The following is a 135,915-nucleotide window of genomic DNA, read 5'->3' on the forward strand; positions in this document are numbered from 1 at the left end:
TTGGATTTGGCAATAGATTCTTAGAAATGACACCAAAAGAACAAGCAACAAAAGAAAAAATAGATAAGTTGGACTTCATCAAAATTAAAAACTTTTGTGCATCAAAGGACACTGTCACGAAAGTGAAAAGACAGCCTACAGAACAGGAGAAAATATTTGTAGTTCATATATCTCATAAGGTCCTAGTGTCCAGAATATATAAAGAATGCTTACAACTCAACAACAAAAAGACAACCAAGCCAATTAAAAAATGGGCAAAAGACTTGACAGACATTTCTCCAAAGAAGATATGCAAATGGCCGACGCTCATGTGAAAAGAGGCTTAGTGTCATTAGTCATTAGGGAAATGCATATCAAAACTACAATGGGATACCACTCCACACCCTCTAGGATGGTTATAATATTAATTAAAAAAACCAGAGAACAACAAGCATTGTCCAGGAGGTAGAGAAATTGGAGCCCTCATACATTGCTGGTGGAAATGTAAAACGGAGCAGCCACTGTGGAAAACAGTTTGGCTATTACTCAACAAGTTAAGCATAGAATTACTGTATGACTCACTCCCAGGTATATACCCCAAAGAAATGAAAACATGTGTTCAAACAAAACTCATGGAACGAATGTTCATAGCAGCACTGTTCCTAACAGCCGAAAGGCAGAAACAATCCAAAGATCCATTAACAGATGAGACAATAAACAAAATGTGGGATATCCTTACAATGGAATATTATTCAGCTGTAGAAAGGAATGAAGTACTGATACACGTTGTAACTCTGACGAACCTTGAAAACATTGTACTAAGTGAAAGAAGCCAGATACAAAAGCCCACATATTGTTGAATGATTCCATTTATATGATATGTCCAGAATAGGCAAATCTACAGAGACAAAAAGCAGATTAGTGGTTGCCAGGGCCTGGGGGGAGGGGCTAATGGGGAATGACTGCTTAATGGGTACAGAGTTTCCATTTAGGGTGATGAAAAGGTTCTGGAACTAGACAACAGTGATGGTCCTACACCATTGTGAATGTACTAAATGCCACTGAATTGTACACTTTAAAATGATTAAAATGGTGAATTTTACGTTATGTGAATTTTCTCAATGCAAATAAAATGGTGCTTGGCAATCCCAGGCCTGTAACATGGCCATTTATATGAGGTTTATGATAAATTTCTCCTAACATGGAAAACACTTATGTCATAATGTTAAGTGAGAAAAGCAGCATACCAAATTTTCCATATGATATGATCTAAGCCACAAAGAAACAAGCAAAACCCCTGCACAGAAACACAAAAAAAGCCAAAGAAAATATACCAAAATGTTAATGGAGGTTGTCTCCGGATGGTGGGACTCTGGCTGACTTTGTTCTCATCTTTTTACTTTCTAATACTTCCCATTTTTTCTTTTAAGAAGCATGTGCAGTCTCACTTTTATAATAGAAAAAACACCTCTTTTTTTGTAATGAGGTTATGATACTTTACAACCTTGTGAAATTTTAGCTGTACATTATTATTTGTCAGTCACCATATAGGTGTGCCCCTTGACCCTTTGTGCCCACCCCACACCCCCCTTCCCCCTGGTAACCACTAAACAGTTCTCTTTGTCTATGTGTTTGTTTGTCTTCCATATATGAATGAAACCATATGGTGTTTGTCTTTGTCTGGCTTATTTCACTTAACCTAATACCCTCAATGTCCATTCATGTTGTTGTGAATGGGATGATTTTGACTTTTTTATGGCTCAGTAGTATTCCGTTGTATATATGTACCACATCTTCTTTATCCAGTCATCAGTTGGTGGGCTCTTGGGTTGCTTCCATGTCTTGGTCATTGCGAATAATGCTGCGTGAACATAGGGGTGCGTAAGTCTCCTTGAATTGCTGATTTCAAGTTCTTTGGATAAATACCCAGTAGTGGGATGGCTGGGTTGTATGATATTTCTATTTTTAGCTTTTTGAGGAATCTCCATACTGTTTTCTGTAGTGGCTGCACCAGTTTGCCTTCCCATCAGCAGTGGATGAGGGTTCCCTTTTCTCCACAACCTCTCCAACCTTTGTTATTTTTTGTCTTGGTTATTATAGCCATTCTAATGGATGTAAGGTGATACCTTAGTGTAGTTTGGATTTGTATTTCCCTGATGATTAGCGATGTTGAACATCTTTTCACGTGCCTATTGACCATCCATATATCTTCTTTAGAAAAATGTCTGTTCGTATCCCCTGCCCATTTTTTGATAGGGTTGTTTGATTTGTTGTTGTTTAGTTGTGTGAGTTCTTTGTATATTATGGAGATTAATCACTTGTCAGCTATATGATTTGAAAATATTTTCTCCCAATTGGTGAGTTGTCTTTTCGTTTTGATCTTGATTTCCCTTGTCTTGTATAAGCTCTTTAGGCTGATGAAGTCCCACTTGTTTATATTTTCTTTTGTTTCCCTTGTCCGAGCAGACATGATATTTGAAAAGATCCTTTTAAGACTATGTCAAAGAGTGTACTGTCTATATTTTCTTCTAGAAGCTTTATGGTTTCAGGTCTTACCTTTAAGTCTTTGATCCATTTTGAGTTTATTTTTGTATATGGTGTAAGATAATGGTCTACTTTCATTCTTTTGCATGTGGCTGTCCAGTTTTCCCAATACTGTTTGTTGAAGAGACTTTCCTTTCTCCATTGTGTGTTCTTGGCTCCTTTGCTGAAGATTAGCTGTCCATAGATGTGTGGCTTTATTTCTGGGCTTTCAATTCTGTTCCATTGATCTGTGCACCTGTTTTTGTACCAGTACCATGCTGTTTTGATTACTGTAGCTTTGCAGTATGTTTTGAAGTCAGGGATTGTGATGCCTCCAGCTTTGTTCTTTTTTCTCAGGATTGCTTTAGCTATTCAGGGTCTTTTGTTGCCCCATATGAATTTAGGCTTCTTTGCTCTATTTCCGTGAGGAGTGTCGCTGGGATTCTGATTGGGATTGCATCAAATCTGTAGATTGCTCTAGGTACTACAGACTCTTTTTTTTATAGTGGGGAAAACAATAAATGTAATTTAAAATAAAAGAAAATAGAGGATAGAGGCGAAGAGACACAGAGGAGTGAATCAAGAAAGAACACGCTTCAGGGGAGCAATCATGCAATTTGGACTTGAAAATTGCCAGGGAACAGATGGCAGCATCCAAGTAGACATCTGCAATGGATAGTTAAATCGTATGCAAAGACACAAGTGGCCTTTGAGGCAGGCCCTGGAGAGGCCCGGCAGAGAATGCTGTTTGCCGGGCCAAACAAAAGGGCAAAGCCCGTGTCCGCCTCGTCATTGTCTGGCCTTCTCAGAGCCCTGCTGGGGGCCTGGAGGCTGCAGCGGCACTCAGCACAGGTGTGCTTGCATGTGTGAGGGTACAAAAGAGGCTGTGGGAGAAGAAAGAGGCTTCTGATAATGGCAATGGAAAACGTGGCAGCTGACATTTACATGGGACTTCACAGTTTATAAACATTCTCACATACATAACCTAAACGTTAGTTATTATTGCACCACCTTTCAGAATGGCCCTGGGGGGTAGGTAATTACTCCCATCTTACCCTGGAGGGACGAGGCACAGAGAAGTGATGTGAATTTATTTACTTAACACTCGTATAGTGCTCACCCTATGCCGGACACTGTCCTAAAAGCTTTCACATGCACTGATTGCCCATGTTCATGCAGCTAGTAAGGGGCGGAAATGGGATTCAAATCTGGCTCTTTGGACCCCACAACGCCACGCTTCTGCTCCTATCTAAGCAGAGCGTGCCTCTGCCTGCAGAATCTCAACTATGGCCACAAGTGGTTCTGCCTGTCTGCCTATCTATCTACCTACCTACCTACCACCTATCTATCGGTTACCTATTTATCTATCTATCCATCCATCTGTATTTTTCTGATTATAAATGTAACACGTGACTGTATAAAAATGCAAATATTACTGAAATAAGCAACAATAAAAAGTAAAAATCCTCCTAAATCTCACTCCTGAAGATACTCGTTCTTAACTCTTTGGTATATGTTCTTCCAGATTTTTTCGATGTGTATGCAGACGTACATATTTTTTATTTATTTATTTATTTATTTATTTAATTAATTTATTTTTTCTTAAAGATTGGCACCTGGGCTAACAACTGTTGCCAATCTTTTTTTTTTTTTTCCTGCTTTATCTCCCCAAATTCCCCCTGTACACAGTTGTATATCTTAGTTGCAGGTCCGTCTAGTTGTGGGATGTGGGATGCCGCCTCAGCGTGGCCTGACGAGCGGTGCCATGTCCGGGCCCAGGATCCGAACCCTGGGCTGCCGCAGCGGAGCGCGCGAACTTAACCACTCGGCCACGGAGCCGGCCCCTGTTTTGTTTTTTTAAATAGGATAATACTATACCTACACTTACGTAACTCCCATTTCACACAATATTGATCTTTGGGAATCTCTTCATTGTACCTTGTTTGTTTTAATATTGCATTACATAGAGGTAACAATTGCTTAACTAGTCACTAATTGATAGGCATACAGATTTGCCTATTTTTCTCAATTAGAAACAATGCTGCAATAAACATCTTGTACCTGCATCTTTGTATATACGTATACTTGTCTAGAATAAATTGATGGGAATGGAATTGTTGGGTCAAAAGTGTATACATAATTAAAATCTTCATAGATATTGACAAATTGCCCTTAAAAAAAACATTGTCCTAATAGGTATTCCCATCGGCAATGTATAAAAGTGACTCGTTTCCACACAGGCTCATCAATACTGGGTGTTCACAGTCTAAAATGTTATTCTTATAGGCAAAAATGGTATCTCAGTGTTGTTCTGACTTGTGTTTTAAAAATAGTGAGAGGCCATCTTTTCATACTTCTGATTTTTTAAGTTGCTTGTTCATGTCCTTTGGCAACTGGTATATTGCAGAGAGGAGGGGCCCTTGTAGACCATATGAGATTATGATACATTCTCTTTTAAGGGACAAGTAAGCCCTGGAGATTTATGCTCACCACAAAAACCCATTCTTAAATGTTGTGTGTGGTGTCATTTTGGAGTGTCGAACAGAAGAGCAATGTTAACCAATCATAATCGAGGCTTGGGTTTCATAGTGATTATCACTTTGTGGGATTAACTCTTGATTTATTAGCAACATGGAAGATGATAAGATAATATAACACGTAAGCCAGGGACTGAAATAAGCATTTGTTCATCCACCATGGACAGTTCAGAAATAGCTCCCTGGCAGGTGGATGGTATAGGTTCCGGCACATGGGCGTGTGTGTGTGTGTGCAGGTGAGTGTGTGTGTGCATGTGTGTGGGCAGGCATGTACTGGTTTGCTTTTGGAAGATGTTCAGTGGAGGAATGGAGGGAGAGAATATTGGAGGGTTAGAGAATATCTAGAAGAGTTTATTTGGGGCTATCTCCCAGGAGCAGGGAAGTGGTTGCTTCCTGCCAGCCCCTGCAGTGTGCTGTTATAGCTGTCAGTTTTAGAGTGGCAGTCCCAACATTACAACCCTGGTTCAGAGAGAGGTTGGTGTGCCATTCTGCTGTAAAGCTTTTTTGGTTTGTCTTTGGCTGTGCTGGGACTGGAATTAGGTTGATGTTTGGCCGTCCTCAGATATTCGCCTAGCGGCCTGTGGTTTGAGGTTTGTAATGGTGATAGTATCACGATTCATCAATAGCTTCCTATGAAACAAAGGGCATAGCCAATTTAAATTTTTATAGATATTGCCAAATTTCCCGTCAAAAGACTGTACCAGCGGACATGTCCTTCAGCAGTGTTTGTGAGGGCTTCGCACGTATCATCTCACTTATTCTTCAAGCAGTCTTGTAAAGTCAGTAAGTAGGGGTATTATCTGGTATAGAGACTATAATGAGAATGATGGCCCGTAGTTGTGCATACATACAACACTGTGGTCCTTAATCCCCATTTTACTAAAGCAAATGTTGAGGTATCAGGAAGTTAAGTTCCTTGCTCAAAGTTACACAGCTAATGAGTGTCAGAGCTGGGATTCCAACCTGGGCTATCTGACTCTAGAGCCAATAGTAACTGGGTCCATGGCCATCCAGAGCCTCTTAAAGCTGCTGCAGCCCCCTCAGTGAGGAGCTGGAAGGAGGGAATCAGGACACACTCAGGGTAGTACCATTTCTCCCATTCCTGAGTGCAAACAGAAGCCTGGAGCTTAAGTATTGTCCAGCTTGTCATCCTTCAGGCCTCTGTCAGTGCTTTTACTGAGAAGCAGTCTCCAGAGACAGAATAAATCAGGTAATTTGGCTCAGGAAAAGGCATTGGAGAAATAAATTGCTGTTGCACCATGAATATAAGAAGGCAGTTAGGTAGATGGAAATAGTGATCTTTTGATTATATGAGTGAGGATTATGTGCAGCCAATTTTAAGTCCCAGCTGCCTTTCCCTTGACCTCCTCCCCAACTAGCCACACACTCCCAACTGCATCCCCCAAACTGTCCAGCTGGTATGTGCTCTGTAGACAGTAATCTAATGTTTCATATTAGCCCAGACAAAATAGAATTAGGAAGAAACTCTTCTGCTAGAAAAAGTCACATGCCAATGTCAAATAGAGATGATTTTTTGTATATCTACTATTTTGGCTTATTTGTACCAGTATTGACTCATAATAGTATTGTATAATCTGGATTTGACTATATGGCTAAAGACAATGGTAAAATTGATTTTTTTGTTACTGAAATTTCATTTGTTTTCTCGTTCCTTTTCCCCAAATTTGGACAGATGCACTTTCACTAAAAGGAAAAAGGCTGGATTTTTACGGAAGAACTGACACATATGTGAGGCTGACCAACGCCATTCCTGAACTCAGTCGATTCACAGCATGCATTGACCTGGTATTTAGGGACGGCAAATCGCGTGATTGGACGGCCTTCTCCTATGTTATCAATAACGCCTTCCTGGGCAGAGAAGACATAGACTTCGGACTTGCAGGAGACCATCAGCAGCTAATACTACACAACTTGGGCAAGACCTTTTATATCCATTACCACCTGACTCCATTTCAATGGCATACAATTTGCTTGATACGGGATGGTGTGAAGGGCTCATTAGAACTTTTTCTGAATAAAGAAAGGATACTGATAATGCTGGATCACCCACAAAATCTGACACCCAATGGGACTCTGGTTCTAGGATATTTTCTCAAGAATGGGAACACCCAGATTAAAAGCAGGATGCCTGGCTTCACTGGCAGCTTGTATTACTTTCAACTCTGGGACCGCATCCTGGAAAATGAGGAGTTTATGAAGTGTTTGGGTGGAAACGTAGTTAGTTGGGAAGAAGATGTTTGGCTTGTCAACAAGATCCTGCCAACTGTTGACAGGAGACTGCGCTGCTGTGAGTAACTTCTGAATTGTCCTTGTTAACAAGGGTAGTCGGGGTGTGGTGTTCTTCTGCCGGCTACTCCAAATAACCCACTCTTAGGCCAAGCCTCTGTCTTCCTTGGAGGGGCCCAAAGTCACCATAGTTTTGTCATTTACTTTTTAATGCAGAGCAAATGCTATTTTCTTTTGTCTTTTATTTTGATATGATTTCAAATTTACAGAAAAATTGCAAGAATAGGACGAAGTATTTCTACATACTTTTTACCCAGATTCATTGACTGTTAGATTTTCCTCATGTGTTTTATCCTTCTCTCTCCCTCTCTCTCTCTCTTTCTCTTTCCCTCTCCCTCCATACACACATATGCACACATACACACACACACACAAATTATTTGTTTCTTAATCATTTGGGAGTAAGTTGCAGACATAATGCCTTATTATCCCTAAATATCTCAGTGTGCATCTCTTAACAATAAGGGCATTCTCTTACACAACTATGGTACAACGATCAGAATCAGGAAATTTAGCAATGATAAAATACTAATATCTAATTCATAGTCCATATTCAAATTTAGCCAATTATCCTAATGATCTCTTTTATAGCTATTTTTTGTTTGGTCCAGGATCCAATTCAGGATCACACGTTGCATTTAGTTATCATGTGTCTTTAGATTTTAATCTGGAACCGATCCTTAGTCTTTCCTTGTGTTTCATGATGCTAATTTGTCCCATTACTGGTGATGATAAGTTTCATCACTTGATTCTGATGATGATTGCTGGATTTCTCCACTGTAAAGTTACTATTTTTTCCTTTGTAAATAATAAATAATTTCTGGGGAGGTATTTGGAGGCTATGTAAATATCCTGTTCTTATCAAACTTTCACCCGGTAGTTTTACATCTATTGATGATTTTTGCCTCAATCACATTACTATGATGGTTGCAAAATGATGGTTTGTCACACTCCATCACTTTTCTACACTTGTTAGGTAGGCTTCTAGTGTAAGGAAGAGGGTTCTCTTCTTCCACATTTACTTATTTATTCCTTCAGTTGTTTCTGTTTAAATCAGCATGAACTCATGGATTCTTATTTTATTCAATGGTTTACAGTCTGTTGCTATCATTTATTTTGATGCTCAAATTGGCCCCGATTTGGCCAGTAGGAGTCCTTCAATCTGGCTCTTATGTCCTTTTGACACATTCCCATCATTTTTGAACACTTCCTTGCTTTCTAGCACAACAGGATCTTACAGGCTTATCTTGTAGTTTCCCTGCTCAGCCCAAGAATCAGCCATTTTACCAAAGAGCCCTGGTTCCTTTCAGTGGGGAATGGCACTTAGAGACCAATTCATTTTTCTTTTGAGAGTAATGATGATGTTGACGAACTATTTTCTTGTAAGAAAACTGGCTTCTTGGAATTCACATGTATTTTTCCCCTTCTTTCCAATTTTGAGGAGGAAATATAGGATTGTTTTTCTCTGTACAACCACGCTCTCCCCTCAAATCCAATATTCTCCACCATTAGCAGCAGCGGTCCTGAAGCGTGGGTAAAGTCAGCGATAACGGCATCAAGACAGGATTTTTTCTCATTTCCTGAAATGTGCACATGTCCTCAGAGTACTATTATTTATTGTTCTTATGGATTTGGAGCAGGGGTTAGGGAGGGAATGGGAGCTGGATCCATCCCTAATAGGGCTCTCAAAGACTGTGGAGATATGTTTTCACCAAGGGTCTGGCTGCTCTTTGAGTTAATGGCAGAGGCACATTCCAAGGGGTTTCTGTGGTTTTTTTGAGATCAGACTAATGCAAAGGAACAGGAAAGCTATTCCTTTGAGCTACGACCTGAAGGCATTTGGTTTTTCTCTTTTCTGTGGCCTTGAAAATAGAAGAGAACAGTCTTAGTGGGCTCTGAGTACAAAACTGAGCTAGAGACTAGTAGGTTAAGCCTGAACAGCTCACCCAAAGCAGCTTAAAGTAACTTTACCTTTGATCTAAGGAACCGGAAGTATGACTCCATTAAATCCATATGCTTAGCGGTGGTTTTTGAAAACCTAATCTGGCCAGTGAATTGCCATGGCCTTTCCCGTCACTTTGCTGGTGAATTGCTAAATCTAACTGATGTGTTAAAGTGCTAGACAATCCTCATTTATTTTGATCTTTTGTACGCTTTTCAATGTACATTCTATCCTCCTGGTCTGAGCAGGTCCTGGTGGGCATAATACACAAATAATCAAACACAACAAACCAGCAAAAGAACGCACAATCTAACGTGACAATCAGCAAAAGGAGTAGAAAATGTTATTTCTACTATTCAAGTTTCTTCGAATGTTCTTTCCAAACCTTAGGCCAGGGCTTCCTAGCCTGAGGTCCAGAATGGCCTTGATGGGTAGGCAAAGCCCTTGAAATTGTATGCAACATCCTAAAAATGCAAGGTGGATTTTTTTTCTGAGGACAGAGTCTTTAGTTTTCGTTATCTAAAATAATATGATAATTGTTGCCTTTTACTAAAATCTTGCCATGTGCCAGGCATTTTATAGATGAGGAAAGAGAGGCTCAGAGAGATTAAGTAAATTGCTTGAGGTCACCTATCAGATAAGTAGTGGAGCTGGGACTTGAACAAAGATTTGTCTGGTTGCAAAGCCCATGTTCTTTTTACCCCTACACCATGCAGGACTACCTCCAGGGGGTCTGGGGCCCCCAAAAGATTATGAACCGCTGTCTTAGAAGCTTCCTTTGAAGGGAGTTGCTGGTGCTGATAACCCACCTGGGAAATGAGGCTATGAACTGCAGTCACTACCTGCTCACCACTGAAGGAGCTGTACCACCACAGAATCTCTTCTACCTCCGTCTTGGTGGGATGACATCTGGGAAAAGGGGGCAGCTACGTAAATAAACAGGAGTGATTACAACGTGTCTAGCTTCAACTTTGGCCTAATAAATTGGTATTTATGGTCCATAGAAGGATTATGACCTTTAAAAAATAAATTTTAATGAGCACATTGCCCGGTTACAGATCTCAATAAATCTATTTACACATAAATTATATATGTATATATTTATGTATTCATGAGAAAAGGCTTTTGGGGAACATTTGCCATAAACCATGAACCCTACCTAGGTTTAATAAGTATTCACCATAGTTCGAGATGTCTCAGGAATATTTAAACAACACAGTGATAAATAATAGTAACAGCAAAGTTGCCAGTCGTTAGTAATTTTAGTTTTTAAGCATCTTTTCTTTATTTTTAAAAATTACCAATGCAATACATTATGTCTGTGAATAAAATAAACTCAAACAATACAAAAGTACATGAAGTATAAAGTGAAATCTGCCTCGCATCTTCTCCATAGAAGTGTCTATTTTTTAAAGATTTTTTTCCTATCGATTTATGATAAGTGTGTGTGTATGTGTGCATGGGTGTGTATAGTTAAGAAAACAAAAATAATATATTCATATGTGCATATTGTTCTACAATTTGATGTATTTTAACTTAATATTATCATATAACGTTAGTACATTGAGATCCACCTCATCCATTTTTAGGGCTGCATATGTTCGTTGTATAGATGTACTTTAATTTATTTAACTAAGTCGCCACTAATGGGCATTTAAGTTGCTTCCAACTTTTTGCAGTTACAAATAATGCTATAATAAACTTCCTTGTACAAACATCTTGGTATATGTGTGCTTGTAGTTTCATAGGACACATAACTAAAAGTAGAACTTCAACAGAAGAGGATAAAAGTTTCACAATTTAAATTGATTTACCATTTTTACTAGTTATTTTATTAATTTAACTGTTCATTAAAAATTGATTTATTTTTTAAAGTAAAAGTAGTAGATATGCGTGGTAAAAATGTAAACAACGTATAAAGATATAAATTAAAAGTAAAATTCTCCTTCTCTTCAATCCCTTACCCCAAGTGGCTTCTCAAGAAGTAATGATTGTTAACAATTTAGGACGTGGGTTTACATGTAAATATTCTTTGTTTTTCTTTTTCATAGTTTAGATCATCATTATATGCATAGTCTTCTGTATCTTTTTTTGCACTTAATAACATATTTTGGAGATATTTCCATAGCAGAACATATGGAGCTATCTGATTTTTCGAGATGCTGATTAGTAGGATAGAATGGGGATATGCTGTAATTTATTCAATGAGCTCCCTTTGAAGGACTTTTAAGTTGTTTCCAGTTTTTAGCTGTGACTAAAGTCTACAGTATTTTTTTTTGATTTTTTAATTTTTTCCTTTTTCTCCCCAAAGCCCCCTGTACATAGTTGTATATTCTTCATTGGGGGTCCTTCTAGTTGTGGCATGTGGGACGCTGCCTCAGCCTGGTTTGATGAGCAGTGCCATGTCCGCGGCCAGGATTCGAACGAACGTAACACTGGGCCGCCTGCAGTGGAGTGCGCGAACTTAACCACTCGGCCACGGGGCCAGCCCCGAGTCTACAGTATTTTTAAGAGGGGTGGATGGTGAAAGGAATTTCTTGAAGTGACCATTAGGGACGGATGACATGCACAAACTCCTCTCGAGGCATGCACAGCTCAGACGCATGATCCAGCAAAGGATTTGTTCTGACTTGTGAATATATGAAGACGAAGTGTCTTCCTAAAGGTATGCAGATTAAATTACTCTTAGTTATGCATTTGAGAAATCTCCTCTTTGAAAAGAATGAAATAACATGAATTGAGTCCATCCTGGGAAATCTACGCTGTAGCAAAACATGGGGTCCCTTATCTGTGGAGCTATTGATTCGCTACGATTTATTAATTGATCGAGTGCTCCAGCCGCTTTGAATTACTTTATGAACTAACCATTTTTAAAATATGCAAAGATTGATTATGCAGTTTATGTACTTTTTAAAGGCATTTGTTTGGCCCACTGTTAAGAGCTCTAAGCAATTATCAGCTCTCATAGGAAAGGTTCCACAGTGATGGGCTCTACTAGCTAAAAGGCAATTTGGTTTTGCCGTTGTATATCAATTCTGTGCGCTAGCCTCATTTCTCATCCCGAGAGATAAGCAGGAGCTGTTTGTAGTTTGCTCAAACCCCCTTATTTGTATTCTCCTGCATAGGGTGCCATTCTCCTATAGAATCGGAGATGGAGGCTCCGGCCTGTCTCTCTCACTGTCGCAGAATTCATTTTTCATGTCCTTGCCTGGAAACTGCATATAGACACCATTTTGAAAAGAAGTTTTCTCTCATCATCTTAAAGATGCTCATTTCATATTTTTCTTACCCCACAGGCAGATCTGTCTGTGGCAGTTTCTGGTCACTGTTGTCTCTCACAAATCTAATAAACACACTCTGGATTATATTTACAGAAGTTATGATTGAAAGAAAAACCAGATGTGAGATGTGGACTAGAAAACCACAAAGATTTAATATGACATGATACACCCAAATCATAAGCAGGATTTGGTACCTTAGCAAATGTTCTACTTAATATTCTGTTGGCAGGTACATCTGCAACAAATGCCTCATAAATATTCAGCTACTCTATACCTCTGTTCTCCAGCTCCCAATGATTACAAGAATGCAATTTTGTCTACAGTGAAGGCGCAAACGGCAATGAGGCCCACAGGCCCCCGTGAATTAACATGGATCATCCCCACTTTAAAATACAGAGACAGCAAAGCTCATGCAAATCATTTGTGCCAAGGGATCACTTGTTCCCAAAGGGGAGCAGAATGATTGTGGCAAAACATGTTTGCAAGCCTTTCAAAGATGGAGGCCAGGCTCCCCGACTTCTGTGCTCCCTCCAGTACGAATGAACATTCTCTTATCGTTCAACTTTCTGCACAGTCTGGGCTTTTGTATTTGCTTTTTTTAATTGAAATTTTTGTTGAGATAATTGTAGATTCACATGCAGCTGGACATCCTTTGTACACTTTGCTTAGTCTCTCCCAATAGTAACATTTTGCAAAGTGATTGGGTAACAACGGGAATATTGACATTGATACAATCCACCGAGCTTATTCAGATTTCTCTAGTTTTACTTGTACTCATTTGTGTGTATTAAGTTCTATACAATTTTATCATCTGCGTAGGTTTGTGCATCCACCACCACAGTCAAGATACTGAACATTTTCAACCCCAAAAGGATCCCTCCCGTGGCCCTATCCGTGAACACCCCTACCTCTCTCCCACTCTTTCCCCCTAAACTCCTCTGTTCCTAACCCTTGACAACTACTAACCTGTCTCTTGTTTCTAAAATTTTGTCATTTCAAAAACTTTAATAAACGGAAACACACAGTATGCAATCTTTTAGGATTGGCTTTTTTCAGTTAGCATAATTCTCTAGAGACCCATCCAGGTTGCTGCTTGTATCAATAGTCTGTTCCTTTCTATTGCTGAGTACTATTCCAGAGAATGGGTGTACCACGGTTAGTTTAACCATTCACCTGTTAAAAGCCACCTGGACTGATTCCGGTTTGTGGCTATTACCAAAAATACCCCTGCCATGAACGTTTGTGTACGGGTTCTTGTGTGAACATAAGCTTTCATTTCTCTGAGACAAATGCGCAGGAATACAATTGCTGGGTTGTACGGCAGTTGCACATTTGGTTCTGTATGAAACTGTCAGACTGTTTCTCCAAAGTGGCTGTACCGTTTTATATTCCTACCAGCAAGGTATGAGTGATCTCGTTTCTCTGCATCCTTGCCAGCATTTGGTGTTGTCACTATTTTTTTATTTTAGCCATTCTGGTAAGTGTGTAGTGATGTTTCATTGTGGCTTTAATTTGCATTTCCCTGAGGCCTAATGATGAACATCTTTTCTTGTGATTATTTGCCATCTGTACTTGCTCTTTAGTGAACTATTCAGGTCTTTTGCCATTTTTTTAAATTAGATTTTTTTTCCTGTTGAGTCTTGAGAGTTCTCTATATGTTGTAGTCTTTTGTTGGATATATGTTTTGCAAATATTTTCTCCTAGCCTGTAGATTGCTTTTTCATCCTTTTTACATGGACTTTCACAGAGCAAAAGCTTTTAGTCTTGCTGAAGTCCAATTTATCAATTTTTCTTTTTGCAGATCACCCTTTTGGTATCAAGTCTAAGAACGCTTTGCTTAGTGTTAATTTTGCATCCTCCAACCTTACTGAACTCACTTTTAAGTTCTAGGGGGATTTTTTTAGATTCTTTGGGATTTTCTGCACGGACAATCACGTCATCTGCAATGCCTTTTCTTTCTTTTTCTCTCCTAACTGGAGTGCCTCTAACTTCCGCCACTGTGTTGAATAAGCGTGAGCAGCTAGCCTTGCCTGGCTCCAGTCTCAGTGGGAAGACGTTCAGTCTTTCATCATTATGGTTCATTTTAGCCGCAGTTTCTTGCTGGTGTTCTTTATTGAGTTAATATAACTACTGTCTATTCCTAACTTGCCGGGAAATTTTATCATGAATGGATGTGGGATTTTGTCAAATGCTTCTTCTGTATCAACTGAACATGTTTGCTAACCCCTTGCAATTAATTGCTAGACTTGGGTTTGAAAGGATCTTTAATACCTATGGATCCTGTTTAAAAAGCTACTGACACTTGATTGAACTGCCTTTATTTGGGAAATGACTGATTCTTCAAGGCAGATATTGTTTCAGGGCATGGCTGTAATTTGGGATGCCCACTGGGTTTCTATGCCTAGGCTTGCAAGGGCACCTTCATGTTTCGGTTGAGCACTGTGATGCTCTCCTCTAAGGTTTATGTCTCACTGTTTTGGGTGATTGCTTTTTCCTGAGCTGTTCAGAACTTGCAGAACTTGGCTTTTATTGCCTAAGTTTGTCTCTCTTTGATTCTTTTAGGTACAGTTTCTTCTTTCTCCTGAGTTTGTGGTGGTTCTGTGTAAATTGAGGGCATGTACTTGTGGGTATTAGATAATTGAAGCACTGGCACAAACTGTCTTATTTCTTCTCTACATATTTAATCTGTGGAAATCTCATCTTCTCAACACTGCTCCTCTGTGGGCCTAATTGCTAAATGAAGGGATTGAATACAATCTCCAAGACTTAGTTCTAAAATTCTGTGATTGTAATTAATGAAGACTTGAGTCTTTATTACTAAAGACTTTAGAGGGAAAACTTGAAACAGTAAGCCCTCTGGAAAAAACCTTTCATCTGAAAGATTCAGTGGGAGGTTTGCTGAAATATAGAAATCCAGGCTTTAGGTTAAAATGAAGCAACGTAAGTTGCGTTATCTCCTAAGAGATATCTGGTACTTGAAACTGCCTGACACCCGCTTGACACCTGCTTGACAATTTTGTTCAACTCATTTGTTTTTCTTTTTCTAAATCTTATACTTCTCTTTGAGATGCTTATTGGAAGTGCTAATGACAATTAACATCTATAGCTCAGCCCTCTCCAATAAAAATATCATGCCTAATTCCCCTCTGTGCTCTAAAAGTTTCTCATTACTTATTAGCATCCCTCTAGTAGTGTTCTTTGAATGCTGCATCAAAGAAGATAACTTAGGTTTTCTGTGGCATTTAGTGTTTTATTGTTTTCCTAAAAAGTGAATGCAGCTCTGTCATTAATCGTTTGTAAAGGAGTAGGAATTGTGGACTCTTGTCTCAACATTAGTGCATTCATAGAGAGCGATTCAGACTCTGGGATGCCACACTCCTCATATGTGATATAAGTAACACTTTAACAGTTTCCTAGGCCAGTTGGCTAGGGGAAAGCCATCTGCAAAAATGGAAACCAAGATCCTGACAATTCTCCTTTTACTTGTAGTTATGGACAGATTTGAAGGCAGAAAGCTTGAAATAAATATCGTGCTGCTGAAACGTACCAACTTCTTGATAAAACCTAGCAGAATACGAATCTCTGATAATTGAAATGATGTAAAATTAAGTGAAAAAATACTTCTTATATAACTTTGACTTTTCTCCTTAGAAATCTATCTACTTTTGTGAACTCAATCTATACAAGTTGCAGGTTTCCGATTGTCACTCATTCTACTTTCTAATGACCACAAAATCCTAAAGAGCATCCTATACACAACTCAAAATTTATATATATGCAAATTGAAAGTAATTTTAATGCTCAAAACAGCGAAACGAGTTAATAGATTGTCTACAAAAATAATTATTCGTTCATCGTATGCAATATGCTTTCCAGGTGGATAAATTCAAAATGCTAATTTCCCAATGGTAAATATGCATGATTTCATTTTGAGTGATTTGTACTGGAGAAAAATTATGACTCAGTCTTGAATTATACCATGCACCATTTTCACTTGTATGTTCCAAAATTCCACTTATCCAAGTCTGAATTGGATGTTTTTCTTCTGAGTGAGCCTGCTTTCCCAATTTTCCTATTTCTATGAATATCACCACTCTTCTTCAAGTTGCCCAAAAGCAAAATTTGAGTTTTCTTGGATTTCTCTGTCTTCTCCATCTCTTAAATCTCTTTGTTGCTGTAACCTGTCAATTCTTCCTTTCCAATAGCTGAAGGACTAGGAATCCTCACTCTAACCTCATTCCAAGCCCTCATCATTTCCACTTGTTCAGTCAGCCTACAAATGTCTATTGGACATCTACCATGTGTCAGGCCCTGTGCTAGGCACTGAGTGTACAACGGTGAGCAAAGAAAGATGAGATCCTCGCCCATACGGTGTAGTGAGTAAGACAGACATTAATAAGCACACGCGAATGTAAAACTGTAGATGTGACAAGTACTATGAAGAAGAGGTATGAGGTGTCATAAGAGCCTAGAATAGGGGCCAGCCCCGTGGCCGAGTGGTTAAGTTTGCATGCTCCCCTGTGGCGGCCCAGGGTTTCGCCGGTTGAGATCCTGGGAGCGGACGTGGCACTGCTCATCAGGCCATGTTGAGGCGGTGTCCCACATGCCAAAGCTGGGAGGACCCACATCTAAGAATATACAACTATGTACCGGGGGCCTTTGGGGAGAAAAAGGAAAAATAAAATCTTTGAAAAAAAAAAAGAGCCAAGAATAGATTGGTTTGACCTAGTCATGGATGCCAAAGAAGGTAGGCTTCCCTGAGGAGGTGATGTTTGAGCTGAGATCTAAAGGATGAGTAGAACTACATCAGATGAAGAAGGATGGGAAGAACATTCTAAGCAGAGTAACAGCATATGCAGTGATCTTGTGGTAGCAAAGAGCATGCCAAGTATTGGAGGATGGAAACGAGGCTGACGGGTTGAAGCTCAGAAAACGGGGGGGAAACCACGCAATTTGAAGCTGGAGAGGTAGGTAGGGACCAAACTGTGCACAGCTTTATAGGTTTTACTAAAAAAACTGTGTGTGTGTGTTTTAATCCTATGCGCAAGGGAAGGCCACTAAAGGGAGCTGAGTGTGTGAATGTGTGTGTTTGATATGATAACATTTGCATTTCAAAAAGATCATTCTGATTGCATTATGGAACAGATTGGAGGGGCCCCAAGAGTAGAGGCAGAGTCCAGTCGGGAGGTTACTGCAGAAGTCCAGGTGAGAGATTGATGGTGGCTTGGTCAGGGTGACAAGTGACAGAGATGGAGAGAAACAGATGGAGTCAAGAGATATCTAGGAGATAAGATCCATAGGATAAGATTATGGGTCTGCTGTGGCAGGTGAGAGAGAAAATGAAGGAGACGGAGGGAGAGGGTTTTGGCTTGAATAATTGAATGTATGAAGGTGCCATTCACCGAGGGAATACTGAAAGATGACCCAGTTTGGAGAGAAGATAGTGAGTTCAACTTAGGGCATATTGAGTTTGAGGTGTTTATGAGTCAATGTTTTTAATGTCAAGTAAGCAATTGGTTATATAAATGTGGAGCTCAGAATGGAGATCTGGTCTAAAGATATAACTTTGAGATTCATCTGTGTATAGATGTAAATTGGAGTCCTAGGTGTGAAGAAACTATAGAGTGAGAAGAGAAGAGGTACTGGGACCAAGCCCTGGGGAACTCTAATATTTAATGGCCAGGTGGAATAGGATGGGTCTGCAAAGGAGATACAGAAGGAGTGATCAGAAAAGTAGGAGAAAACCCAAGAGTGCGTTATGTCATGGAAGTCAACGAAAAGAGTATTTTAAGAGGGAGAGAGTGGTCAACCCTGTCAAAAGCTCTTGAGAGGTCCAGTAAGATGAAGACTGAAAAAGTATCCATACTATTTGCATGTGGAGGCCATTGGTGGCCTTAGTGGGTGCTGTTCAGTTGATTGATGATGGCAGAAGCCAGATTAGTGTGAGCTAAAGAAAAGGGCAGGAGAGCATGGAGACAGCCAGTATAGGTAAACTTTCTTTAAAGAAGTTTGAACGTGAGGGGAGGAGAGAGAGAGGACAGTACCTACAGAGGAATGTGGGGTTTTTACTTTTTATTGCAAGAGATTGGAACACATTTTAGATCAATAGGGAAAGGCTCCTTAGGGAAAGGAAGGATGACTGCTGGTGTAAGGTTTCTTTTTGTGTGTGTGTGTGGAAGATTGGCCCTGAGATAACATCTGTTGCCAATCTTCCTCTATTTTGTTTGTGGGATACTGCCACAGCATGGCTTGATGAACAGTGTGTAGGTCTGTGCCCAGGATCTGAACCCGCCAGCCCTGGGCCACTGAAGTGGAGTGCATGAACCTAACCACTATGCCACTGGACCGGCCCCTGGTGTAAGGTTTCTGAGATGCTAGCACAGTTAAATTTCTATCTGATGACTTCAGTTATCTTTTCCTATGAAATAAGAGACATGGTTACTTGATAAACACGTGGTGGTAGAGTTTGAGAAGGGGGAAGGTTTGAAATAGTTACTGCAGAGAGTAGGAGCATAAGTTGGCCAGAGAAAAGTAATAGGGCAGTAGGACTGGGCAGTGTGAAAAAACTTATTTAGGGTTGCAGATCATGAATTTATAGAAATACTAATTCATCCTCTTGTGTAACTGTGTCCAGCAGTGCTTGATGGCTCACATGCAGATATGGAGGCGATGGATAGCTGGGTTGGCCCAGAGTTGGCAGGAGTGAGGTGGGGAGGAGGACTCTACCAGCATCTTAAAGAGTCTCCTTGCCTTCAGTTTCTTCCCACTCCTACCCATCCTGTTCACTGCCACGAAATTCATTTTCCTTCGAGACTACTTTTTATCAACTTATTCTCCTTGCTCAAGAATCTAAATCCCGGGGCCGGCCCAGTGACGTGGTGGTTAAGTGTACAGGTTCCACTTTGGCGGCCTGGGGTTCCCCAGTTCGGATCCCGGGTGCAGACATGGCACCGCTTGGCAAGCCATGCTGTGGTAGGCATCCCACATATAAAGTAGAGGCAGATGGGCTTGGTTGTTAGCTCAGGGCCAGTCTTCCTCAGCAAAAAGAGGAGGATTGGCAGCCGATGTTAGCTCAGGGCTAATCTTCCTCAAAAAAAAAAAAAATCTAAATCCTTCCAAATGGTTTAGTGGTAAGAGCACAGATGACAGACTTTGGTTTGAACTCCAAGCGTGAAGTTGAGCAATTCATGTAAAGTTTCTGACACTCTGTTTCTTTAACTCTAAAATGGGAGTAATTGTAATATCTCCCTTATAAGACTGTTAGGTGGATTAAATGAGAGCATGTAGCACAATGCTTGGCTTGTAGTAAGTGCATGGAATTTATTATATTATCTTCTCTTTTTTTCCCCTTCTTCTTCTCCCCAAAGCCCCCCAGTATGTAGTTGCATATTCTAGTTGTGAGTGCCTCTGATTGTGCTGTGTGGGACGCCGCCTCAGCATGGCCTGGTGAGCGCTGCCATGTCTGTGCCCAGGATCCGAACTGGCGAAACCTTGGGCCACCGAAGTAGAGTGCGGGAACTTAACCCACTCAGCCACGGAGCCAGCCCCTATATTATCTTCTCTTATCTGTCTCTCCACTCTCCCCTTCAGGTCCCATCCTGGTCTGACAGTCTTTCTCACCCCTATCCAATATACTCCTTCCCAGCTAGACTGATCTTTTCAATGCCTCCATATTCCTTGCCAAGTGCCTTTGCCTTCTCTACGCAAACCCCATCATTTCTCAAAGGCCTACATCTTCTAAGACAAAGCTTCCTTTTTAGCTTGAAGCCAGCATTAATCTCAGTGCACTGATCTCCCATTGCACTTTAGAGACATGTGGAACCTGATTCTATCCCATTGTTCACTTTACTATAAACTGTACTATTATTTTATTGTTTTGTTTTCAAAAATATTATGTTATAATTTGTCTAAAACTATTTCAGTAATACAAGATTTTTTAAATAAGAGTGTGAGCTCTTTGAGGGAAGGAATTATGCCATAATCTCTATACAGTCAGCCCTCCATATCCACGGGGTCCACGGCTGTGGATTCAACCAACCACAGATCGAAAGATCTATGATAGTTGCATTTGTACTGAACGTGTGCAGACTTTTTTCCTTGTCATTATTCCATAAACGATACAATGTAACAACTATTTACATTGTATTAGGTATTATAAGTAATTTAGGGATAATTTAAAGTGTACGGAAGGATGTGAGCACGTTATATGCAAATACTCTGCCATTTTATATAAGGGGCTTGAGCATCTGTGGGTTTTGGTGTGGGGGGGGCATCCTGGAACCAATCCTCCTGCAGATACCAAGGGACAGCTGTACATTTCTCACAGAACCTAGAATGGCGTTCACAATGCTTGTTGAATTTAACTGACTTGAACCGAGACGTAAGCTAGGCTCTAGTGGTCTTCAAAGTGGAGTGCGTGATTCTAGAGGGTACACAGACAATGCGTTAGAGTGCAGGAAGAAAAGGTTTTAAGACTTCTTTTTAAATTTATTTTTATCATACTCTTGACATTTCTATTTTTGTGCATATTTATAATGTACATAATACAAATTTTTATATGTATACATTATTGATAAACAAATACAAATACATCAGTGGTGCATGATCAAGAAATTTTAATCTTGGGGTTCCAGATCAAAAGATTTTCAATCTATACTATTTAGATGAGTCATAAAAATTTGACCAAGTCTAAAATAGCAAGCCTTTATTTATTTCATTGTTTTAACTTTTTATTGAGATTATGATAGTTTAGAACCTTGTGAAATTTCCGTTGTACGTTATTGTTTGTCAGTTGTGTTATAGGTGCACCCCCCCACCCTTTGTGCCCTCCCCCCACCCAGCAAGCCTTTATTAACAACAGTTTATTATTTTCTGAGCACTTACTGTGTGCCAGGTGCTACGCTAAGTGTTTGACATGCATTAACTCAATTCTCAAAACAATTTTAAAAGGTAGGTGTTATTATCTCACATTACAGAGGGGGAGATTGAGGCACAGAGTGGTTAAGTAACTAGTCCAAGGTTACATAATGAGTAACTGAAGGAGCTAGGATTTAAAACCACATCTATTTGAATCCAAAGCTGGTCTTCTTTTGTTGGAAGGTTTTTAACTACAAAATCCAACTTCTTTAATAGATGCAGGACTATTCAAATTATCTATTTCTTCTTAAGTGGGTTTTGATAACTTGTGTCTTTCAAGAAATTGGTCCATTTCCCAAAGCTAATCCTCTTAATCAGTGCACTACTCTAGCATGCACCCCTCTTTTAGGAGTGCCTATATTTTTTTATGGAGACACTATGGAAAGGATGTTCTCCTCCTTGTTACTTAAACAGGGTGTTATGAGAACCATATAGAGATTTTTAGAAAGTCAAAAATCATCTTAAGAAAAACCAAGTAATCAAGTGATTTGGTTGTATCAGATACTTACCTCTTATTAAAAATATGAGAAAAAATTAGAGAACTCTTTCTTAAAGAACTCTCTCTGATTTCTAAAGCTGAATTCAAAATAACACGTGCTTTCTAATTTTTCAGTTGTTTCTGAAAATACGACAATTCAAGAAACAAGTACAACTCTTTCACAACAAATAGATTTGACAACTCCACCCCAAGTTACTGGACTCAAACCGCAAAAGACTGTATATTCTTCTTCAGCGATGACCCAAAGCATGCCTGTATTTGCAACTGATCATACAACCCTATCATATTCCAATACAACACCTCCGCTTCTAGAAACAATGACTGCGCCAAATTTTTTAAAGACATCCATAGCAGAGACAGCTACATTGGCAGCAGATGCTTTGTCTACTTCAGCAGCCATTGCTCTGCCGACCAAGAGTACCTCCAGAGGCACTACTACCAATTCCATGGAAATAACTAAATCCCCATCTTCAGAGAGCACAAGGACATCAAAAATGGCTGAAGCCATCGTTCCTGAGGCTTTTCATCGAACTACAGCTACTCATTTCCTATACACATCTGGATTTACCAAGAATTCAACTGTATCCAAAACTTTAGCGACTGAATCTCAGTCGGCCATTATGAAGACAATATCTTTATTCTCATCTATCGAGTCGACATCTATGCCTACATCATCTTGGCCCAAACTCAAATCCACAGATATTGGGGATCTCCCTATCTCCACAGGTAGCCAGGAATTTCTTGTATCTGCAACTGCTGGAACTGTACCTTGGGCCACGATGGAACAGACTTCAGCTACAACTACTCACATTGGGACTACATCAGCATTCCCAACTGAGTCTGTTCTCATCTCCACAGCTGCTCCAGTGGAGTCTGTATTTCCTAGAAATCAGACGGCATCTACATTGGCAACAACTGATATGGAAATAGCATTTACAGCTCATTCAATGACGCTCCCAACTGAGCCTATTGAGACGACGCCTGTGCTAAGAACAGCTGAAATAGAATTGAAGTCTACAAATTTCCAGGATGTCTCTTCACCCAGAGTGAAGGATACAATATCTACCTTCATGACAAAAGAGGCCTCTTCTATGGCCCTTTCTTTCAGGACATCCTCTCCATTCAGCGGAGCTCAGAGTGTACAGACAGTTATCGATGCTGAGACTACACATACAGCCTTGACTCCTGGAATCACACTTGCACCTACAGTGACTGAAACTATGCTTTCCCCTACAATCACTGGGCCAGTACTTACTCAGAATACATCCACAGGTGGTGGAAACATGCTTCCTTTGATTTCCACTAGATCAACTTCCACTTCCAAGGTATCTGAGTCTGGTCCCACATCAATAACAGATGAAGGTGCCCATCTGTGCTCCACCAATGAGACCACTTGGACTTCCAGGCCAGATGAGACCCTGTTGACATCAGTATTCCATGGGAGTACTTCTAATACAGAAAATTCATTCACAACTGCTAATATTATCATCCCACCAGAAGCATCCGCAGAGAGTGAGGATGCCACTACCACTGATGCTATCATTACTGCTGATGCTACTATAGACAGATACACAATGGCTCTATCCAAATTGACATCTCCGTGGTTTGCTAATTTCTCCACAGTTTCTGGAACCACATTTGTAACCAAACTGCCTGAGTTTAAACTTACCACCTTACTACTAAAAATCCCCACTATGTCCACAGTAGCTGGAAATGAACTTCTTTCAGCACCAAGGGAGACGGTTGCTCCACCAGTAGATACACTATCTACCCTTGCTGACACTGAACCAAATTTTTCTACTGAGGAGAGTGCTTCTGAGACCATACAAACAGAGACAAATGGTACAATTGCATTTGGAGTGACAACAGCCCCTGCACCAGAGTCTGCAACAACACAAAGATTTGACGCTACTGTGACAAGGAAAGAAACAACTTCCCATTATCTTAAGGGAACCTCAGCAATAACTGAGGTTTTTCCATTTGCAACAATGCTGGAAGCAACAGATCCTTCTGCACAAATGATGACAGCCTCTATCACTGTTTCCCCTTTTCCCGATATAGGAAAGTTGACTACCCCATTGGATAATAAAGCTGCAGCTACTGAGGTGAGAGGAAGTTGGCTTTCTACAAAATTGGTGAAAACCACACCTAAGAGTTCACGTAATGGAACTACAGAAACTTTTAATTCCGCTCACACATACACAGCAAATTGGAATTCAGAGACTCCATCTGAGGGGAATCCAGCTCCATCTCCCACTTCTGGGAGCACACAGACATTCCCTGAACCCTTGGGTTCTTCCACCACAAGGATATTGGGGACCAGTTTTGCCACTATCCCTACAGACAGGACAGTTATGTCCTTGTTGGCTGGTACCTTGCCTCCACAGCCTACAGCTACCCGTTCCCCAGCAGCCACGTTGCCTATTACCCATATCTTCTCACTACCAGTTAATGTCTCTGCTGTCACCTCTATGGTGGTGCCTGAGGAGACTAAGGTTACCATGCCTGAACCTTCTACACTGGTGGAGGCTTCCTCCACGTCTATGTTTTCAGATGTCTCAACTATGTCATCAGCTACAGTGACTGCAGCATCTGTGCCACCGTTGGATCAGACTGCTTCCACAACCAGCGATACCGTGCTTACCCACAGAGACTCGATTCATACCACTTCAGAGGCCACAGTAGTCTCTGTCAGGAGGACATCCATGGCAGTTGCCTCTCTGACAGAAACTCCAGTCCCCTCGCTGAAACCTTTCACTCCTGTGGCAACTAAGGCTGAGACCACCCTTCTCTCCACCTCAGCTGACACAGTAACCCCATCCACACCCACTCTTACCTGCTCCAAATCTCTCCCTGACAACATTCCTGTTGCATCCTCCACTCATGTGATCTCAACTATGTCTACACCAGTAGCAACCCGACCCATATCTCAAGTGAAGAAGACTTCTGCCCACGCTCTCGGCTTTCCGTATACTTTCAGTGGTAGTGGAGACATTAGTTTGGCTACTGGCCCCACAGAAACTTCTGTTGTTGATGAGACCATGCCCTCACACACCTCTGCCAATAAGCTTACTACTTCAGCAGATGGTCACATTGCTCAATCTTCCACACGTCTTGTAAACACACAGGTCCCCACCCTATTAGTGACTGACATTTCTACCTTATCTCCTGACAAAGAGCAGATGACCACCTCCCTGGGAAACACCCCTAGAACTATGGAGGTGACAGAAATGTCCCCATCAAAGAATCCTTTGATTTCAGACTCCCAGAGTACTCCATCCTCCAAAATGACAGATATAGGATTTACTGAGACCACAAAAATTCCCAGTCACCAAACACATTCACCTTCAGAGATTCCACTTGCGACTCCACCTGACAGGATTTTGGCTTCATCTCCCACTTCTGGGAGTATGCAGGCTACACGCATCTTGACCTCAGGTACCACAATAGACATACACATTTCAGACATGTCTACCAGTCTTGGGAAAACAGATCTCCTTTCACAAGCTCTGCCAACTACCACATTTTTGTCTCCTGGAGAGGAAGGCATGAGTGCCCTTTCGGTATACACTCCCAGGACTGAGAAAATGATAGTAAGGTCCACCTCCGTGACCCACCTTTTCTCATACCACCAGGATACTTCATTTGTAGATATCATAACTTCCAGGACAACCAGAATATCAAATCCTATTAACATCAACACAACTCTTTCACACTTGCTTTCACCTAGGACTCAACCTGAGGTGACTTTAATTGGCTCTACCATTTCTGAAAGCACACAGACCCCTCCTGAGTCCCCGTCTCTTTCCACAACTGGACTATCTAGTGCCAATTTTACAGTTACCTCTACTGACGAGGTCACGACAGCGCTTTCTGCTCCAAATGTACCTACGGCACTTCTTAGGAAAACCTCTACAGAAACATCTATTCCTATCTACCGAATGTCCTCACTGCCTGTTAGTATAACTGCCTTGACCTCCAAAAGAGTTTCTGACACTCCCACGATACTAATGACTAATTCTTCTATAGCCACTTCTAGATCCACTTCCGAGCCTGTGTCCGAGATATCTTCACTGTCAGTTAATGACTCTGCCTTCTCACTCTCAGCGGTTTCTTCTGACCCTTCCATAAAAGTTGGATCATTCTCTACTTTATTGTCTTCAATTACCCCCAAGACTATTATGACCATACAGCCATCTACATTGGATGCCACACCTGTGACATATGCTGGGTCTGCTTCAAAAAGCACAATGGTTTCCTCTGCTTTCACTACTTCAGAAATGACAGAGGTGTCCTCCAGGATCACACCTGCATCCCTTTCCTCTCCAACAGAGCCAACTTTTCCGTCTGTGAAAACCGTTCCAACCACTATTATGGCTGGGATAGTGACTCCATTTGTAGGCACCACTTCCTCCTCTCTACTCAGTTCTAAGAACACTGAAGCTGTTTTTTCCATTCCAAAGACCACATTTTCACCATTGCTATCAACACCCCAACAATCATCACAAGGAGATGAGGCTACAACTCTGGGCATACTATCCGGGATCACTAACGGCTCCCTGTCTCCTGTAAGCAGTGGTAGAGTAACAGCTCTCACAAATACTTATTCCAGAACTGCTGCCCCTGAAAGTGTGTTTTTATCCACTCCTTCAGATAATCTCCATACTTCTTTGAATATTCAGGTTTCCCCATCTTTGACTAGCTTTAAGAGCACTCCTGGACCCACAAAAATTGTAAAAGGTACCAATTACCTTTCTTTGAATACAGAAAAGATGACTTCTTTGTCAGAAAATACTTCAACAAATGAACCAGCAAAAGGTGCCACATCTGTGAATACCCCTGTCTCATACCCTCCAGGGACTCCATCCAGTGCAACTCCACTCTATTTGACATCATTTCTTTTTTCAGCTCATAGTAGTGAAGCCAAGGTCTCTACTCTAAAGACTTCTCTTCCTCTTACATCCCAAATGGTTGAATTTCCAGTTCTGGAAACAAGAACCACAACTAGTGACACCCAGTCTCCACTTATGACTTCCTGGAACACACCCACAGCTGAAGATTCCCAATTTCCAATTTCTACCACTACTCATGTACCTACACCCAACGTGATGGAAACAGAGACGCCATACCTTGGTCCTGGGTCTTTATCAACATTCACAGCCTCTCAGACCGGTCTTGTATCTAGAGATGTTATGGCAACATCATCAATTTCCACATCAGGAATTCTTTCTACCTTGGGGATGTCTGAGAGTCCTTCGTTATCAATATCTTCAAGATCTATTCCTACCACTTTGGCTGACATTAAGCACGCATTTGAGAAGACAACCACATCTGTAACTCCTGGAACCACATTTCCATTGAATTCTTCTGGTGCTGCTGCAGGATCTATAATTTCAAAGGCTACTACTTCACCCATGCTGAACTGGATCTTATCTAGTCCCCCTTTAGGTTCCCTTCTGGCAACTGTATCCAATACTCCTCACTTTATAACTTCCTCTACAGTACAGGGGTCAAAATCCACATTTCTGACTTCTGACATAACCCCAACACATCCATTCACTAACTTTACAACACTACCCTTTGCTACTGTAAGCACCATACTCACCAAAACCACTCCAACACCTACAGTGGGCAGTGTCACTACTGGCTTGCCAACTTCTCTCCCCGTATCTGTAAAAATCACAGATGACAGTGTGTACATTTCCAAATCCCCTGAGGCATCTTATAGAACCACTATGCCTGCCAACTTCAGGAGTGTGTCTCAACCTCCATCCTTTAGCAGAATGAGTAGGTCACCTCCTACAACTCACCACACCCTATCTATTGGCTCCATGCTTCTGTCTAGCCCTACAATAACATCTGCACAGACCAGAATCCCAGCGGCATCAGCATCCCCTACTTTAATTCTTCCCAAGCCCACAGTGGACTCCCTACCAAATATAACCATCAATTCATCTACTGCTACTGGAGCCTCATTTCCACTCATACCCACTGGAGTAACACATCCTTTTACAGCAACTGTGTCTTCACTACTTTCTTCCTCTTTTGGGACAAGTTGGCTGGACTCCACATCTTCCTTTCTATTTATGGAAACATCAACTTCGCTTATTGCCACTGTATCCATAGGTATGTTCCACAATGTGTGCAGTGTATCACTAATAGAATGTACGCACAATGGGCCATGTGTTCTCCAAGGTGGCCTGTTCTCTAAAGGCAGAAAAGGATGAAGAAGGGTATACGTGTATCTTATCTCCTTTAGACAGTGGATACTATGAGTATCTTGTCCAAACACAGAATTCTCTAGCCGTCTTGCTTATCTTTGCTTTATTGAAATACAATGCAAATGTATTTTTTCAGTCAGTATGACATTTCTAAGCCTGCTTTATACCCATTTGGTTCCTGATACTCTGACTCTGACGCTGCCAACGTGAACGTGGGTCAGGAACTCTCCCCCCTTTCCCAGTAGGAGGATTATATGGCCTTAGGTCTGACATGTTGATTACGTACCAGAAAACATCAGAAGATATTCCAGCCTGATTTTTTAAATTCTTCTTATTCAGGTCTCAGCCTTTTCCAGTCTCTACCTCCAGCGGGCTTGGAATGCTTATCTGTGGCCAGGAAGTATTTGGCTTCTGTATCATTCAAATTTTGGATGTTCCTTCAACTTTTAACATTCCAAAATTGAAATTTGATAGGACAGACAAGAGAAGGAGGGAAATAAAGAGAGAAAAACCAGAAGCAGAAAGAAAACCACGGGGAGAAATAAATATTTTCTCAGTACAAGTGATCTTCTGAGATAATGTTCAGTTTGGCCATTAAATGGACTGGAAATCCTTTGGCCAATGAAAATTGAAGATTTGGGGGATTTGCAGAATGTCCATCAACTGTGTAGAAATTAGGGAACTGCCCAAATAACTAAAGCAAAAATGCAATGGTACCTCCTGTTTGCTTTTGGATAAGGAGCTGAAAGTGCTGGTTCTTGACCTTGGAGTTAAACTGAGCAGAGTTTAAGAACGAGACTTCATTGTTTGGTTTCTTTAAAATGAAGACCTGTTTTGACTGAATTTACAGAAGTTAAATTTCTTGAACTAAATGAATAAAATTAATCTCTTTATTTTTAATTACAGTTACTTTCTACAACATTGAAATGAGCTTCTCTGTCTTTGATGATGAGCCAAGGCTCGCTGCTAACAGTGTTGTGAATGAATTTGCAGAAAATTGGGTAAAATAATCTTTTGAATATTTATGCCACTTAAAATATGTGAATATATATTTGACATATATATGTATAGGACAAAGACTGAGTAGATCAAAACCAGGCTCTACGTTTTTCTACCCATAATACATTTCACAGCTAATTAGTTTTGATTTTATTTTTATTAAGGTTATGAAAGTTAACATCCTTGTGAAATTACAGTTGTACATCATTATTAGTCATGTTGTAGGTACACCACTTCACCCCTAGTGCCCTCCCCCGACCCCCCTTTCCCCTGGCAACCACCGATCAGTTCTCTTTGTCCATATGTTAACTACCACCTATGAGTGGAGTCATACGGAGTTCGTCTTTCTCTGTCTGGCTTATTTCACTCAACATAATACTCTCAAGGTCTATCCATGTTGTTGTGAATGGGACGACTTTGTCCTTTTTTATGGCTGAGTAGTATTCCATTGTATATATATACCACATCTTCTTTATCCAATCATCAGTTACTGGGCACTTAGGTTGGTTCCATGACTTGGCTATTGTGAACAGTGCTGCGATGAACATAGGGGTGCATGGAACTTTTGGAATTGCTGAATTCAGGTTCTTAGGATAGATACCCAGTAGTGGGATGGCTGGGTCATAAGGTATTTCTATTCTTAACTTTTTGAGGAGTCTCCATACTGTTTTCCATAGTGGCTGCACCAGTTTGCATTCCCACCAACAGTGTATGAGGGTTCCCTTTTCTCCACAGCCTCTCCAACATTTGTCACTCTTGGTTTTGGATATTTTTGCCATTCTAACAGGTGTAAGGTGATATCTTAGTGTAGTTTTGATTTGCATTTCCCTGATGATTAGTGATGATGAGCTATTGGCCATCCGTATATCTTCTTTGGAGAAATGTCTGTTCATGTCCCCTGCCCGTTTTGTAATTGGGTTGTTTGATTTTTTTATTGTTGAGTTGTGTGAGTTCTTTGTATATTATGGAGATTAACCCTTTGTCTAGTTTTGATTTTTTTGCTGCAAATCTATCCATTCTGTAAGCAACACCATGAGGATGTATGCAGTCTCTCTTTCAGAGTGCCAGTGCTAAAAGCTTTTATGGAATGCTGTTATTTTAATTTGTTTAGCACTGTACATCTGCTCCACTGACACAAACTCTAGATCTTTGCCTAATTTTCCTATTTGGAGAAAGTAGGAGAGCAGTGATAGCAAAGTCTATGCCTCTGTATTTAAATATTTTTGTTTTCTGCATTTTAATTTTTTCTCTCTCTTACATAATACATGTTTTATTCATCCTTCTGTTTTTCTGATAATAAGAGTAATACACACCGTAAAAAATTCTGACACTGAGTTCTGAAACCCAGAAAGTAAATATCCTTTCTAATTCTGCTCTTTGTATTAACTCCTCTTTTAACATATTGAGGTATTTTCTTTCAGATTTTTTTCTATGTATGTAATAACACTGATGCGTGTATGTTCTTTTACAAAGATAATTGGAATCATGCTAGTTCTGCTCTTCTGAAACTTGCTTTTTTTCCGCTTAATCATGTATCTTTGAGCGCACTCATGCCAGTGAATATAGATGTACTTCACACACTTTAACAGGGTGCACAGGATTCTACCAGATGATTGAGTGAAATCATATAGCGTTTCTCTTTCTCTGTCTGGCTTATTTCACTTAACATGATGCCCTCAAGGTTCATCCATGTTATTGTGAATGGGACCATTTTGTCTTTTTTTCTGGCTGAGTAGTATTCCATTGCATATATATACACCACATCTTCTCTATCCAATCATCCGTGGATGGGCACTTGGGTTGCTTCCACACCTTGGCTATTGTGAATAATGCTGCAGTGAGCATAGGGGTGCATAAGTCTCTTTGTATTGTCGATTTCAAGTTCCTTGGATAAATACCCAGTAGTGGGATGGCTGGGTCATATGGTATTTCTACTTTTAATTTTTTGAGAAATCTCCATACTATTTTCCACGGTGGCTGCACCAGTTTGCATTCCCATCAGCAGTGTATGAGGGTTCCCTTTTCTCCACACCCTCTCCAACACTTGTTTTTTGTCTTGGTGATTATAGCCATCCTAACGGGTCTAAGATGGTATCTAAGTATAGTTTTGATTTGCATTTCCCTGATAATTAGTGATGTTGAGCATCTTTTCATGTGCCGATTGGCCATCTGTATATCTTCTTTGGAAAAATGTCTGTTCATATCTTCTGTCCACTTTTTGATTGAGTTGTTTGTTTTTTTATAGTTCATTTGTGTGAGCTCTTTATATATTATGGAGATTAACCCCTTATTGGATATATGTTTTGCAAATATTTTCTCCCAGTTAGTGGGTTGTTTTTTCATTTTGATCCTGATTTCCTTTCCCTTGGAGAAGGCTTTTAGTCTGATGAAGTCTCACTTGTTTATTTTTTCTTTTGTTTCCCTTGTCTGAGTAGACATGGTATTCGAAAAGATCCTTTTAAGTCTGATGTCAAAGAGTGTACTGCCTATATTCTCTTCCAGAAGTTTTGTGGTTTCAGGTCTTAACTTCAAGTCTTTGGTCCATTTTGAGTCTATTTTTGTGCATGGGGAAAGATAACGATCTACTTTCATTCTTTTGCATGTGGCTGTCCAGTTTTCCAAGCACCGTTTATTGAACAGTCTTTCCTTTCTCCAGTGTATGTTCTTGGTTCCTTTGTGGAAGATTAGCTGTCCATAGATGTGTGGTTTTATTTCTGGGCTTTCAATTCTGTTTCATTGATCTGTGTGTCTGTTCTTGTACCAGTACCATGCTGTTTTGATTACTATGGCTTTGTGATATATTTTGAAGTCAGTTATTGCGATGCCATCAGCTTTGTTCTTGTTTTTCAGTATTGCTGTGGTTATTCAGGATCTTTTGTTGCCCTAGATGAATTTTAAGATTCTTTGTCCTATTTCTGTGAAGAATGTCATTGGGATTCTGATTGGGATTGAATCTGTAGATTGCTTTAGGTACTATGGACATTTTAACTCTGTTTATTCTGCCAATCCATGTGCATGGAATATCTTTCCATTTCTTTATGTCATTATTGATTTTTTTCAGTAATATTTTATAGTTTTCTTTGTATAGGTCTTTCACCTCCTTGGTTAAATTTATTCCTAGATATTTTATTCTTTTTTGTTGCGATTATAAATGGAATTGTATTCTTGAATTCTTGTTCTGTTGGTTTTTTATTTGAGTATGGGAATGCTGATTTTTGTAAGTTGACTTTGTACCCTGCAACTTTGCTATAGTTATTGATTATTTCTAATGATTTTCCAATGGATTCTTTAGAGTTTTCTTTTTTTTTAAAGATTTTATTTTTTTTCCTTTTTCTCCCCAAAGCCCCACAGTACATAGTTGTATATTCTTCATTGTGGGTCCTTCTAGTTCTGGCATGTGGGACGCTGCCTCAGCGTGGTTTGATGAGCAGTGCCATGTCTGCGCCCAGGATTCGAACCAATGAAACACTGGGCCACCTGCAGCGGAGTGCGCGAGCTTAACCACTCAGTCACGGGGCCAGCCCCTAGAGTTTTCTATACATAAAATCATGTCATCTGCAAACAGCGAGAGTTTCACTTCCTCAGTGCCTATTTAGATTCCTTTTATTTCTTTTTCTTGCCTAATTGCTCTGGCCAAAACCTCTTGTTGAATAAGAGAGGTGAGAGTGTGCATGCTTGTCTTCTTCCTGTTCTCAGAAGGACGGCTTTCAGTTTTTTCCCATTGAGTATGATGTTGGCTGTGGGTTTGTCATATATGGCCTTTATCATGTTGAGGTACTTTCTTTCTATACCCTTTTTACTGAGAGTTTTTATCATGAGTGGATGTTGGATCTTGTCAAATGCTTTCTCTGCGTGTATGGAGATTATCATGTGGTTTTTGTTCCTCATTTTGTTAATGAGGTGTATCACATTGATGGATATGCAGATGTTGAACCATCCCTGTGTCCCTGGTATAAATCACACTTGATCACGGTGTATGATCTTTTTGATGTATTGTATTTGGTTTGCTAATATTTTGTTCAGGATTTTTGCATCTATGTTCATCAGTGATATTGGCCTGTCACTTTCCTTCTTTGTGTTGTCCTTATCTGGCTTTGGTCTCAGGGTGATGTTGACTTTGTAGAATGTGTTAGGAATATTTCCATCTTCCTTAATTTTTTGGAATAGTTTGAGAAGAATGGGTAATAAGTATTCTTTGAATGTTTGGTAGAATTCTCCTGAGAAGCCATCTGGTCCTGGAATTTTATTTTTGGGTAGGGTTTTGACAACTGTTTCAATCTCTTTACTTTTGATTGGTCTATTCAGATTCTCTACTTCTTGATTCAGTCTTGGGAGGTTGTAAGAGTCTAAGAATTTATCCATTTCTTCTAGATTGTCAAGTTTGTTGGCATATAGTTTTCCATAATATTCTCTTATAATCTTTTGTATTTCAGTGGTATCCATTGTAATTTCTCCTCTTTCATTTCTAATTTTATTTATTTGAGGCTTCTCTCTTTTTTTCTTAGTGAGTCTGGCTAAGGGTTTGTCAATTTTGTTTATCTTCTCAAAGAAACTTCTCCTAGTTTCATTGATCGTTTCTACAGTCTTTTTCTTTCAATTTCATTTATTTCTGCTCTAATTTTTATTATTTCTCTCTTTCTGCTGAGTTTGGGCTTTGTTTGTTCTTCTTTTTCTAATTCTGTTAGGTGTAATTTAAGATTGTTTATTTGAGCTTTTTCTTGTTTGTTAACTGGGGCCTGTATTGCTATAAATTGCCCTCTTAGGACCTTTTTTGGACCTCTTAGGACTTTTGCTGGATCCCATTATAGTACTTTTTTTTAAATACAGGCATCCATTGGTAGACATCTGGGTTGTTTCTACTTTTTTCCCTATTTGGAAACAAATATTGACAATAATACCCATACAATAAATTTTGGGGGCATTTGAGTGTTTCTATAGGATAAATTCCTAGAACTGGAATTGCTGGATCAAAGGACATGAACGTTTCACATTTTAATAGCTATCGCTATGTGGTCCTGTCTGTTTCCCCTCTCTCTTCATCGGCATTTATTTTCTTTTTTCTTTTTTTTTTTTTAAAGATTTTTTATTTTTTTCCTTTTTCTCCCCAAAGCCCTCTGGTACATAGTTGTATATTCTTCGTTGTGGGTCCTTCTAGTTGTGGCATGTGGGACACTGCCTCAGCGTGGCTTGATGAGCAGTGCCATGTCCACGCCCAGGATTCATACCAGTGAAACACTGGGCCACCTTCAGCAGAGCGCGCGAACTTAACCACTCGGCCACAGGGCCAGCCCCCATCGGCATTTATTTTCAAGTGTGTATGACATGATTATAAGTACTTGAAAATGGGTGGGTGTATTTGTCCACTAGGGCTGCCATAGCAAAATACAGAGTGCAGAGTCTCTTAAACAGCAGACATTTATTTTCTCCTAGTTCTGGAGACTGGAGGTCCAAGGTCAAGGTGCAAGCAGGGTTGGTTTCTGGTGAGGCCTCTCTTCCTGGCTTGCAGATGGCTGTCTTCTCACTGTGTCCTCACATGGGGTTTATTTCTGTGTGGGTAGAGAGAGAGCTCTGGTGTCTCTTCCTTTTCTCATAAGGACACCAGTCCTATCAGAACAGGGCCCCACCCTTATGACCTCATTTAACTTTAATGGCAACCTTAAAGGCCCCACCTCCAAATACAGGCACATTGGGAGTTAAGGCTTCCCAAGATGAATTTGGTGGGGGACACAATTCACTCCATGAGAGTAGGTAAAATGTAAATTGAAAAACTGAGTGGAGCATATGGAAATGTTGAACCAATTGAAATAATGAATGCAGTTTAATGATCTCATCGTCTCAGGTAACTTTGCTGGGTTAGGCTAGAGGAGCAGGAATACTAAAACTGGTATGTTTTGTCTTTTACAGTTGAATTCTATCTTTCAGGACAGTGAATTTGCTCTTGCTAATCTGGCTATTCAAATTAAAAGCAGGTATGTGAGTGTCAACTACTGTGGGTTGAAGTGCAGTTTGAGGGCATTCCGGGTCTGTTCCTATCCAAAGGGGATTTCTTTGCTTTTGTCTGAGGTTTAGGGACTGGTGCTTTTTGAGTTATGGCTTCCTTTCTGAGTGTAGGTTCTCTTTGGAATGAGGAAGAAACTTCTATCATTACTGTGGGGTATAAAGCCAATGGGAGAACAAAACAGAAGAAAGTAAATAGGGGAAACAGTGGAATTGGACTCAGTTACCTCTAACGCCCCTTTCGACTTTAAAACGCTATGATTCTGTGACTCCGGAAAAAAATCATGCCTTAAAGGGATGACAGCCTAAGGATGGCTAATACATGAAGATTTGTAAGGCCTTTTATTTTTGGATAATGCGTTTTCAGGAATTAGAAACTCCAAAGGGAACTTGAAATGTTTAAACTGAGGAATGCTGACGAGTCCAAGCCACGCCTGGGGCACAAATGTGGAGAGGTGGCTGCAGTGAAATCAGCAGGCACTGAGTAGTATCAAGGAGACCAAGACAAAGGCAATTGGTCATCTGAGAAATATTTCCTTTACTCTTTCCCTGCATATATTATTAGTTCCCAGTTAAAGAAACATCCAGAAGAGTCCCTTTGAAAAATAGGCATGGCTCTGGTAAACCATGGGAAGCTAATTTTTAAAACATTAAATGTGACTGCCTATTTTCCATACACTGGGATTTCGGTTTCTATTGCATGTTCAAATATAAATAGGTTCAAGAATGTTCATAGAAAGTAATGGAAGTAAATCCGTGGTAGCTTATTCAAAGAAAATTGGGGATGTCTGAAGTGTACAACATTCTTTTAAAAAATTGCGTCTATTATTTTACCCCATTACAAAAGTAACATGTGGCCAGTGTAAAATCTTAAAGCTTTACAGAAATATGGATAACATGGATAGTGAAAATATCCAGAAACCCACTCTTCCCCACCCCTCCAAGAGCTCTGGTTAATAGCTTATTTCACATATTCCTCTAGACTTGTTGCCATGCATTTCCTAAGAGAATGGAATCCTACTCTACATGCTGTTTTACGACTTTCTTCTCTCGCTTTAGAATACATCATGTACATTTCTTTCAGACCGGTATATACAGACTTAGGTTATTCTTTTAAATTACTGCATAGGATCCGTTTGTGTGGGTGTGCCATGGTGTAGTTAGCCAATTACCTGGTGCTGGACAGTTCAGTTATTTCCACCCTTGTACGTATATATATATATATATTTTTTTTTTTTTAACCGGAGATGTATAGTTTTTATTTCTTACATATCTTTATCTCTTGTACATCTATTTTTATGTACCCTTGCTGGTACTATTATGAGATAGAGTCCTGGAAGTGGGATTGCTGAGTCAAAGGCCTACCAAATAATGACCAAGTTCTTTGGAAGTGTATTCTTGAATCCCTAGTATTATTGGAATTTCCAGCTGGGAGAGTCTACTGTTCTTCCTCAGAGTTGTCTTTCTCCTGAATTTGTGCCCTTGTGCATTTGGTACTATATTTCATTTTTCTAAAATTTTTTGATGTTTTTGATACAGAGACACTTCTGAGCAAGTGGGAGAAGAAATAATCGTGGACCAAACTTCTGTAAGTAATTTCTCGAAACGAATCTACTTGTAGCCATCCTATACCTGATCAGATGTAAGTAAATAGCTCCTCCGCCCAAGTCTGTCTTATCAGGCAAGGCTCAGTTGTGAGAACTGAGGGTCAAATTACATCACCTTTTTTGGGATCTGCACAAGAACCCATGAAGAAAACTGTCCTTTGCTTTTCTGAACTATCTAGGTGGCAGTTTTTTGAGGCAAATTTTGTGGGCTATGGGAGTGTTGGAATGACTTGGGGATTGTAAATACTAAATGGAATTTCTTGATTGTAGACATCTTGCAAAAAAGCCTGATTCTTCCAAGAGTAACACAATTTTTTGGAAGACTGGCATTCACATAATAAATTCACCCTCTATTTGTATAGATTTGAAGTCAGAGTGTGACAAAACGATCTCCCATCATCTTGCCCCAATTCTCAGTACTTATTCCAGGGCCTTGAAATTTTGCAATGTTAGACTCTGAAGGGATAGTATACACACACCTTTTAAGGTATTTAAATATGAGACAAATGTTTTGACTATACAAAATGCAATCAAGCCTATGGTGTATTCCAAATTATCTAAAATTTGGAAATTTTTTTTTAAAGATTTTATTTTTCCTTTTTCTCCCAAAGCCCCCCGGTACATAGTTGTGTATTTTTTTCAGTTGTGGGTCCTTCTAGTTGTGGCATGTGGGATGCCACCTCAGCATGGCCTGATGAGCGGTGCCATGTCTGCGTCCAGGATCCGAACTGGCGAAACCCTGGGCCACCGCAGCAGAGCGTGCGAACTTAACCACTTGGCTGTGGGGCCGGCCCCTAAAATTTGGAAATTTTTGAATTTCCAATTATTTAAAATTGGAAATTTTAAAAGATTAATTAATTTTTTAAGTTTTAAATTATTTTAAAAATTATTTAAAATTGGAAATTATTTAAAATACTTTCTGGGGGCCAGCCCAGTAGCTTAGCGGTTAAGTTCACACACTCCACTTCGGCCACCCAGTGTGTGCTGGTTCATAATCCTGGGTGTGGACCTACGCACTCCTCATCAAACCACGCTGTGGCAGGAGTCCCACATATAAAGTAGAGGAAGATGGGCACGGATGTTAGCTCAAGGCCAATCTTCCTCAGCAAAAAGAGGAGGATTGGCTGTGGATGTTAGTTCAGGTCTAATCTTCCCGAAAAAAAAAATTCTATAAAATACTTTCTGTAAATAGCTGAGTTAGAATTTTTTTATTGAATACATTATAGATAACATGACATAAGTAAAATTGCTCTCAAATAATACATGTAAAAGCCTTTTGGTGGTCACATGGTCCCCAGAGTCAGGCTGCCTGGATTGGAGTCCCTGCTCTTCCACTTCCTGACTGTGAGTCCTTGGGCATCTTAATGAACCTCTCTGTCCTCAGTTTCCTCATCTGTGAAATGAGGATAACAATATTATCATTCCTCACAAGGCTGTTGGAAAGATGGAATGGAATAATTTATGTAAAGTACTTAGCACAAGACACAGAGAGTAGTAAATGCTTGTTAGTGTTTACTATTGTCATCACCATGTCAGGATCCAGATCCAGAAGGTTTAGATTCTGCTCCTAGCTCTGTGCGACATTGGGCAGATCACTTAACTTCTCTGAGACTTAGCTTCCTCATCAAGAAAATGGGGTGACGATCCGTGCATTGCCCATCCTACAGGGTTGATGTGAGGACTAAACGCATTGATGTTTTTGAAGGTGATTTGCAAATGGCAATGGGTTTCATAAATGTAAAGTACAATTATGATTGCTGTTGTCGACAATAAGCCCTGTACTCAATTTTGACGTTTGTTTAAAGATTTCAGTGACTATGTACTTTTCTTTTGCATTATTTGGAACAGAGAGAAGGGCAAGGAATGGCTACAATTTCCCATGTACCATACAGGTAGGAGCTGAGTTTATTCATAGCTGGTACATTTAGTTCTGATTTTCCTTCCATTTAATTCTGTATGTGCAGCCTGTTGGTCAGAGTTGTCAGATGGAGATCAAAGTATCCAGTGGTTGTTTTACAGATGCTGTAATTGGGCTCTTACCTTCATGAAATAAGTTGTTTCAGTTGGTCACAGCACAGCCTAGCAGCCTGCCAGCTGCCTCTTTGTAGTGAAGAGAAAATAGAGTCCAAAGTGGTCATAATTTGGGGATGAGGGAATAAAACGTTTGTTGTTGTCATCAAAAAAGTCCAGAAAATACTGACCAAGCAAATTGAAAAACAACACAGAAAGCAGCCTCAGTCCTGTTCAGACCCGTGATCCAGCTCCTCCTGGAACACTGGCTGTCGTTGGTCTGCTTGACTCAACTCAAGAAGGACATATAGCCAAAGAAGGCTCATGGAAAGATCATTGAAATGTTCAGGGTACTAAAAGTAGAGAGTCTGTTGTAGCAAGAGGAGAGGTTTAAAAATGAGGCGTCCTCTTCAGACTGGAAAGATGAGAGCTGAGAAGAGAGAGCCTCTAAATGGAATGGGTAGGATGAGCAGGTATTTCACCAAATATGGCTCAGTGGAGAGGGAGGCACGGCTGAGATCAGACATAGAGAGAAATTTTGAGTCAACACAAGCACGTCTAACTTTCAACAGCAGTAGGAAACAGAACAAATGTGTTCTTCATGAAGATGTGTCTACAAATGTAAATAGAGAAAAGGTATAAGTAAGTTTGTGAATCCGAAATGTGCTCTGAAATGGAATAGTAGAGGAATTTAGAGTGTTTGAGGATTGCGCTACAGAGGGTGAGGTCAAGGACAGCCTTATTCTTTTGAAACATATCTTTTGGAGGATAGAATATTCAGAAATGAAATACTAGGTCTTTGTCACCTTGGCTAAGGCTCAGTTCTCTCATCTGTAGAATGGGAATAATAATGGCACCACCTCATAAGGTTGTTGTGAGCATAACATGAGTCAAACACATGAAGAAAGAGCTCTACAAATGTTAGCTACTATCATTATCATTGTCATCATTATTATTCTATTATAGAAATAGACCTTCTGCAGAATACATCTTTATAGACTAATTGAGCATGTGCCTATTTGCCTTATTGCAGTAACAATGGATAAATTGGAGACTAGAAGGATAAAATAGTCTCTCTGTAGTAATAAATCCTGAATATTCTATCCTCTCTATTAATTATCACAAACTCCTAGAGAAATTGCATGGCTAGTCAATTTCAACATAAGGCAAATGTTGCCGACCGTTCTTTTGAAAATGGATTTTGAGTTGTTTGTTTTGGATGGGAGAAAATTTATCAGAAGATTTCAATATGCTGTCTTCCATCATTTCTTAAGATTTGCCACTTCATAGCTGTAAAGTGTTTAACATTTATGGACTACCAATTAATTCATCTGTACAGAATTTTAGTACCACAGGCCAAATTGCGCTCTGTTGACATAACTGCAACATCTTTCTTTTTTGCTCTGCTTTTTTAGCTGTGTTTGTCAGGTCATCATAAAGGCCAATTCTTCTTTAGCACCTGTCGAATTGATTAGAAGGATCAAAAGTAGAATACATGGCAACTTCACGCATGGAAACTTCACACAAGATCAATTGACGTTATTAGTAAAGTCTGAACACGTTGTAGTGAAGAAACTAGGTAATTTCGGGGAGGGGGGTATTTCCATATGAATTCACTCCCCTTGTTATAAAGCTCATAATGCATACCTAGTAAGAGATCCTGACTTCAGAGGGGAGAGACGTTGTCTTCATGGTCCTTTTCATATCCTCGGTGCCCACTTGCCCTAACAACCTTTCTACCTTTAAAGAGATTACCAAAAAACAGAGTGCCAGAGGGGTTACCAGAGACTGTTAATCAGCTCTGGATATCAGCGTGGCCAGTCCATGAATGGCATGGGAGGACTGTCTTTCTTGTGTAAATATCCAGAGCCCTGGAGAGCTTCCTCATTACACATAATAGCTGCCCAATAGATACTTGCTAATTTATTGATTGATTTAGCTAGCTATTCATCTTGGAAAGTGATCTGGGAACAGTCCAGAATTTCTCTCATGGGCATTTTCTTTTTAGATTAGCAAGCCTTTAAAGGCAAAAGAGAAAGGTTACCAGGCCGCTCTGCCTCCTTCTCATTGCTGCCAACTTTCTTCCCTTTCCCCAATAGAGTGAAGTAAAAACATCGAGCTAACCCAGATAACACGAATAGGCGTTAGAACCCACAATCCTTGGCAACAAAATAATTAAGTAGCAGAGGGCAGGCTGTGATTGTTAAAGGATGAGAGTGAGATGGAAGGCAGAGAAGTGTTGAAGCCACAGGCAGAGCCCGCCGTGCGAGTGACGCTCGAGAATGTGTCCTGAGAGTGCCCAGAAGGCCCCTCTCATCCTCACTCAGAGAGGGGACTGGGCTGGCTGGGCAGGGCTGGCTGGGCCACTTCTCTGGGCCCTTCAACACCTGAGGGAAAGATTCCTGAAATCAGGGTCACAAATGCCGTGAGTGGCCAGTAAAATCTGGGAACTTACCACACAAACTTGGCCCAGGTCACATCTCCCTTACTGTGACAACATTTGGCAGCAAAATCTTGCCCTCAGCACCAACGCCAGAACAGAGTTTCCAGGTCTATGTTGGTGACGGCAGACACATTAAGTTTGCTAAAGTCAAATCTCCTCCGGAGTCCATTAAGAAGGGAGGAGCCATCCAGAAAGAGAAGCGAGCCTTTACTCTCCTGTCATTGCACCTCGAACTATTAACAGTGGGTACCTCGGAAGGAGGGCAATTGGCAGGTGAGAACTTTTGATTTTTACTCTATACCCCTTTGTGTGGCTTGAATTCTTTTCAATGCATGTGTATCACTTTTAAAAACAAAAAAACTGTTCTGTCCACGGGTGGTTTTAATGAAAAGGACTAAATGTGAGATTGTACTGAGAGGCTTATTTTTTAAAAAAGACTCCATTTAATGCTATTTTCAGTGAAGCCTGGTTTAAATGGCCTGGTCGAAAAGATTTCCTCTTTTATTTGCTGATGTTTATGCGCAGGGTAATAATGATGGGTTGTAATGGATGTTCATGGTATTTTTAAGTGCCTTTTGCCCTTAAAACGTGCGCTCATTTTCTCTGTAGAGCCAGGAAAGTGCGAAGCCGATGAAACAGCCTCTAAATACAAAGGGACATATGAGTGGCTCTTAACCAATCCTACGGAGACAGCCCAAACTAGATGCATAAAAAATGAGGATGGAAACGCTATTCGAATCTGGTATGTACCGGCCAAGCTCTAATTGCTAGTTCAGATACACAAAGATCTACTTAATTAGGGGCATATTTCTGTGTCATTTCTCTGAGCCTGCTCCCTCCCTCCGCCTCGACTGTCTGTCTTTCTTTCTCTCACCTTTTGGACCTACTTAAGCATGCACATGCAACACAACAACATTCTAGAAAAGAATTTCAAGAGGACAAAGAGAAAAAAGTCACCCATGATCCCACCGCCTGAACACAGCTGTTTTTAGGTTGATGTATTGTTTCATCTGGCCTTTCACTGAGTGCCTTTATGTTTTACGTAGTGGTAATCGCCATCCTTATATCATTAGTGTCATTTAGCCTTTCACTCAGTGGTTTATCAAACATTTTCCATGTTTTACATTCATCTTCTTAATGACCATTTTGAAAAACTGCCTCAGAAGCTACCTCGTTGATGGGCCATAATAATTTACTAAATTACTCTTCTATTGTTGACTTTATCATTTTCCCTTTTAAAACCATCAGCCCCTTTTTCTTACTCTCTGCTGTTAATGGTTTATGCCATTAACTTAAGTGGGCAGACCAGAGGGCCAGCAGGTTTTGACAGAGGCTTAAAAGCTCTCTTTTGGAAGGCGACATCTTGGATTGTATCCTACCTCTTCCTGCCTGCATCTAATCAGTCAGCAAATCACGCGGCTTTTACAGTCACAATCACGGCTCACATCCAGGCTCTCCCTTCCAATCCCACTGCTGCTACCCTGGGGCAGCCTCTTACTGTCTCTTGCCTACTGTCAGAGCAGTCTCCTTGCCTTCTAACTGTCCGCTACCACCCAGCTATACCCTGTACTGCTGCCAGCGTGATTTTCCTAAAGTATTGTTGCCATCACTCTCTTGCTCTGGTTCTGCATGACCTCAAGAATTAAGTCCAAACCCCTAAATACAGTACTCAAGACCAACAGGCTCGCTTCTTTATTGTGTGTTCCAGCCAAAAAGGGACTAATTGGGTGTTTCCTTGCGTCTCTTTCTCTGCTTGCGCTATTTGCTCTGGTTTGGTGGTATGGGGGTTACCCTTCTCCATCTCTGTCCTTTCAGTGCCCAGCTCAGCTCAAAAGTTGCAAATAAAAGTTCTCCTTGCTTGGAGGTTTGATAGATTCAGTTTTGTTTCTACAGCTTTTCATCTCCTATCTTCCCTAGCAAACGTAGTTTACATTTACAATCTCAAACCACCAAGTGACAAGCTCCCCGAGAGCTGAGATCCTGCTGTGTTTGTCTGCACTACCTAATACCAGTCTGAGAACATAGTGGATGCTCAATAAATGTGTTAGCGGACTTGAAATGAGCTGGGTTGAATTGGATGAGGCACAGGGGAAGGTGGAGCCAATGAGCTTTCTATACTAATTGCCTTGAGTAAACTAATATGTTGAGAGAGAGACCACATTCTAAGAGGAATTTCCTCTTAAAATGGGGTTAAGAAGGGAAAGTGAGGGTAAAGAGTCGTGTCCAGAGGGGCAAGATCTCTGCCTCAACTCTTGGTCCCCTGGACATTGCTGTGCCCCATCTCGGGCTCTCTTGCCTGTTTACACCTCCTGCGTGGCAACCCCAGATTCGCTTGCTCCCCAACAGCAAAGTTTTCTTCACTTAACAAACACTGGGCTCCTGCCTTTGCTATCTCAGCCAGGAGGCTGGCAGTGGGTGAAGGGGAGGCAAGCCAAACATACGCCGGGTTCCTTCACCGTTTGCTTTATGACTATTCTGGCCTCATCCTCCAATGAGAAAGCTTTTGGTTCCTCTCTCCTCTCTTTTTCAGCTCAGTCAGTATCGACACTGGCAAATCTCAGTGGGAAAAACCAAAGCTTAAACAATGCAAGTTGCTTCAAGGACTTCCTAATAATATTGTGGATCTTGCTAATATTACTATAAGTGACGGTAAGACTGTTCTGTGCACATTTGAGAAATAATGGAACCTCACTCAGTTTGTCTCTTTGACCTGACACCAGAGAGTACAGTCAAACCTCATGTAGGGAAATCTAACTTACAACAATCCAATTTCAGAAACTAGGTGGTTAATATTGGTGGAGGTGGGGGTGGGACACGATAAGTTAAGACTATCAATGTTTTTAATTTGTTTTATAAAGTTTTTTATTTTATAAGTTTTTGCTAATTATTTTCCATTTTTAAAAGGTTTAGTAGATAATACTTCACATAGTCCAATATTAAAAAAAACAAAACAGGATATACAGTAAAACACCTCCTTCCCATTGCTGAACCCAGCCATTCAGTTACTATCCGCAGAGATGGTTTATGCATTTATAAGGAAATATACACATATTCTGTTCATACAAATATATTCCCCCTCCCTTTTCAGACACAAAGTGGAGTATGCCACTGGCTGGGTCATATGGTATTTCTATTTTCAATTTTTTGAGAAATTTCCATACTCTGTTTCCATAGTGGCTGCACCAGTTTGCATTCCCATCAGCAGTGTATGAGGGTTCCTTTTTCTCCACAACCTCTCCAACATTAGTTATTGTTTGTCTTGGTTGTTATAACCATTCTAACAGGTTTAAGGTGACATCTTAGTGTAGTTTTGATTTGCATTTCCTTGATGATCAGCGATGATGAGCATCTTTTCATGTGCCTATTGGCCATCCGTATATCTTCTTTGGAGTAATGTCTGTTCATATCCCCTGCCCATTTTTTGATCAGGTTGTTTGATTTTTTTGTTGTTGAGTTGTGTGAGTTCTTTGTATATTATGGAGATTAACCCTTTTTTAGGAGATATGATTTGCAAATATTTTCTCCCAGTTGGTGTGCTGTCTTTTTGTTTCAATCCTGTTTTCCCTTGCCTTGTAGAAGCTCTTTAGTCTGATGATGTCCCACTTGTTTGTTCTATCGTTTCCCTTGTCCGAGAAGACATGGTGTCTGAAAAGATCCTTTTAAGTCTGATGTCAAAGAGTGTACTGCCTATATTTTCTTCTAGAAGTCTTATGGTTTCAGGTCTTACCTTTAAGTCTTTGATCCATTTTGAGTTTATTTTTGTGAATGGCATAAGAGAATAGTCTATTTTCATTCCTTTACATGTGGCTGTCCAGTTTTCCCAATACCATTTGTTGGAGAGACTTTCCTTTCTCCATTGTATGTTCTTGACTTCTTTGTTGAAGATTAGCTGTCCATAGTTGTATGGTTTTATATCTGGGCTTTCAATTCTGTTCCATTGATCTGTGCACCTGTTTTTGTATCAGTACCATGCTGTTTTGATTACTGTAGCTTTGTAGTACATTTTGAAGTCAGGGATTGTGATGCCTTCAGCTTTGCTCTTTTTTATCAGGATTTCTTTAGCAATTCAGGGTCTTTTGTTGCCCCATATGAATTTAAGGCTTCTTTGTTTTATTTTCGTGAAGAATGTCATTGGGGTTCTGATTGGGCTTGCCCCGAATCTGTGGATTGCTTTAGGTAGTATGGGCATTTTAACTATGCTTATTCTTCCAATCTGTGTGCAAGGACTGTCTTTCCCTCTCTTTATGTCGTCATCAATTTCTTTCGGGAAAGTCTTGTAGTTTTCATTGTATAGGTCTTTCACTTCCTTGGTTAAATTTATTCCAAGACATTTTACTCGTTTTGTTAGGATTGTGTAAAACACTTTTTTTTTAAAGATTTTATTTTTTCCTTTTTCTCCCCAAAGCCCCCCGGTACATAGTTGTATATTCTTCGTTGTGGGTCCTTCTAGTTGTGGCATGTGGGACGCTGCCTCAGCGTGGTTTGATGAGCAGTGCCATGTCCGCACCCAGGATTTGAACCAACGAAACACTGGGCCGCCTGCAGCGGAGCACGCAAACTTAACCACTCGGCCACGGGGCCAGCCCCTGTGTAAAACATTTTTTAATGGAGATATTCACATATCTTAAAATTCACCCATTTAATGTATACAATTCCACGGTTTCTAGTATATTTGCTAGATTGTGCATCCATCACTACTAATTCCAGAACATTTAAATCGCTTCAAAAAGAAACCCCATACACATTAGCAGTCACTCTCCATTCCCCCCTCCCCCTCACCCCTGGAAACCTTTAATCTACTTTCTTTCTTTCTTCTTTTAATTTAATTTTTTTGTAGTAAGAACACTTAACATGAGACCAACCTCTTGACAATTTTTTACGTTTATAATACATTACTATTGACTGTAGATACAAAGTCATACAGCAGATCTCTAGAACTATTCATCTTGCTTAACTGAAACTTTATGCTTATTGATTAGTATCCCCTCATTTCCCCTTCCCCCAGCCCTTGGCAACCACCATTCTACTCTGTGCTTCTGTAAGTTTGACTATTTTAGACTCCACATGTAAGTAAGGTCATGCAGTATTTGTCTTTCTGTGTCTGGCTTGTTTCACTTAGCATAATGCCCTCAAAGTACATCCGTGTTGTTGCAAATGGTAAGATTCCCTTCTTTTTAAAGGCTGAATAATATTCCATTATCTATCTATCTATCTATCTATCTATCTACCTACCTACCTACCTATCTATCTATCCATCAATCACATTTTCTTTATCCATTCATCTGTCAATGAACACTTAGGTTGTTTCCATATCTTGACTATTGTGAATAATGCTGCAATGAACATGGGAGTGGAGACCTCTTTGAGATAGTGATTGTATTTCCTTTGGATATATACACACAAGGGGATTGCTGGATCATATGGTAGTTCTGTTTTTAATTTTTGAGGAACCTCCATAATGGCTTTACCAATTTGCATTCCCACCAACAGTGTACGAGCGTTTCCTTTTCTCCACATCCTTGCCAACACTTGTTATCTCTTGACTTCTGATAATAGCTATCCTGTCAGTTATGAAGTGATATCTCATTGTGGTTTTGATTCTCATTTCCTTGATGATTACTGATGTTGAGCACCTTTTCATATATCTATTGACTTTTTATATATCTTCTTCTGAGAAATGTCTGTTCAAGTCCTGAGCCCATTTTTAATCAGGTTATTTGGGGTTTTTTGCTATTGAGTTTTAAGAGTTCTTTGTTTATTTTGGCAATTAACCTCTTATCAGATGTGGTTTGCAAATATTTTCTCCCATTCCATAGGTTGTCTTTTCACTCTGTTGATTGTTTCCTTTGCTGTGCAGAAGTTTTTTATTAGATGTAGTCCCACTTGTTTATTTTTGGTTTTTTTGCCTGTGCTTTTGGTGTCATATCCATGAAATCATTGCTAAGATCAGCGTCATGAAGGTTTTCCTTTATGTTTTCTTCTAGGAGCTTTAGAGTTTCAGGTCTTCCATTTAAGTCTTAAATCTATATTGAGTTGCTTTTTGTATATAGTGTCATATACGGGTACAATTTCATTCTTTTGCATGTGGATATCCAGTTCCAGTTTCCCCAATACCATTTGTTAAAGAAACTATCCTTTCTCCATTGTGTATTCTTGGCATGCTTGTTGCAGATCAGTTAATGGTATATGTGTGGGTTTATTTCTGGGCTCTCTATTCTGTTTCATTTGTCTATATGTCTGTTTTTGTACCAGTACCATACTGTTTGGATTATTGTAGCTTTGTAGTATAGTTTGATTTCAAGGAGTATGATGCCTTTGTTCTACTTTCTCTAGGTTGATTTGCCTATTTGGTTTTTTTGTGGTTCCATATGAATTTTAGAACTGCTTTTTATATTTCTGTAAAAAATTCCATTGGCTGGACTAGTTTAGTGAAGTTTATTTCCCCTGCAGTGTACATCCTCTGATGTTGCTCCTTAGAAGATACAGCCTTGGGCCTGAACACAATTTCTCTGACCACCAGGGATGACTGCAGTTCTAGTTGGGTTCTCTCTGACTATCCCTTTCTCTGATCTTCCCACTGAGCTTCTGACTGGTCTGCCTCTATTGGTATTACACCCAGCTGTTAGCCTCCTAATTGCTAGTTGATTGCTCTGTTGTTTTTGGCAAAACCTGGGGTATAAATTGCTCCACAGTCTGATCCAATTAAAGTCTGTTCCCTTGGAAGGAGCAGAGTATTGCCAGTCTTTGAGGCTTTCTCCTACCCTCCTCTGGGCAAAATATCTGTCCAACAGGGCAAGAGCTTGAGGGGTGGTGGTGGTGGTGGTGAATGTGCACTTCACCAGGGTCTTCCCTATGGAGTGGGATCAATGTGCATATTTGCAGGGAGGGGGAACTTCTTGCTGGCACTAAGCTGCTGCCACTGCTTGGTATGAATCTTCCACAGCCCAGAGTTAGAAAGATGGGAACTGCCAATGTTCACTGGCTGTCAAATCCACTCAGAATAGTTCTTCCACCCCAGGGACCTGGGCAAGATGGTAACTGCCACTTGGCTGCCTAACCCAATGGAACAAGTCTTCCACAAGGCAGACCTGTGGGGAATGGGTGCAGTTCCTTATTCAAATGCCATGGCCTCCTACTGTACTTCCATTTTTTTTTAGATTTTGTTGAATAAATGCATCTCAATTTGTTGTAAGCCCTCCCATCAATCTCCAGAGACCTGGAATGATTGTTTTTGCTAATTTTGCTCGCATAATAGGTGTCTCTCTTAGAGAACTTTTCCCCAAGCTCCTCTTTACAGCACCGTTCTGAAAGTCCTCGGGACCAGCCCCGTGGCTGAGTGGTTAAGTTCGTGCACTCCACTTCGGCGGCCCAGGGATTCACTAGTTTGAATCCTGGGCACGGACATGGCACCACTCATCAAGCCATGCTGAGGCAGTGTCCCACATGCCACAACTAGAAGGACCCACAACTGAAAATACACAACTATGTACCGGGGGCTTTGGGGAGAAAAAGGGGAAAAAAAATCTTTAAAAAAAAAAAAAGAAAGTCCTGCCCCTCTTTATTGGTATTTTTAAAGTATGCATAAAGGTTTTCCTTATAGAATTTCAGTTTATACACACCTTGTCAGGCATGACTCTCCTGCATAAAGTGTGTCCCTCCCATAATGAACAGTTGGAAATGGAGGCACAGGCATTCCAGTGTCTTGCAGAAGAGCTAAATTGCCTTGAGGCAGTGAAATTCTTCGACTTGTCTTCTCTGCAGAAGATGTAAATTTGAGATCCTTGCCAAGGAATATCTAGAAGAAGTAGGAAAGCAAGCATAGCTCTGACGGTTTCTAGATCCGAAATCATGAGTCAGGGCAATAGGGAATGTGTCAGCTTGAAGTGAGTGGGCAGCAAGATAGAGAGGTCTGTGTTCCATGCTGACCTCCCTCCCTCTGAATGACACATTTTTCTTAGACATGCTAATAGTATTTTCTCTGTGGAAGGAAAAGTTAACCAACAACCATAATAACAACAAAAGCATCGCATCGGGCTGAGAGTTTTAGAAAATGAACTGTCAGAAATCACTTTATAAAAAAAAATCTACTGCAGAGAAAGAGAACAGTTGGATGATGGCTGTAGTGCATCTAACTGAAGAGTAAACTCTCAAGTTGATGAGCTTTGGAGGAATCCTTCTCTCCTCCTTGTAAGTTAGGAGCTCATGAAAACGAGTACCATGTAAAGGAAAGAAAAACGTGTTCACGTTAAAACTATTTTCTTTAGCTTTCAATGTTGCTGACAAGCATTAGATATCTTGGCTGGAGAAAAACTCATCAATTCCCCCATGAAAATGCTCATTTTATTTAGCCCAAAATACCAGAGGTTAGAAAAGTTACCCTTATTTCAAAGTTCTATAGGTTCTTTGACATGCTCAAATTTGTTACTTCTGCGGTATCGAAGATGCGTCACACTTTAATGAAGTTGGCTGAACTTTTCAAAAACCATCTCCTGTCTGTGTCCATCCCACCATCAGGGCAGGATAATGCGTGATTGAAAGGGAACAATGTAATTCCCAGGATGTCAGAGAGAAGAACTGCCCAACACAGCTGTTCCAACCCCCAACACCGTGGAGAAAAAGGACAAAGGCACAGATGCTGTAGTAGAAATTGTTATTGAAGAACTCAAGTTTTGACATCAAACAGGCCTGGGTTAGAGCCTCTCTGTGTCTTAATTTCGTAATCTGTATAAAGCGGATAATATTAGTATCCACTGCATAGGATTATTATGCTGATTAAATGGTAAAATGTATGTACAATGCCTTGCTGTCATATCTTGTCTCCAAAATGCCCATCATCGATTCATTCCTTCCTTGCCGATTGGGAGTTGAATCAGGGCTGGCTTGTGGCTGCTTAGCCCAACAGAACTTGGCAGTAGTGACACTGCAAAGTATGGGACTAATTTTTAAGAGGACTGGAAGTTTCTGCTTCCTTTCTCTTGGTACACTCTCATTTGGAATTCTTCCTCTCAGAACCCAGACACCATGCTCTAAGAAGCCCAAACAGTGGTGTGCTGGAAAATGCCTAAGAACCAGTTCTACCGAAAAAAGGTAATGATTTGTAACATTTGCTCCTTTCCTTGGTGTAATACGCCCCCCGTGGCTGAATACAAAGTACAAAATGTAGTCAGTGAACATGAAGTTGATAAGAGATGCACAACCAGATACAGTAGATGTAAATAATCACATGAGGATAGATTATTCAAATGCAGCAAAATAATTAGGAAGTGATGAGTTTTGAGTATCACCATTGTTTTTAATTGTAAGTTTATATAATTTAATTTTTAATAATGGTTGTGTTTAACAACCAGCTCACAAAATTCCTGAAAATTTAACAGCTAGTTCTCACAAGTTAATACAAGCTGGCTCCAGTACGCCACAAGCCGGATCCAGCATCCCACTGAGCCTAAGCCACCAGGAGAGGCCATGTGTAGGGAACAGCCTCAACTGGCCCAAGTGACCCCCAAATGACAACAGCCCCACCTGACCAGTCCGTGGTAGCATCACCTGCCAGCCACGTGAGTGAGCCATTTTGGACTTCCATCCCCGTCTAGCCTTCAGATGACTCAAGTCCCCGCTGCCATCTGACAGCAGCTACATCAGAGAACTCGAGTGAGCCCTGCTCAGCCGAGCCCGGACAATACACAGAACCATAAGGGATAATAACAACTTGTTGTTGTAAGTCATTAAGTTCTGGGGTGGTTCGTTATGCAACAATAGATAACTCAAATATGGGCTTACAGAAATTGCTTGGTAAATAACAGATATTATTGTTTTGATTATTGCAATTACTGGCAGATTAATTATAACTATTTCAAGCAATGGGATCTATTTACTCTACAACTAATAAAGGAGGATTCCTTTCATTGCTTTTGCTTGGGGACCTAGAATTTTCACACGAGTGTAATTTGTCCTAAATTTTGCTTGAAAACCATATAACTCTAGATGAAAATCTGTAATTACTTTCCACAATATAGTTAGCGTCCCATTGTCCTGTGATTTCCTTTCATTCTGCCACAGCAGGGACTGCATCAGGTAAGGTTGCACCACTGAAGCCCAAAGAATAATGACCCCAGGAAGGCAGCTCTGGCTATCCCATTTACAACAAAGCCCGAACAATTTAATAAGAGCACTAGAAAGATCTGTGAGTGAGCACACTGTATTTTTCTTCCATCTCTAGTTTTATTGTTTTCTCAGGTTCTTTAACTGCCCAGAAGATAGATGTAACAGAGAAAAATTATTAATTGAGACGCAATTACAGTCTTGTTCAAGTAATTACAACCTTGTGCAATCTCTCCCTTCCTTCCATCTCAAGGAGAACTCTCTTTGCCAAGTCAGTTACAGTGTAAGCCATTGTTGGGCAGATTGGGGTAATGGTTAAGAGGGGGAAATTGAGAGGATCATAGTTAGGATTGCTTAATTTACATTGACAAAGGCAGAGTCATTTGCAAAGAGAGAGAGAGAGAATAAAGCAAGAAAATGAGTGGAAAAGGGAGAAAAAAATAGCCTGTGCAGGCTGTGCTGGGGGTAAAGATGTAGGGGGTTTGGGGGTAGAAGAGAAAGATTTGGGGAGATGCTGCCAACTGTGGAGGACACTGAAAGAGAAGGAGAAACAGAGAGAGAGAGAGAAAAAATGAAGTTTGTGCTAAGTTATTTTGTTTTCCCAAACAAACTTGGTTATCTGTAATGTAACCCGGGTTAAGTGTGTTTTGAGTGTAATCTCTCTCTGGAATTTTTCTGAATAGATTGTATTTTTCAATTATTTTCCACTATTATGATTACTGAACTCGAATGTGACTGCTTTAAGCTAGGATGGCACCACAAGGGAGCTCAGCTTTATGTGGGTTATATTGAACTAACATCTAATTTGTGTTGTATTTGTTTAACAAAGCCTTTAACTTTAAAAGTGAGTGATAATTCAAACAAAAAACTATTTGGAGAAAGCATTTATGACACAATTAAGGACATTGGGGCACTGACCGGATATTTGATGATTTTGAGTATTATTGCTAACCTTTTAAAGACATGATGCTGGTGTTGTGGTTATGACAAACGAAGGTCCTTCGTTTTACAGATGCATACTGAAGTATTTATGGGTGAAATGTTATGATGTCTAGGATTTGCTTTAGAATTAGCTGGGGTTCAGGGAAGGTGGGCGGGAGTGTAGATAAAATAAGATTAGCTCTTCATTGACACTTGTTGAAGCTAGGTGATTCATGAGGTAAATGGGGATTCATTATACTATTCTTTCTACTTTTGTGCATGTTGGAAAATTTCCATAATAAAAAGTGAAGAAAAAAGTGAGCGAGTTAATGTCTATTGTTCTTCCTCTCTAAAAAAACCTAAATTAATTGGCTTTTTATTGTTATGTGGGCCATATTAACTTTTTTCCTGCGGGTTGCTGGTTCTTGACAGAAAAACATAATCACCACCCTTGATTACGAAAACATAGACTGAGTGTTTGCTGATATTTGAGTACAGATGGGATCTACTTAACTCAACCCAATACTCAAAAGTCTTAACTTAATTAGAATCTAATTGCGAGATAATTCTTCAGTGACAAAAAGGTTTCCCTGTTGCGTTAAAAAAGGATTTAATGAATAAAAAACTTGACTTGCGTGCTACTTTCTGAGACTCCATCTACTGGAGACCTTGAGGTCCAGCGTTTTCCTTCTGTGAACTTTGTTATCTTGGTATCTATTTCCATTTCTCTGCCTTTACTGATTAAAGAGAAGGGAGCAGACCAGCATGGGCCAAAACTAAGTAATGCAGGCTTTCCATTTCAATTTTATTTCCCCAGAGAATGCAGATGAAGTTGCAGAACACATTTTAAATTTGATAAATGAATGCCCCACTCTGGATGAAGAAGAAACAAAGATTATTGTTTCTAAAGTGTCTGATATTTCACAATGTGATGAGATAAGTATGAATCTAACCCAGATTATATTACAAATAATCAATGCTGCTTTGGGAAAGCAAAACAATTCCACATCTCATCTGCATGAAGTAAGCAATGAGTAAGTACTAATAGTTTGGTAAGATAAATTATTTCATAAAATTTAAAATATTTGTGATTAATTCCTTTGCATACAGTCATCCTCAGTTTTAAACGTCAGGTAGCTGTGCCCTGAAAGCTCAATTAGTACAACGCAATGGGGTCATCCTGCTCAAATCCCAATTGTCAAAGAATGCTTTCAAACTCTAAGTGAATCTTAATGATAGCGACTTTCCAGATAAATAGGTTACCCTAAACCAAACCTCCAATCTATTTCCCTCAGCCCTGGTACTCCTCTAATGTTCTCCATTTCTAGAAAATGCATCCACCCAGTGCTCAAGCAAAAAACTTGAGAATAATGCTAGTTACCTCCTTCTGCCTCACAGCCAATCAATAACCAAGTCCGATATGAGTCACTGTACCTAATTTTTTAAAAGTCTCTTAAAGACTCCTGGAATGGACCTTGAGGGAATTATGTTAAGTGAAATAAGCCAGCGAGAGAAGGATAATCTGTGTATGACTCCGCTCATATGAGGAATTTAAAATTATGGACTAAGAACAGTTTAGTGGATACCAGGGGAAAGGTGGGGTGGGGGGTGGGCACAAAGGGTGAAGTGGTGCACCTACAACACGAATGACAAACATTAATGTACAACTGAAATTTCACAAGATTGTAACCTATCATTAACTCAATAAAAAAAAAAGACTCCTGGAATCCATCTGCTTCTCTCTATCTCCATCAGCACCACCCTAGTCCCAGCACCATTTCTCTCAGCTGACCTCTGCAATAACCTGTCTGGTCTCCCTGCCTCTGCTCTTGCCTCTCTGTGGTACCTCTTCTGTATAGCAGCCAGAACGATCTTTAATGCGCATATCAGACCATGTCATTCTCTCGCTCTTAAAACCACTCAGTGAATGTAAAATAAAATCCACATTTCTTGGCCTATGAGGCCCTGCAGGATCTGGCTTTACATACAACAATTTCATTTAATCCTCACAACAGTCTTTTGAGATGAGTACCAGTGTTACCTCTGACTTTGCAGGTGAGGAATCTGAAGCTCATCGAGGTTATTTTATTTGCTCCCCCAGTTAGAAATTAGAGGAGCTAAGATTTAGACCTTAGCCTGGCTGACTCCAAAGCCCGTGCTCTTATCTAATAATTCCTAAACAGTATAAAGATGGTGATTAAAACTCAAACAAAAGTCTTACATTGAGGAAATCTTGTAAGGAGGACGGATGGGTTTTACATTGAAAAAGTAGGAATGCTCTGCTCTGCCTGCTTTTTTTTTTTTGCAGAATTCTGAAGATAATCGAGCGTACTGGGCACAAGATGGAGTTTTTCGGGAGTTCAGCAAATTTGACGGTGGACAGGCTGGCTTTGGCTGTCCTGCGGGTGGAGCACACGTTTGAAGGCACGGCCTTCAGTATCCGCTCCTACGAAGAAGGCATAGGCCCTGAGGTGAGTGCCGCTCCGGAAACTGAGAGCCAATCAGCCAAGCACTGTTTCAAGTCTTCATTCACCTACTTTTTGGAAGGGGTTGAGGGTACTTTTTAAAAGATTTTAATTTCAAGAGACTTTGTGAAAATACAAATATCCTAGGGAAGATTTACATCCAACCCTTAGTAGGCTAACACCTTGGCGTGGTGTCCATGAGATGGGCAATAATACCATCTTTGGCCCTGTGACCCCAAATCAACTCAAATGTCAGTTTATTATTAGCTACCATTTTTGGAGCACTGGTTACATGTTGAGGGTTGCTCTTCTGTCTCCTTTTTGTGGATAAGGAAACAGAGAAGTTAAATAACTTGCCCAAGGACACAGCCTAATGGCTGAGCCAGGATTCAGAGTTAAGTCTGGCTAGCTTTCAAGTCTATGCTCTTTCCACCACACCACGCTACCTCGGCCTTTGGCGGGCCATAGACCACCAACCCCTGCTGACAACAATTCAGGAGAGCAGCATATTTTTTTTACAGTTAAAAAATTATAAAATTTGCATATAGAATACTGCACAAATTCTAAGTGCAAATTCTCTGAATTTTGACAAATGTGTGCATCTGTGTAACTCAAACTCCTCTAAGATATAGAACATTACTATCACCCCTAAAAGTTCCCTCATGCCCCTTCCCAGTCGATCCCTGTCACTACCAATCTCCACTGGCAACCACTGTTTTGATATTATTCCACTATAGTTTTGCCTGTTCTAGAATTTTATGTAAATGGAATCATTCAATATGTACTGTCTTGTAGAAGGCTTCTTTCATGTAGCATAATGGTGGTTTTTTTTGAGATTCATTCTTTTGTTTCTGTAGTTTATTCCTTTTTATTGCTGAATAGTATTCCATTGTATGGATCTACTACAGATTGTCTGTTCCTCTGTTGACAGCCATTTGGATTGTTTCCAGGGTTAGGCTATTATGAATAATGCTGCTATGAACATCCATGTAAAAGTCTTTGTGTGGGCATATGTTTTGATATATCTTGAGTAAATACCTAGGAAAGGAACTGCTGGTTCATAAGACGTATGCTTAAATTTGTAAGAACCTCTCATACTGTTTTCTAAAGCGGTTAATGATGTGGAGGGATTTTTCGTTTTTGTATTGGCCATTTGTATATTTTCTTTGGTCAAGTATCTGTTAAAATCTTTTTGCCATTTTAATTGGGTTGCTTGTCTTACTATTATTGAGTTGTAAGTATGTTTTTACATGTTCTGGATACAGCATCAGATATATGTTTTGAAAATATTTTCTCTGTGATTTGCCTATTCATTTTCTCAATGGTGTCTTGTGATGAGCCTAAGTTTTAATTTTGATGGGGGTCTAAATTATCGTTTTTTTTCCTTTTATAAATAACCCTTTATGACTTGTCTAAGACATCTTTGCCTATCAGCGGGTCATGAAGATATTCTCTTATGCTTGTCTTTAAATGCTCTGTGGTTTTAGCTTTTACGTTTAGGACTATAATCTTAATTAATTGAATGGAATTTTGTGTGTGGTATGAGGTATAGTATAGTGTAGGGTTTGGAATTGATTTTGTTCCTTATGGATATCCACTTATTCCAGCACCATGTATTGAAGACTTTTCTTTCTCCAATGGCTTGCATTGTCATCTTTGACAAAAAATCAAATACTCATGGAAATGTAAGTCAGTCTGTTTCTGAGCATTTTATTCTGTTCCATTTATTTTTTGGAGACTCTTATGCCGTTACCACACTGTCTTGATTCTTGTAGTCTTGATGTCAGGTCATGTGAGTTCTTCACTTTGTTCTTTTTCAGGATTGTTTGGTTATTCTGGGCCTTTGGCATGTCCATACGAATTTTTAATCTGCTTATCAATTTGTGCAAAAAACTTGCTGAGATGATGATTGAGACTGAGTTGAAGCTGTGGTCAATTTTGGGAGAATTGATTTCTTAGCGATATTGAGTTTTTTATTTTTGTTTAAATTTTTTTCTAGTTTTATTGAGATGTAATTGACATACAGCACCATATAAGTTTAAGGTGTACAGCATAATGATTTCACTTACACATATTGTGAAATGATTACCACAATAAGTTTAGTTAACACCCATCATCTCGTATAGAAACATACACACAAAAGAAAAATATGCTTTTTTTCCTTGTGATGAGAACTCTTAGGATCTACTCTCTTAAAAACTTTCAAATATACCATATAGCAGTGGAATATTGAGTTTCTAATTCAGAAGCATTTATTTAGGTCTATTTAAATTTCTCTCAGCAATGTTCTGTAGTTTTTTTTAATGGAATGTTTTGTAGTTTTAAGTGGAGGGGCATTGCATGTCCTTGTGAAATTTATTCCTAAGTATTTTACATTTTTTGATGCTGTTGGAAATGGAATCATGTTTGAATTTCATTTCCCAATTATTTGCTGCAGGTATATAAAAATACATTTGCTATTCTATGTCTATCATCTATCTATCTATCTAAATTTTGTATCTTGTGAAATTGCTAAACTCACCTACTAGAGATCGTAGCTGTTTTAGAGATTGCTCAGGTCTTTCTATGTAAGCCAACGTCATCTGTCACTAGAGACAGTTTTAGGTCTTCCTTATTGAACTTTATTTGGCTTTTTTGCCTTCTTTTGATGTTAGTGCTTCCAATAAAATGTTGAATAGAAGTGGTTAAAGTGGACATCTTTGTTTTGTTTTTGATATTAGAAGAAAAGTATTCACTATTTTACCATTACTGTGATGTTGGCCACGTTTTTGTTCTATTTTGTTTTTTCAGATGCCCTTTATTTATTTTTATTTAATCTTTTAAATTTTTTTTTATTCTTTTTTTATTGCAGTAACATTGGTTTATAACATTATATAAATTTCAGGTGTACATCATTACACATTTCGATTTCTGCATAGATTATAACATCTTCACCACCCAAACATTAATTACAATCCATCACCACACACATGTGCCTAATCAACCCTTTTGCCCTTCCCCCTCCCCCCTTCCCCTCTGGTAACCACCAATCCAACCTCTGTTGCTATGTGTTTGTTTGTCGTCATTTTCATCTTCTGCTTACAAGTGAGATCATATGGTATTTGACTTTCTCCCTCTGATGTGCTTCACTTAGCATAATACCCTCAAGGTCCATCCATGTTGTCACAAATGCCCGGATTTTATCGTTTCTTATGGCTGAGTAGTATTCCATTGTGTATATATACCACATCTTCTTTATCCATTCATCCCTTGATAGGCACCTAGGTTGCTTCCAAGCCTTGGCTATTGTGAATAATGCTGCAATGAACATAGGAGTGTATGTATCTTTACGCATTCGTGTTTTCATGTTCTTTGGATAAATACCCAGCAGTGAAATAGCTGGATCACATGGTAGATCTGTAATTTTTGAGGAATCTCCATACTGTTTGCCATAGTGGCTGCACCAGTTTGCATCCCCACCAGCAGTGTATGAGAGTTGCCTTCTCTCCACATCCTCTCCAACACTTATTGTTTCCTGTCTTGTTAGTTATAGCCATTCTGACTGGAGTGAGGTGATATTGCATTGTAGTTTTGGTTTGTATTTCCCTGATAGTTAATGATGTTGACCATCTTTTCATGTGCCTGTTGGCCATCTGTATATCTTCTTTGGAGAAATGTCTGTTCAGATCTCTTGCCCATTTTTTAATTGGGTTGTTACTTTTTTTGTGGTTGAGATGTATGAGTTCTTTGTATATTTGGATATTAACCCCTTATCTGATATGCGGTGTGCAAATATCTTCTCCCAATTGTTAGGTTGTCTTTTTGTTGTATTGATGGTTTCCTTTGCTGTGCAGAAGCTTTTTAGTTTGATGTAGTCCCATTTGTTCATTTTTTCTTTTGTTTCCCTTGCCTGGTCAGACATGGGACTTGAAAATATGCTGCTCAGACCAATGTCGAAGAGCGTACTGCCTAAGTTTTCTTTTAGAAGTTTAATGGCTCTAGGTCTTACTTTCAAGTCTAATCCATTTTGAGCTAGTTTTTGTATGGTGTGAGACAATGGTCTAGTTTCATTCTTTTGCATGTGGCTGTCCAGTTTTCCCAACACCATTTACTGAAGAGTCTTTCCTTTTTCCATTGTATGTTCTTGGCTCCCTTGTCAAATATTAACTGTCCGTAGATGTGTGGTTTTATTTCTGGGCTCTCAATTCTGTTCCATTGATCTGTGTGTCTGTTTTTGTGCCAGAACAGTGCTGTTTTGGTTACTGTAGCTTTGTAGTATATTTCAAAATCAGGGAATGTGATGCCTCCAGCTTTGTTGTTTTTTCTCAGGATTCCTTTGGCTATCAATTTTAGGATTTATATTTCATATAAATGGATTTATTTAGGATTAAATTCCATATACATTTTAGGATTCTTTGTTCTATTTCTGTGAAAAATATTGGAACTTGGAGAGGGATTGTATTGAATCTGTAGATTGCTTTAAGAAGTATGGACATTTTAACTATATTAGTTCTTCCAATCCAAGAGAATGGAGTATCTTTCCTTTTCTTTATGTCTTCAATTTATTTCAACAATGTTTTTTGTTGTTGTTGTTGTTTGTTTGTTTGTTTTATTAATGTTATGATAGATTACAACCTTGTGAGATTTCAATTGTACATTTTTGTTAGTCATGTTGTGGGTACACCACTTCCCCCTTTGTGCCCTCCCCCCACCCCCCCTTTTCCCTGGTAACCACTGATCAGATCTCCTTGTCAATATACTAACTTCCACCTATGAGTGGAGTCATATAGAGTTCATCTTTCTCTGACTGGCTTATTTCGCTTAACATAATACCCTCGAGGTCCATCCACGTTGCTGTGAATGGGCCAATTTTGTCTTTTTTTATGGCTGAGTAGTATTCCATTGTGTATATATACCATATCTTCTTTATCCAATCATCAGTTTCTGGGCATGTAGGTTGGTTCCACGTCTTGGCTATTGTAAATAATGCTGCGATGAACATAGGGGTGCAAGGGACTCTTGAGATTTCTGATTTCAGGTTCTTAGGATAGATACCCAGTAATGGGATGGCTGGGTCATAGGGTATTTCTATTTTTAACTTTTTGAGAAATCTCCATACTGTTTTCCATAGTGGCTGTACCAGTTTGCATTCCCACCCACACTGTATGAGGGTTCCTTTTTCTCCACAACCTCTCCAACATTTGTCACTCTTGGTTTTGGATGTTTTTGCCAATCTAACGGGTGTAAGGTGATATCTTAGTGTAGTTTTGATTTGCATTTCCCTGATGATTAGCGATGATGAACATCTTTTCAGGTGTCTATTGGCCATATTCATATCTTCTTTTGAGAAATGTCTGTTCATGTCCTCTGCCCATTTTTTGATCGGGTTGTTTGTTTTTTTGTTGTTGAGCCGTGTGAGTTCTTTGTATATTATGGAGATTAACCCTTTGTCGGATAAGTGGCTTGTAAATATTTTTTCCCAATTAGTGGGCTGTTTTCTTGTTTCAATCCTGTTTTCCCTTGCCTTGAAGAAGCTCTTTAGTCTGATGAAGTCCCATTTGTTTATTCTTTCTATTGTTTCCCTCAACTGAGGAGTTATAGTGTCTGAAAAGATTCTTTTGAAACTGATGTCAAAGAGTGTACTGCCTATATTCTCTTCCAGAAGACTTATTGTTTCAGGCCTAATCTTTAGGTCTTTGATCCATTTTGAGTTTATTTTGGTGTGTGGTGAAAAAGAATGGTCAATTTTCCATCTTTTGCATGTGGCTGTCCAGTTTTCCCAGCAGCATTTGTTAAAGAGACTTTCTTTTCTCCATTGTAGGCCCTATTTCAACAATGTTTTATAGTTTTCACTGTACAGATCTTTCCCTTCTTTGGTTAAGTTTATTCCTAGATAGTTTATTCTTTTTGTTGCAATTGTAAATAGGATTGTATTCTTTTTTTTTTTTTTAAAGATTGGCACCTGAGCTAACATCTGTTGTTAATCTTCTTTTTCTCTTTTTCCTTCTTCTTCTCCCCAAAGTCCCCCAGTACATAGTTGTATATTCTAGTTGAGAGTGCCTCTGGTTGTGCTATGTGGGACTCCACCTCAGCATGGCCCGATGAGTCATGCCATGCCTACACCCATGATCCAAACCAGCCAAACCCTGGGCTGCTGAAGTGGAGCATGTGGACTTAACCACTTGGCCACAGGGCCGGCCCTGTAAATGGAATTATATTCTTAACTTCTCTTTCTGCTACTTCGTTGTTAATGTGTAGAAACGCAACTGATTTTTGTATGTTAATTTTGTATCCTGTAACTTGACTGTATTGATTTATTACTTCTAAAAGTTTTTCAGTGGATTCTTTAGGGTTTTCTATGTATATAAAATCGTGTCATCTGCAAATAGTGACAGATGCTCTTTATTTGATTGAGGAAGTTGCCTCAATCTTCTTGCCCCAATTTTCTTGATTAGTCAGTTCAAAATATTTTCTACTTCCTTCTTCGCTGCATGGATTATTCGGGAGTGTGTTCTTTAAGTCCCAGATATTTGGGACATATCTAAGATATATTGTTATTATTGATTTCTTGTTCATTTGATTTTGTTCACAGAATATGCTCAGTATAATTTCAATCTATTTAGAATTATTGAGACTTGTTTTATGGCCCAGTATATGAGTGTTTTCAAGTGTTTCATACACTTGAAAAACTTGGTATTCCATGTGCACTTGAAAACAAATGTGCCTTCTACAGTTGTTGGATATGGTATACTATAAATATCAATCAGGCCTCAAAGTGGTTGATAATGTTTGTTCAGATCCTAGTTTAGAGGGGTGTTAAAATCTCTAATTTTGATTGCAAAATTGTCTATTTCTCTCTTTAGTCCTCTCAAATTTTGCCTTGTTTATTTTGGGGCTCTGCTAATAAGTGAATACACATTTATGTTGTTATATCTTCCTAATACTAACTCTAGACCTAACCTATTTATCTCAATGAAATAGCCCTCTTTATTTCTGGTAATATTCTTTGTTTTGCAGTCTATTTTATTTTAATTATTTATTTTTTTAATTTTTTTTTTTTTTTGAGGAAGATCAGCCCTGAGCTAACATCTGCCAATCCTCCTCTTTTTGCTGAGAAAGACTGGCCCTGAGCTAACATCCGTGCCCACCTTCTTCTACTTTCTATGTGGGACGCCCACCACAGCATGGCTTGATGAGCAGTGCCGTGTCCGCACCCGGGATCCGAACTGACGAACCCCGGGCTGCCAAAGCGGAACGTGCGCACTTACCCACTGCACAACCAGGCTGGCCCCTATCTCATTTTAATATAGTCATCGCATCCTATTTATGCTTACTGTTTTTATTTTATACATATTTTTCATTTAATTGCTTTCTATATGTCTTCATATTTGAAGTGCACTTCTTGTAGATAGCATATGGTTTGTGTTTCATTTTTTTATCCATCTTGAAAATATCTGCCTTTTATTTGGAGTGAGTAGTCCTTTAAAACTTAATGTAATTTTTGACATGGTTGGATTTAGGTCTACCATTTTATTTTATTTCCTATCTGCCCCTCCGAATTTTGTTCCTCTTTTATGTTGCCTCTTGCTTTATTTTAGTATTTATTACAATTGAATTTTAATTTTTTCAGACTCTTTCGTTATATCTATTTGCATTATTTTCTCAATGGTTGCTCTAGAGATTATAATATACATCCTTATATTTTTGCATCCTACTTAGAGTTAACATTGTACCACTTCATATAAAACGTAGAAATTTCAACATCCATTTATGCCGTCTGTCATGTTATTGTTGTCATATACATTCTATCTAAGAAGATCAGAAACCCCACAGGTCAATGTTATATTCATTACTTTTAAAAGTTCTATGAAATTGAGAGAAAAAATAGTCTTTAGTATTTACCTAGATATTTGTCATTTTCAATGCTCTTCATTCCTTCCTGAACATCAGGATGGTGATGAATTTTCTTAGTTTTCATTTACCTGAAAATGTCTTTATTTTGCCTTTATTCTTGAAGGATATTTTTGTTTATGATAGAATTCTGGACTGACAGCATTTCCCCCTCAGCATTTTAAAGATGTTGTTTCACTCTCTTCTGGCCTTCACGTTTTCTGATGAGAAGTCAGTAATCATTTGAATTTTTGTTTGTCTGTGTGTAATGTGTAATGTGTCATTTTTCACTGATTGCTTTCAGTATTTCCCTTGAATTTTGGGGTTTTTTTTTTGCAGTTTGACTATTATGGGCCTAGGCATGTTTTTCTCTGTATTTATCCTGCTTGAGGTTTGCTGAGCTTCTTGAACCTGTAAATTTATGTTTTTGACCAAATTTGGGGAAATTTCCACGATTATTTCTTCAAATATTGTTTCTTCACCATTCTCTCTCTCCTCTCCTTTTGGGATACTAAGTGCATGTATGTAAGATTTTTTTGATGCTGCCACACAGCTCCCTGAGACTGTTCCTGTGTTTAATCATTTCTACTGTCTATTCTTCTGATAGCATAATTTCTTATCTTCAAGTTCACTGACCTCTGTCACCTTCATGTTACTATTGAAGACATCCAGTGCAATTTTAAAAATTTTCATATTGTATTTTCAGTTCTAGAATTTCCATATTTTCTTTTTTTTGCTCCTGTTTCTCTGCTTTTTCTTCTTTTTACATTAACTGCAAGCATATTTTCTTTTAAATACACAAGCATAATTTGGGGCTGGCCCAGTGATGTAGTGGTTAATTTCACGTGCTTCACTTTGACGGCCCAGGGCTCACCAGTTTGCATCCCAGGCACGGACCTATGCACTGCTGGTCGAGCCATGCTGTGGCAGGTGTCCCACATATAAAGTAGAGAAAGATGGGCACAGATTTTAGCTCAGGGCCAATCTTCCTCAAAAAAAAAAATATCCAAGCATAGTTATAGTTAGCTACTTTAAAAATATTTGTCTGCTTATTCTAACATCTGGGTCATCTCAGAGTTGATCTCCATTGATTGTCTTTTCACTTAAAAATGGGTCACATTTACTTTTTCTTCACATAGTGAGTAATTTTGGATTACGTTCTGAATAATGTGAATGTTACGTTGTGGAGACTCTGGATTCCACTATATTCCTCTCAAGACTATTGATTTTTATTATACCCAACAATTAATTTTTTTGGAATCAAACTGTAGATTCCATCTCTTGGATGGCAGCTCAAATCTCAGTTAAGTTCCTTTATCCTTAGTTGGATTCTGTCCTGTACATACGTGGTTCAGAGGTCAGACAGAGTTTATACTCAGAATTTTGGCTTCTCCTCTTTAGCTCTCTCCTCTCCAGGATTCCCCCCTGACCTTCCAGTGGCTGTGGTTGCCCTGACCTTTGTTCTCTGATTTTTCATGCCAGAAGGACTGCAGGTTTTCCATCAGAATTTTGAGTGTCCTTCACAGTGTTAGTCTCAGCTTGCCGTCAGGCTAAAACCTATAAAAACAAGTAACTGATCTTGTGATGTTACCTTTTTCCAAGTGTCTACTCTTCTCCAGAATCTGCCCGCTTCTGTTCATTTTGCAATAGCTTTGAGTCACGGTTGTTTTCTATAGTTGTTATATACAAGAGGGTCGAGTCCACCAGGAGCGACTCAGCCATACTGAAAGCAGATGTTGACTTCCCATTGCCTTTTGGTTACATATGGGGTTTTCTATTATTGGCCTGGGTGGAGAAACAAGTGAACCAACCCCAATCACATTCTTGGTACCAAAGTGCTTACACGTTGAAGCTAAATCGTAACCTCTCCACAGTACTTGACTGCTCTAGCAGAATCCATTTATGTCAGGAGAAGAGCCATATGCCTTTTGGGCTCACGAGTCATTTTTAGAAATATTATAAACTTTCATCTCCCTATGCTACACCCAGCTAGATAAGAGTTCCTTGAGAGGCAGCATGGATAAGGAGAAAAATGTGGGCCTAAATCACATATATCTTTATTGAACTATATCCCAGCTGTGTGACCCTAGACAAGTCACTTAACCTCTCTGCGTGTCCATTTCCTGATGGCATAATACAACATACCTTTCAGAGCTGATAGATGGATTAAATGAGAGAATGCATGTGGGAGTGCTCACATACCCTGTTTTGCCTGAGGGGGTCCGAGTTTACAACTGTGGTCCCAGTATAATTATTGGTAAAGTCGCCTTTCACTTTCAGAAATGTTCCAGTACTTATTAAATACTATTACTAATCAAATCAGCAAAATCTTCTGAGAGTGAGCCCCTAGAATTCCTAAGGCCTAATGCCCCACTTCTTAACAAAAGCATTGCTCAATAAACTATGGGGCAAGTGCCTAACGCCATTATATTGGGCTTTTTTTTGTTTTGTGTTTTCTCTCTCAGAACTATATGGCAGAAGGTGGCCTGCTTTCGAAGACTGGCCTTTATTTCTGAGAATCAGGGAAAATCAGCTAATGTGTCATTCCCTTTTCCACCTCTCTAAATACCCGGGTGGAAGCAGATCAAAGGGGGAGAAACTCAAGGATGGGTTCAGAAGGGAAAAGGTGGTATGTGTGTGTGTGTCTGTTTACATGCACCCAGGTCACGTCTTGGTCTGTGATCTGAGTGTGTGTGTGTGTGTGTGTGTGTGTGTGAAAGGTGTAGCATAGCTTGTGAAGCTAGTTCCCCCCCTTCAGCCGTCCACGTGGTACTCTGGGGTTGAGGCTGGGGCTGCAGTGGGAGGTGGGGGGACCTTCAAGATGACGGGTGATGACTCCAGTTTTCATTTTCTGGCTTTTCTTTGCAGATTTACCTAGGCGAAGTCCCTCTGGGGAGGGTTTTGGCTTCCATATATTTGCCTAAATCACTGAGGGAGAAAATTTCTCTTAGCAACTTACAGACCATCTTGTTTAATTTCTTTGGCCAGACTTCACTCTTTAAGGTAAGTCCTTGCCTCTGGTAACTGTCATGGAGCGACGTTCGGTGACTCATTGTAATTATGAACTCTTGCTATTTTCATGATGTTCTGTTTACTTTAGAATATGCTGTGTGATTTATTCCACAAGTCTCCTAGCACGACCCCTGGCCCTCAACATGAATCAACGTCTGCTTTAATGATGTTCCACAGTTTTTAATTTTCACAGCTTTTCAGTTCTGAAGGAACCTGAAGGATTATCTGGTGACCAAACAGAGGCCTCAAGATATTTTAAAGCCAGAAAAGAACAGCAAGTTCCAATGAAATGCCCTTTCAGCTTGTCAGTGCTTCCCTCCCAAATCCTCCCCGGCTCCTCAAAGCCAACATGCCCCCGCCTCGGGCCAATGTATCTGAAGCTAAGTGGTGTCCAGCAGAACACTTGCCTGCAGGCATTTGTTGCTTCTTCACCCCCGCATCTACAGAACCTTCTCTGAGGGCTCCAGTCCTCACCCATTATTAAAACAGAGAGTCAATATGATGTCGCAGTTAAAAGTGTGGACTCTGGGGCCAAAGTGCCTGAATTGAAAGCTGCTATGCCATCGTCTGCCTGTGTGACCTTGGACAAGTTACTCAACCTCCACATGCCTTAGTTTCCTTCTATGTAAAACAGGGTGATAGCAGTACCTCACTGGACTTTTGAAGGATTAAAGGAGTTAATACATGGAAAGTGCTTAGGATATTGCCTGGCACGTAATAAGCACCACGTGTTTGTATTGCTATTATTATTTGTCTGTCTTGGGGCTCTGCCTAACAAAGGCCCATTCCTTCAGCCCGCTCTGTCCCATCCAGCTATGGGGAAGACAGCGATCAGAATTTGCATGAAGTTGTTGATGATCGCTATTAATTGTTAACAGTTACACTTACTGTCTCATTTACTTCTCACAAGAAACTGAGACTCAAAGCGTGCTGTGGTCTGAATGCTTGTGTTCCCCCAAAATGTATGTATTGAAATCTTAACCCCCAAGGTGATGGTATGAGGAGGTGGGGCCTCTGGGAGGTGACTAGGTCTCGAGTGCAGAGCCCTCATGAATGGATGAGCGCCCTTATAAAGAGGCCCCAGAGAGCTCCTTTACCACTTCCACCATGTGAGGACACAGCAAGAAGGTGCCACCTATGAACCAGAGAGTGAGCTCTCATCGGAACCTGACTACACAGGCACCCTCATCTTGGACTGCCAGCCTCCAGAACTGTGAGAAATAAATGTCTGTCGTTTAGAAGCTACCCAGTCTGGGATTTTTTTTTGGCAGCCTGAACAGAATAAGACAAATTGGTTAAGTAATTTTGCCCAAGGTCACACAGCTTGGAAGTGGCACAGCTAGGAATCAAACACAGGCTGTTTGACTCCAAAGTTCAAGTGTTTAAGAGGTCAATACATTAACTTATCCAGGTGTGTTTGCATTTTCCAAAGAGACTACCCAGAGGAATGAATTTCTAATGGTCAAATATTCAGAGTTATTTTGGGGGAGGTTGTACCTGGCCAACTAAAATATACCCCATACCTATACCACACACCAGCTCAAACATACCACGTTATCTCCAGCTGTGTCTGCAAGACATTCTGGTCTCCTGGTATTCTCAAGCCTCTCCCCTTTCTATCTCTCTAAATTCTATTTGCTCCTATGGGCTTAGCTCCAATCCTACTCAGAAAGCTTGCCCAGAGTCTGTGAGCCCCTGCTCTCCTCCCCAACCCCTGCTTGTATTCTTGTCTTATACTTCTGCCTAGTTTCTAGACTGGTTTCTCCAAGTAGGTTGTGGCATATGTCATGGCCCAGACATTTTTTATTTTCATGGCACCCAGCACAGGGCTAGGTACCCAATATGTTTTTGGTAGAAATATATTTATTAGACCTTTTTTTAATGGAAAAAATTAGGTTGGACCCAGGACAAGCCAGCTAATGAATAAAATTATAATAAAAATTAAGAATGTGATTCATAACACTCTGACCCTTTGTTAGGCTTGTAATTTCTCTGTATCTCCTGAGATGTCATTATTTTGGTCTTAATTTCTCTCCTTTGTTCAAAGGGCTGTGCTTCCTCATAGAATAAAAGAGAAACCTGTTTTGCATAGATTTCACACCTAATAAGTAATTTTTATTCACTCATCCCTTCCACTGAAAGATATTAAAGATCTTTCACAAAATTAGCCTACAGACGTCATAGTGCTAGATGAAGGATTAGAAATAGCCTGCCATCAAATTCAGAGCTGGAAGGTCAATTATAGCTCATAGTGTCCCATTTCCTCATTTTACCAATGAAGAAATTGAGACCCAGAAAGGGGAAGGGACCTCCTGGAGGTGACACAATTTATTCATTTATCCATGCAGTTACTTATTCAGTCAGCAAATATTTATTGAATTCCTACTATACGTGTTGTGTGGTGCTGGGTGCTGGGGATACAGTGGTGAGCAAGAGAGATCCACGTGGTGCCTACCCTCCTGAAACCTACAGTCTGATGGGAGAAAACAGAGACCTAAAGATTCTAACATTGAAGGGGATAGCCTGAGGCTGGGACCTCTGCCATTGGTTGTTGGGGAGTGAATGCTTGCAAGAGAACCCACCCTTTAACTACCTTTTCCCCGGACTCCTGTGTCTCACAGCCTTGCTTTCACATTGTTTCCTCTACCGTCTTTTGATCAAAATTGTAACTGTCATTACAACATATTACCTTAAAAATCACTGATAAGACACCACTCTTGGAAAACACGTACCTCATCCTCCGTTCCTCCACTAGCGTTCCTCAGGCAGAGGGATGAAGCACTAGGCAAGTCTAGTATGGCACAGGGACTCTGGGAGCATAGATAGGAAAAGCCTAGTGTAAGAGAGGTGTCCACTGAGACCTGATGTTGAGTAGGAGCTAGACAATGAAAGAGGGTTAGAAGAAGGAGGGGGGAGTGTTTCAGGCAGAGAGAGCAGCTTCTGTAAAGGTTCAAAAGTGAAATAGGTAAAACTTGAGCCTAGAGCACAAAGGGTGGAGGAGCGAAAAATGATTTAGTTCCTTTCTCTGCATGGCCGCCATTTTGTAGGTAAGCGAAATAAAGCCAGAGAACAGGTTAACTAAGTCCTGGGTCACTGTGTGCTTCTCCTGCTTTGGCCTCTCCACTTCTGAAAACTGTTCTATTATACTAAGTTGGGGAGGGGGTTGTTAAATATCATCTGGTTCACCTTCCTTCATGTCACCAATATCTCAGAAAGGAGAAGGGAATTTCAAGAAACAAGAAGGCTTGGGTTAACACTTGGTCTTTTGGCTTTTGACTGGGCCCTTTCCACCATATCTTACTGCAGACTGCCCTCTGCATTAGGCTACACCAGGGGAATTCTTCTGGGACGGGAGCACCATCAGGCTGGTTGGAATGAACAGAGCTGGTCAGGAACAGGAAGTGAGTAGCTTCCCACTGGAGCCCCAGGCTGCATTCCCAATTACCCAGTTCTCAATGGCTGCAAGGCTCGGAAATAGGAGGACTTGCAGTCTTCTAAAAGTTGCCTGGCGGTCTCCCCAAGGGACATTATTTGGGCCCAGCTCCTCTAGGCTTTCTTGGCAAGTCTTCAGAGGATTTGCTTCTTCTCCCTCCTGTCTTGGATCTGCCCAACCCTCATCTCTTCACCTGTGCCCCAGGAGAGGCGGTCTCCCAGCTGCTTTGCCTCCCAGAGCCTTGGCATGTGGCACGTTGGCCCTGTTAATTAGCAAGCTCCACATCTCAATGGCTACGTTCTAGTTTGTTCCCTTTAAACCAACATTTATTAAGCATCCCTGTCCTATCATTCACTAGCCATGTGACTTTTGTCCAAGTTTTTGAGCCTCCCAGAGCCTCAGTTTATCTGAAAAATGCCTATATGGTTTCAGTGAGGGCTGAAGACACTGTGTGCGCAAATCACTTAACAAAGTAATTGGCTCACCGTGGGTATAAGATGAAACACCTGCTATGTGCTAGGCCATGCAGGGGACACCAGGACACCCAAGGCCTAGGCTCCGGCCTCAGGGTTCACGGTCCTCTAGGGAGGAGATGACAGTCCTCAGAGACTTGTTCCAAGCCGCATGTTAATCAACTGCTTCCATCTCCAGCGAGGATGGAACAGGAAGTGGTTTATAACTAACCCATGATGGATTTATGTTCCTTGTAAGGAGGGGTCCCCTAAAAGTAAGTAAGGATGGTTGAGAGTTAGAACCGGGATAAGTTGTGAAATGTCAGGGTCCAGAGAGTTATCAAAGTAGGGAATAGTTTCACTTTGTTGCTAGCGCAGTCCTGAGTAGTAGGAGCAAAACCAATGCTTCTTGGGTAGATATCTGGATGCATGGGTGGATTAACGAACTGTTCTAGCTTGGCATAATCGAGACCTTATGTGAAGACAGGAGATGAGCTAAAGGACCTTTAAAAATTTCTTCTGGGGGCCGGCCCAGTGGCGCAGCGGTTAAGTTCCCACATTCTGCTTTGGCGGGCCCAGGGTTGACCGGTTCAGATCCTGGTGTGGACATGGCACCACTTGGCAAGCCATGCTGTGGCAGGCATCCCACATATAAAGTAGAGGAAGATTGGCAGCAGATGTTAGCTCAGGGCTAAACTTCCTCAAAGAAATAAAAAAATTAAAAATTTCTTCCTAGCTTGTGATTTTTTTTATTTTTAAAGATTTTATTTTTCCTTTTCCTCCCAAAGCACCCCCAGTACATAGTTGTGTATCTTCAGTTGTGGCATGTGGGACGCTGCCTCATCATGGCCTGACGAGTGGTGCCATGTCAGCACCCAGGATTCGAACCGGTGAAACCCTGGGCCGCCGAAGCAGAGCGCGCGAACTTAACCACTCGGCCACGGGGCCGGCCCCTTAGCTTGTGATTTTATTTTCCATATTTCAGTACCTAACGTGTAGCACTTCAAAATTCTAGATTATTAACACGCAAGAAATTAGAAATGTAGAACTTGAACCCTCTTTCTTACATGTTTCATCTACAGATTAAAAACGTCACTAAATCATTAACCACATATGTTGTGAGTGCCAGCCTTTCAGATACATCCATTCAAAACTTGCCTGACCCAGTGGTTATTACTCTGCAGCACATTGAAGGCAACCAGGTAACATATCCATTTGCATGTCAGAATAAAAAGGCCTCGGAACTCTTCCATGATTTTCCTGTTAAAAGTAATTGCCTAGTTAACAGATGTGATTCTAAGACTTAATGAAGATTGTCCCATTCTAGGTAGCAGAGGTTTGTTGTAATTGGGGCCTTCTAGAAATAATGCCTTAGCCTAAAGGGGTAACTGATGGTGGGTTTCTAGCACTGTGACAGATAGGCTGAGGAGTGATCGGGGGCAGGTGGATGTTTTAGCTGTTCCATCACACTAAATGATATTTAATTCCATTTATTTTTGAGTGAGGCAAACAATTTAATTCAAAATAATTGAAAATTTTTATCCTTTGAATTTCCATGAAGAACATTAAAATATGTATTAATTATCACCAAAGGATTAAAACTATAGTCATATGGCATAACATAAGGTATATATTACTAAATGATCAAATTTAGCTGTAGTATAAGAACGAACTACTATGCCATTCTTTGATGGTAATGTATGTCCAGTGTGACGTCTTAATAGCTTCCTTTATTCCCAATCTAAAAGACCATATGGTACAGCATCTTTTTCACAGATCTTATTCTAGAAGGGAAGAAGGAAGAATGGGAGAGGGAACTTAAAAAAAACAAACCAGATACCAAATGAAACATGACAAATGGCTAAGATCTCTCAATTCCCACTGGGGCCACAGCCCTCCCAGCATCCCCCAATGACCAATTTCTCATTGCCTCCAGTTCCCTGAAGATTGTGGGAGCTGGTGAGTTCTCAGGAATGCTCACCAGGCTTAATGAGGAGGCAGCCAACCTTCACTCTACAAGGCTTGATCTCAGCTGTGAGCCCCAAATTCCCAACTTCCACAAGGTGTACCTACCACACATCAGACGGGCGCCAGCCATCCACAGCCTCCTCTTGGGCCTTGCACCAGGAGGGTATGGCAAATTCCTGTTACCAAACATTTTAAAGGACATGTGCCAGATCACCATGCATTGATATGTTATTTTCTCACTTGTAAACCCAAGTTACTTGGGTTGAGTCTTAAAAACAACTCACAAATGGTCTGTGTGTATGTGTGTGTGTGTGTGTGTGTCTACTGTTTGAAAAACATTGAGAAAAAAACACGGGTATAGTTGTCATTGTGTGGTAACTATCACAAGGAAAGGTATTTCACCTCTGATTTTTCTTTTATCTAGAATTACGATCAAGTTCACTGTGCCTTTTGGGACTTTGGGAGTAACAGTAAGTTTTATTCCTAGCAAGCTTTGTCTTTGGCTCTCAACAAGACTTTGCCCCTGACCATTTTCCTATTCGGCAGTTGGATGGGAGGGAGTTATATTGAAGCTACTATCTTATCAGAGCCTACAGAGAACTCTGACTGACCAAAATCCAAATATGAGTCTTATATCTAATTAGGGAATGCGAGTTTAAACATTTCTTTTTGGTAAGAGACTTATTTGGGAGATCAGAAAAATCACACAACTCAGGGGTAGGCAAGGTTGGAAGAAAATTTGGAAGACCCTAGTGCAGAGCAGCCTTGAGCTGTTTGAAGAAAGTTGAGGAGTGAACATCCGGCTCTTGATCTGTGCTTTCCCATGGAGATTTGCAATGTCTACTATCTCCTTCCCTTTTTTCCCCTCATTTCTTCTAGACTGATTGTGTGACCGTGGATAGTCCATTTATTCTCTTAGGGCCCCAATCTTTTTATCTTTTCATTGAGGGCATAAGACTTCCTGGTTGGTCTCTCAGGGTCCTTCCTGCTTGGCTAGGTATGAGTCTTTAGGGACGAGAATGGAAAGGACTGGGGATCAGGGTTACTGAACAGATTCCTCTTAGGCTTGCCATCTCCACTGGAATCTCCAGGGATATCGCCAAATCTCAGAGAATTCCCACACAGAATCAATTTCCCCTGGCATGCCAGGAGCGGCTGTGTGACCAGTCCTTCCACCTGTAGAAGCTCTGCTTGGCAACTTTTCCCTTTTTAGTATCCTTGGAATTCTGGGAGAAAGAGACATTTTCTTCCCATTCAATTCCCTGGGATGTGGGAATACTGTTCCTTTCCTACAACAGAGATAGCACTGTCCTTTCCGGGTCCTCTCCAAGTCTCCTAGGATAAAATGATGAGCTTTGTCTCTCACAGCCTCAAGAAGTTGATCCGTGTGTTCATTAATGCCAGTTGCTGGGCTCCTCCCAGGTCACCCTTTGCTCCCACCCCTCTGTCCATGAATCCAGAACCTCTGGGATCTATGGAATTATCCTGGATGGACAAACTTTGAGCACACTTAGCTGCTTGCCCTAGGATAAGCACTCTGGTCTAGTGCTACCCTGGAGGTTCGACTCTACACCTGGTCTACTACTCGAGACCTGCAGGTTATGGAAGTCTGAGAGTTGATTCTAGAACCATGAATATGCTCAGGAGTGAGAAACGAGGCAGGTGTCCAGTAGACCAGAGGCTTTCCTTGGCCCTAAGGACCTCCAGAACATGATCTGGCTTGAGTGTAAAGCATTCGAGACCATTTGAATTCTGGGTTGAATTAGTTGTTTCAGATGTTTATTGCAATGCCACTGAGTTGGCTCAAGTGTCAGACTGTATTCCATAGCTCATGTCCTTCAAAAAGTTCAAGAAATACCTGTTTCCTATTTGTGCTACTTTCAAAAACAGTCCTTACTCTGTCACCACAGCATGGCGGCAGGACTGTTGTTCATGATAAGAGTCTGTCCTAATCTGTAGAAGTATGGTACAAGAACAGGAAAAGTAAGAGCCAAAGTTATGCCATTCACAAAGTTCCTAACAAGTCAATTTAGCCTATTAGACTTAATTTCCGTGTTCAATTATACCTCTATCTTGCTGTCTTAACAAACAATGCAAATTACAACACACGTTCAGAAGGTGCGTATAACAAAAAGTTAAATATTTCTGAGAAAAACAAAATTGCTTTGAAATTCCCTTCTGTCTCCTGCAGATGGGCGAGGTGGATGGAATTCATCAGGCTGTAAAGTAAAGGAAACAAACGTAAATCACACAATCTGCCAGTGTGACCACCTCACCCATTTTGGAGTGTTAATGGTAAGTTTTCCCTTAATCACTCCTTCATAGAATTTTGACAACTTTTATTAAATTACAGACCAGGAATATACGTGTGAACTAAGGAATGGAAAAATGGCATGTGGGTGGAAAAAGTCCCACTTTGTTCAACCAAAGTAGAGCAGATTGAAGCAAATATTTATTTTCCTCCTTATAAAATTAATGCCTGCTGCTCAAAATTCAAACATTATAGAAAAGGTCCCTATAATTCCCCTCCCAAGAAATTAACACCTTTAACACCTTCATGTATATTCTCTCAGATTCTTTTCCTATGTGTATATTAACATGTTTTTGTTTTATAAAAATGGGATCAAGTTATTTACACTGTTTTTACCACTTATTTTTCACCTGGCAATATATATTGGACACCTTTCAGGCAAATACATATCCATCTACTTAAATTTTTAAAACACCTTTGTAGTATTCCATTCTGACAATTTAACACAATGAATTTAACCAATCCACCCTAAGTAGGCATTTTAGTTGTTACTGTTTTTCTCCATTATGAGCAATGTTGTAATATACATTTTTATTCATTTATCTTCTAACACTGATGTAAGTATTTCTATAGGATAAATTGACAGAAGTTGAATTGCTGGGTTAAAGGGTATGGTCCTTATAATTTTTTTTTATTAAGGTTATAAAAGTTAACATCCTTGTGAAATTACAGTTGTACATTATTATTAGTCATGTTGTAGGTACACCACTTGACCCCTAGTGCCCTCCCCCCACCTCCCTTTCCCCTGGCAACCACCGATCAGTTCTCTTTGTCCATATGTTAACTACCACCTATGAGTGGAGTCATACAGAGTTCATCTTTCTCTGTCTGGCTTATTTCACTCAACATAATACTCTCAAGGTCTATCCACGTTGCTGTGAATGGGACAACTTTGTCCTTTTTTATGGCTGAGTAGTATTCCATTGTATATATGTACCACAAGGGTATGGTCCTTATAATTTTTAATTTTAATAGTTATTGTCAAGTTGCAGTGTGGGGAAGAGGTATTTTTTTTAACATTTGCAGTACTTAACCAAACAAGAGTTATCTCATTAATTCGCATATCCAGGCATAGAGCCTCAGAGTTCTCCTTAACTATAGTTTCCCTTGTTCCTGATGGTCCTCCCTAACATTGGGACTTGCTGAGTTTTCCTTTAAAACAGCTCTTAAATGTGTTCCTTCTTCTCTACCCGCCCCTGAGTACTTTCTTAGTTCTTTTAAGTTACTTTATTATATATTATCGTATGCTTTTATCTGAATGTGTCATGCATGAGTTGTTTCTCCTGCTAATGGTAAGCTCTGTGAAGGCTGAGAGTCTGTTCTATATTTCTATTCTTTTTTTTGTTTTTTTGTTTGTTTTTTTTTTACCAAATCTATTCAATAAATAAGAGATGCTCCTCTGATGCTCATTGAATTGTAAGAACTTTGTTTAGCTCCCTCCAAATTGGGTAGAACATTATAGTAGGAGTCAAAAGACCAGGGCTCACGTTCCAGCTCTGTCACTAACTACCTGTGTGACCTTGGTCAGGTTGTTTCACTTGTTTGGACCTTAGAGTTGTCTTCTAAAATGTGAAAGATTGGAGCAGACCAGGATTTCTTAACCTTGGCACTAGTGATATTCTGGGCCAAATAATTCTTTGTTTTGGGGGGCTGTCCTGTGCATTATAGGATGTTTAACAGTATCCCTGGCCTCTACCTGCCAGATGCCTGTAGCACCCTCCCCAGTTGTGACAACCAAAAATGTCTCCAGACATTGTCAAATATCCCTGGGGGAAGGGTAAAATCGCTCCCAGTAAGAACTACCAGGGTAGACCAGCGCTTCTTAACCTTTTATGAGTCACGAATTTCTATAAGCATCAGATGAAAGCTATGGACCTTCTTCCCAGAAAAATGTACACATATATTCAAATAATTTTGCATGCCCCTTTGGGTCTTTTATGGTCCTCAGGCTAAGAACTACTGGATTATGTGCTCCCTAAGGTCCATTTTGTCTTTTAATTTTATGAAAGTTATGTAAGGTCTAAGGAAAAGGAACATTTTTTTTTTTGATGTTCTGTGTAGTGTTTTGGGACGCTCAGTTCAGATAATGATTCACTTTGCATCTCAAATTCACATCTATTAGTTTGGTTATATTTTAAGTGTGGAACATGTTAATGACAATAAAACCAAGGACTAAATGTTCTTCCAGTGCTGTTGATGGCTCTTCAGGCCCTGTACACAGTGAGTCGCACCAGACACACTCAACAAACAATATACGGTCTTATCATATAGCCATCTGCATACTCTGGTTTTATAAGAGCAATAGCAGAGATGCTACACATCCTGGGAACCTCCCATTAATGGGCACTGGAAGCATTTTACCATAAACTTGCTCTGGTGAATGTATAAAATACAACACATTGCATTCCCTAGGATTTATCCAGGTCTGCAGTGGATGCAGTGAATGAACGGATATTAGTGCTTATAACATACATTGGATGTGGAATCTCCTCCATTTTCCTGGGAGTTGCGGTGGTGACGTACATAGCCTTTCAGTAAGTTGATAGAGTAAGTTTAATTTGGTTTGGTGGATGCTGCTGTCATTGGAACCTTGTTAACTTTGTACAAAGTTTCCTATTCATCACAATAGGAAGAAGTCAGATCCATTAGGTTATGAAGTGAACGGGTTTAAAAAAAAACAACAACAACCAAGTCTCCTCTTAAAAAAAAAAAAAAGATTGTGATTGGATTTTTAAAAAAGCAAGAGTGTTAGCATAGGAAAAGATCTCTCTAAGAGGATACAAAAACACTAACCATAAAAGAAAAAGTTGATAAATTGGGTCATTAAAATTACAAACTTCTTTCAACAACACTGTTAAGAAGTGAAAAGGCAGATCAAAGATTGGAAGAAGATATTCGCAATGCATATATCTGACAGAAGACTTGTATGCAAAATATATAAAAAAAACTCTTACAAATCAAAAAGCAAAAGACAGACAATACAAGTAAAAATAAGTAAAAGATTTGAACTGGCACCTCACAAAAGAGGATATCCATGCCTAGCCCTAAATCCTACCCATCTGGCTAATAAGTACATCACGGGGTTTTCAACATCATTACTCCTCAGAGATTAAAACCAGAATTATACTTTTACGCACCTACCAGAATGACTAAAATTAAAAATTCTGACAATAGCAAGTGTCAACAGGGATGTGGAACAACGGAAACTCTTACACACTGCTGGTGGGAATGCAAAAATGGCACAGACACTTTGGAAAATTCTTTGACAATACCCACTAAACACAAATATATATCTAGCTGTTGACCCAGAAATTTCACTATTTTAGAGAAATGAGTGCATATAGCCACTGAAAGCAATATACAAGAATATTCACAGCAGCTTCATTGATAATGGCCCCAAATTGGAAACAACTCCAATGTACATTAACAGTTGACTGGATGAATAAATTGTGGTATATTCATAAAATGAAATGCTTCACAGCAGTGAAAATGAATGAACTTCTATACAATGGAACATAATATCTAAATCTCATAGACACAGAGTTTAGCAAAGGAAGCAGAAAAAGAAGAGAACATACTGTATGCTTCCATTTATATGAAATTCCAAGTTCAGGCAAAACTAAATCTATGGGGATAGAATTTAGAATATTGGTTACTCTAGTGGGGGGTATTGAATGGGAGAAGGAATGAAGGAGCCTTCTGAGATGTTGAAAACATTCTATCGCTTGATCTGGGTGGAAGTTCCTCAGGTGTATTCATATGAAAAGATTCACTGAGTTACATTCTTAAGACTTGTGTACTTTACTATTTACCCTGATTTAAAAAAACCTACACACACAAAATTAAAATTGCAAAATTTAAATCAAGAATTATTTATTAGAAATGAAAAAGAAAAGGAAATATACATATTTAATTTGGAAAATACTGGGTCAGTTTCCACAAAGTACAATTGTGATCACTTAGTGATGCCAAATGTCTGAATCTTTGGAAACACCCAATACTTGAAATGGTTTTCATGGTCATCCTGCTCTTCGGTCACATGTAGATCCAGCCTTGTGTCTGCTGAAGGAGTGAAGACAGAATTGTACTATCCAGGAAACTCCTTCCTTCTCTCCAAAAGAGAAAAAGAAAAAGAAAAAAAAAAGGGGGATACTGCTTAATTGAGAGAGGCTATTATTACTCCTGTTAGTGAAGGTCACTATATTTAGGATACTTTGACTCAATTTGGAAAGAGGGTTGGGAACTCTAAAATTCAGTACTTGTAAGGTACCATGAGTAATTTAATTTTAATAGGCAGTTCTTTCATTCTTTCACTCGTTATGCAAATAAGATGTGGCAACGCTTCATTAAAAATAGAGACCCTACCTAACTAAACATCTTGCCTTTTCTTTTAGCAAACTTCGCAAAGATTATCCTTCCAAAATCCTGATCAACCTGTGCACAGCACTACTGATGCTAAACCTGGTATTTCTGGTCAATTCCTGGTCGTCATCATTTCAGAAGGAGGGACTTTGCATCACAGCCGCAGTCGTGCTTCATTACTGCCTGCTGGTTTCTTTGACTTGGATGGGCCTGGAGGCGCTCCACATGTATTTTGCTCTAGTCCAAGTCTTCAATGTATACATTCCCAATTATATCCTTAAATTTTGTCTAGTTGGTTGGGGTAAGTATATCTGCCATTGTCCTCGATGCCTGTGTTAAAACCTTAAAAGCCTGTGTGTGTCTTTCTAATTCTAGCTCTATTAGACAAATTATTTGGGACCAAATTCTGTTATTATCATAGGTAAGGAATTAAGAACTACCTCGCTGATGGTTGGGTGTGCATCCCTTTTTCTGCCTATGTTGCTTTATAAATTCAACTTTTAACCTTTATGGGGAGGGATTAGTTCACAAATATTTATAAACACCTGCTTGTGTACTCAGCTAAATGCTGGATCTATGGGAGTAAACCTGTCAGATTTTATCCTTCCCTTTGTAGAAGTTATAGTCACAACAAATACTTACTGATACAGCAGCCAACACTTAGGTAGCGCTTACATGTGCCAGACATCGTTCTAAGAGCTTTACATACTCATTTAATCTTCACAATGTCTCTATGGGAAAGGCTTCATCATTATTCTCATTTAATAGATGAGGACACTGAGGCACAGAGAGATTAGGTAATTTGCCAAAACTCACACAGCCTAGCAAGTGGTAGAACTGGGATTTGAACCAGGGAGTCTGTCTCCATAGTTTGGGCTTTCACTCGATGTGATCTAACCCCCTGATTTAAGGGACAGGGAAGGGACTTGCAATGTGTGACATCGTGCTCGCCCAGACACGCCCTGATTCTTACCACCCCTCATGACTGTCACTCTCACTGCTGCCCTATGGAAGGGGGCAGAAATGAGCCTCAGCAAGACTATTTCCTAATTTAAATGTCATTTCTTTGGTTTGCTTTCCTGTATTTCTAACTGACACAGCTCAGCTCCTCCCCCACCCTTTGCCTGTTCAAGACAGATTTTGAATTCACAAAATGCCTTGGCCACATAGGAGATGCACACTAGGTGGGATGCTTAGGATACATAGGAAGATAGATTTTATCTTCCATTGCCTTTGTGAAGACAATAGCTTCCCAATTAGCTACCCATCCTTTTAGTGAGTTCGTTAACATAGCACATGCTTTCATTGGGTACGCAGTCAGTGCTATTATCCACGCTAATATAGGGAGCAAAGACAGGCAAATGCTTAACAAAGCATAATCGCAAAAATTGTTTTTGCACACTTTGGAATCCATCAGAAACACAGAGCCAAAAGCAGTCAATACACTCCGCTTTATGCCTGGCAGCCCTCACCTCCAGTCAACTGGAAGATTGAAAAACGTTGTGGAAGAGTCTTCATGAATAATCCAGAAAGTAGATAACCCCCGTATGGCTGACTGTGGGGGGGCTGTAAATAGCACTCAATCCTGGCTTTCCTTCTCCCTCGTCATTATTCATTCTCGGCTTCCTTTTCAGACCCTTCCTCCTTCAATGTTGGTGTTCCCCAGAGCATGCTTCTTACCTCTTTGATCTTCTCATTCCACACACACTTCCTGGGGTACAAGGAGAGGCAGGAAAGGCTAAGGCTTGGTACTTGGAGGCAGGAAGAACTTGGGGGGTGTCAAGTACACACTCAAGCCAAGGCCAAGGGCTGATTGGCTCGACCAGTAAAGATACAACGAGCCACTTTCAGATTCAGTTGATTACTTCCATAGCGGCGAAAGGAAGAGTAGCTAAAGGTGCCAGCTCCCAAGTCCTTGTCCCACACACTATAAAGAACGACACCAAAACAAAAGGGAACAGATGGCTGCCACACGAGCTGTGGGATTCCCTGTTGCGGAGGAGCCAGTTCGAAACTGAAGCTATGTGGTTTTATATTCCACAGTTCTGTTCTGAGGGGGTAGGGTGCAAAGCACCACACCGCCTCAGAACCTGGGAGGCGATGAGAAACAGTGTCCTGACAGCCTCCCAGAGGAGAGGCAGGCGAGAAGGAGATAGCCTCAGAGCACCTCCTCACTGGCCTGCCGTCTTCTTGAATTCGTGGAAGATCACAAGGCGTTCTGCCCACATTCAAATCAGCTGCTGTTCAAGCCTTTGCCTACTCAGTCTACGTGGATACCTGCGAGGTCGCCAGGGAGCCACTGCAGAGCTGTCCCGCTACAGGGAGTTTCAGAGCATTTAAATAATGTACAGCATAGGGAATATAGTTAATAATATTGTAATAACTTTGTACAGTGACAGATGGCAACTAGACTCATCGTGGTGATCATTTCATAATGTATATGAATATTGAATCGCCATGATGTACACCTAAAACTAATGGGATAGTGGATGTCAATTATATTTCAATTAAAAAATTAAATCAATAAATATTAGACAAATGCAATCAACTGTAAGGAAAATAAATATTGGCATCTGTTTGTATTTGAAGTTCTATCTTCCTAATGCCAAAGCAACCTGTTGAAAAGGTTTTATTCCTTTATCTAAATCCCGGCCCAAGGCAATAGTGTTGTCCACATTCTTTTTGGTAAGCGCTAGGGATCTTTTTTGTTTTAATTATCAAAGTGTAAACACAGCTTAGAGACTGCCTCACAACTTCCATCCTAAATGTGAGGCCTCCGTCCACCCCTCCCCTCTGGCCTCCAACAGGTATATTCTTAAACATCTACATTATGCTAGGCACTGTGTTAGGTGTGATGCACACATTGGAAGGGACTGTCCAGTTTATCACAGAATAGGACACACATACTCGGCACTCTGGGGTTCGGAACAGCTTTGGATATATCTTACAAAATGCTTAAAATGTATGCGGGTGTAACGCTCTTAGTTTAGGAGCAATGCATTGTTAGAAACAAGGAAAACGTTTAAGTTTTGCAAATGTACATGAAATTGGATTTTTAAACCCTGTATCTATACTCATGTCACGTTTGACCACTTAGACCGAACTGATTGCTTTATTATAGTCTGGCTGAATTGACTGGTTGTTAACTGGTCGATCTAGTCAAAATGTCAAACTAGTAACGAGTGTGGAAACAGCTCCCCTGTCAGAAAGGCACTGAAGGTTGCTGATGATTGCCTGTGCCCTGCCTCCAAGGTGACCTAGACATAAAGACACTGGGAAGTGAGGGAAAGGGAGAAAAAGTGGCGGCCCATCATCTGAGAAGAAATGCTTGATGCGAACTTATATTCCGATGAACGAGATATTTCTGTTGCCAAGTTGATTTTTTGGCACTTGAGCTATTTTTAATAACCAGTGGGCGTTGTATTGGAGCCATCGGCATGCTGTCTAGTTTAGCAGATTGGGGAACTCCTAGAAATGTTTCACTTGGAAGAATTCACAAACATTCTGCAAACAATGGTATTTTGATGCCCGCACATCTGTGGTTCATTTAAACAGTGTTTTAATGTATCAGTGCCCACATTCATTGATCAGGATCTCTCCCCCGCTTCCTAATGGGATGCCTTTGGCTTGCTTCCTCACTCTAGGAATCCCAGCAATCATGGTGGCAGTTATAGTCAGTGTGAAAAGAGATCTGTATGGAACTCTGAGCTCAAAGACTCCATTGTAAGTACCAGCATCTCTGCTTCTCAGGTGGTGATGCTCTTGACCATCAGGGAACGGTGGGGTGTTCCAGGCCTAGGGCTTAGTCTTGACTCTGACTTTAGGGAGGACTCAGCCTCAGTCTTTCTGATCTAAACACAGTCATGTGCACACTCACATAATGGTTAGGTGCCTGGGCTCTTTATGCCCTTGGGCAAGTTACCTTACCTCTTACTTCCATTTCCTCCTCTGGAAAATGGGTATAATAATGTTTGCTCTCAGTGTTGTGCGTAAATTAAAATGACATCATATATATAAAGTGCTCATCATGTGGCCTGTTCCCTGGTAAGTGCTACATAACTGGCAGCTATTGTGATTATGATTAGAAAGCTCACAGAAGGTGGAAGGAGTTGGAGTGGCCACTATAAGGAAATACAGAGATGAGTTGGAAAACATTTTCTACCTTTCAACAACAAAGTTCTCCCCTGAAGACGACTCCACCACTTTCCTTTGCAAATTGGCTCAGCTTTGTTGTCCTAGACATTCTTTTCTTTCTTTCTTTTTCTTTTCTTTTTAACATATAAACCCATCTCTTCGGTTCTCTCATCCACAGCCACAAGAGACTAGCCATTCACTTTGCCCCACCTCTCTAGAACCTTCTTTTACAGGCCTGTAGGTAGTAACCATGTAGTCCTTTAGACTGCACAGTCTCATTTCACACTCTGATTCTTTTTTACATACCCATATCTATTCTCTTTATCATTGCCTCCCAAGCTATTTTTTGCTATAGATTTTCCCTCCCACCAGACTGGCGTGAAACGTAGGAGGTCTTGCCCCCGAGACTCCTCTGTCTTTCATATTGAGATGACAGTTTCCAGAAGGTCAAAATTATATTGCCCTTTCCAGCAGATGCCGTCTAATTATAATTCCTTGTTATCCTTTCTTTCTCTCCCTTTTCTCTTCCCTTCCTTCTCATCTCCTCCTTTGTCCTCCCTCCTTGCCTGTTTTGTGGCTTAAAGGATCCCTAGTGTCTGTCTAATGGTGGTTCTTCAAAGATCAAAAGCAAAAGAAAAAACAAGAACAAAACCAACTCCACTCGCCCTGAGTAGAGCCCTTTCATATGTGCGTTGGTTAGTAAGAGGTAGATTGCTCTAAGAGCTTTTTGAAAAATAATTATATTTTGAAGAAGTAATACATGCACATGGTACAAAATTCAAATGTACAAAAGGGTAGAGGATGAAAAGTAAGCCCCAGTCCCAACCCCAGCTACCCAGCTTCTCTCCCTTGATGCAACTCTTATTACCAGCAATCAAATTTGCATACATATTCTCTTGCACACTTTGTTACCTAAGGGGTAGAGATACACTTTTTGATACTTAACAATATGTTTAGGAGATGATTCTCTATCCAAACATATAGCTCTGCCACTTTTCAAGAGTTTTCTATATCCTTCTTTAAGGCTGAAGATGATATTCAAGGAACCCTAAGTATTAGTCTCTATTAGGGAAATTAAATGCTTTTTTCGCCCCCTCCCAGTACACACAAACTCACAAATACATGCAAGTATCCACACCAACATGAACAATGTGACCACAAGGGATTTTCTTGGTTCTGGAAAAGAGATCTCAGCTAAGTTGACACACGATTAAATTAATGAAGCTAGTCTATGTTCAAAAATCTGAGGTGATGCCTCCAGTAATTGGAAATGATGTTGGCTAAAATATTTGTTCATAGGAATCACTACACATTTCTTCTTTTTTTTTTTTTTTACTGGGAAAGATTCGCCTTGAGCTAACATCTGTTGCCAATCTTCCTCCCTTTTTTTCCCTGCCCAAAGCCCCAGTACATAGTTGTATATCCCAGTTGTAAGTCCTTCTAGTTCTTCTATGTGAACCACCCCCACAGCATGGCTACTGACAGACGAGTGGTGTGGTTTGACGTCCAGTAGCTTAGCCTGGGCCACTGAAGTAGAGCACACTGAACTTTAACAGCTAGGCCATCAGGGCTGGCTCACATATTTCTTCTTTAATAGAAACTGTGGAGCCATTAATCAATCCAGTGGCCAGTATTGCCTTTTGTAGTCCTAACCTGTAAATGTGGTGGGACGTTTAAAATATACATCATATTTTAAAGCAATGCAATGACAGCTGTGCTTTTTTGTTGCATTTTCATTAACTCTGATAATCTTATCATTGTTTGATACAGCGTTCAGAAAAGCCAGTCATTGCTTACTGTCCTTTTACTGTGATACTTATCATGAAAAGCGGAATTCATCCCTCAAATAAAAGCTCAGGTGTAAGACATGGGGGAGGAGAGCCACTTTGGGGGGAAATACATAATTTGTTCTTCTGTTGTTGAGGAAGACAGTAGCCTTCTAGGAAATTGGATTGAGAGGTTTCTGCACATATAGGGCAGAAATATCCTCTAGGATTTCTAATTAGGCACTGGAAAGAACCCTGGAGTGGGGCTCAGGAGATTAAGTTCCTAGTCCCAGCTCCGCCCCTAGTGAGTGTGAATGAACTGTGTCAAGTTGTTTCGTCTCTCTAGGTCTAGGTGTTCTCAGGTGAAATGAAACTGTGACTAGGTGATCTTCAGAGTCTTGCTGAAAAATAGGAGTTTATGTTTCTCTACCTCACAATGGTCTTCTCTTCTTTGTCTCTTGCAGTTGTTGGATTAAAGATGATTCTATCTTTTACATCTCAGTTGTGGCTTATTTTTGCTTCATCTTTCTCATGAATCTCTCCATGTTCTGCATTGTTTTTGCCAAACTGAATTCCATGAAAGCCCATAGCCAGAAGACTCGGCAGAAGATGATCCTGCATGATCTCAAAGGCACAACAAGCCTGACATTCTTACTTGGCCTCACCTGGGGGTTTGCCTTTTTTGCCTGGGGACCTGTGAGGATCTTTTTCTTGTATCTTTTTGCCATTTTTAACACTTTGCAAGGTAACTGCTGTTCTTTGCACTTTCTGTGGCTAGCTAGACCTCCACCAAAGCTTTTGCTGCCTTAGAAAATAATCTCACCTTTCAGGGTTTTGGAGGAGGAGAGGATACTCCAAGAGGCTTCTGCTGTCAATGAGTTGACAGGCAGCCGTTGGAAACATTAGCTAGATGCTAGGGCTTCATTAAATGAGCCCACTCTCTCTTACTCAGGGATGCAGAGAGAAGCCTAGATAGCTAACCCAACCCTAGTTAACTGGCAATGTCTATATCAAATGCTGCTTGACAATACTTCTTACAGTATTCATTACATCAACACATTCTGCTCATAGGTGTCCAGATTCACACTTATGTTGACATTTCGAAATGCACAATCCAGTTGAACATAGCAATTATTGGACAGTAGAAACATTAAACTTTTGACCACATAGACTCTGGCTGCATTAGATATCCTAATACTGTGGGAAAGAGCCAGGCTAGGAAATTACAGAGTCATCGAGGAACAAAGGTAAAGAGCAAAAAGCAGTGGACCAAGGCAAGGGGCCAAGGTTCTAGTCTTCGTTTTGCTGCAAATCAACCTTGAAAAAGTCACCACAACTTGTTGAGTTAGATGAGCCTAAGTGAATGGCTCTATAGCTCTTTAATCTCATTCCTGTTTTCTGGTGAAAGGAGCAAATGATGAGGAAATGATTAAATGGTAGGCCAAGATGACATGATAAGTAAAAGCAAGGGATCTGGTTAATATACCTGTGAGTAATTGTTGATGTTCATTTTTTTTTTCCTGAGGAAGATTTGCCCTGAACTAACATCTGTTGCCAATCTTCCTCTTTTCCTTTTGCTTGAGGAAGATTAGCTCTGAGCTAACATCTGTGCCCATCTTCCTCTAATTTATTTGTGGGATGCCTGCCTCAGCATGGCTTGACCAGCGGTGCGTAGGTCCATACCTGGGATCCGAACCAACGATCCCAAGGCCGCCAAACTTAACTGCTGCACCACCAGGCTGGCCCCCATTCCCCCATTCTTGAAATGGCACAATATACATTAGCATGGTCAAGGTCTGAGGAACTCTGCTGGGGGAGAAAAACCTTCAAAGATTCGTTTTAACCCAGCATTTAAAAACACTTCAGAACACTTTGTCATTGTGGTTATTAACCCTTGAGGAAGCTTGGGAAATATTAATTGGTGTGCAGTTATATGCCAGGCATTTGCAAGGTGCTGCAGAGAGATGGGGAAGCAATCTAGAATCAGGTGCAGTTTTTGCCCTCATGTCTTATTATTCAAGCAACCATCTCATTTTAGAGCAATGAAGTGTATCAACTGAAACTTTCTGTCCCACCAGATTCTGCCAACCTGATCTAGCCATATTCGGATTGCAATGCAAAAAGGCACAAAATGTGTTGTTCTTCCCCCGCATGCCTACTTTCTGCCTTCTGGGGGTGAGGATGACATTTTTAGGAGCTCTCCATGCCCCTCTCGCTTGGTTCGCTTTTTGAGGCTGGCAGCACTTGGTTGTCTCCTGCATTGCTGACTGAGGCCCTGGTAATAGTTCTATACTTTCCCTATTGACAGACCTACCTGGCCTACGCTAAGACACCCTGGTCTCTGTAGCATGCTTTAAGAACCAACCAGCCTTGGTGTAGAATGTGTAGAGAAGTGGATTAGGAGCCAGGTGCCCGTGCAGACATTTTCCTCAGCAATAACTCCAGGCCTCTCTTGGCTCACTAATTCTGAGGAGGAACACACTTACCCTATGAAAAGAGGGGTGAAAGGGAAAGCTGACAAAAAAAAAAAACAGGAAAGCAAAGCAGTTTAGAGCTTAAAGCGGGGAGAGGTGTTTTCAAAACAGCGAGCTCCATTCCTATGGTAGAAGGGACTGCTAGTACCTAAGCAGGAAGCCTACATTGGCAGAAGCAGAATCCCAAGGAGGACCTCCCAAGAACCGAAACCAGAGCCTTGTAGACCCAGCATCAACAGAGCCGAGCTGTCTGTCTGTCAGACATGCTTTATGTCAATCAATCACCAAGCATTTCTAGTTGCTAGTCCCACCTACAAGATAGACTGTGCCATCTTGCAGAGAGGGTGTTTTCAGAGCCCTGAGTTTCAAACTCAAGTTGCACACACAAACATACACACCCCAAATAGTCAAAACAAGAATGCAGTGAAACGAGTTAACAAATTAGCCATTTAAAAGACAGATGGCAAGTTTGCAATTCTGGTTGAAAGGGGCTGCCCTGTGGTCAGGTGTGAAAAAATTATGCCCATGATGAGCCATTTCTGAAGGAGGGACGCACAAATAAAAATGCAGGTGACAAAAACCTGACATCTTCCCGCATGCCTATGTTCTAGTGAGTAAGCAGATCAATCTGTTATTGGAAAGAAAAAAGAAGGCTGTCAGGCAGAGAGGGAGAGCTGGCAGGCAGCTCATTGGAATTCAGAGAATAACCTTTAAGCCTGAGAACGAACTAAACCCCATGCAGGAAATCAGAGCAGCCATAGGTGCTTGTCGCCACTGTTGCCCCTTGTTTGCGCTGAAGATGGAGAGGTTTTAGCTGCTCTGAGATGGGGGTTTGCTTTCATTCGGTGGCTGCAACAACTTCCAGGTGGCTGCTGCTCAGAAAAAGAGTGAACGCTGCCAGATTCATCACCAGTGTTGTTTGGTTACAAATGAAGATAAAGCCCTCAGGGGACATAGTGAAACATGTCATTCCGTTTAGCCTCCCGATTGCTGCCTCCCATCCAGAATTAGAGAGTCTCAGGGCTGGGACCTGGGAATGAAGAGCTTCCCAATCCAATTTCCCAGTGAGTGACAGAAGTCACATGCCTCTACCTCAAACTTCCCAGAGACACAGAGCTCACCATTTCATAAAGCAGAGCATTGAACTTCTCTTTATTGAAATGTATTTGACATACAACCTTGTGTAAATTTAAGGCGAACAACATGTTGATTAGATAAATTTACATATTGTACATGATTGCTATTGTAACTTCTACTCAGCCCTTAATCTTATCTGGGTCATCCTTTCCTGAGGGTAGCATAGTGCAGTGGTTAAGACCTTGGGCTCTGCATTCAGATTGCCTGAGTTCAGTCCTGAGGCTGCCAGATCAATGTTGGCTCTGTGACTCGGTCAAGTTTACTAGACTTGGACTCTGAGGCCTCTCATCTGTAAAAATGAGACTAACAGCACAATGCCTAGGACACAGTCATTGCTTAGTGAAGACTAGCTTGACTTTTCATTACACGGTTGCTCTGTGGCTTCCTCCCATTGCCCTGAGTTCCAACCTGACAACTACACAGAACAAGCCTAGCTTATCCTCTTCCTGACAGCCTTTCAGATCTGTGACTGTAGCTACCATCTCTCCTCACCCTATATTCCACACTCCAAGTTTTCTCTTATCCAAATTACAGCACCCCAGCTCTTTCAGCCTTTCCTCAAGTCCATCCCTATTCTTGTTTGCTCTCTTCCTGAATACTTCTACTTGTTATCATCTTCTTAAAACAAAGCCTCCCAAACTCAGTTTGGTGCTGGTAGGAGGAAGGGCTAAACCAGGGCAGAATGGCAGGAGATGCTTACTCTCCTCATGCAAGATTCTTTACTTCCACTAATTCCCTGGCTTAAATGAGCTTTGGGGGCATTTACTAGTGACTCGTGCTCACCTTGCAATGAGTTAAGACCACTCCAATCCATCACTAATCATTTACCTTCAGAACAACTGGCCAATGAGGAGGCAAGCTGAACCTTATATAGAGAACAAAGGTTTCCAAACTGCACTTGGACCAAAAGAAATATTTTGAGGCCCAAGAAGATATCACTAAGGTTGCAGAAAGCCATGAGAGTTTGTGTGTTAAGGGCTTTGGAGTTCAAGTCAACAAACATCTATTGAGCTGCTACACGGAATACTGGAGGCAAAGGGAGAAATGATATAAAGACGGAAGAGAAAGCTACCTCAGCCCTCAAAGATTTGACAGCTAGCTGGAGAGATGGGCAGTGCATGGAGAATAATACGGCTAAACATGGCAAACGTTATAAGAAACAAAGTGCTATGGGAGCTCAGGAGTGGGAAAGCTGAGTTTCAGTTTGAGGCATCTGGAAAGGCTTTGTGAATAAAGACTTTTAGCATGGACCATAAATAAAAGCCAGGCTGTTGACAATTTTACCTCCAAACTTTAGGAAATCCAATTGGCGTTCCAGGGCATTTGCAATAAGGATCATCATGAGTCCTACTTTCATCCCCCAAGAAGATATTTTAGACTTAGGGGATGAGAAATGGCCAAAATTGCTAGTGGATACCATCAGCACCCCTTCCTCACTTGCAGGACAAAAATCAGAGCTGGCAGTAGAAATTGAGGGCACCGAATTCATGATTTCCACACAGTGTAATTGTGCCAAAGAACATGTGTATTAGGTATTTATTGCTGTGTTATTACTCCCAAATTTTAGCAGCTTAAAACAACAAACACTTATTATCTTACATGGTTTCGGAGGGTCAGGAATTCAGGCGCAGCTTAGCTGAGTGGTTCTGGCTCGGGGTCTCTTACGGAGTTGCAGTCAAGCTGTCAGCCGGGCTGCAGTCATCTGGAGACTTGACTGATGCTTGAGGACCTGCTTCCGGGAAGGCTCACTCACTCGGCCGTGGACTGGAAGCTTCAGTTCCTCACCATGTGGTCCTCTCTACAGGGCTGTCAGAGTGTCTTTAAGACATAACACTTGGCTTCCTTCAGAGTAAGTGATAATAGGGAGAGAGAGAAAGCCACAATGTCTGTTATAAACTAATCTTGGAAGTGACTACACCATCATTTCTGCCATATTCTGTTGGTACAATGTGGGAGGAGACTCCATAAGGATGTGAATGCCAAGATGTGGGGATCGTTGAGAACCGTCTCAGAGGCTAGCTCCCATTGCAGGCCTCATCTCTCAAGCTCCAGGATGGACAGCAGCCCAGGGGGGATACTGTGGTTAACATGAAGTCTTGAGACCTTTTTGCCATCACTGACTTTGGGAGGGAGGCTGGAAAGATAAGCGCAGAAAGTCAGTAATGACCCTGGGGTTCCTTAGAAGAGGTATTAATGATGACAACAGCAGGCCTGAGTGTGAGCATTGGTGACAGAATGAAAGAAGCTGAAAAAGACTGACCTTCTTTTCCTGGCTTAGGATTCCTCATTTTTGTATTCCACTGTGCAATGAAGGAGAGTGTCCGGGAGCAGTGGCAGATACACCTCTGTTGCAGGTGGTTTCGACTGAGTGACTCTTCTGGTAAGATGTCAGTTTGGGTAAGGTTTTGAATTCTACAGGTTTCACAAAACTCATCAGATTAACTTGTCTCCTGATTTGAGTTCATACAGCATCAACATCAAAATGGAAGCTGTTTTCATGTCATGAAAATGATTTGTACTTTTGAGCCGAGATGAATGAAGTCAGGTGAAAGATGTGATTTGGGCCATATTTTAACTTAATAAAGCTTCTCTTTTGGCCCAAATTCCTTGGATTGCTTGCCCTTGCTGTCTACTGAGTCTCAATTCAATTAAAGAACATTGATTGAGTGCCTACTGTGTTCTACGCACTGAGTCACAGGGTCTTTCTGGCCCGTAGCCAACAGTGGGTTGAGTGGCTGTGGGAAGCAAGGAGTGATGGTGGAGATGGAGAGAACTTGCAGCATCCCTAGGATGCCCAGCTAGTGGGCTTCCCACACGGACTGAGGACCTTTCCTGCACAGTGGGAAATGTAGAGGACTCTGACGTTGCCTCTGAGGATGTCTCCAGTCCAGGCAAATTGATTTTCTATGTATCAAAAGGCTCCTCCATCCAATTCAGGCAGCTTCACTCAGTCTCAATGCAAAGCTCAGTCTGTTTCCTTTAGAGAAGGCAATGCTTGAACTCAAAGATTCTATAAGTAGCACAGAGATCCTGCTCCTTTATGTTGGGCATGTCAGTAACCTGCTGGCCCCTGTGCCAGGCTCTAGGGGAAGCAGGCATCCTTGGTAAGTGAATTGACTTTGCCTGTAGCATACATTACAGTTCATACTTACTTCTTACAACTTCATAGAAAAGCTGACTCCTTGAGGTACCCAGAATGAACACTCTGTACATCGGGCTTTATACTTTTTAACAAAATTCTTAAGGTATAATTTACCCATTTGAAGTGTAGAATTTAGTGAGGTTTATGTTTTTAACTATTTTTTGTGTCTTTTCAGATGCCAGCAGGTATGGGCTAAATATTGGGTATAAAAAGGAAAGACTGAAGAAAACCTTCAAGCAAAAATTGTTGACACCATCCCTCAAGTCAACTGCAACTAGCTCCACTTTCAAGTCTTTAGGCTCCGCACAAGGCACTCCTTCACAAATGAGCTTCCCAAATGGTGAGAGAAAATGCTATATCGCCTGCACTGATGTCTCAGAGATATTGAATGAATGTGAAGCTACATAAATGGTCTTGGGAAATATTGCCTCCTCAGAAGGAAATGCACATGTGCATGTATATACCTGGGTTCATTCTTGGCTGAGAAAGTGTGTATAGAAGCACCTAGTGAACTTAGTCTGTATAAATCTGGTAGGCTATTAGAATAACGGAGGAGAGAAGAGACTGAAGATCCAAAAAAATCCATGGATAATTAAAACAATTGTCACAGACTGTTAAAAACAGAAGGTGAAAATGAAAATACAAAAAGCCAAAATCTATGGGATACAGCAAAATCAGTTCTAAGAGGGAAGTTTATAGCAATACAGGCCTACCTCAACAAACAAGAAAAATCTCAAGTAGACAATCTAACAGTGCACCTAAAGGAAATGGAGAAAGAAGAAAAAACAAAGCCCAAAAGATTAGAAGGCAGGAAACAATACAAATCAGAGCAGAAATAAATGAAATAGAGACTTAAAAAACAATAGAAAAATCAATGAAACCAAGAGCTGCTCTTCTTTGAAAAGACAAACAAAGTTGACAAAACTTTAACTAGACTCACCAACAAAAAAAGAGAGAAGGCTCAAATAAATAAAATCAGAAATGAAAGAGGAGAAATTACAACAGACACCTCAAAAATACAAAAGATTATGAGAATACTATCAAAAGCTATATGCCAACAAATTGGATAATCTAGAAGAAATGGATAAATTCTTAGGATCATACAGCCTTCCAAAAATGAATCAATAAGAAATAGAGAATTTGAATATACTGATCACCAGTAAGGAGATCGAAACAGCAATCATAAACCTCCAAAAAAATAAAAGTCCAGGACCAGATGGCTTCCCTGGTGAATTCTACCAAACATTCAAAGAAGACTTAATACCTATCCTTCTCAAACTCTTCCAAAAAATTGAAGAGGAGGTGAAGCTCCCTAACTCATTCTACGAAGCCAACATTACCCTGATACCAAAACCAGACAGGGACAACACAAAAAAAGAAAATTACAGGCCAATATCACTGATGAACATTGGTGCAAAAGTCCTCAACAAAATACTAGCAAATCGAATACAACAAATACATCAAAAAGATCATACGTCACAATCAAGTGGGATTTATTCCAGGGATTCAGGGATGGTTCAACATCCGCAAATCAATCAACATAATACACCACATTAACAAAATGAAGAATAAAAATCACATGATCATCTCAATAGATGCAGAGAAAGAATTTGACAAGATATAGCATCCACTTATGATAAAACCTCTGAATAAAATGGGTATACAAGGAAAGTACCGCAACATAATAAAGACCACATACGACAAACCCACAGCTAATATCATTCTCAATGGAGAAAAACTGAAGGCTATCCCTCTAAGCACAGGAACCAGACAAGGATGCGCACTGTCACCACTCTTATTTAACATAGTATTGGAAGTCCTAGCCAGAGCAATCAGGCAAGAAAAAGAAATAAAAGGGATCCACACTGGAAATGAAGACGTGAAACAGTCACCATTTGCAAATGACATGATTTTATATAGAGAAAACTCTAAAGAATCCACTAAAAAACTTTCAGAAAAATAAATGAATATGGTCTATACACTAACAGCAAAGTAGCAGAAAGAGAAATTAAGAATACAATCCCATTCATGATTGCAACAAAAAGACTAAAATACCTAGGAATAAACTTAACCAAAGAAGTGAAACATCTGTATACTGAAAACTACAAAACATTATTGAAAGAAATTGAAGACACAAAGAAATGAAAAGATATTCTGTGCTCTTGGATTGGAGGAATTAACATAGTTAAAATGTCCATACTTCCTAAAGCAATCTATAGTTTCAATGCAATCCCTATCAAAGTTCCAACAACATTTTTTCACAGAAATAGAACAAAGAATCCTAAAATTTATAGGGAACAAGAAAAACCCTCAAATAGCCAAAGGAATCCCGAGAAAAAAGAACGAAGCTGGAGGTATCACACTCCCTGATTTCAAAATATGCTACAGAGCTATAGTGACCAAAACAGCATGGGACTGGCACAAAAATAGACACACAGATCAGTGGAACAGAATTGAGAGCCAGAAATAAACCCACACATCTATGGACAGCTAATTTTCAACAAGGGAGCCAAGAACATACAATGGAAAAAGGAAAGTCTCTTCAATAAACAGTGTTGGGAAAACTGGACAGCCACATGCAAAAGAATGAAAGTAGACCATTATCTTACACCATACACAAAAATAAACTCAAAATGGATTAAAGATTCGAACGTAAGACCTAGAACCATTAAACTTCTAGGAGAAAACATAGGCAGTACACTCTTTGACATCATCTTAGCAGCATATTTTTAAGTACCATGTCTGAACGGCCAAGGGAAACAATAGAAAAAATAAACAAATGAGACTACGTCAAACTAAAAAGCTTCTGCACAGCAAAGGAAACCATCAACAAAACGAAAAGAGAACCTGACAATTGGGAGAAGATATTTGCAAACCATATATCAGATAAGGGGGTAATATCCAAATATACAAAGAACTCATACATCTCAACAACAAAAAAAGTAACAACCCAATTAAAAAATGGGCAAGAGATCTGAACAGACATTTCTCCAAAGAAGATATACAGATGGCCAACAGGCACATAAAAAGATGTTCAACATCATTAACTATCAGGGAAATGCAAACATAAACGACAATGAGATATCAGCTCACTCCCGTCAGCATGGCTATAATTAACAAGACAGGAAACAATAATTGTTGGAGAGGATGTGGAGAGAAGGGAACCCTTATACACTGCTGGTGGGAGTACAAACTGGTGCAGCCACTATGGAAAACAGTTTGGAGATTCCTCAAAAAATTACAAATAGATCTACCATGTGATCCAGCTATTCCACTGCTGGGTATTTATCCAAAGAATGTGAAAACACGAATGCATAAAGATGCATACACTCCTATGTTCATCGTAGCATTATTCACAATATCCAGGACTTAGAAACAACCCAGGTGTCCGTCAAGGGACGAATGGATAAAGAAGATGCAGTATACATATGCACAATGGAATACTACTTAGCCATAAGAAACGATGAAATCCGGCCATTTGTTTCAACATGGATGGACCTTGAGGGTATTATACTAAGTGAAATAAGTCAGAGGGAGAAAGTCAAATACTATATGATCTCACTCATAAGTAGAAGATTAAAACAACGATCAAGAAACACATAGAAACAGAGATTGGATTGGTGGTTACCAGAGGGGAAGTGGGGAGGGAGGTGGGCAAAAGGGGTGATTAGGCACATGTGTGTGGTGATGGATTGTAACTAGTCTTTGGGTGGTCAACATGATGTAACCTACACGGAAATCAAAATATAACGATGTACACCTGAAATTTATATTATGTTATAAACCAATGTTACACTAATAAAAAAAAAGAAAAAAAAGCAGAAGGAACTTTAGGCATTGTCTAGTACAATCCCCTCATTTTACAGATGAGGAACCTTAAGCAGGAAAAGGAAAACACCTTACGGACAGTCACTCAGCCCATCAGCAGCAGAACTGGGGCCAGAACTCAGGTCTCCTGGCTCTCAGGTTAGTGCTCATCACACCCCACCAAAAATACCCACCGAGCTGCACACCACTCTTAGATGCTCACCTTCTTCCATAGGAAGCCCACTTTCTAGGTACAGAGACAGATGTTGAGGTGGAGGTGGTGTTGGGAGGAAAAATGCAGGTTAAGGATTGGTCTAAAGGTCAAAAGTAAAGCAAAAGGCAAAATGAGCAAGAACTTAAGAACTCAAGTTGATGTTGTGATGATTCTGTGTTCTGTACTTCCATCTAAATGGTGGTGCGGTGGCCTTTGGTTTCCTTTCTTAAAGACCAAAGTAGACTCCGGCTCACACACAGAGAACACCTTTGGTGGCCTGGCTGTAGTCCTTCTCCCACCTTCTCAGAGCTGGTGGTAGAACTGCCTTATCCACTTGTAGTTTTCATTATGTTGGCTCCACACAACAGTTCTGTTTCCAAGGGTTGCAGCCAATCCAGAAGCAGCGTGGTAGGTAAAAAAAAAGCACCAAACTTGGAGTCCAAAGGCTTTGGCTTGAGTCCCAGCTCTGTCACTAACTCTGTGACCTTGGCACATCACTTCCCTACCTGGAGCTACATTTTCTCTACCCTCAACATGAGGGGGCTAGGATGGACAATCTCCAAAGTGCCTACCAGCTTCAGGACTGTTTGAGGCAACACTTTTTTCCAGTTAGGCTGGTTGACTAGTGTATAGAGTCTCAGTCTCCATTTCTGCATGGGAAAGTTGGCGCATATGGAGAAAGTCTTTTGCTGGCCAAAGCATCCCTCAGACTCTGGCCAGCTAACTTGTGGATAGGTTCTGATGCTCATATGGAGGCACGGGGGAACCATGGCAGATAGAGGGCTTGAGTTATGGAAGCTCCTTAGCAGATAATAGTTGGGGCTGATTGGGAAATATTTTTCAAGAGGGTTAGTTAGTATTGGCTTCCCTGCTGTCCCCAGGGGATATTGTTTCAGTGGCAAGTCATCTACAGCCCAAATGTACATATTTTTCTTTGGAAGAGCAGTAGCAAATACCATGTACAGGATTTTGGATGTTGCTGTACCGAGCCATAGACCTGGAGAGCCCAGGGGCCTGCAGCCAGCATCAAAATGCTCATCAGTTGTGACAGTAACGCAGCCAGTAGGGCAAGTAGTCCAGCATCTTGGGCCACAGATTCTAAAACTGCAATCTGGATGCTGCCATCAGACTTGTGGCAGCCAGAAGCTCGATTCCATTAGCACAGAATGAAAAATTACACCCTCTATACCACTGGGTACCCTCAGTCTTGAGAAACAGCTAAACCTTCAGAACAAGAATATCAAACTCATATGGGATATAGCTATGTGTGTTACCATTTTATATCGTCTCTTCGTGAAGGACTCCATGGTTTGTCCATGAATGTCTCCCCCTAGGCTAAGGTTACTGTGAATAACATAGCCTGTTATTCACAACGCAGGAAGAACACACGCACCTGTAATTGCCTAAACAGTGCCGTCAGGATGAATTAATCCATCCCAGATTCATATTAAACTACCCAAGGAAAGCACCATAACTTTCACTTCCTTTCTAATTCCTCTATTCATTCCTTCATTTGATAAAAACTTCTGGGGCCGGCTCCGTGGCTGAGTGGTTAAGTTTGCGCGCTCCGCTGCGGCGGCCCAGGGTTCGGATCCTGAGCGCGGACATGGCACCACTCGCCAGGTCACGTTGAGGTGGCGTCCCACATCCCACAACTAGAAGGAGCTGCAACTAAGATATACAACTGTGTACAGGGGTCTTTGGGGAGATAAAGCAGGAAAAAAAAAAAAAGATTGGCAACAGTTGTTAGCCCAGGTGCCAATCTTAAAAAAAAAAAAAAAAAAACTTCTTATGCTCCTACTATGTGCAAAGTCCCCAATGCCATGGCTGAAAATGTTCTTTTTTTCTTTAATGCAGATCATTTTGATGACGATCCCTACTGTTTCTCTCCCTTGAGTTGTGAAATTGTGCCTACTTGTGTGAGAAGAATATAACCTGATGAATTAAAAATGAATTCCATTCACAAACAAAGATTTCTTCAATAATTCCCAGCAGAGAGACCCACCTCCCTTCACCCCGAGATTGGGAAAAATGTTGAATTTGAGACACCATCTGCTCCAACTTCATATTCTAAATATTATTTTGGAAGGGGCAGAATGAGATAGCATTTAGTGAATATTAAAATCAGAATAATTCTCCTATTCATTGTTATAGTTTCTCATTTTAGATAAGATTTGAGCCTAGAGTTATGATATATTAGGGGAGAAAGTTCTACAGCATTGGACATTTTGTTTCAAAAACTCTAAGTGTTCACATTCTAAAAGGAAAAAAATCAAAATCAGTGCCCTTATTGCCCTGAGAGCCAAACAAAGGTGGCCAAAGCTGCCCCATACGCAGGTGGCCTGACATCCACAGGGGAAGTAAAGAGGAAGAGCCACCAGGTCATACCTTTCGGAAAAAAACTCCATCCTGTTGGGCTGTCATTTGAAATTTCCATTATTCAAGTTACTCTCTTGATTGAAGCCCCTTGATAAAATGTAAACTTGTTTTGTGAAAAGGGTGGCTCATCAAGCCATAGACACCCATGAATTCCTTAGTGGGGATGAATTTCTCAGCCAAGACATCTCCTGAGGGAACAGCAAGCAGGGTCCTGAGGGAATGTATCAGAACAGGAGCTGTTTAAAGCTGGCGGTTCCCCCTAGGGAGGAAAGAACAGGTCAAGGTGAGCAGGACGGTAGGGAGATGGAGGTGAGAAGAACCACCCAAAGGCAACAGAGTGAGCATTGAAGATGAATTTTACCTGCTTTGCACTCTGTGGCTAAGCACCATGGGTGGTGTTCTTAATGTTATCCCAAATACTGCCACCGAGGCTTCCAGCCAGGTAGGCTGCTTGCATTTGGCCTTGGGTAGAAATGAGTAAAGAGATGAACATTCTGGAAGGATACACAAGCAACTGGTATCAGTGGTTGACTTCAGGATGCAGAATTGGGTCTGGTAGCTAGGGAGGAAGGGAGATTTACTTTTCACCATATACCTCTATATTTTTTGAATCTTGTACTGAGAGAATATATTACCTCTTTAAGCAATAAATAAATGAAGACATAAATAAATAAAGACAGTCGGACCCTTCCAATAAGAAAGAAAGATAAACTGGGTTTCAATACCATAAACCAAGTCCCCAGTTACCCTTGTGAATATGTATGGTGCGGTGGGCTACGGAGACAGCAGATCTGGGTTCAAATCCAAGCTCTTGATGGAGAGGTGACAGAGGTTTCTAGACGTGAGATTTGGAGTGGTAATAGCAGTAGTATATTCATTATAGAGTTGAGGTGAGGCTTAAGTGAGATGAGGTTTATAAATTTTCTAGCACAGTGAAACAGTACATCTTAACCCCTGTCTCTTTCTAACCTCCACCACTTACCTCTCACACCTCGTGGCCCCACCCACTATGTCTGCTCCATTAAAGGTCCCACATTGGATCCCCTAAGCAAGATTCATCACTGACTGCCAAACAGACTGGTGCCAGTCACTGCTACCAAGCTCTTAGGCTCCTCTTTGCCCCATCCACCATCTCATGCAACATTAAAAAAAGTATGTAGGCCCTTAGGCCCCTGAATATCTGCCTCCAAGTCAATCCCTTTGCCCAGGAAGTTTTGTCCTGAGGAAATCCCACAACCATTGTTCCCTATAGGGCTTTATGGGTACTTTGTTGTCGAGGAAGGTGAGTGAGTGAGTGAGTGCGAAAAGACTAACACAAACGATGAACAAAGTGTCTTGAATGTTAGAAAATGTCTTTGAATTGAGAATATTAAGTCATCTTCATTCGAAAACAGATTTAAGGACAAGATTTGGGTGTAATAAGCAAGTCTACGCATATATACATTCCAGAAATGCTTTGATTTGGGGGATCATTTTTGGCTGTGAAAATGCCCATGATTGTGTTGATTTTCACTGAGCAATGGGGCTCTGATTGTTCTGCTGCTGTGGGAGTGATGAAGATGCAGCCCCTCTCTAATGACCTGACATGCTGTCAAGAACAGAAATGTTATTTTATAGAAAAGTTCATGATTCCTGTCATGACTTCTCCTGCTAATTAGTAAAACATGGGTGTTTTGCAAATTAGTCGACAGTTTGAAATTGTAGGGCAAACACTGCTTAAACATCTTTCAGGCATCCTTTGGTTTGCTCTTCCTGGGCCCACAAAATGGCCCACTCCTGTGTGAAGACAGACTCAAGCGATTATGGAAAAGAGACCCTAGAACCTTTGGGCTGCTTTCAATCAACAATCAAGCCCCAAGCATTCATTTAGCCCTGACATGGAGAGAAAGATTCAGACGTGTCATACTTAGACCACTACCTCCAGCAGCTTACTGTTTACCTGGGGAGACCAGCTACAAACATTGGAATAGTGAATGATTAAAGCAAGGACATGGTGGAAGAGAAGTCCTTCACGGGCAGGAAATCACACGGTGTTTAGTTAGGCTGAGAGTGGTGCATTCCAGGTTTGGAGGAGGGCAGCTTGGGTACGGCAGGATTCCATTTCTCAACACCACAGGCAAATGCTCTTTATTAAGTACTAGTCAACAAATTTACAAAGCCTCTTGGAGCTTCAGGGCACAGGCTCTGGCTTTGCATTCTCCTCTGTGCTCTGGGTACCCTGTGGGCAAGCTGGGAAACACTGACTAGTACTGAACTCTCTCTGGGGCAAGTCTGAGGAAGCTCCTCCCCAGGACCTCAATCCTTACTGTTTTGTCAGAAGTGTCAAAGGAGACAGCGATCATCTGTGATGGCCCACCTCCTCGGCATCCAAGGATATGGGAAGGTTAGGGGGTGGAAGTGTGAGAGGAGGTAAGGCTTGTATCATCAACCGCTCCGGCTTACGGTTAATGGGTGTGTTTCTGGTCCTGACCTTCAGACATTTAGGGGACACAAGGAGTTTAGAACAAGGGAGGAAGGACCTAGTTATAATTCTGTTGATTAGGCAAAACAAATGAAATGGATTAAATTCATACTTATAATGTCTGGTACTTTGTAGGCACTCCATAAATATTTCTTGCATGCATGCATGAATGAATGGTCTACAGTAAGGGTATATGAAAGCAATGGCTGACTTTTCCTAATCTAGGATTTCTTATCTTAGTGCCGAATGAACCTATATTCTTCACTAATATGTAAGCTTCATGAGAGTAGGAACCGTGTCTGTCTTGTTGACTGCTGTACTCTCAGTGCCTAGCACAATATTTCGGTCAAGGTTCTTTGGTTGCCAGCAACAGAAACCAAATGTCTTTGAACTGACAATTGTCAGTTCCAGTTACCCAAGGGAAAGAGAATTGGTCAAAAGGGTTTTGGGAACTCAAATAATTTATGGGAATGTTAAAGAATAGGGCTTGAGGGGCCGGCCCCATGGCTGAGTGGTTAAGTTCATGCATTCTACTTCGGTGGCCCAGGGTTTTGCCGGTTCGCATCTGGGGCGCAGACCTAGCACTGCTCATCAGGCCATGCTGAGGCGGTGTCCCACATAGCAGAACCAGAAGACCTAAAACCGGCATATACAACTATGTACTGGGGGGCTTTGGGGAGAAGAAGAAAATGATAATAATAACAATAAAAGATTGGCAACAGAGGTTAGCTCAGGTGCCAATCCTTAAAAATAAAAGGGGCTTGAAAAAGGACAGAGGTCTACAAATCAGGAACCATAGGGATAGTCTCCTAGCAGGGACTCTTCTTGTAAGGGCACGACCACCAGGAAGAATAAACAGTAATTTCATCTAGCCTCATGTTATCAGCTTAAGATTCAGAGTCTCATGAGACTGCTTCTGATAGGCTGAGCTTAAATTTTGTCCTTTACTGAGCGGTGAGAGGAAGAATGTGGCAGAAGAAATCTTCAGGGAGCCGATTGGTTTTGATAGAGGTAGGACAGGAGCTTGGATTTACCATCCCACCAAGAATACCCAGAGTGGGGGAGAAGTGATTCTCTGAAGAGAAATTAGGGTGTTGTTAGGAATGGATAAGTAGGTAAGGAAAAACCCCCACATATGCCGAGTACATACAATATAGGGCTGAATGTATTTTGGTTGAATGAATGGCTAATTCAGTAATATATTTCTTGAATGAGGTTGCAATAGTGCTTAGAAGAAGAGGTCTCTCTCCCACCCCCCATGCCTCATTCATGTATTCACTTATTCTTTAAAGGTGAAAGTGTATCAGGATGAATCGAGAGAGCGGAAGAGTTCAAGATCAGCATCTCAGAACAATAGAGAAGAGTGCTGTTAGAAAAGGCGATGTTTATCTTGGGTTTACCTGTTGACCTCACTCTAAGGAAAATCAGTATATGAAAATGAGATTAGTTTTTTGTCTATGGTTGCCACGTCTCTCCAGAGGAGTTCACAACTGATTACGTTTTTTTGTGAAGGTGCTTCACCATACAGCTTTCTGAGAGTTCCCCCAAATATCTGAAAATATATTTTGATCCCAGCTTCTAGGAGCCTTCAGCTCTGATTGGGGAAGGCGCAGTCGTCTGAGAAGGAAAGCGAGGAGGAATGCCGCTTATAGTCTCCATCTTACTATGCTAACAGCATGATATTCACAAAGTGAGATGCCAAGAAAAGGGGGAGGCATATGGCATTCAGGGCCCTGCATCGGAGGACGCTGATGTGAGTACAAAAAAAAGACCCAAAAGAAATCAATAATAAGTGGTAACTTCAAATATTGAAAACAATTTTCATCTTATCTAAATGCATAAGAAAACTACAGATGTTTCCTTAACATATGCAGTACTACGCAAATGATTATGTAAGTTAAACAAAAAGTTGGGACTGGCAAATCCCTAAGTTTCCAAGATTTACTTATGTTAACCTGGTATTCACCAGAGAAACAAGGTTGAGGATTTTTGCTTACACCTCATAATTGCTTAGAAGGGAGGGGAGGCAAGACTGAAGGATATGCTACATTAATACTGTGAAGGCACTCAAATCAGGGGACATGCTAGATAGATGGTTAGATGGATAGATAACTGGCTCATCCCTCATGCTTAGTTGGTTGTAGGCAGCAATAGGACTAGAAATGGAAATGAATCTGAGTTGCAGTGAATTTTGATGAAGGCCTAGTTAATGTGGGAAAGACTTTTTTTTAAAAAAATCCTCAGCACACAAATTCCTAGAGGAATGGAAAACTTTAGAGGCAGTTACGGAGGAAGAATAAAGACCTAGTGTAACAGGCTCCATAAATCTTCAGACACTGGCCCTTTCAGGAGTTGAGACTTGGGGTATACTTTATAGTGCATCAGACCTCCCCAAGCCGGCATCATCTGGGTCTTTAGTGGACCCAAGAAATCAAGTTGTGCAGGTTGGCAATGAGCTGAATTAGACTCTAGCTGTCTTCCGCCCAGAAAATATTCTCTCCAGTCCCTTTCCCCCTCCTTTATTAACCTCGAATAGTCGTTATAATATACATACTCCTCTGCATCTTGACTTTTTCTGTTCTTTTTGTTGTTGTTTTACATTTAGCAATATATCAGGACATAAAGAGCTTCTTTTTCTAAGGCTGAATTATATTCCATTGTATGGCTATACCATAACTTTTTAAACAGGTCCCCTAATGGTGGTTTCCAAACTTTTGCTACTTCAAAAAAATGCTGCAATAAACAGTCTTGTACAGGTCAAAAAAAAAAAAAAAGGAAATCGGGTTGTGGACTTGAGATTGGGGGAACATTTCCTAGTATCGGGGCCAGCGGCTGTGCAGCTGGTGAGTAGTAGAAGATCCCTCTCTGCCTCCTTTCGACCTGAGTTCAGAAATGTGAGCAAGTAAAGGTTTCAGGAAGGTTTGACATTCTTTTCACTTGTTGTCTAACCAAGGACAGCATGCTGGGCATCACAGGCACTTCCTCTGTGCTCAGTTCTATGTCATAGAGGATACAACAATGAATGAGTCACAGTTCTACCCATAACAACCCGGAACTGCCCTTGGGCAATAAAACATCCACACCTATAACGATTTGTCCACAGTAACACATGTTAACTCTTCAAATTGTGTGGTAGAGATCTTTAGGCATAATACACAATAGCCACTTAATTATGAATCTAATTCCACAAATACTTCTCGAGTATCTACTATGTTTGAGGAACTGAACAAGACAGACACAGTTCCTACAATTGTCTGGGGAGACAGAAAATTAAATTTGCAGTAACAATACAGTGTGTGATACTCTTATGCACTATTATTCGAGGTTCCCATTTACACAACCTGTGGCAGGACAAACAGCTCCAGCCTCTTTGGAAAACTGTTTTGTAGTTTCTAATAAAAAAATCAAACATACTCTAGACCCAGCAATTCCGTTCCTAGGAAACAACCCAAATGCTCATCAATAGGTGAACGGATAAACAAATTGTGGGATGCTCCTACAGTGAATACTACATAACAGTGACAAAAGAAGGAACATGGATATACACAACGATATAGATAAATATAAAAAATACTTTGAGTCAAAGCAGCCAGATACAAAAGCGTGTTTACTGTATGACTTCATTTATATGAAGGAGCAAAAATAATTGATGATTATAGAAGTCAGAATAGTGGTTATTTCTGGGGGAGGGGTATATACTGGGAAGGTGTAAGAGGTAACCTTCTGAGATGCTGGAGATGGTTTACAACTTGATCTGGATGGTGGCTACACAGGTACATACACATAAAAGCTCATCCAGCTGCACACTAAAAATAGCTCACTTTATGCACTTTACAGTATGCATGCTGTCTCTCAATTGAGAAGTAGAAGGAAAAAAACATACAACTTTTTTGAGGGCACTTTAGCAGTATCCATCCAAACTTAAGTATACATACTTAACCTAGAACTCCCATTTCTAGTGTGCTATCTTAGCACAGTAATACAAAAATGTATGAATAAAGTTATTTACTGCAACCCTGGAATAGTGAAAACTGGAAATACAGTAAAGCCCAACAATATCATAATGGTTAAATAAATGTGGGCTTTATATAATATGGGATAATATGCAGCTAATAAAAAGAATAAGTTATATCAATATGATTAATAAGGTAAAGATATCCATAATATATTTTTATGCTGAGAAGCAAGTTGCAAAACAGTACATATAGTATGATAAAGTACATGCAAAAACAAAACTTTGTGCGTGCATCCATATATAGGTACCAAAAAAATCTGTAAGGACACACACCTCCTTGTTAATAGTGGTTTATCTCTGGGAAGAGTGATTGGTGGGGGCTTCTACTTCTTTATCTTATATGCTAAGGTATTGTTTTAATTTTTATAACAAGCATGTATAATTTTTGTAATTTAAAATTTTAGTAATGATAAGAATATATACTGTGCAATAAGTTTCCATGGCTTGGGAAGTCAAAAGGCCATTCACTCACTGAGATAGTAACAGTGGAGGTGATCCAAGGTGGGTCGTTGAGAAAGATAATAAATTCAGTCTTGGGAGCAGAGGGGAGTGTTTAGGGATGGAGATAGAGATTCTGGCACATGGATGGCAATCAAAGCCACCATAGGAAGGAATGGGATTGCCGAGCGGGAGTATGCAGAGAAATGATAGAAGCACGCAGGCCCAGAAATGAGAAACACCAAGGACTGGACAGAAGTGGATCTGCCTGCAAAGTATACCTGGAAGGAATGGCTAGAGAGCTAGGAAGAAAGTCAGGAGAATGAGGTATGCGAGTCAAGGAAAAAGAAGTCCACAACGGACAAAATACTCAATAGTGACAAATGCTGGTGAGAATGGAAGTGCAAAGAGAGAAATGTGTCTTCTGGATTTCATGACAAGGAATCTTTGGGGAGATCCGGGAGGTTGACTGCGGGTGGGGGACCAATGTAGCTCTTTCAATAAATTTAGTTGCTAAGTTGTAGGAGTTGGTGGTGGAGATGGGGGTCACTGGAGGGGATTGAGGTTGAGAGAGATTTTTAACAAATACAGTATTAAGATCAAAAATACTTGAACACATTTACATGGTGATGGGATGAAGCTAGTACAAGTATAGAGACTGAAATATTGAGGGCCTGGGGGTGTAATTTAGCCAATGAAGCCAGGAAGGAGAGGATAGGATCCACAGCTCAGATGGAAGGATTCCTCTTAGACAGAAGGTGGGGCACTCTATTGTAACAGGAAGGAAGGAGGAAAGGGTGGGTGCGGATGTAGGCAAATTTATAGGTTTGGTAATAGCAACATAAGGGAACGCTCATCTGATAGCTTCTGTTTTCTCTGTGAAGCAGGAGGTGAGGTAACCTGCTGAGAGAGAAGGGAGAAGTGATAAGATGGAGAAGGTTTTAAATAGCTGCTATGGAGAACAGGAGGATGCGCTGAACAGGGAAACAGAAGAATTTGGCCTCCTTAAAGCTCCACTTGAGGTCAAAGACCATGGTCTTCGTCATTTGAGGGGATCATGTGAGGTCATCTCCCGGGAGTGAGGGTAGAGGTGGAGGGTCTGCGCAATGTCAAAATCTCTGACCAACTGGGTAAATTGATTCAAACAACTATCAAGGTGGTGAAAAAAAAATCTCCTAACATAATTACTTGGCACCACAAGAGCCCAAATCTTGATTACTGCTCCAGCTGAAGCATTTGGATTTAATTCCATCACCCGAGGCTCCACAGCATGTTGGAGAAAAGGAGACCCTAACGAACAGTAGCACTTCCTCATTCCAGTCACAGCTCAGAAGCAGCTCCCTTTCCTATTTGTTCCCTCACCTACAATTCTCTTCTAAATTGGAATGCTTCTTATTGCAGCATTATTTATGGTGACAGGGAGCTGGAGGCAATTTGGCATCCATCACTGAGAGAGAGGAGAGCCAAAATGTGGTGGACACACATTCTGGAGTAGTTTTCAGCAATTAGAAGCAAGGGGTTAGATGTACATAGGGCAACATGTATAGATTTGTAAGACAGTGCTGGATAAGAAATAGCAAGAAACGGAATAAAATATACAGCAATGCCATTTACAGAAATTAAAAAGACATTCACTGAAAATGATAATACACATTTCATAAGAACACATACAAACAAAATATAGTAATTAAACAGAGGAGACTGATTGCTAGTGAGGGAGGGAGGAAAATGTGAGTGAGGTGTGGGGATAGCAGGGAATAAATAAATGAGATAACCAAGAACGGTAAATGTGTCGTGAATTGAGTTTGATTAACTCAACCCTCTGCTCCTAAGGCATGAACTAAACACATACAGAGATAAAGAGATGAATTGAAACACTTCCCAACCTCTTGAAGACTTTGTTTCAAGTAACGCCTTTATCTCCAACTCAGAATCACTGGCTCACACGGGATCAGAGCTGGAGGAGAGCGTGCAGGTCATCCAAGGCTGCTTCTCACCTGACTACTTATTTTATGGATGAGAAAACTGAGGCCCTGAGACGGCAAATGACTTGGCCAAAGTCACACACTTAGTTGCAAAGCTTAAACGAGACCCAAGTCTCCTGAGTCCAGTACTCCTCCGCCTGTACCATGCATGTCCGCTCAGGAGAATTCTCACTTGTTTTGCTATTGTTGTTTCCTTCTTAAATAAATTCAACTCCATCCTGTGGCTTCTGCTTCCTTCATAATTTTTTTTTTCAATTTAAAAATAAAAGCAGGAAAAAGATGCACTGCCCTGCTTTGTCTACGTAGAGGAAGAGTGGTTAAAGCCAGTGAAACCGCTCTGATTGCAAGGATTCTCGACAACTTTTTAAAATCTAAGTCACACTTTTGAATACTAGAATTTTTGGCAGCATGCTTGAAAGGATTTCAAAAGTTTACTAAACATGACAGTAATAATGATAGTGTAGTCCCTACTGCCCTGTTACAATGCCTCTCAGGCCCTGGGGAAGCATAGCGATGTTTAACAATGTGTTTATCAACACGCATCAGACCCATGTCACGCTTTGAGTAGAACTGTTCCTGTCTTGACCACCCTCACTTATATACCCATGAGGCAGGTGAACATGCAATCTTTCTGGACAGCTGGGTGGTATTGTTCTGTGACATCTGTTTGATATTTCCCTTCGCCTCTTCCCCCTTACAACAAGTTGGGCTCCAGTCTATTTGATATTGCATGGCCTACTCAACTCAATATTCTTTACGACAGTCATCATCATAACATTTTGTATGCTCAGTTGTAGCAAAAATACATTGCTTCCTGGGCTCACAAGAAGGGTTCATGGCTCATCTGCTGAGAACCACTGCTCCATGCTGCATTGGAAAGCAGTAGAATGGAGTCTTCAAAGGCATGGGCTTTAGTATCAGAGAGGCCAGAGTTTGAATGCTAGACCTGTTACTGTGTAACCAAACTTTGGCAAGATGTTTAAGCTTTTTAATTCAATCCAACAAACATTTATGGGCTTGCTATATGCAAGGTATTGTTCTAGGTGCTTGAGGGTACAGTAGTGAATAAAACAGATGAAAATCCCTGCCCTCATGAAGCTGACATTCTAATAAGGGGAGATAGACAGCAATTAACATATAAGTAAGTAAATTATGTGATGTGTTAGAAAGCGGTAAGTGTTATGGACTAAAGAAAAAGTTGAGAAGGGTACTTGGGCATTGGGGTGATGGGCAGAGGGTGCAGGCTGCAGTATTAAATAGGGTGGTCAGAGTAGGTCTTATTGAGAAGGTGACATTTGAGCAAAGAGGAAAGGGAATTAGCCACATGGCTACCTGTGGTAGGCAGAGGTATGCTTGGCGAGATCAAGGAATAGGGAGGTAGCAGTGGAGAGTGTGACGAATGGTTAAATTCTGGATGTATTCTGAAAGTAGATCCAACATGATTTCATGACAGATTGGGTATGGTGATTGAGAAAAAGAAAGATGTCAAGAATGACTCCAAGGTTTTTAGCCTGAACAATCAGAAGAATAGATACACTCCTACATTTGATGAAGGGTAGAGTTTGGAGCAGGTTTTCCTTCCTTCTTACTTTTGTATTGTGGGGAAAGATCAGGAGCAGTGTTTTGGACATGTTGAGATGTCTATTAGAAATCCTACTGGAGGGGCTGGCCCCATGGCCGAGCGGTTAAGTTCGTGCGCTCTGCTGCAGGCGGCCCAGTGTTTCGTTGGTTCGAATCCTGGGCGCGGACATGGCACTGCTCATCAAACCACGCTGAGGCAGTGTCCCACATGCCACAATTAGAAGGACCCACAACAAAGAATATACAACTATGTACCGGGGGGCTTTGGGGAGAAAAAGGAAAAAATAAAATCTTACAAAAAAATAAATAAATAAATAAATAAATAAATCCTAGTGGAGAGGATGTTGAGTAGGAAGTTGGATACACAAGTTTGAAGTTCAAAGGAGAAGTCTGGCCTGGAGGTATAAATTCGGGAGTCGTAGGTATAGCGACAGCCTACAAAGACATGAGACTAGATGAGACCACCTGAGGCATGAGTAGAGCTAGAGAAGAGCTCCATGGACTGAGTCCTGAGGCCCCACAGCACTAAGACATCAGAGAAAGGGCACAACCAGCAAAGGAGACTAAGGAGTGATCTGTGAAGTTGGAGGAAAACCAAGACGGAGTGGCGTCCTGAAAGCTGAGGGAAGGAAGTCCATCAAGGAGGAGGAAGTGGTCCACTGTCTTAAATGCTGCCGATGGGTCAAGGAAGATTATGACTGAGAATTGAGCCATGTATTAGAAATGTGGAGCTCATTGGTGGCTTAACTGGAGCAGGTTTTATGGAGCGGTGGAGGCAAGAGCCTGATTGGAATAGCTCGAAAAAATTGGAGACAAGGAGTACAGACCACTCTTAATGAAGTTTGCTGTGAATAGGAGCAAAGAAAGGGGTGGTAGCTGGCAGATGAAGCCTTCGCTCCCTCCCCTGTAAAAGGGGATGGATAGTATTGCCTATCTCTCAGCAGTATTGGAAAAATGAAAAGATCTTCAATAAAAAGTTTTTGAGTACATATGACGTGTCTATCACATAGTAGGCACTCAATAAATGGTAGTTATTATTTTCATAAATGCTTACACTAGAATTAAAAGCATATGCTGATACGTTTTTAAATAATAGAGGTTTTAATGTCTTAGACCACAGATGAGTCATTGTGTGGGGGAACAAAGAAATCTCAGAATAAGTTTTGCTGTAGTGCACATCAAACCGCATCTCACCAGACGACCTCCAAAGAACACCTCTGCTGAGTTTTCATGGCGCTTGTGTTCCCTGGATATAGTAATTATATGTAACTACCAGAGGCCTAGGAAAAAAGCTGCTTTCAAAAACACAATCTTCTCTCAAAATGGAACAAGCATCTCCATTAGCGAGCCTATCTCTTGAGTGTGACAAGGCCGTAAACTTGCCCTCCTTTTCTGCTGTACAGTCACACATCGCTTAACAAGGGGATCTGTTCTGAGAAATGCGTCGTTAGGTGATTTCATCATGGTGCGAACATCACAGAGTGTACTTACACAAACCTGGATGGTATAGCCTACTACACACCTAGGCTGTGTGGTACTCATCTTACGGGACCGCTGTTGTATGTGTAGTCTGTTGTTGACCGAAACAGCGGTATGTGGCGCATGACTATATATACATCATTTTTTTCTCTCTTATCCACTAATTGACAAGTTAAATATCACAGAAGTAAATTCACTTCTGAGAATTTTCTCCTGTCCAAGTCAGTGCTCCTTCTGAAATGATTTTAAGATGGTGAACACACAATATTATATAAGCTACAGGTTATGAAGATTAAGCACGCCTGAGGAGAGTTTAGTTGTGAAATAAAATAAAATTTAGAACTAAGTTAACCTGACAAGTATGTGTCTGTATACACAATAGTTAGGGTGCCATATGTTAATTAGGCAGAAATGGTGAGCAGTTGGCATGAGTGATTTGAATTAGTTATTCTTTTACACAGCCAAGCCTGATTGCATCTTTCTTCTTTGTTAATTTTCCAGGCACTAATATTTCTATTAATGATGAAGATATTTTCCAAAACACTGCATTTTATTGTGTTTATTTGTGAATTCCTTCCTGTTTCAAAGGAAAGGCGTTCTTCCTTTCTAAGACACATCCTTCCATCACCTCTTCAGGAACCTACCTCCATTGATGTCCTTTCTCCCATTACCCAAATCTGTTCCTTTCTGCTCACAATGCCAAAACCTCTGGCATACTAAAATTCCTTCTCCTTCACAAGCCACCACCCCATTCTTCTTCCTTCCAACACCAAACCCCTCATAGTCCCCAGTTTCTCACTTTGCAGTCATTCTTCCTCCCCTGCACCACTGAAACTGCTCTGGCAAAGATCACCAAGAACCTACTAATTGACCGATCTGGTGATTTCCTCTCAGCCCTTATCCTCTTCAATCTCCTGTCGCTTTCCAAGCTATCACTGACCCCTCCATGCTGAAACTTTTCTGCTTTATCTCCCCAAATCCCCTCTGTACACAGTTGTATATCTTAGTTGCAGATCCTTCTAGTTGTGGGATGTGGGACGCCGCCTCAACGTGGCCTGACGAGCGGTGCCATGTCCGCGCCCAGGATCCGAACCCTGGGCCGCTGCAGCGGAGCGTGCGAACTTAACCACTCGGCCGCGGAGCCGGCTCCTCCATGCTGAAACTTTGTCCTCTTTTAGCTTCCTTGACACCACTCTATCCTAGCTTTTGTTGGCTTTTCCCTGTTCTCAGTCTTCTCCTCTTGCTTTGTGTATTCTTCCTAGGAGAGAGAATTCACTTCTACAGCTTTCGTTATCAGTACTATGCTTATAACTTTCATGTCTGTATCTCCAGACCAAACCTCTCTACTGAACTCCAGCCTTGTATTTCCAAGTCTTATTGGACATCTGCACCTAAATGACTCATAAGACGCCTCAAACTCAATGTGTTCATGCCCAAACTCATTATCTTTATCCCCTCTGCCCCAGCTCATGCTATCGCCCAAACTAGAAATCTGGGCATCATTCTCAATTCTCTCCAATGTCTGGCCACCCACATGCAGTTTGTTTCCCAGTTCTGAAATGCCTCTCATTCTTACTCCTCTCTTTTACCCCAAGTACCACTGGCTTGCTTCAGGTCTCTGCAGATTTTACATGAAGTCTCTCCCGCCCCTCTCGGCCCCTATCAACTCTACTAACTTCAACTACGCTCAACTACATAGCTTTCCTTGAATGTCTGATAATCTTTTACACTAAGCAGCAGAGTCTAACTTACTTATATTTCTGAAATGTATTTCACATATTGTAGAAAATGCCATCTGTGTTCAAGCTACAGTATATGCAGGCTCCAAGCCAATTATGCTACATAACTGAATGTTCAGTGGGAGGAGGCTCTGGAGCTGATGGGCTGCAATGTGCTTTGTTGCACTAACAGGGCCCAGATGAGCCCCTTTGGATCCCTGGCTTGCCAGCCTGTGACCCCCTCCCTCTATCCCTCCCTGGAAGTATTATGCAGATTATAAAAGATAGGCTAATGTCTGGATTTCATTCAGGGGACTCCTGCCTTGCTCTCTGCAATGGAGACCTATAAAAGGAAAATACCCATACTCTCACCCAAAGCAAAATGGAACCCCACGGTGAGCTGGAAAAAACAGGCCTAATTCCTAGCTGCAGCCTTTCCCAGTGCCCTCCACTCAACCCATTTGGAGAGAATGGATCTGATTGCAGTTCGCTTAGCTCATTGTTAAGGAGTATTCAGATTTAGCAAAGGTGTATTTTAAAAATGTCTGTCTCATTTTTTGATTTTTTTTCCTTCAGACAAGAAATCCTAGCATAGTACAGTATTTCTTAGATCTTTCCCTCATTTCTCCAGCCAAAGCCCAAATGCAGATCTTAACCACATCATTCCTGAGCTGTTAATCGGCATGACTCCTCTTTCTGAAGCCACTCATTTATTCAATCAGCCTGTCTGTCAGTTGGTTAACAAGCATTAATTAACAGTTGTGCATTGACCACTGTGCTAGGCCCTGAAATAGGGGAAGTGGAGGGAGATATAAACTAAACCAGACCCCCACGAAAGGTCCACAATTCAGTGGGGGAGACAGACATCTCAGCCTGGAGAGACACCCTTCTCTTCTCTGTGTTGAGCAATTCCTCATGTTTCAACACCCAACTCAAATATCCCCGACAGAGGTGTTGGCTGCTCCTCTGTCCTCCCCCAGCGACTTGCTTACATCTTCATTCGGGTGCCTGTTGCATTGGATTGAATATTCTCTCTTATCTCGAGACAGTGACCTCCTCCAGAAGAGGGACAATGAGCTTTAGGCATGCAGGGTTTAGTGCACCAGAGATGGCTTCAAACAACCTCGAATGGAGTAACACAAGAAGAGTAAAAGTTAATGCTAAACTGAGTTCCAAGCAGAGTGCCATTCACTGGAGGGCAGGGCCTCTTCTTTATCCTGAGTGCCTTCTTCTGCAGCCGGACAAACCTGCTTGCCGTTCCATGAATGATCACTGAGTCTTCTGTCTCCAACTCCCAGAAATCCTCTTCCTGGCCTACCTCCTGTTTGTAGCCCAGTGCTCCTCAAACTTGAATGTTCACACGAATCAGCTGGGGGTCTTATTACAAGGCAGAGTCTCAGGCAGTAGGCCTGGAATTGGCACCTGAGATTCCTCATAGCTAATCAACTCCCAGGTGAAACCCATGCTGCTAGTCCAAGGACCACACTTGGAGTAGTGAAGACTAGTTAGCTCCCCCGATTCTCAGGCTTTCTAGTTACTTAAGTAAGACCACCATGAATGGTTGCATAGAAACACCCGGTACTGAGACACCCAGCTGAGGAGGATAAGGAGGGCTGAAATCGAAACCATGCTCACTAGCCCTGCACCTTGGTACTGGCCACATCTTCAGGGGGCGGGGGGAAGGGGCACCTTCTCCCCTTTTTGCTACTTCTGACAACGGCTCTGTAAGCTATTTACCCTCCAGGACTGCATCCCTCAGAAGCGAGCACCTTCCTTCTAACCCACACAAAGGTCTAGCAGCCTTGGCCGCGAGTGACGCCCCAGCCTCCCCGACTCCTGTAACTTTTGCTCCTCTCTGGTAACTCTGGATGATGGTTCTGTATACAGTTGGACTTTTGCTCTGTCGCTTTCACGTGTGCCCCTGTATTTGTGGCTATATGAGAAGCAACAGGATGTAAAGAGCACTGGACTGCTCATCACAGGACTCGGGCTGCAGCCCCGGCTGCTGTTTCACTCACTTCATGAAGTCAGGCGAGGCACATGAACCCTCTGAGCCTTGGTTTCCTCATTTATCAAATGAGGATTGGTAAAACGTGCCGTACTAGCTTCTCTGGGTTATTGTTAGGATCGAAAGCGCTAACTTAGGGGAAAGCCCTTTGTAAATTGTAAGGTTCTGTACAAATGTTAAGGATTATTATGAAAGGGTTAGGTGGCATATCTTTAAATCCCTTTGTAATTCTCCCCGGCTAGGAAGTACAGTGCCTTGCACGTGGTGGCTTCAGAGCCTACTACTGGTTGACCGGCTGCAGGAGAGAGCGCTCTCCAAATTCTTTCCAACAAAGCCCAGCTAACCTTGGTGAATAGCACTGTGTGCCAGCTTTTGAAGGAACTGAAACCCAACTCCATCAGCTTGCAGAGTCAGCAAGAAGATAACATCTGTAACGCAATCACAGTGGTTTAATGGGAATTAGGCTGTATAAAAACACCAAATTCCAGATAGATGGTTTCAAAGGTAGTCTTTCACTGATAATTTTTTTCAGAGTTGGAGAGTTGACTCACCTGTTTATATGCTAAAAAGAACCCCGTTATTTTGATTTCTGAATACTTTCTCTCCTAGTAGTCAAACTTATTATGGAATAAAACATTTTGATAATTGCTTTTTAATATGATGAAAGGTTGGAACCTTTTCCAATGACAAGGAAATGATAGAATATAATGGAATGATGTCTTGTAATTTTTATAACTTCCAAATAGCAAATGAGAGAGTCGTTCATTTATTCACTGCAGTTTCCTTCCAGAATCACAGGATTACTCCTACACAGCAATTAGAAGGGGGAGATGAATGCTTAAGCGTTAGCTGTAACTTGTCTTTCTGGGGAGGAGGGGACTAGGTTTAAACTGTTGACAATGGGAAAAGTTAATTAATAAATAGAAAATTTTAGTTATTACCTCCTTGTATTCCGAGAAGATTTTCTAAATTGAGACATTAAATAAACCATCACTGTAATTTTCAAGAGTTTTCTTTTAAAAAGGAAATCAAAGTAAATAATCTCAATGTTTGCACTTTAAGCGTTCATCTTTGCTTTAAAAATACGGTTCTTTGGGAGAAGGTTTCTTGTCGATCACTTGTCAAAGTCCTTGCTGGGCAGCTCAGCCAGTGGGTAGGAGCACGGAGCTAACCATTCCACATGTTCAGTCCCTTGTAGGCCTCTCAGCTCCCTCCATCCCAAGGCCACAGCTAACCCTGCCAGGGTGTCTCGCAGCTTGCAAAAGACGCTGGCCAAGAGAGTGGGCAGGGTTTCAAATGGAGCCATCCTCATTCCTGGAGAAATAGCTCAGGGCTGATGACTTACTCTCAGTGCCACATTTTCTTTAGACAAGGAGAGATTTGTAGCCCATCGTGAATTATTTTCTTGATTGACAGAAAGGCCAGAACAATTTCAGCGTTCAGTGACTTCTCTATCTTCAGTTCCTAGTCCATTACTCTTTCTCCTTTCCTGATGGAGTTGCTGATTTTTTCTGTTTTTCCTTTAACTGATCTGGATATAAGTTCTTTCTGTCTCCCTCTGTCTCTGTCTCTCTGCATCTCTCTCTGTCTCTGTCTCTTTTATAGTAAGCCCTTTCAAATCTTCTTTAGAAGTTGGTGGCTGATAGACTTAAGGACAGTTGGCTCACTTAACAGCATATCCTAGTGGGCAAACGTTGCTTCAGCTTTTACCTTGAAGCTTTATTTCTTTTTGACCCTTCTCTTTTTCGTCTCTACTTGACATTTGTTTTCTCACCTATGTACTTTACCAGTTAGCTCTGAGAGTGGAACAAGAAATTAATGAAAAAGGGCAACATGTGTGTTAGTATCCTGTGTGTTTGAGCTCTTGCAAGAGTGCTATTGTTTTGCTGGGAGTTGTGTGCTTCTGCCAAGAGTGAAAAAGCAGATAATGGGATTTTGAAGATGTATATTTATTTCTTACTGCTTTAAACCAAGAGATTGGTTATTACAACAGAATCACTCACTTGCTGTCCTCTTCAGCAATGTCCTAATTTTATATTTGTCCTAATCTAAATATACATGACTTTCAAGCCATGTCAAAATTTTGGGGGGAAATGGGGCCGGCCTGGTGGTGCAGCAGTTAAGTTCGTGCACTCTGCTTCGGCGACCCAGGGTTCACCAGTTCAGATCCCAGGCGCAGACCTAGACACCACTCATCAAGCTACGCTGTGGCAGGCGTCCCACATATAAAGTAGGGGAAGATGGGCATGGTTAGCTCAGAGCCAATCTTCCTCAGCAAAAAGAGGAGGATTGGCGGTAGATGTTAGCTCAGGGCTAATCTTCCCGGGGAAAAAAAAAAAAATTGAGAGGGAAAAGGATGATGTGTAAATAAAGCAGGTTTTTTTTCTTTTGCCTTGTCTGCTGTTTTAGTGTTTTACATGCCAGGGTTTGTCTCCATCATTCACTCATTAACTCATCATTCAACAGTCATTCGTTCATTCAATAAATATTTAGCAAGAGCCTCACTTTGTGCCAGCTCATTTGCCAGGCCCTGGGGACACAAAGATAAATAGGACAAAGATAAAAAGATCCTGTCCTCAAGGAACTAGGTATAAGGGAGAAACAAAACTAGCCTCATAGAGCTTACGCATTAGTAAGAGACACAGGCATGTTCACAAATAACCGCAATATAACATATAATTTACGTGCTATGAAGGAGATAAGTAAAGTCCATGACAACACAGAGGATGCAGTGACTAATTCTAAGTCAGGGAGGATAAGGAAGTTTCACAGAGGAGGTGGCTTTTAAGAAGATCCTTGAAAGATGAGGTGGTTTCTCTGGCCAAGGTGTAGAAGAAAGGCATTCCAGGCTGAGGGAACAGCATATGGAAAGCCTCAGAGGTGTGGAAGTGCTTCCTGTGTTCATATGGTTGAGTGAGGGGAGGATGGTGAGAGAGGACACTGGAAAGAAAGTTGGAGCACTAAGAATGCCAATCTAAGGTGTTTGTAAGGACCACTCAGCATTTGGGGACCTTCTCAATGGCTTGCAACCTTCTTTCCATTCTGTTCCAGTTGTTGTCTATCATTTTCCACCCCACTTCTGTTGATAGGGTATAGTGACTGCACTGGTTTTCCTAGCCTGATTCTCAGTACCCGTTAAGGACTTGTACTGGTATTCCTGCCTCTTTCTACTCCTGGCCGCCTTGGTAATTCCCCAGCTTAGCCTCCAGCCCTTGGGATCCAAATCCAACCACTTTGGCCTGTATCTTGATTAATTCTCTGCCCCTAGACCCAATTTCCCTCGACTCCCAAAGAGGGACAGGGAGCAATGTGTTCAGACAAGAACTCTGCTAGTATCAAGGCGCTCTGGGACTATTACTAGTTTCCTGTGCAGTCTAACTTGCTTTAGCTAGAGGCTGGGAGGGTTCTGGTACCAAAGATCACTCCAAGGAGCAGAATAAGAATGCAATTAATTTGATATTTTGGGAAACTGAGTTTTGAAACTTCAGGATTCTAATCATAAGGACAAATATCACAACAGCATGGCACCAGTGGCTTCTTGGAAAAGAAAAGAGGAAAATGTGAATGATCGAGTGGCAGTAAAGATGGCCTGATTTTCACCTGAAATATACTTATTTTTCCTGAGCTTTTTAGTTATTTTGGGGGTGGGAAAAAGTTTGGAGACACATCATTGATATCTTCAGGCATTTCAGTATAATAGTTTATATTTTATCCATTGTCATTTTTCTTCACTTTCTTTTCCTTTCTTCCAGGTTAGCAGAGTAAACAACCCATAGTGTGGGTTTGGGTAAGATAGATCTGGATTTGAATTTAGGGTCTGTCACATATTGGTTGTGTGACCTAAAGCAAGTCATTTAATCTCTTGGAGCCTCAATTTCTTCTTCCATAGTATGGAGACAACAAATAGCACCTACCTTACAGGGATGTTGTGAAGACTAAATAAGATAATGCGTGTAGGCATTCAGCACAATGCCTGATACATAGTAAGCGCTGGCTATTGCTGCTATTATTCTTTCATTATCATTTCATTATGCCTTCTGATATCTTCATTCCCAATTCTATTCTTTAAATGTTATCCCCAAGGTGACCAATATTAGACAGGCTGAGTACGAAGTGGTTCAGAGATCTCACCGATTGAAGTAAGTATAAAGGTCATTAGTCATCCCTACTTAGAAGTTCAGTACTGTAGCTGACATCAGTTAGAGAACAGCCATTGACTATCAAGTTCCCATTAATTTCTTTGATATTACCCCCAAGAGATGATCCAGGAGTGATGGATGCCCAAAGATATCAATGGTGTGTCCCCAAACTTTTCCCCACCCCCTGTAAACATAAAAAGCTTGGGAAAAAATATATTCTAGATTTAAACAGGAAACACCTGTTTTGTTGGCCTGAGTTACTTAAATAATCTTTTAAGGCCCCATAGTTTCAAGGGAGCTGTCACTCTACCCTTGGATTTCTGCACAAAGAGTTGGCACCCTAACTGTTTTGCTTTCATCTAAGAGCACTGAAACTGATTTTTGTGCCAGATACTATTGCTCCTCTGTCCCAGGGAAGACAATTTGTCTAGCCCAAGTAACTGGTCCTTTCATAAAATTATAGAACCCTCCCATACTCAAAAATACCCATTTTTAAAATCCCAAGCCACTACTAATGGAGCAAATGAGAAGGCCACACTTATTTAGCATGGTTATTTAGCTATATCTAGGTTATTTAGAAAGCCTTGCAAACTAGTGGGCTAAATGTACTGACCCATAACTATTTTTTACCAACTGACAATCCCTCTTTAAATTTTCCCAACTAAATAATTATTGTAAAGCCATTGGCATTCTCTTTTATTTATTAGTCTGTTGGGCAAGTAGTGAGTGGTGCTTTTGCAAGACAATCAGACACAGATTTTCCCACCACCACTGATATCAATATCCTGAAAAGCACCAGATATAAAATATGATGACTTGTACCATATCCTGTGTTTCTCCAGCCTTACCAGTATGAATGGACTCACTCACGTTGCCAATAATAAACTACATTTACCTAGCTCCCACAGGACTTTGAACTTCTCAGCGGGTACCTCACATGTACTCACAAATAATTTCATTTCCTCCTGGGCATATGCTGGGTATCTCTGTATCTGCCTGGCATCTAGTAGTCATGGCTATCTCCTATCACATCTAGAGTACTGAAGCTACACAGTAGCCTGCTTCCCAGTGGGAAAGGAGGTCTCTCTTCTCTTTTGGTTTTGTTGTTACACTCTATCAGAGGGGAACTTAAGTAGAAATATTGGCCTCTGATGCCTTGCAGAGGATTTCATTGACATATAGATGGTCCTTAAAGCCATAGGATCAGATCATGTCACCCAGCAAGAGAGTGTAGTCAGAGAAAGAGGGCCTAGGTCCAAACCCTAAGGAATCACAACATTTAGAAGCCAGGTAGAAAAGAAAGAGCCTATAAAGGACGCTGAGAAGGAATGAACTGTGAGGTAGGAGAAAAACGAGAAAGTATGATGTCACAGACACCAAGAAGGGAGAGGGTTTCAAGAAGCAAGTAGCCAATGGTCTCTAATCCTCCTGGCAGGTCAAGTAATTTGAGGACTTTAAAGTGTCCATTGGATCTGGCAACATGATGATTGTTGATGACATTATTCATAGCTGTCTCAATGGCGTGGTGAGTACAGAAGCCAGAGCTGAGAGAGCTGAGGGATGAGTGGTAGGTAAGGAAGTGGAGAAAGCACAACATGTGAAGACAATTACAAAGAAGTTTTGCTGTGAAAGGGAGCAGAGAAATCTTGGAGGGGACATAGAGTTGCAGGATTTTCTTAAGAAGGGAGATAATAGAGTATGTTCAAACACTTACAGGAATATTCTAGTAGAGACAGAGTGACTGAAGATGTAGGAAAGAGGGGAACAAGTTAAGGAGTCAAAGCCTTGAGTGGGTGAAAAGAGTTGGGATAGAGGTCACAAGTGGTGAGTTTAATCTTTGTTGGAAGAGGGAGACATCCTTCCTTATATCAAGAGGGAAGTGGGAGTAGGTGCAGATTAAGGTAGAATTGTGAATTTGGTGATGAGAAGATGCATTCATTCAATTAACACATACCAGGCACTGTTCTAGGCTATATATGAAGATACTGTGAAATAGACTAAGTCCCCAATCTCATGTCATGCAATTTTCATTCTAAGGGAGAAAACATATAATGAAGAATTAAAAACAGAGAATATATAGTAGAATTTCAGAGAGAGATAAGTGTTATGAAGAACACAAAATAGACTAAGGGGTTAGTGGGTGGTGAGTGTATGGGGGAGGTGAAGTGGTTATTTTTAAAAGGGTAACCAGAAAAGGCCTCTCCGAGGAGCAGAGATCTAAAAGAGAATGAGGAAAGTATGTTTCAGAAAGAGAGAACAATAAGCAAAAAAAAATCCCAGGGGAGAAACATTCCAGGAGCACTTGAAGAAGGCAAATGTTACTGGAACCTAGCGAAGAAGAGCAGGAATCAGAGCTGGAGAGGTGAGCATGGGAAGTTTATGATCATCTTTGTAGACCTTGGTGAAGACTTTGGGTTATATTCCAACAGCAAAGGGAAGCCATTGAGGCTTTTAAGGACAGGAGTGACACGATCATTTTAAAAAGTAAATCATTTTTAAAATGATCACTCTGGCTACTCTATTGGTAATGGATTGTAGGAGAGCAAGAGAAGAAGCAGAGAAAGTAGGTAGGAGGCTGACACAGTAGACCAGGTGAGAGAGCATTGTATCGTGAACTGGGGTGGTACTGTGGAAGGTGAGAAGTGGAGTGATTGGCCATGATTTTGAAAGTAGAGTTGAACGGCCTTGCTGATGAATTGGTGTGAAAGTAAGACAGTAACCTAGGATGACTCCCAAGCTTTCCAACTAAGCAAATGGGTAAATGGTGGTACTATTAACTGAGATGGAGATGACTAGGAGAAGAACAGGTTTCCATGGGAAAATTCAGAGTTTTGTTTTGAACATGTTAAATGCAAGTTCTTTCTTAGACAACCAAGTGGAGATGGAGAGTCAGTACTTGGATAGATGAGTCTGGCTCCCAGGGCAGAAGTCACAATTGGAGACATAAATTTGGGAGTCATCAACTTATTGCTGGCATTTAAAGTGATGGGCATGGATACGATGACTGTAGATAGAGAAGAAAAGTAGTCTGAGGAATGAGCTGGGGAGCACTTCAATGTTTTAGAAGTTAGAAAGAAGTGGAGGAGTTAGCAAGAAAGGCTGAGATGGAGTGGTCAGCAAGGTAGGAGGAAAACCAGAAGAGTGTGGTTTTCTGAAAGTTAGTTATTTAAAGAGGAAGGAGTGAGTGAGCCACTGTGTCAAATGCTTCTGTGAAGTTGAGTAAGATGAGGGCAGAGAAGTGAGCTTTGGATTTGACATACGGAGGTCATTAGTGAGATTATTAAGAGAAATTTTGGTGGACTGGTGGGGATGAAGTCCTGATTAAAATAGATTTGAGAAAGAATGGGAGGAAAGTGAAGATGGTAAAATTATATAACTCTTGAGGAGTTTTGCTGTGAAGGGGAGAAAAGAAAAGAGGTGACAGCTTGAAGGCTATCTGGCTTTTCTATGATGAGTGATAGAATATTTTTTCGTATGCCAATGATAATAATCCAGTAAAAGAAGAATCTTGATGACGCAGGAGCAAGGAGGCATATATGTTGGAGTCATATCCTCCAGTAGACAAGAGAGGATGGGATCCAGTGTACAGGTGGAGAAGTTGGTCTCCAGTTTGTGTGTAACCACATTATACGGGTAGAGATACAAGCAAATTGGTAGATTTAGTGATAGAGGCATATGCAATTTTCTTTTGATTATATATATTTTCCCAATAAAATAAGAAGAAAAATCATCTTTTGAGAGAAAGAGAAGGGGAGAGAGTTTTGGAGGTTTGAGAGGAGAAGGTGTGAAATAACCATCTGGAAGAGTAGAGAGTGACTTGACTAGGAAAATGTATATAGTAGGCTAGCCAGGGAGTACTGAGGGCCTACTTAAGGTTTTGGCAAAAATGTTAAGTGAGATGAGTCAGCATGGTTTTGTATTTGCTGCAGACAAGTTTAGCTGCTCAGGAGCAGACACAGAGTAGGTGGAAAGATGGACTTAACTGCCATTGAGGTTTTGTCAGGCAAGAATGATAGAGGGAGAGGAGGGTCAGTCATTTGAGGATATATGCACGGGAGTGGTCATGATGTTGGATCATGTAGTCTAAGCTGGTTCAGGAACGAAGGGAAGACACGAGGGTTTCAATTCATCAGTGAAAAGTGGTAGGGTTAATGGATTGGAGGTCCAGATACGAGTCAAAAAGTGGTTGGAGTGGGGGAACTAGAAGAAGTGAGCTGGAAGGGTTGGGGGTGATAGTCAGAGAATGGGATGCCTGAAGTCAAAATTTTTCAGGTGGTGCATTTTTCAATAACGACAAGATGTAACCTATGACTACAGGAGTAAGTGGCTGAAGTAGGATGGAGGAAATGATCACTGAAAGAGAGAAAGAGAGTCATGGATCTGAGCAGCCAGAGTGTTGCACGGATTCTGTACTTAGACGTTGAAACCACCAAGAACATCAAGAGTTTAGAGTGAGAAGATGGTGATTCAGGTATTGAAATCTTCAATGAAAGACTAGGAATGAAGGACAGTGATGGATAACTGCAGTAAGGAGGAGATTCTCATTTGATGGCTTCTATTATCTCAATGAAATATAAAGTGATGCCAGCTGAGAATGAGTGTAGGAGTTTTGAGGAGAAGATATGGAATAATTATTTTGGATAGTGAGAAAATGAATTTACCAGGGAAATGTACCAGGATTGCCTGGTAGTATTAAGTGTCATTTGATATTTGTGATCATGAATTTATTTATTTATTTTAAAGTAAACAATTCTTGTTTTCTTTATTTATTTATTTACCTATTTATTTATTTTTAGTGAGGAAGATTCTTCCTGAGCTAACATCTGTGCCAGTCTTCCTCTATTTTTTGTATGGGGGATGCTGCCATGGCATGGCTTGATGAGCAGTGTGTAGGTCCAAGCCTGGGATCCAAACTGGTGAACCCTGGGCCACCGAAGCAGAGTGCATGAACTTAACCACTACGCCACCGGGCTGGCCCCAGTGATCATGAATTTAAAGTAAAGGCAGGCATCCCAGTTCTCTGATTATGTCCAGAAAGATTTAGTAACTCAGATTCTGGGTTCAACCAGAGTTGGGCTTTTGCCAGGAGAGAGAAAGAGAGAGAGAAGCCAGGGAGTTGCAAAGCAGTGATTATAAGTTCATGCAACCTAAGCTGGACAAGGAAGAGAGGATGGGAGGAAGCCAAAGGACCGAGAAAAAGTGATGAATCAGTGGACTGGAGGTCTCAATGAGGTCAAAGAATTTAGACATGTCTGAATTCTAGCTTAGCTTCAAACTTGAATGACTCTCTCTCTCACACACCCCATTGACAGAGCCAAATCCTAGCATCTATAGACCCAGACCATTGGATCCATTAAGCAGGAATTGATTGATAAAACTTTTGTACAATGGTTGATACAACGGAATGTTCTAAATGCATTAGATAGTTATACAGCCTTTGGCTTTACTTTAGCTATATAAACACAGGTACTAAAGACTTAAAGACCTCCAAAAGTCTACTGGGAGTGGACTTAGGGATGGTCAAATCCATTTAGGTTTTGTAAACATTGTTTCCTAAGGTCCCACCAAAGTTTGAGACATTCATGAAATTTGGCTCTGAATATTGCAGTTTGGCTACCAAAACTGCAAGATTCCCAATTCCCTGCTTTGCACTCCACTATGCGGAGGAACAAGTTCTTCCAGGATCTGGGCTAGAAAGCATTTGAGACCACGCTGGGTCAAATATGCATTCTTTGATTACTTCAAACTCAAGACCCAAGACACAAGTATGTTTTCAGGGTTTTTCTCTCTCTTCTTCCTTAGAGTGAGTCCTCTGTCACCCTGGGGCATGCCCTCACTCCCCCAGCCAGAGGTGAGGGCACTTTTCTACTTTATCCCAGAATTTTAATCCTAGTACAAGACCATCAATCTCTAAACCCCTTTTGCGACTCCTCTCAAGAGGCCCAGAGGTCATCATATAGACAGGAATCCTTTGTTCTGGCCTGTCGGCTCAGAGTTTCTGACGTGACTTTGCAGATTTAGAGGCCCACCTTTACTCTTGCTTCACTTTTTAAAAACTGTCAAAATACCAAGAGATTCTTCTTAAGCCAGTTCACTGTAACTGCTTGTCAGTCAGTTAATTGGTGATGAAGTCCTTAGAAGGGAAGTAGCGTAACATGAGTTAGCGCATGGAATCTGCAAGTAGACAGATCTGGGCTCTGCCACTTACTAGCTGTGACCTTCGGTAGGTACCTAACCTCTCCAAGTCTCAGTTTTTTCATCTGTACCATAGAACTCATGACTGCTGTGAAGATTAAAAGGGAGAACCCACATAAATTACAGAGCACAGTGTAAGGCACGCTGTAATTGCTCTACAAATGCTTGTCACTGTTATTAATGCCCTCCACTAGAATGCAAGCAGCACCAGAGCAGAGATTGCTGTCTGTTTTGTTCGCTGCTGTATCCAATGCCTGGAACACAGTTTGGTACATAGTAGACACTCATTAATTACTTGTTGAATGAATGAATAATATGTGTCTTATATTATCTTTGGTAATTCCCACAGTGTTGGGTACATGTAAATGTCTATTGAAACCAAGAATCCTGAAATCTTATAGCTATAAGAACCCGAGAGATCAAGACCAACATTTTCATTTCACAGATGAGGAAACTGAGGTTCAAGGAGATTGCGTGAGCTGTCCACACTCATAGAATCAGTTGAAGGCAGTGTGGATGGTTAAGAGCCCAGACTCCAAAGCCAAACTACATAGGTTCAAATCCCTACTCACACTTATTAGGCATGTGATTTGGGCAAGCTATTTCACCACTCTGTACCTCAGTTTCCTTGTGTGTGAAGAGGGGGTACTGAATAAAGGCCCCTAACTCGTAGAGTTTTTATGAGCATTAGCTAAGTTGATGTATGGGCCTGGTATATGATAAACGCTTTATCTATTAGCTAGCACTATGAGTTGCAGAGTTAGGAGACTTCTTTCTTTCAATCCAAGGTGCTTCCCAGTACATTGGTTGATTGAGTTGGATACTTCTCAGCTGGACTGAATGACATTTTCCAGGTTTCTAGAAAGTATATAATTGCTTCTGTGAGAAGAAGAGCAATTCGTCTGCCTCGGATCTCCATCCTGGTGGTTTTTCACTGTAGCATTCAGATTTCAAATGTGGCATGGTTTACCTTGACTTCTGGAATGAGAATATGTACTTTTCTTGCTGCTGAAATTATGTCCTGTACAAACACCGTTCAGGGTCTTCATTATCTTTTAATTCCTAGTGCCTGGCACATATTAGAGTTCAGTTAAATATTAGTTATTTGTTGAGTGAATGTATCCTCCTTTAGATCCTTAATCATTTGATCATGCAGAAATAGTAGGAGTCAGTGAACTTTTTCTGTAAAGTGCCAGATAGGAAATATTTTAGGTTTGTGGGTCACATGGTCTCTGTCATAGCTACTCAACTCTGCTGCGAAAGCAGCCACAGACAATCCATAAACAAATGGATGTATCTGTGTTCCCATAAAACTTATTTACAAAAACAGGTGACCAGTCCGTGCATGGGTCATAGTTTGCCAGTTCCTGGTTCATAGCGTGGCAAGAGGCTTAGAGACAAAAATGAATAAAAGAAATGAATCTAGTTAGGAACAGGTACGCAAATATATTTTAAGCATTTAATGTCCATTAAACTAATGAGCAGAGGTTTAAGCCATAGACGAAATTCATCTGAATTCTAAGCTTTTCCATTGGATATTGTCTGGATCTATTTTACCCACATTGGTAAATGAATCAGGCACAACGACCAAAACTAAATTAACAAGGCACAAATTAGTGTGGAGGCTAGGAGTGCAGTGGTTCAAACTTGGTGCTTATTTGTTCTTTTGGATTCTTATCCTTGATTCTTTTTGCGTGCCAGCAGTTGTAGACCATACGACTTAGGGTGTAGCTGGTCCGTGGCTCAAAGGGCCAGTAAAGCACTACTGGGGAGTCCTGCTTGCCCTCTGCCTATTACTTCTCTAAATACTCTAAATATTCTTGCCTTTAATGATGTGGCAGAAAACAACAAGGAGAGGGTACTTATTCATTCATTCAACAACCGACTGAACATCTATTCTATGACAATGATTATGGGAGCCTAGAGGAGGAAACTAAAAGGCTGAAAAAATGCACCATCCCTGCTCTTATAGAGCTCACAAGCTAGTGGGGAGACAGACCAGCAAACAGGCAATAACGCTTACAATAGAGTGTGATATTGTTAGTGTCGTTGGAAAGTATTGGCTAGTCCTAGAATTTTAAAATCATGTAGTATATTATTTGGATACTGGAGACTTACATTGGACCTTGAGGAAATTCAGACCTAGCAGCCAGTGTAAGTAAAATTAATTACTACTATAACAGTTAATTTTATATGCATAAGAATGTGCTTTAAACCGAATCTCATCGCTAGAAACATTACACTCAGAGAATAAAGAAAATTTCTCATTTGGTTAGCTTATGAAATAGCCATTAATGATTCCAACTTGTTTGACATTTGTCTAGAGGGATAATAAAACAAAATCAGCCTAGGGAGAAGCAGCATCCTTATTCTCTCATGATCAATACTAGGTTGCACAGAGCAGGATGCAGAAAATAAGGGAGAAATATCACTCACTATAAATATGTTTCATGACTAAACCCTAGCTGATGTATTTGGCATAGGATAATGATTGGAAATTCTATTTGTGGTCCTATTTACACTTTTATTGTCAAAATTAATGATTCACTATAAGCAAAAGGTTTTGCCTATATTTATCACCATCAGTGCCTGTGACTAAATTAAAATATTTTTATATTTCTACAAACCTTGATTTTCATTGCAAAGCCCCAGACTCAATTTTTATGTGCTAACATTTATGACCAAGAGCCTATAGTCTTCCCTAAATTAACAAATCCTTACCCCTAAAAATAGGCATTTTTAGGTCTTATTAACTACTGAACAGATACAAAAGAAATGCATAGCACAGGTACAAAGAATGAAAATAAAACAAACCCCAAAGTATCCCCCATCAAGAAACAAGAAATAAACACACCTTTAAAAATTAAATTTAGTTTTGTATAAGTAATGCATCACGTGGTACAAATTCAAAATTTACAAAAGGTATACATCGAAACTTCTACCATTTTCCCTGTCTACAGTAGGTCAAGTGCTTCCTTATTTTTTTAATTGTTGCATAGTATTCCATCGAATGATTTAACATCATTTATTTAACTAGTCACCTATGGATTTATATTTTTTATTTTCATTTATTTATTTATTTTTTATTTATTTTTATTTTGAGGAAGATTAGCCCTGACTAACATCTGCTGCCAATCCTCTTTTTGCTGAGGAAGACTGGCCCTGAACTAACATCCGTGCCCATCTTCCTTTACTTGATATGTGGGACGCCTGCCGCAGCATGGCTTCTCAAGCAGTGCCATGTCTGCATGCGGGATTCGAACCTGCAAACCCCGGGCCGCCGAAGCAGAACATGTGAACTTAACCACTGTGCCACCATGCCGGCCCCAGGATTTATATTTTGGTTGTTTCTAATATTTTGCTCTTACCAAAAAATGCTGCAATGACTAACCTTGTATATAAATAATTTAACACATATATGAGTATATCTTTAGAAAAAATTCCTAGAAGTGGAACTGTTGGGTCAAAAGGCACATGTATTTTCACGCAAAGGAAATGTGTACTTCTACCAGCAATGCACGAGAGTGCTTGTTTCTGCACACCTTGGCCAATGAAATGTGTCATTAAGCTTTGTCGATGTTATAGGTGAAAAATGATATCATGGTGGAATTTAAATTCGCAATTCTCTGATTATTACTGGAGCTGAACATGTTTTCATACGCCAGTAGCCATTTGTATTTGCTCCTTTGTGAACTACTTGTTCATTTTCTTCACCTAATTTCTGTAAGGCTTGTTGCTCTCTTTCCTATTGATTTGTAAAAGCTATTCATTTGGGGAAATTTGCTCTTTACGTGATATTAATCCCCTTTCTCCCCAGTTCATTCATCTTTTTACTTTGTTTAGGTGGTTTTTGCCATGCAGAAATTCCTTATTAATGTTTAGTCAAATGTATCAATCTTTTGTTTTATGGTTTGGGTTTTGTGAAATATTTAGAAAGATCTTTTTTACTCCAAGAATAAGAACAGCAGACATTTAAACAGAATTGTGATTTATGAATCTCCGTGCTATAGAGTGCAAATACTATTTTACCTGCAGCAGATCTACCTCTGACCCCGAGCACTGAATGGAATGGGTTGGGTGTAAAGGATGCTGCATGGTGACACTTCATTCATGAAACTCAGTTGCTATGGAAATTCAATCCAGCTCTGTTTAAAAAAACTCATCATTTGTCTATTATGAGTAAAACACTATGCTAGGCACCTTGTGGGATGCAAAGATGAAAGAGAAAAGAATGAATCTTTCCCTCCAAAGAACTTGCAACGTAGTGTGGGAGATAGGTATGTTTAAAACTATGGGGGTGGGAGGGAGTGAGGAGGAGAGTGGCTTGGAGAGGTGGGGGTGGGGCTAAATGTAGGTTGAGAGTCTACTCTCTTGGCCTCCATATTGGATCACTGATGTTCTTATCATATAGAGCAGGGGTTGGCAAGCTTCATCTGTAAAGAGCCAGATAGTAAATATTTTCAGCTTTACAACTACTCAATTCTGCCTGAACAGTGAGAGTGTCTGTGTTCCAACGAAACTTTAGTTATAGACACTAAAATGTGAATTCCGTGTAATTTTCATGTGTTGTGAAATATTATTCTTTTATTTTTTTTTACTTTTTTCTGAGCATTAAAAAAATGTAAAAAAACACTCTTAGCTCGAGGGTCACACAAAAAGGAGTGATAGGCTGGATTTGGGTCACGGGTCATAGTTTGCCAACCTCTGCTGTAGAGGAACCCCTGTGAAATTCTATCCCAGGACAAAGATGATTTTAGAGAAACCTATTGATTATTGAAAGCCTCAGAAATAACTCTAAATTCATCACTTTATTTACGTTTTTGCAAAAGGAATCTGGAAGCAATGAATGGGGAAGTGATGAATATGTGACCTGCTGCTGCTCAGCTAAACACCGCTTCAAGGTGGAGAGGATGGAGTTCTTTGAATCAAATTCACCGATTCCTTCTGTTAAACTGCCTTTCAGCTAATATATCTGTCAGAGAATCTAGAAACTATGGTGATTGATGCCATAGAAACACACAGCGAGTGAGCAGGGTGATGAGCTTGTGGATTGCGGCATGGCTGAGAGGCAAAAAGCTTTTTAGCTGCCAATCTAGAGGTAAAGAAATGGAATAAAATGCAATGCAGCTAGCATGCAGGGAGCTTTACTGTTTACAGAGCACGTTTCACATATATTATCACCTTTAATTTTACTGAAAACTTACAATAACCCTGTGCGGTAGGTATTTTTATTTTTATGATTTTACAGATACGGATCTGACTCTTTTCTTCTGACACTATTCACGGTGCCCTACATGTAAGGACCAGATGCTGCTCAGTGCTAAGGCGAAGACCACAGTTAGTAAATAATAATGCTGAAGATGATGATAGTAAAAGTGTGCTAGTCACTGGATGTTAATTATGTTCCAGACACTGAGGTAGGCAATTGACGTAAGATGCCTCATTTTGGCCTCACAACCGCCCAAGTATGGAGTCATTATGGCATTGTGTTTTTGATCACAAGCTTTGGAATCAGTTAGACCTACGTGCAAGCCTTAGTTCTGCCACTTAAGCTCTGTGATCTGGGGCAAGTTACTGAACTTCTCTGATTTTCAGTTTCTTGATTTATAAAAGGCAGGTGACATAACACTAGCTACTTCTTCCAGCTATAATATGGATCAAATGGGATAACGAATGTAAAATGCTTAGCATAGCGGCTCACACATACTAAATGCGCAATAAAGCTTTATTATTTCTACACAGAGCTTACAATACCTCTGATAACCCTGCCAAAGATGATTAAGATAATTGAATAGAATCCACACACCTGGCATTCAGACGTTTAAAAAAAAACCTTTTACTTTGAAATAATTATAGATTCACAGGAAGTTGCAAAAAGAGTAGAAAGATCTGTATGCCCTGCACCCAACTTCCCCCAATGGTGACATCTTATATACTAGCTGGAGTACAGTATCAAAATCAGGAAATCAACATTGATAGAACATGGTTGACTAAAGACTTTAACAGTTCTCACAATTTTTAAACCTGCATTCACTTACGTGTGTATAGTTCTATGCAAATTTGCTCCAAATACAGGTTCGTGCAACCATCACCATAATCAATATACAGAACTGTTTCCATCACCACAAAGTAACTCCCTGGTACTCCCTCTTTGGATTTGCGGCTAACCCCCATCCCTGTCTCTTGGCAACCACTAATTTGTTCTCCATCTCTGAAGTTTCATCATTTCAAAAATGTTATATAAATGGAATCATACAGTATATAACCTTTCGAGATTGATTTTGTCTAAGCATAATACCAGTGAGATCCATCCAAGTTGTTGCATGGACCAGTAGTTCATCTCTTTTTATTGCCCTATTCCGTGAGATGGATATACTAGAGTCTGTGCAGGCATCACCCATTGAAGAACATTTGGATGACTTCCAATATTTGGCTATTACATGGAAAGCTGCTATGAATAATACTGTACACTTTTTTGTGTATGGACTAAGTTTCCATTTATTTATGCCCACGAGTGTGATTGCTGGGCCATACGGTAAGTGTGTGTTTAAATTTATGAGAAATTACCAAACTGTTTTCCAGAGTGTCTGTACCGTTTTACATTCCCACCAGTAGTGCACGAGTGATTCAATGTTTCCACATCCTCACCAGCATTTAGTATTATCACTGTTTTTTATTTTAGCTGTTCTAATAGGTGTGTAGTGATAACTCCTTGTGGTTTTAATTTGCACTTCCCTAGTGGCTAATGATGTTGAACATTTTTGTGTCTGTGCTTATTTGCCATACCTGTCTCCTCTTTGGTGAAATATCTGCTGGTGTCTTTTGGCCCTTTTATAACTGGATGGATTGTGTTTTTACTGTTGAGTTTTGAGAGTTCTTTATATATTATGGACATAAAGCCTTTGTTGAACATACGGTTTATGTTGTGGGCATAACTGTGCTCCCCAAAAAAGATATGTTCAAGTCTTAAACCCCGATACCTATGAATGTGACCTTATTTGGAAATAGGGTCTTTGCAGATATAATCAAGTTAAGATGAGGTCATAGTGGATTAGGATGTAGCCCTAATCCAATAACTGGTGTCTTCATAAAAAGAGGAAAATTTGGGCACTGACACATATGGAGAATACTACGTGACAAAGGAAGGTGGGATTAGCGTGAGTGATGTGTCTATAGCCAAGGAGTGCTAAGGATTGCCAGCAACCACCAGAAGCTAGGAAGGGGCAAGGAAGAATCCTTCACTTACGGCCTTCAGAGAAAGCAGCTGACACCTTAATATCGGGCTTCTGGGCTCAAGAACTGTGAGACACTAAATTTCTGTTGTTTTAAGACACCAAGCTTGTGGTAATTTGTTATGGTAGCCCTAGGAAACTAATCCAGTTTGTAAATATTTTCTCCCAGTGTCTATCTGGTCTTTTCACCACCTTAACAGGATTTTCCATAGAAACGTTTTAATTTTGATGAAATCCAATTTATTAACTTTTTTCGTTTATGGATCTTGCTTTCAGCATCATGCCTGATCTAGCCCTAGACCCCAAAGATTTTTCTCTTACATTTTATACTAAAAATGTAAAAATAATTTTATGTTTTTATTTAAATCTATTATCCATTTTGAATTAATTTTTTGTATATGGTGTGAGGCTTAGGTTGAGTTTCATTTTGTTTTTGTGTATGGATGTCCAATTGTTCTAGCACCATTTGTTGAAAACACAATCCTTTCTCCATTGAATTGCTTTTGCATCTTTGTAAAAAATCACTTGATCCTAATGGTGTTCATCTATTCTAGGATCTTTATTCTGTTCCAATGATCTATATGTCTATTTCTTTGCCAGTACCACACTGTCTTCATTATTGTAGCTACATAGTAAGTTTTAACAATAGATGGAGTATTTCCTTCCACTTTATTCTTTTTTTCTTCTTCTCCCCAAAGCCCCCCAGTACATAGTTGTATATCTTAGTTGCAGGTCCTTCTAGTTGTGGCATGTGGGATGCCACCTCAGCATGGCCTGACGAGCAGTGCCATGTCCGCGGTGGAACCCTGGGCCACTGAAGCAGAGTGTGTGAACTTAAGTACTCAGCCACGGGGCCGGCCCCCCCTCTTTATTCTTTTTCAGAACTAATTTATCTATTCTAGTTCCTGTGCCTTTCCATATATATTTTGGACTAATCTTGTACAAAATATCTTGCTGGGATTTTGATAGGAAATGCACTAAACCTATAGGTGAATTGGGGGAGAATTGACATCTTTGCTATGTTGAGTCTTCCAATCCACGAACAACGGATGTCTCTCCATTTATTTAAATCTTTGATTTCTTTTCTTTTTTTTGAGAAAGATTAGCCCTCAGCTAACTACTGCCAATCTTCGTCTTTTTGCTGAGGAAGACTAGCCCTGAGCTAACATCCGTGCCCATCTTCCTCTATTTATACGTGGGACGCCTACCACAGCGTGGCTTTTGTCAAGTGGTGCCACGTTCGCACCCGGGATCCGAACCAGTGAACCCAGGGCCACCGAGAAGCGGAACGTGCGAACTGAACTGCTGCGCCACTGGGCCAGCCCCTAAATCTTTGATTTCTTATATAAGCATTTTATAATTTTCAGCATAGAGTCCTATACATATTTTGTTAGATTTATATTTCTTTGGAGTGATTAAATATGGTATTGTATTTCTTTTGAAAGGTTGGCACCTGAGCTAACATCTGTTGCCAATCTTCTTTTTTCTTCTTCTTCTTCTCCCCAAAGCCCCCCAGTACATAATTGTATATTCTAGTTGTGAGTGCCTCTGGCTGTGCCATGTGGGACACCGCCTCAGCATGGCCTGATGAGCAGTGCCATGTCAGCTCCCAGAATCTGAACCAGCAAAACCCTGGTCCACCGAAGTGGAGGGCAGGAACTTAACAACTCAGCCACAGGACCGGCCCCAATGGTATTGTGTTTTTAATTTCTGTTCCACACGTGTATTGCTACTATATAGGATGTGATGGAATCTTGAGTGCTGATCTTGTATCCTGCACCTTTGCTAACTCAATAATTTTACAAGCTTTTTTTTGTCGATTCCTTGGTATTTTCTACACACTATGACCCAAGTATTTTTTTGATAATCAAGATGCAAGCTTGCACAGATCTAGTGGTGCATATTCAAGGAGGGAGTATCCGAACTGTTGACAGCCCAGCTCAGAGTCATAATTCTACCTCCTCATCACTCACGTCTTCTGAGGGTGGCAGCACACACGAGAATTCTTAGTTACAATAATTTATTTTAAAGTTAACATTGACTCACTAATATAAAGATGAGAGACCTGCCTCACATGGATGCATTCCTAAACTAGAATATATCTTAGCAGCTAAGCTCAATTCCATTGATCGGTGTGGGGAGCCATGTTCATTTCATTTATTCATTCAATAAATAATTACTGAAAACCTACTCTGTATAAGCCACTGGAATAGATGCTGTGGACCCAGAAATAAATAAGATAGACGTATTCTCAAATGTATTTGCCAAGTAACATCTTGAGCTCAAAGCAGAAACTTTAATAAAGGATGTTTGTGCTGCTTCTAATTTCCTGAAGATTGAATTATTTATTCAATTAGCCAGTGAGTTCTCCAAGTGTCTTATGAATGTGGCATTTCCACTGGGAAAAGCATGAGAAAGAACATTGTGGTTATAGTTCTATTGTTATATCTTCACAAGCAAAAAGAAAAGGAAAAGGGAACAGCCACCCACTGAGTGGTTTGATCAATGTGGTCACTTACCATCCCCCTGAGTCCTACTAGTTTTTTTTAAATGATTCTTTTTTTTTTTCAGGGAAGTATTCTCCCTGAGCTAACATCCATTGCCAATCTTCCTCTTTTTTGTTTCTTCTTCTTCTCCCCAAAGCTCCAGTGCAGGGTTGTATATCCGAGTTGTAAGTCTTTCTATGTGAGCCACTGCCACAGCATGGCAACTGACAGACAGGTGGTGTGGTTCCACAACTGGGAAATGAACTTGGGACCCTGAAGTGGATAACGTGGAACTTCAACCACTAGACCGTCAGGGCAGGCTCTCCCCCAAGACCTACTTTTGAAGGCCCTGACTCATTCCCAGGGTCTGCAGGACTCCTTTCTTACCAGGCAATGATAATTTGATCCCCAGTTGTATATTTAGCAACATCTCCAGGCCCTAATGTTGGTCTCAACCCTTACTGCACATTAGGAATCACCTTGTGAGATTTTTAAAATATAGATGCTAGGGATCCAAACCAGACTGAATTGATTCAGAGCCGCTGGGGCTGGGGCCTAGGCATAGGTATCTCTTAAAAGCTCCCAGATGATTCTGAAGCATAGTGAGAACTAATAACCACCATAAATCTAGCCCAGCCTGCTGATCATGGTTGCATGAGTCCAGTCTTTGTGGACCAAATTGTATAATTGGATTTCACTAAGCTTCTACTTACTATGTGCCAGGCGCTGTAGTAAGCACTTCACACACATTATTTTGTTTTATCCTCGCAAAGTGTTTGAGTCAAAGGGTGGCCTGAGGGACGGGGTGGCTTTAGCTTTCCTCATTCTACCCCATCAGATCCCCGAAAACATCCCCAAATAAATGGATATGTCATGAAAAAACAGTGTACTTGCTAGGATATTCAAGAAAAGCTCCTCTTGGCTGTCCCCTCCAACTAGACTGTGCTTAAGTCACTCACATGGAAATCCAGGAGCTGCCACTGCCTTAAAACAATCCTGTGAGGTAGGTATTATCTCCATTTTACAATGGAAAAAACTGAATCACAGGGAACTGAAGTGATTTCCCCAAGATCACATAGCTAGTAGAGCTGAAGCTGTTTACCAACTTCACAAGGGTTGGGACCATTCTGTCTTAGTTGTCACTGTATACCCAGCACCTGTGCCTAGCACATGATGGATGCTCTGAATGAACGGAAAGGCTGCAAAGTCATGCTCTTTACCCCTCTGCACACGCCTTGTCCCAAGGCCTAGGCCTTCCTTGTCACTTCTTCTAGTCCCTGGATGTATGCCTCTTCCCTGAGCCTGGTCTTCTACCTAGGACTCTGGTCTTTGAGGTCTGACTCAGCCCGCTCTGGCTCTGCTATTCCCTCCTGTTTGAAGGTATTGGATGTCAAAACACACCACACCAGAGCCAGTGATCTCAAGTAATTCGAAGGTTTATTATTATATACATGTCCCCAAAACAAGGCGCTCTCGTTCTCCCTCTCTCTTTCTCTCTCAGGGACTCCCCTCATGTTGCCTATCCCTGGATGAGAGGACCCACTGGTTAGAGGACTCTCTGATGTTCCGGCAGAGGAGGAGAGAGAGAGTGAGTGCCTGGTTCTGGGACGCATGTATATACATAGGACAGGAGCCTACCTACAGGATTTTTGAAGAATGCTGGGACAGTCATCTGGGTGTGGGGTAAGGATTGAGGGAAACCAAAAAGAGCAAGGCAGGTTGTCTTGTAAGGGACTTATTGGGCATAGTGAGTACAGCTGGGGCTTCTGACAGTGTCTGACCTGGCAGGTGTAAATGATTTGGTCAGATGTCATTTTGCTAGGAGTAACTTATTGCACTCAACTCTGTTTTCCCACAATTCACCCCTGACCTTTGGTTCATCCTGCCAGGACTCTTGTAGGTATACTCGCATGTAGGTGGTGCTGGTTTGCCATACCCAGTTCAATATGTAAAGTCCGCCTGCTAGCAGGAGGGACTCCGACAGAAGGTACGCAGCCAGTCACCACAGGGTGCAGAGGACACTCTGGAGAAAGGGCCCATGGGAGTTCAGGGCATCTCGTATAAAGTGTTAGTTCTATTGTTAGCTATTTTAGTTTGGTGGCACATCTGTCAGGCTATCTGTATGGCCAGTTCTAAGCTGTTGTGTCGTTCTGAGATTTTCACTGGGATGTAGCGGTTGGGGAAGCTTGACTCTCTGTTTCCAGGGCCAGCGAGTGTGCTGGGGGTCTTGCAATTTTGGCCCCAGAACCACTTGTTGACACCGTTTTCAGCACTCCTTTGTTTAAAGGGCTTATTTTGTGTTTGAATTTGGGAGATTGTGGTATTGGGAAGGCCTCATGGCTACCTGTAACTCTAATCCATCCAGGACCTCTTTTACGACAGCCGCTTGTCCACTTAAGGGTGGCAGGTGTGCCCTGTAATTTGGGGACCGCTCCTAAGAAAGAGCTGTCAGGCATCTGCATCCAGGGGAGCCTTTTCAGGGCTGGTAAGGGCGTTTCTGCCTTCCAGATGTTCACCAAAATGGTAGACTTATTGGACCATACCAATTCCACTCAACAGTTACCTGCCTTCTTCTAATGAGTTCTAGTTACTAAGGGTGATAGTACTGAGTACCACTGTGGTGGGGTGGGGCGGGCTATCTGTCAGGCCATGAAAACCCAGTGTAGGAGAGGAAAAGATAGGGTCCCTCTTCAGGAAATATTGTATTCTGGATGGGCCATTTTTTTGTTTTCTCTCTCTTGTTTTTTAAATTTCAAAGTAAACTTACAAAAAAGTTGCAAGTACAATACAAAGACTTTTTTTCCTTCAGTTTACACTAAGTTGCTGGATTGTTGTCCCATCTGTAATAACCATGTCTTGTATTCTGACACTTTGACATCTGGGACCTTGGTGACCCTGGAGGCACTGCCCCTCTCAGGGTAGTCAGTTTCTGGAGATTACAAATAATTTGCCAGAGAGGTGCTTTTTAATGCA

The 135,915-nt window shown here is 40.7% G+C and overlaps 1 protein-coding gene across 1 annotated transcript; it reads left to right on the forward strand.

Moving 5' to 3' along the window:
* Positions 1-1,690: 1,690 nt before the first annotated feature.
* ADGRG4 (adhesion G protein-coupled receptor G4) lies at positions 1,691-96,760 on the forward strand. The gene is given in 23 exon segments (XM_070603370.1): positions 1,691-1,745; positions 6,733-7,347; positions 22,099-28,110; positions 29,112-29,206; positions 35,109-35,173; positions 36,741-36,789; positions 38,621-38,700; positions 40,234-40,397; positions 41,871-42,003; positions 43,792-43,910; positions 53,098-53,314; positions 54,589-54,751; positions 65,483-65,617; positions 70,594-70,713; positions 71,904-71,949; positions 73,671-73,774; positions 76,203-76,324; positions 78,185-78,453; positions 81,797-81,875; positions 84,517-84,797; positions 89,942-90,043; positions 90,981-91,145; positions 96,684-96,760. Coding segments are annotated over 23 exon segments (9,267 nt in total).
* Positions 96,761-135,915: the final 39,155 nt, after the last annotated feature.

This window comes from Equus przewalskii, chromosome X, assembly GCF_037783145.1.
Source record: "Equus przewalskii isolate Varuska chromosome X, EquPr2, whole genome shotgun sequence".
NCBI classification, from domain to species: domain Eukaryota; kingdom Metazoa; phylum Chordata; class Mammalia; order Perissodactyla; family Equidae; genus Equus; species Equus przewalskii.